Here is a 121,896-nt window from a genome sequence, read left to right as displayed (position 1 = left end):
TTTTGCAGTCCTTTATCAGCTTCCTCGCTCAACATGTTCAATACAACGCTGCTAGCATTTCTGACCCTTTTCTTTCATTTGCTAGCTTTCCTGTAAGAAAACAAGCAGAGTGCACCAATAGATACAAGTCTATTTTAAGGTTGACCCCTTGCTTATGTACATAATACATACATAACACTGTTGGGACATTGTGTCCTTTTTCACAGGATCAAAATGATACATTTATGCCCTTGGCACATTTATTCTTGGAGCTTGAAGTAAAAGCTAGATTGGAGACAATGCAGGACAAATCCTGACCCCAATAAACAAGAATGTATGTTTTTAAAAAAGTGGTATTTCAGGATTTATTTTTTTTAGTCAGGTTTGTGACACACATGACAATTTGGATATCCTTGAATTTGCTGAAATTTTAAGCCAAAATAGAGTTTTAAGTTTTAAAAAAGTATAGTTCAACAGATAATTGGAAACTAATTTGTGCAAGAGTCCAGCAAGTTTTATTTTAACATTGATTTGAAAAATTGGCTTAATAATAGATGTACTTGGTAGTCCATCTTATTTCATTAATGAATCGTGCAGAAGCTGGCTGTGTCTGTTTACACGAGGTTAGGTCTTATACATTTTGCATCCTCTTGTACTCCCTAAATCCTTTCCTATTAAGCTTCTTTGATAGCCAGTCCATTTTAATATAAGGGTCCCCAACAAACCAACAACCACATTTCCATTCTTCAGTCACAAGAAAAGTGTTCCCAAAGCCATGTCTGTTTTCTTGAAAGCTAATCAGGAATGTATTATTGTAGGTATTTCACAAATAAAATCAAGAATCATCATCTTTCAATGTATTGTTTTCATGAAAACACATTAATAAAGAACACTCATGTGTGTGTTTCCCGTTTGTTTGTTTTAATTGTATTTGGCACAAAAAAAATATCAGCCTGTAACAAATTTTAGCACAACAAAGATCCATGGGATCACACATTTAACAGAAGGTGACCTTCATCTGTCACTTAAAGCTCCTGCTCTTCCTAAGAATCCACCTTGGGAAAGATACTGACTTTATTGTTTCTGCTGATTTTTCTTTCTGCTTTACATTTAGGCTGCTTTGTCTGGATTAGCTCTTCAGGGGTATTCCCCAAAGGAGGCAGGAGTCGCTTCTTACTGTTCCGGTTTTCTGAGAGCCACTGTGGAGGCAGCTCAAAGGGTCCAAAACCAAACTGCATGGAATACTTGTCATTTACCATATCAGCTTCAGTGGGCACAGCTGGTGCTACCTGAGCTGCAGAGTCTGCAATCATCTGTGGTGCAAATTTATGAACCAAAGTCTCTTCTACCTCTAAGCTGGTGGTAGGTATTTCTTTCTGCTGAAAGTCACCAGAGCCAATGGATTTAGTTTCATTCTCCTCATCCTCTGTTGGCTTGAAGATTTGTTGTTGCCCAATGTGAAACATCTCCAGAAGCTGGCTCCCTGAACGGACATTGGGCTCCAGATTAGCATCTGCAACACCACCCGAACTGACAATGTTTCTCCTGCTATACCTTTGGTGCAGCTGTACTATCGTCCCCACTAAGCACTTCCGTACAGACTTGTTAACAGTTAAAAACAACAAAGGATTGGCTAGCAAAGAGACCTTGGGCAACCAAATGGCAGTGAGGAGCAAGAAGACTGAAATATCTGAAATATTGAGTATGGTGCGGTAAACCACCAGAGTCACGTAGGGAACACTGCAGAAAATAAATATCATAACCATAGAAAGCAGCATGGCATGAAGCTCAGCTTCTCGCTGGGAGGCATAAGGGATGGAAATTGTATTCTGAGGGGTCCTTAAGGCAGCTATGATGACTTTTTTCTTCTGGCTGGCACTCAGTGCCCTGCGAATAAGAATCATGAAGAGAAATACCACAGCCACTGGTACAATCACAGTGGTGATGTTATAGACGATAACGTAGATCAGGTGACCGAGGGAGTAGGTCCAGGGTTCGGAACAGGTCGACATGGCATAAATATCAGACACATTGGTCACAGCAAATACCGGAATGCTGGCCACTATTGCATGGGCCCAGATGTAGATAACCAGGTCCCGGGATTTTGCATCAGATATTTTTCTTTCCAGAGGGTATAAAACAGAATAGTACCTGTTGTTGAAAAATAAACCAAGAAAAAACAACCACATGTAACTTATACAGTGCAAAGGGTATGGTTCAGAACAAGCATAGCACTTGTGTGAAGCCTCTCACAAACCGTCCAAGCATAATGCTGCCAAATCCCTGAGTTGCCAACTGACTACCTGCTATGAAAGAAAAGAAACAAGGGTCTGGCTTTGCAGGTCTCTTTGTAGAAAAAAAATAATATTTGCACTTCAGGGTCCCATTAATGGTGGAAAAAAAATTCACTTCAATGTGTATAAACATTATGAAAATGTAACTTTTCTACTTGTGCACTGAACACTATATTGCACACAGCACAAACGCTCCAAATATGTGATGGAGATATAGTTATAAGGCTGTGGAAGGCCAGGCACAGTTAATTTGAATAGCTACTTTCTGACGCTTTTCCCTTTATATTTGGATAACACCACCTGTTGGCTACAAATAACATGCAGCTACTGGAAGTAAAATGGAGTTTTGTTTTGCACATGTTCTAGTTGGCAAAGCCCTGAGCAAAAGTGTAGTCAAACACTGAATGCTCTGTGTACATTAAAAAAGCAACACATCTCTGACATCAAATTTTCATTCACTGATTCACTGTTTGCTTACTGCTGTGAACTTTTAAGCTCGCAGACTTTCCACAGGAGACCTAACCTTTTACTCTTATCCTCATAAGCAGTAACAACTTGTGTTTTTATTAGTAAGATCACAAAGTTTTACTAGTAAAGGCCAAATTATAACTGTTCCAGTGGCAACACTGCTATGCATTATAGATAATGATACTATACTTACCAACTTACTTACCAACTTTCTAAGAGAGACTTTCTAATTCATTAGCTTTGTTTTTGTAGAGCTAACTTTCTGCAGTGAGACATGTTAACAGACTAACAATTTTATCTAATGTATATAAAATACACTGGTTTTGCAATATAAGTTATATTACAACAGTATTTATCCTTCCTTACAGATACCTTAGTCACTCTCAAGATGATAGAGCCATGCGTTTAGATGGGATCCCTGGCAGCTAATAATAATAAGCAAAGTTAATGGAATCCTAAAATTTATGCAATCCAAAGCTCTACCTGTTTTCGACTTATGTTCTACATACAGAATTTCTCTGAAATAATTCTGGTTGTATTAACAGAGGCCTTTATTTCATTTTATTTTTCCTTAAAGAAAGCTAGATTTGGAAATTGAAATTGTTGGGCAACCTACCCGAGGCTGGCAGAACTCCCTGGAGCCCACCTGGTCCAAGCCCTGCTCAGGCTGGGCCACACAGAGCAGGGTGCCCAAGTAGCTTCTGGAGATCTCCAAGGAGGAAACTCCAGCACCTCTCTGGGCAGCCTGTGCCAGTAACAGCATGAAACAACACCTTGAGCATTTATAAGACTAAAATGAAAGGGAAGAAAAGAGTATCATGAGTGAGAAAAAATTGAAGGAAAAAAAAATCAAGGATTACTGCCCTGGCAAGTTTGACCTCTTACCTGTCAAGAGCAATGGCTGGAAAACTGAGGATGGTCACTGAGCAGAAGACTTTGTGCAGAAACTTGGCAATTCTGCAGAAGAGCATCGTGTAGATCCACCAGCAGCAGTGTGGACTGGCACTAAGAACAATGTCAAAAGGCACACAAACTAGGATGGCACAAATTCCAGAGCAGGCCAAATTCTTAATGAATCTGTTTGTTACAGACTTAAGTACCGATGTTCTGCAAGTTGACCACAGCACCATGATGTTACCTGTGAGTGGAGACAGGAAGGATAACAAGGCAAACAAACCTAACCAAATCAACAACAACAGCATCCTCCCCCCCAGCCCCTAAAAAAAGCATTAATTTCAATAGCTTTGATTGTTCCCTAATATTGCAAATAAAATGCACCTGCTTGGAGTTTGCCAGGAGTCACTGATTTGAACCACCACACTGCTCAGGCTATTAAGTCTGTGTAACAGCCAGTGGCTTGGTAGGTCAGGAGACTGGAAACACACCAATTACACCCAGTTACCAGTAACAAATAACTGCAGACTTTCAGAAGCAAGTGCCTAGGCAGAACATCCAAACTATGTTTTCAGGTGCTTATGTTGACTCACGCATTAAATGAGTGATCCTCTGCATCCAAATTCAGAAGTCTGCTAAAGTGCTTATATTTTAATAATTTCTGCATTTTTTAAAACAGACAAATACATTGTAAGCAAACAAATATAGATGTACTGCTAATCTGTGTCTCTGTAAGTGGATCACAGCGGCTTGCTTTTCCTTCCACTGGCCAACGTAATGGCACAGAAAAGCCTCAGTGAAGCCACATCCAGAAGAAATCTGATCTTTTTTTCCCCCAAGAGATTCTGAATATCCATAATACCATGCCATTAAACAAATAGGACAGGAAAAGAAAAAAGACTCTATGCACATAACTTCACTAAAGAACACACTGAATGCAACCCACTGTTTTGGATATTCAAGCCCTACACGTGTTTCAAATAGGGAATAGACAGGAATCAGAAGCACAGAGAGAAGTCAGAATTTGCTAAAACACAGTTCTTACCTCATCATCTTACTTTATCCAGACCTCAGGAAGAAATACCACATCACAGAAACAAAATTTCCACCCCAAATTTCTCCATGATTTTAATTCACAGCAGCACAAGAGTACATGTAGCAGTCTGTTCTGGAAGCTCTGGGGCACTTCTACCATGTACCAAGATGTCGTTAAAAAAACCCTCAGAATACAGGATTTTATGTTTCCTTTTAAAAAACTGTCTTTAGCAAGCTATTTTCTTTAAAATAAAATATAAATATATATTTAAGAAGTGCTACTGGGGAAAAAAGGCTTAATAGAACAGCACAAAAAATGAAGATGAATTTACTATTAGAGTCTTCTCTCTCTTGACTTTGGTCAAACAGCCTGATTCTCAGGATTTCTATGACAGCACAGGGAGGGACACAAGGGAGGGAGAAGGCAGCGAGAGGCAGGCAGCCCCTTCTCTCCTGAGCCCCACATCGCCCCGGCGCTGGCTCTTCCCTCGCAAGGCAGGCGATGCACAAGGGGCAGTGAGCTCCCTGGCTCATCAGATGCCGTGGCAGGCACTTTGTGGTATCCAGGCAGAGGGGGGTTTATGGTGCAGAGCTGGGGAGGATCTCTGCTGGCACAGCTGAGCAGGGTGCACATACAGCCTGGCCCCAGCTTTCCTCCCATGCCTGCACAGACAGGGTTTTGGCTCAGGCTCCAGCATCTACAATTTGATTTATTTTTTATTTATTTTTTTTTTAAAGTGCTGTCTCCAGACACAACATTTGAAGACTCATTGACAGCAACAGGAAACAGACTTTCAAAGCATGTCAAAACTGGAACACAGCAAGGCAGCCAGAGTAAGTTATTTTTAAGGATATGTGCATATCATGCATTTCTAAGCAAGTTGTTCAATTAAAACTGAAAGCTGCCTTATGTTTCATCTAAATGTTTGTCATACATACATCATAAAAGCAGCATAAAAACATACAAAGTTTTCTCAGGGGGCTGATGAGCATTCTTTGTAAACTTACAAGGCATCAGAGTTACTTTCAGAAAGCATTCACCCTTTTATGAAGTGATCTGACAAAGAAAAGGAAGCAAACATATTCTATACAACTCCCCCTAGTAATCAGTCAGAGGTTTTAATGGAGAAAAATCTCAAGCGGAACATGCATCTCGATGATACTATGCTCTAGCTAATCAATTCCAATGGAGGTTTTTTTAATGCCTCTTTCCATGGGGCACTAGGCAATAGACAGTAAATCACCTTGCCAGGCAGCAGATCCAGGACAAAAATAAAACGTAATAGCTCAGTTGCACGACTGATTAAACTATGTTCAAGTCTTCATACTGAAGAAGTACTGCAATCATTCTTTGTTAGCCCGTCACTGTGCACTAGGAAAAAACTGGCCTGAATGATCGGTGAATCAGTAAAATTCTCAGCACTAGCCAAATTACACAGTGTTGTTCAGTGCATAGTGCGAAACATATAGCTTACACGTGAGCTATCAATAACTCCATAGCAAAGGCCAGTTATCATATTAGTGAAGTGATTCTCCTTGGTTTTATTTCTCCTGGAGATACACTGTGCAGTACCACAAGGTCAACCAAAGCACAGCTACTGGCACAAAAGCACTGCTTGACAAGACAACCCCATTTATTTATTCTGCTGCAGCTGGACAGCACGCACGGTGGAATTTATCTTCCTACCTGCAAGAAGAATCATTCTTACCACAGACTGTGTCAACAACTGCATATTGTCGATAACATGTATTACTGACAACGGAAGCTCTTAAGTTGAAATGTAATTGATTTATGAGACTGTCAGATTTTAGTGTTTTGATAGGGTGAACAATATTACACAATGAGAGAACATCTTGCACTGCTGATTGAGATATGAAAAAACAGCTGCAGTCCCTCACAGCTGAGAATTTTTCTTGATTTTTCTATCCAATTAAAAAAAAACTACCAAGCTTTTATTTGCTGAGTAGAGTTTTCCCATGGTTGCTCACAGAACCGAAATGCCAGCAAGAATATATTGTTCATGTGGCCAATGTGTATAGAAGAAAAGAGGGAAGTAACAATATCAGAAAGACAATTTCAGCTTGATAAACCAGTAGCCTTCATGCAGCATTTCCAGTAAGAGCATGCAGTATTAGCTTTGAAATCTACCTCACAGACATGCTATTTAGGTCTACAGTATTTAAATGTAATTTGCAATTCAATTTTCTACATACTGTGTCATGTGTCTTATGCCAATTTCTTTCGGGTAGCTGACAAAATATTGAGTTATGTATTTACCAGCTGATGTACTTTAAAGAATGGAATTATCATCTGGTTTTGGCAGGTGCTTTCGGCTTGACAATATATTCAAAAGGCAGTATTCAATCAGTTGTATTTAAAGCTTCCAGTTACTAAGAGATAAGCAGTCAGCCAAATCACTGGCTTTCAAAAAATCTCTGTAACTTCCCAGTTATTAAAGAAGTACTGCTCACATAGTAAAAACGTATTACTACAATGCCCTGAAGTAGTGGAGAAGCTGTATTTGTATTTAATTAAAATCTTTCATCTGGTTTGAACCGCATTGGTTTTATAACCTTACTTCCAAAGCAAGTTTCACCTCTATTAAATGATTAGAGATGAAGAATAGAAAGAAAAAAAATCAGAGGGTTTAAAAATAATTCTCCAGGAGCTGCTAGAGAACTTCTGAGCTACTCTTCAGGGTCCTACAGAGAAGCTTGACTCAAGATTCTAGGTTTTCAACTGTTGAATTACTTCTACACATGATGTTACATTGTTATTTATGCATCACAGAGCCACAAGGACATGACATTAGCTCTGATTATTGCTGATTGATCCTAGACAGAAATGGAAAGACTAAAGCACACAAAATACTGGTTCTAAGACAAGGAAGAGCTCTTAGACAAAGTCAGAATCTTAAAGGCAAAAAAAAAAATGGTAAGAACGCAGAAGTATTCACTTGGGACACTGGAAAATTAATGAGTGAATATCCTTCAGGGTAACGTTCTCCCTCCTCTCCTCACTTGCAACTATGAGTAATTTGCATATTTATAAGTCCCTCTGATCTGATGAATCAGATGATCAGCTTCAGTACAAGCTAGTAACTCTTTCTGCTGATGCCTTTTAATCAATTATTTCCCTCTATGCAGCTCAAAGCCACACAGTGAAAAAAATACACCAGAAACTTTGTATAGCATCAAATATTAAGAAGGTTAACAACAGACTGAATACGTTTCCCACTTTGTTCCTTCTCACCTTTCAGAAGCTACTCCTTTCTGTGGAAAAGGATAACAACATTCCAGGCAACAAGGTAATTCAACAAGCATTACAGCAAAGGCACTCTGCATCTTCTCACAGTGTGCAGAGCCACTCTGCTGTTCTATATGTTTTAGTCATTCACTGTTGAACCCATGGAAGTCACTAATCTAACAAAGATATTCCCTGTGGGGAACAACAGTTCTAGGCTGTTGCATGTCCTCACAGTGAGCAAAGCTATTGTTTTCATCATGGGTTCTTCTGTGAGGAATTTCTGCTGGAGAACTGGCCCAGGGCTACATAACCTTGGATGGAGAATTGATGAACTACACAGGATTGGTATCAGTTAGCTTAGGGACATCCAGAGAAAGTTAGGGTGAACAAGCAGCTGGAAAATGTAGCATCTGGCTGTTTACCTGCAAGTCAATACTGACCTGGATATGTGCATCATTTATAAATGATCACATGTGACAAAGCATATCCCATTGTGGTTGCACAGAACTCCAACATTGAAAGAAGAAAAAGTGCTTTTCATTTCAAAAAGTATCTTTGGTCTTCTCAGAGAATGAGCCAAGCCTACAAATCACCCTAAATATATCTGACATTGGCTGGAAACCTTATCAATACACAGACTGAATGAGGAGAAATGTATCCAGCTTCTCTGTGCCTTTGAAAATTTCTCCAGGCAAAGAAGAATAGGAAACACTAAAATTGCATGAGAAGCAGCTCTTCTCATGTTAGCAACAAACATATGTATAAAACCTGCCAAATGTTTCTTATATTTTCTTTATCATAAATGTCAATATTCAAGAAAATCTCCATGCACTAATTCCACCATACTTGGATTGAAAGGATAATTGTTTCTAGTTAACCCTTACTTTTTTTTTTTTTTTGAGAAATATCAAAAGACAAGCAGCCACGCAGCACATGAAGTTGCACAGAATTACACTGAGAAATAAATACAAGAACAGTCTGACACGTCACACTGCCCAGAAAACGCCCTTCAAGCCTTTCTAGCATTTTAAGTTCATTGTATTTGCAAGGAGTAATATTCCCTGAGCATTACATGTTATCGGGGTGCATGATTTTTGATTCAAAGCAGCAAAAAAAAATCTCTCCCCAAGCTGTACCCCCCCCCCCCCAGGTTTCACTGCTAGACACAAAGTGTTGATTCAGGCATCAACAGCTGACATAGTTTTGAAGTAACAGCTCTTAGCAGTAATTCAAACTAGGTAAAAGATTCTTAATAATACCTTTAAAAAGCAGAAGAATGATCCCCATGGAAACCACTGGTTGTTATCTAAAACAAATGCATTTGCCATGCAGCCATCCAAAAAAATATACTTATTGCTCTTTGTCATCTCAGGGAATGCAGTCCATTAGCTGGGTACGACATTCATTTTGTATTTCTGTGAACATTCATCAGCACATAATTGAACCAAAACAAAGTCCACACTCTAGCATAATCCTTCTCACAGCTTGCCTTCCTCTGCCTGCTCATTTCCCCTTCCATCTACAGCGGGTTCTCAGAGTCCAAACATCCTTCCCACCACACAGCCTCCTGCAGCCCCTACCCCTGTGGGCCGCAGGGTTACAGGAAAGAAGACAGCAGCCCTCTCTATGAAAAAGAAATTAGGAAGCAACAAGAAAGGCTAGAAACAAGCCTTTTTCTATTGATACCTTTAATTAAAAACCAAAAGCTAACAACTGAACAAGTCACAGTTTCTATCGATATTTTCAATGGGAAAAACACTTGTTGAAACACCAGGATGATTACACTCTCAAGCCTCCAACAACACTGTTTATTATTGTTATTTTCAGGGGTATTTCGAGGAAGATGTTTTCTGCAGAACTCAGTCTGTTAAACTACAAGCATCACTCAAAAGGCAGTACCGTGAAAACACTTTTGACAACCCATGACAGGTAGCTATCACATACCCTTATGTTAAACGTATGTTGTCTGCTTACTTGTCTCCAGAGGCAAGAGGGGCGTATCAGAATATGTGTTGTGCTATACAGCATGAAGAAGTGCATTACTTTATCACAGAATCACAGATCATCTAGTCCAACTTTCCTCAAACAGGCCCAAATTGTTGTAATTCTTTATAAGTATTGTATATTCTAGTTCAAAAAAAAAAATCAGACAACTGTCTTTATACATAAGACAAAAACAGCAAGAAGTTATAAAAGGTTTGATTTGTTTTCAGGTAGTGTTCCACCTACCGGCTTCAAAATTCAGTGATAACACTTGCAAACCACTTAAAAGGAATAGACAGTAACTTTGAATTAATTTGCCATTTTAACATACTTCCTTTATTAGCAGTTTGTGCACACATGCAACAAAATGTTTTGTGTCCCAGATGAATGAAAACTGCATGAAAACTGCCTTTGAACAAAGTTTGCTGTAAAACAAACCTTTTTTTCCCCTCTTCAGAGATCGGGTTCTCTCCTTAATTTGAAGATAATGTTCCTCACTCCTGTTCTTAGAATTCTCATTCACATTTCAGACTTATGGCAGAGCTGCCACATTGCACATTCATGAATGAGTCACTGATTTTCTCCTTAAAGCGTCAGTTAATGGGCTCTGAGCATGCCTAGAACACAGTGTTCATGGTGTATTTCCTCATATCAAGAAAAACAAACCTTACAGAATCATTTAAATGCTTCTTAGCTTCATGAATGTTTTTTTTCTTTAATTTCTTGTGTGGTACAATGGTATTTGTTATGTCAAAATGGCTAAAGGGAACGATGATTAAACAAGGTCATGTACAGAATTATATTAATCTTGTCCTTAGTATGTTATAGATTTTCTGTTTGATGGACAGATTCTTAAATAACTACATAATGCTAAAGATCTCGGATACCCATTTTTATTTCTTTCGGATAAACATATTTAAAGGGAGGTAAAGTGCTACACTGGTAATTCTCCAGTTCTTCACATCCACTGCCACTTTTTTCCATCTCACATTTTGCACTTATAATCCCATTAAATGGACAAAATTTCTGGGTAGAGAACAGTCATTTTCTCCCTTTCGATAAACTACAGTCCTTCAACAACTGCCAAAACCATTTAAGCCAATCAAGGAAATAACCAAACCCGCTTATTCTGCTGAAGTGCACTTGACTTTTCTGAACGATTTGCCTGTTTTAAAGCTGGCGACCTCAAAGAACCTGAAACTCCTCGAGCTCCTTGGAAAGATGAAAGTTTAAAGAATACTGCTTCGGCAACTTCAGGACCTTGAATTGTTCCCACCTCAGGAAAATATGACAAATTTGTAGCACTGCCTTTGAAACCTACGCAAGGAAATTAAAAACCTGAAAAAGAATGTCCAGATTTACTGCTATCACTGTAACAAGAATATAAATCTTTCCAAGGTTATTAGCTTTTTGAATCACAGTGCCTAAGGGACGAGCTTATTTTACTTACTGCAAAAATGCAGCCCAAAATTTTTAAAGCCAAGGACTTTGCATGACCCCCATGACATACCCCATGAGGTGGGGATTAATCTTTTTACCTCTTCTGTATCCATTCCCTTTTAGCCTGATAGATGAGCAGTTAAAATATTCTCTACCTAGATAAAACATAGAGGAACCAACATATAGGAACTCATTAACAGAAGCAGTACTGGCAGCCACATCTCCTTTGCCAGCCTACTATCATACCCAGTGAAGCACCAAGGCCTCTCTACACCAGCCTTTGTGCCAGCTGCCCTCAGAGAACAAATCTGATGACCTTACTGAAACAGTGCAAGGGCTGGGATGCAAGCAAGGCAGGTAATTTTTCTGAGCAGCCTATTCGTCTGTTTTTCATCAACCTTGGCACAAGAGGAATAGCTTTTGTCCCTTTGTTTTAAAAAGAACTCAGAAGAGAGCCAGTTTGAACCTGTACGTCATGAAGCAACTGAGGGGGATGCAGTTGCAGCTCAAGTGAGGTGATGTCAAGCAGCACAGCTATTTATTTAGGCTCACCTGACTGCTGTGCTGAATCCAAGTGTAAATAGCAGTGTTAACATGGGATCAAGTACATTTAAAATTTGTTTTAAAAATAATTTTTATGCCCCGTAAGTGCTTTGTTTGCAGACAGCCTGTAGCCACTTCTGGAGGCAGCTGTGCTACCTATGCCTTGTCACATCTCTTCAGATGCTCATTTTTCATCCGACTTCACCCCCATGCACCTGCAATTCATATATGTTGGCGCTGCTAAGGAGACATGGCCACTAAGATGTGACTTTTCACATCACAGATGCTGCTCAGTTTTGGTTTGGTTACAGAGCCAGCCCCAGTCCCTATTAAGTTCTTAATTATATTAAGTATATTAAGTTCTTCCAGAAGAAACCTGAAGGACTCAGTCCTCTCTGAAGAATGCACTAAGCTCAGATCCAGAAGGGGACTGACTTTGGCACTTTTGAGGCTCTGGAAAAACTTAGGCCTTTCAGAGCACTTCCAATATTTAATCTGTGATGTAAGCTGCTGTAATATCCACAGCAAACAGGAACCACAACTTCCCACTTTCTCATCCAGACCTTGTGACCTCCTCTGCTGTCCAGTGGCTCACTCCCTCCTGCCTTCACACTCAGATCTGTACAAAACTCTACCAGACCAGTATGCGATGCAGACAGGGTCCAATAGCACGTAATATTTTTTCTGCATCCAATACATTTCCATTTTTTCCACTGAAGATAATAAGACCAAATTTGAAAAAAAAAATCCTGTGCCATATTGTAGTACAGTCAGTATTTGAGATTTGTACTCCAACAGTATATGACCTACTGGATAATTTGACTTAATTGCTGGTTAGTTGGTATACCCTAGCTTAATTATTGCAGAAGAAAAGCACAAGCATAATTCACTTTAAATTGTGCTATTTAACAGTGGAGCAAAACTTAAAAAGCCTATGGTAATTACTGGTAGTTGGAAGACAGACCTTATATTATCATTGGTAATTGAAGCTATCTTGCACTCTTGGAAAAAAAAATAACAAAAGGAAAAAAAGATTCCTACCCATTAGCCTCAATTTTCATCCTCCTTTGCAGCTGAAATTATACTTTGTAGCTGAAAGACGCCGTAGTTAACAGCTTTTTTGTGGAGCAGAAATTTTCTGTTCTACCACAGTGTCATGACTTTTTTATTCTTCATAAAACCAAGAAAGATCAGAGGTGTTTTCTACATCACTTTGCCTGTACATCCATTTCTCCAAAGTGCCAAGTTAACAGAAGCATCATTTTATTCTTCATACAGTTTTGCCACGCAGCCATTCATCAGGTCACCAGCTGGGCACATTTGATCTTGATTCTTTACAAACAGCTGTCTTCAGACAGAACTTAACATATGTTTAATATGTCCCGCACAGAGGGATTAATTCATGTTATATTTAGAAACATGCATTTCTTTTTTTCCCTCCGCAGCTGACTGTGGAATGACTAGTTGTCTCTGCTCCTCCCAGCCCCACGAATGGGCTCAATGGGCTCCAGCAGTGGTCCTTCACAATTCTACATATGTAATATTTATTTTTACAAGGTTACAGTTCCACTTCTTCCCTTTTGCTTTCCCACAAAATAAAAAATCACATCACAGTGGCTGGGAATGCTTGCAGGACACGTTTGTGTAATTGCTCCTCTCTGTATGGAATCATCCACTGTCAACCCATGGAAGCGTTTCAGACTTCTCTATGCCATATGGAAACAAACAGAAAACAAGAACTATCTAGCAACTTCTCTTGACTTCTGCAGACAAGGTAGCGACAAAAACATATGCCAGAAGTCTACAACAATTTCAGCTCTTCCATGAAGGAACTAAAATGAAACCCTTTCAAGCTTTGTAAGTCCATTACCTGGAAACAAAACATTCGTTTTTAAATAACAGCTATATGATTAGTCCTATTACCTTAAAAAAGGAACATACATTTTGAACTAATCCCTGGAAAACTGCTATCGCAATCCTGAAAGGTCTAAGATACACAGCCAAAGAAAAAGCTCTTGCTGATTTATCCACATGCATTTGGTGTACTTCAAGTAGAGACCAAAATACAAGAAAAATGGGGGGGTTCTTTTCCTGAGGCATATAACAGTTTTGCAACAGTGATACTAACATCAGTCTGAATGAAAGATGGATGGAAATGAATGTGTGTGAACACAGCTGTCATGACTCCCAAAATGAAGAAACAGAAGGGGCAGCCACCTTGCCAGGGAATTACAGAGATGAAGCAAGCAGGACTCCAAGGCAGAAAGAAACCCCTTCTGCAGTAACTGCTGGCTTCTAACAAGTCAAAAAGACCTGTTCAGAAACCAGATCATTGCTGTTCTCCCGACTGCTCGCAAGTAATCCTGTCTCGAGCACACACGTGTTAGCACTTACAGGAGTGTGCACGAGAACAAGACCTGCAGAATAAGGACTGAAATCTGCATGGTTTGATAAATAAAACCATGTTCCCCTTTCAGAACATTTCAATGTTATGTTGTTATATAATGTTATAATTGTTAAATTAAATTCCTGGAGACTTTAAGACAGAAATGTATCAAAGAAAAACAAATTTGAACAGGAACTTCCTTCTAAGTAGCACTGACATCACCAGTCCCAAAACACAGCAGTGCATTGCAGTTGAGACATAATTCCCCCAACGGGATTTGAATGAAGAAAGGTTTAAGTGACAGGATTTCTTCTCACATGCTGTTCTGAGTTACATGAGCCCAGCACCTGCTATGGTTGGTATTACTAACCCGTGAGCAAAAACTGGGCTACAATTATAAAGCATCTTAAAATAAAAAGTAGACTTTGTGCCAAGGTTACCCCACTATTACTAGTGGTTGTTTGTTTAATTACACAATACTAAATTTTACAGAAGTTTTTTCTGCTTCTTCACCTCACGTAGCTGCTCCCTTCCAGCTACACCCCTCAGCAGGAAGGAAGGCATTATTTCTCATAAGAAACCTAAACTTGCTCATACCCACAGGCCACAATACCAAATACTACAACGGATCAAAGCAATCTAAACCCGTACTGCATCTTTGCCTAGTCTTAGTCCATTTGAGTTGTTGCCAATGAAAAATTAAGTTCTTTTTTACTGGAGTGTTTTTGCTAAATTTCAAAAGAAACCTTTAAGCAGCAGTCAGAAGATCTAGCTTTTTTAAAAAAAAGATTTTAACACAGACAAAATTTTAATTGCTTCTAAACACATCCCTTTAGGTTCATTTATGAAGAAGAATGCCTGAATTTTTATGTAGTTTTTATTTCATCAATTGCACTCAGCCATGACTGCAGAAACAAATTAATGAATATATTCACAAACATAAATGCAAAATCATTACACAAGAAAAAAAAGTCAGCTGTATATTGTTTGGATTCAAAACACATTTGGGTTGTTTTCATTAACTACACATAAAACCAGTATTGGAAACAAGCAAATCTCATGAAATACATAATATAAATGAATGGTAGAAGAAAAAAAAGCAGGAAAACAAGCAGTACTGGACATGGCACACACTGTCACATAACAAAATAACTACTCACACGTGTGCTACCCAAGTGCCATTAAGTCCAAAGTGAACCACCAGTATACTTGTACTAAGAATAAACTATAAGAACATCTCAAATATAAACTAATAAATATGAGTTATTTTCTCATATCAATTCAATCTGGGTAGGGAAACGTATTAAAAATTTAATAACTTGGTTATAGAATTTTTCCAAGAGACATGGCAATAAGCCATTCAGGTGTTGAAGTGCCAATGCAAGCATAAGTAATGCTTAATGAAGAGACACTCAAACAGTAGCACAATGCACCATGAGAGGTTACCTCGACTCGCTCATTTTCCAGTGGGAGACAACTGATTGGCACTGTTGAAAACAGATTTGCTACCAGATGCGTACTGAGGAAATCCACATTAGATTCACTCTGTAAGCTTTAAAGGCTAGTTCAATATAAGCAAAGAGAGGGCTTCATGATGCTGGTCATTTCAGTCTGCCAGTACAGACACAGCTGGGCAGGAACACATCTCATCTGCTCTGTGAAGAACTACATCAGACACAGGCTAAGAGCTGCAGGAAGTCTCCCATTTGCCAGACGAACTTCCCAGGAACATCTATGAACAACTTTCATGAGGGAAAAGAAGATGAAAAAAATATTTCCATAGGAACACTCAGTAGGTTTACTGTGAGAAAATGGAAATTAAAAACAAATTCTATAATGTCATGTACTAAGGGAATTGTGCAATGACCCAAACAACTATTTCCATTCCCCCCAAATAAGGAAGACTTAATTGAGAAGCATTTTTATGTCATTCTACTGATTCCAGACTGCCTGATTTATTAATTAGAGGTAAATTATGTCATAACTAGCTTTCCTTTGCTGGTACAATGGATTCTCTGTAGGACTCACATGATAAATTAACCTCCTTTGAAAAGCTACAACCAAAACAAAATGCAAAACTGAGACCTGACATCACATTCCACCATTCAAGCAGGCCCCGTCCATGAATTTGTTTGTCCCAGTGCTTACTTAGGTGAATGCAAGCACAAAAATATAAGCATCCTCCTCTTTACCCACATAAATATTCCCAGGGTAACTTTGTTTGCAAAAATTCCTTGTCACTGTAAAAACAAGATTTTACAAAGACTGTTACCATGCTTTGTTGGCTATTGTAGATATTAGTGGGTCATTTTTTCCCCTCTGAATGTAACCTTTCTACCAAGTGTTATATTTGCAAACATTTTTAGTTTAGTAATTATTTTTTCATTTTTATTACCTGAACTTTAATAAAAAACACACACACACACCTTCAACACCCATTACTGAAGCTATACTGGAATAGTCCTGTACATTTCACAGAATTGCTCTACACAGAGAAGGGCTTTGCTGCTTCTCAGATGAAGCAGAACAAAATGAAATCTCAAGTCACCATTGCAGAATTACACACAGCCACAGCTGCACAAAGTAACAAGAGGCAAAGATGCATGGGATTAAGTAGCTTTCATTAAACCAGCTGCAAAGTTTGTGGGGAAGAGAAGGAAGCTTCCAGGCAAAGCCAGACCTCTTTTGGTGACGGAAATTATTCAGTACTTTTTGATCTACTATTATTTGCAATATTTTTTCCAGTCAGGTTTAGCACAACCCCAGTAGGATTTCTTACACTTACTGAAAAGCCCCCCCCCTTTGCTAGCTGAGGTGGCTCTCTCTATGCCCGGTGGTTTCCTAACACAAAAAGAAAGTTAAGCATAACAAAGCAAAAGCTCCCATGTATGTTTCCAAGGTTCCCCAGTGCCTCACTGAAATATATGGCACTTATCTAGTGTGTTTATTGGGCAAGCATTGCTGCAACACAAGTCTCTAATTCAGTACTCCCTGTCGACTACTAACACACTACTGGTGTCCAGGAGTGCTGTTCCATGCTGCTCCAGCAGTAGTTACCATGCCAAAAAGACCATTGTCAAAATTTCTCTGATCTCACTTGAGATGGTCAGCAACAAAACAGTCAAAAGGTCAAAGGAAAAAACAGATGAGGGGAAACTCTTCAGTCTGACCCGTCTTCTTCTTGTACCAAAGGCATTTTCTGTAAATCACTTCCATATCTACAGCCAGATTTCAGTCTTTATCCCAATTCTTTACAGACTTTGCAAATGTCAGAGGTAAAAAAAAGCAAAGAATAACTTTTTTGTTGCTTGCTCCTGAGATGGTCTCAGTCTGCAATCAATCCTTTGGGAACCCCTGAGCAGCAGCAAATTGTTCAGAGGACTCCCCAAGTCGTGACAGAATTACTCCACACAGCGGTAGTATCCGATTAATCAGAGTAACTCAAAGCACTCCACAGCCAGCAGGGATTTTCTAATTAAGACTCTTCCAATATAGTGAATCACTCTGTAAATGAAAATTTATTTTAAAAATAGCTTATCTGAAGCATGTAAGTGGGTGAGTTTATTTGCTTTTTAAGTAAGTATATGAAAAATTGATTCCTAGAGCTTTCAAAGGCACAGCCTGGCCACTGACTAGTATGAGAGACCAGAAATAGGAATACTAAGATAAAATCACAGGGTTCCCTAGGTAGCAGTGTTACTTTGGAAAGTCACTTATGGCCCGATTTTGCAAAAACAAGTAGTAATTCTGTCTGGGGACAAGCCAAGCCTGGTATTTAGAAGATGGGGAACATAAACGTGTACAGCTTCGCAGTACAGACTGCCAAAAATAAGTGATGATTTCAGTCAATTTCTGCTGTATGGACATACATCTGCATCACAACCACTGCTTCTTCTGCTATTTGTTTCCACAAACTTACCTCTTTTTCTGTTTACTTTGCTCTTTGGACTTTTGAAAGATTGTACAGTACAAGCTCATCTCCAGTTTAAAACTTAACTAAAATTATTAATTCAGGGAAATAAAAGAATAGCAAATTAGTTCAAGCCATAGCTAGTGAAACCACTGTAGAAATTAGAAGCATTAGAGGCATGAAGCAAATTGATATGGCAAAAATCCAAGTGGCATGGCTTTTAGACTTTCATACTGGTGGCAGACACATACATATACCTCGCTCACACACTTGAAGAGCAAGCAGTGGCTGAAGCACAAACAAGGAGGGGATTATTCTCCAGGCTCACCTCTGGTCAGCTCTGCTTCATATCAGAGGGAATGAATTTCATAGGAACTTTGTGGTATCTGACCAGAGGATTCATAGAAACTTTGTGGTATCTGAAAACCTTCCATTCAAAGGATATTGACAATGGCTTAAATGCACAAAAATATGCATCGTGTCCATAACTGATAGCATAGACTTTAAAGTTAATTTAGAGATAAAAAAATAAGAGAAAGACAATGGAAGTAGGAAAAATTCTCCCTTATGAAGAGTTGGAGTGGAAGGAAAGCAATGTGATCTCACAACTAATGTCCTCACCTGGAAGTCCTCATCATTGTGGCAAGTGGTGATAAGGAAGATGAGGCTGATGACTTCCAAAAAAAAAAAAAAAATTCCCCACCAAAAATAGTTTTTATTTAGATCCACTCAACCCCCTGTTTTTCTCCCCAGCTTGGGACACTGTTAGCACTGGTTGGACCACGCTGGATCAGGCATGAGAACTGTAAGCTCACTGTTTGCTAAGCATTGTGTGCTATTGGGTGAAGAATTGGGTGATGCTTATGAGATATTTAAACAGCTATTACTTTGGTACTCATTAAGTGCTTTTTTTTCCCCCAATAGTTAAACCAAAGTTTATATAACAAGAGTCGGGAGAAGGTAGGGGAAGGAAGGATCAACATTCACACTGACGCCAATCACTTCAGGTGAGAACCCATGGTTCAGCATCGGGGCATGCAAGTGGGAGGCCATGAAAGTAACTGCACAGAGAACCAAACTGCAGGAGAACAGGAGTACCATCAAGGCAGCTTGGGGTCAAGTGAAAAATAGGAGACAACTGCAATGCTAAGGACCTTCTACTTGCAAAGGTTAGAACACTTCAGGTACCTGGCAACACATTTAAGAGAAGTGACAGGGAACAGGACAATTTCTTCCTATTTTCAACTTTTGCCTGTGAGAAACTAAACATGTTAAAGAAGCTTCATGATAAAAACATCAAAGCTAAGGAGAAATAAGTGACTGTGCTATCAGATTGAACTAAGTAGCTAAAGCTCCTGTCATTTAATACAGGTGGGCACCAAAAATCCTCAGCACACTCTGTCAATACACTTGTCCCCATGGTGTGCTAGCTGAGTTCAAGTGTCACCCTGACACGTAATAGCTGGTGCTCCCTTGCCAGGTGGGAGAGCATCTGAACATTAACTTTTTTATTCTGAACAGAGGTGCTGACACTGAATAAGTAAGAGCAATCATTTAAAGCAGATTTACGTAAACAAATGCAAGTTGTTTGTAAACTGTTTACAAACAACAGGGTATAAATTAGCTAGTATATTGCCTGAGTAAGAAGAGACACCAGATAAAAGCTTGCTCTTAGATCTGAGAGGTAAGTATCAGATAAATGAATTCAAATACTACCTTGCAAAGCAAAAACATATACAAAGCTGAATGCTGCTTTCTTTATAAAAAACTGCCTTTAGGGATAACACACTCTCTCTCCCTGAAAAAAAAAAAACAAAACAAAATCTTTTAAGAGATGACAGTGCAATAGAACTGATTCAATTTGTTGCACAGCAAAAGCATTTTTATTTATTTATTTATTTTTACTGAGCTCAGACAGTCAATGGTAAAACCAAAACACACCAAGTCCATCACCAAAATAAAACAAAGATATTTTGGAAATTCTGCTCTTTAAAAAGCAAACAATCAGATAAGACAATTTTAAGAGCTGCTACTACCTTGATATTAATCATGACGTACTGTACGCTAGCAACTGAGGACATATAGAAATGCAGTGGCACTCTGGCCACCCGGGGCTCGAACACAGAGCCACATACTGGCTACATGACAGGTGCAGAATCAAGTCACAGGCTGTTTTTATTGCTCATGTTTACGTTTCTTTCTGCGCTGCAGCAACACAGCAGCCATTTCATCCCAAGCTGCCAGAGCAGTCCAAGATAACCTGCTTCTCACTAGAGGTGTACATACAGCACAAAAAACTTCCAAAAAAAAAAAGAGTGGTCTCATTCCCCCAGAGTGATATTATCGGATAGATAAGACTGATCTTAAGATAAGGCCAAAGCCTACCTGCCTCTCCATCCACTGGGAAGCCTCACAGACAGCAGCTTTCCTCCCCTCCTTCAGCAGCTTTCCCCTGCCCCCCAAACAAAAAGCAAGGAATTTCCCACTTACATAAGATTCTTGGGACTGCAAAGTTAATTGCCCTCTGAAAAATAAAATGTGGAGGCTTAAGCCACTTCATCAGTGATGCTGAGATGCACATAATTGTACTGGTATTAATGGACAGTTATGCAAACAGCTACCAGCTTTGGTAGTCGTGCACATGGTGCTACATGAAGAAAAGACCACTTACAACGATATACATAAATATTATAGGCTCTAGGGCTCTATTTGCCCTTCCTGTACATTTCCACATGTAATTTCTTCATTTTGAGCACTACCACACAGGAATGTATTTGGCTTTGTAATTTGCATTTTGGTCTCAAAGCAACCAGCTCGTAACAGCTGGATTGGGGCCAATGTAAAGTATTCTGAGATAGCACCATACTCAGATCTGTCCACATTACATCACAACAAGTTACTGGAGAAACACAATCCAAACAGTAGTACAGTACTTTTCAGCTCTTTTAGAACCTGAAGGGCAATTTCACTTTCAGAAGTGTTTAAAATAATCAAAATAAGTCTCCAGAGGCTGGTTCCACATGTGGTATCAGTCTGCCAATTGCCTAGGTGCTTTAGGATCTCCTTTAACCAGATGATTCCTTTCTTTTGCTGGCCATATTGTAAGAACAGGAAAGAAAAATTATGCCCTTGCTGCCCTTTTATAAAGGTCTGATATACTCACTCAAAAATTTTTAGTGTGGTGGCAATTCATTTCTTTCCTCAAATTAAATTGCAGACCCAGAATACTGAACTTCACCAAATCTAGCATGAACATTAGAGAACTGCACTGGATGAAAATAAGGATAATAGATAAAGATTTTTATAAGTGCAATAAAAGAACATTCTGTAATATATTGCTGGGTTCTGCAGCTTTTTCTGCAAGTATTATAGCAATTCCACTGACCTGTACATGGTGTTCCTTGCAATGTTCCCTGTTTTTTATTAACACATCAGTGCTTGGATGAAGTGAGCAAAATAGGAACTTCTAAAATACATACTCAAAAAAAGAAAATGGACGTGCAAAAGAAGTGTAAGTAACAACATCCCACCATAATTTCCTGATGATTAGCAGTCACACAGTATTAGTGTACACATGCCTGCAAAAGACAGAGACAGGGTGTATCTGCAAAAAAAACAAGATGGATGCTACATCCAGCCATCAGAGTACTTCAGCACTTAGGGACATGGTTTAGTGGGTGACATTAGTGGTAGGTGAATGGTTGGACCGGATGATCTTGAAGGTCTTTTCCGAACCTTAATTTTTCTATGATTCTATGAAAATCACAGGACAGTATTCAAAAGCTGGGGAAAGCCAAAAGGCACAGAGAAACACCTGATTCAGACTGACAGTCTCAAAGGGGCTGTAGCTAATGTTCCCCTGAAAAGGATAAGAGAAATGAACACCCAATACAAAAAATAAAAAAGGCAAGCTAGACCACACTCTCGTTATAGATACTTCTTAGATATACAGATAGTAAATTATAACAACAAAAACTCTACCTCAATATTTTTCTACTGCTATTGCATGAATGAGTTGGAAAACGTAGAAATTTTAGACCCTCGGACAACTGACTTTGTTGTTCTATAGTATCAGAGAAGTAATCCAGTTATGTCATAAGCAGTACAGACACACAACAAAAATACAGCCTGCTGGAGTCTGAACATGAGCCAAGCGGCAAAAGACGCACAGAGAAAGATACAAGAGGCAACAGGAAAAGCAAGATTGCTTCATATTTTATCAGTCTTCTGGAAGTAATTGTTGAGTGCTTGCATAAAATTGCTTTGACAGACATAAGTCAAAGGTAGTAGAAAAAGCAGACTAAATTACGTTTATAAATTACAAAAAATTGCACACACTCCCAAGAGAATTGGGTGAACAGAAGGACTCTATTTGCCAGGAAGCACATCAGACTATTCATGGTGGAGAATGTAAATTGCAGTGGTGGAAATTACAAGTAATAAAGCATTTAAAACAGCAGCAGTCCACAACAACCTCCCAGCAATCCCCATTGACAGCAAAGGGCCATGAGCAGCGAATAAGAAAATTAAAGCATTCCCTGCTACCACTACTTGAGCTTCCCTTCTGCTTGTTACTACCATAACTGCCATTTGCATTGTCTGGCTGATCTAATGCCTTGCTATGAGAGGTTATATGATTTCTTCTCCAGCCAGTCCTCCAGTACAAGTTACTCTCCTTATTGCAGTGTTTCTACAGAAGCTGGCTGGCTACAGGGCACTGTTCTTTGTCCCTGCTTTCAGCAACTAAACCAAATTTAAAGATAATGAAAATGTAACAGCACTATTAGGAAAGCAAGAGGCTGTACTTGCTACAGGGATAGTATTTAATCAGCTGTGAGATGGAAAAAAGGTACAATACAGTAGTTGTTTTTCTGGTATTAGTGTCATTTTCAAACTTCCTAGCAGTATCTAGCCCACTCTCACAGCATTTTGAAAACTACCTCCTTGTCAGATACTGAAAGAGCAAGTGCAGGAAACCTAGCGCAAAGAAGTCTCAAGGCTCTGGATGCCCAGTTCAGCTCTTGACTCCGTCACAATCTACACTGCATGCCCCAAAATGCAGTCATTTACAAGTTCTGTGATGGGAGGGATGATGACAGAAAAAGTACAGGAAAACAAATCATTATTCTGATCATGTGAGAGTTTTTCCTTAAATATATGAAGGATGTATATAAAATTCACTCTTATCTACAAGACTTCACATTGATATTCCCACTGGTACTCATACAATCAGTGTGAGAGAGCAGGTTAAGATGCCTAGAAGGCAAGTACTGGTGTAGCTGTAAGCCTGGGCTGGATACTTCAGATTGCCTCTTGAGGGGTCTGCAAGTAGGCTACTATCAGACCAGGAGGTCCAACCCAGCTACTGAAGAGACCTTAGGATCTAGAGGTCATCTACTGGTAAGGTCATAGTGCTGGGCCAGCTTCTGGATAGACCAGCCTACATGTGCAAACATCAGTGCTGGAAATGGGATACCAGGAGGACTGTGGACCAGCTACTGGGTGGACCGGTTTTCTAAGACCAGCTGCTGAAGGGATTGGTATATTTCCAGTAACAGGCTTTCATCCTGACCACCCAGAGAAGGGAAGAGGACGAAGCTGTTGGTGCTCTTTTGTTTGCAATTTTCTGTGTACATACGTACTCACACGTACATGTGTCTCTTGGGAATAAGCATGCAGCCTTGCTATGGACACAAGGACATGGAGCAGCAGCAGCTTCACTCACCTCCATCAACCTCTAGGATTCTGCAGCACCTAAACACTTAACAGCAATTTTTCAGTGATCGAAGACTACACAATTTCCCAGACCTTGAAGAACACTTCAAGTAGCAAACTCACTTTTTTTTTTAACCTCCAACATCCCACAAAGCAAAAAAAAAAAAAAAAAAAGACAGAAGAACCCTGGAAAAATAAGAAGAGAATTATGTTTTAACCTTATTCAAATGCTCACAGTGCCTGCTCAACTCCAAGCCTATTGGATGAGACCAGTAACACAACTAACACAATTTACAATTCTTCCTAAGTGCCAGCTGGTCACATACCTCCAGCTTAAAGACAGAATACCAGAAAATGTGTGTCCCTTCCTTTGCCAAACAGATGACATAAATGACTACCAGAGACTTGCAAGCTAGCTGCTTGGATCCACTCATTGATCCAACCAGATTTAATAATGGAATAACTGACTTGCTTTGAAAGGATCTAAATGCACTCACTACCTGGGAATAGGGAAATGAGCAAAGACAAGCTCAGTCTCGAAAAAAAAAAAAGATCAACCAACTTTAGTGATGCAAAATTATAATACTGATAGTTTCATTTGACTCTAGAAAGATACATAGAACATTACAATAGACTGCAAAGGCTACTTCCGCAATCCTGGAAGGAATAATCTAGAGTACAATTTTTCAAAATTCATTATGCTGCTTCTTGAAAAGCAGCCTTTTTCTACCTGCCAATACAAGAAAGACACAAGTTAAAATAAAGTGTTTTATTTGTATATTTTAAATGTCTTTCAGAAGTCAAGAAGTTGTGCACAGGTTAACAATGCCTGAAGTAGTAAATTACTGCCCATAATATCCAATACAAAGCTTTGGTTTTCTTCAACTTCCACTGAAGCTCAGACCTGTCAGGTGGCACGACAGTGATACACACACTGCCTGACATTTGAGCAAATGCAACTCACAGTGAAAAGCAAAACATGACATCCAGTTGCTTAGTGAAACAGCTCTGGTTCATAGCTGTCATTGAAGTGTTCACATGGGGACTACAGACATTAAAACGACTGATCTCAGTCATTTCCTCCCTGAATAGGGAACAGTTTAACATCCTGAACACAAGCGATGTCTGAAGGCACAGCCTAGCCCCCCAGCAGACATTTGAGGAACACTCCAGCATACAGCATCACCAGAGTATCAGCCACTTGCATTACAGGTATAAATCACTGCATCCCACAGATTTCGGTGCAAATAGTTGTGTTTTTCCCCCCCCAGTGCCTCTTTTTCAAAGCGTGGCAGAGCTATCCGAGCAGTCCCTCAGCCAGAGCCAGAGGCAGCATCCCCGCTGAAGCGCACAAGAAAGCTCTCCATAGCAACAGAGGCCGCAGCAGCTCACAGAATCCCTCTTCTTCACCTGTTCACTAAATTTTGTTTTTCCTTCCGTAGAAAATTGCTTAGCAGCTCACCTGACAACACGCAAAAAGCAGAGGAACAGAACCTGTTCCAAGCAGACTTTAGCAAGGTGCAGCCTGGACTTACGGCTGCAGGGTCCGTTGTATCTGAGGCTTAGAACCACTCAGGAAAATGCAGAGAAAAATTATTCCAGTGTCATAGCATTGCAGTAATCTGTTATTACTACATAATTGCTATTACATGCAAGTATTACCACTCTTATCATTGCACTTGCCTGATGCTGCTTTTTACTTTGGTGAACTTTAATTATTCCATCTAATCAACCAAGTCAATCCATGTGAATTGCCTAGGTTGCAAATTTCATCCAGAAACAATTCCAGCTTTCCCAAGAGCAACCCCAGTAGAAACAAAACATCTTCTCCATCCCTGATCCTTTCATGCATTTATTTTTTATTATACCCATTTTGAAGGCAGGAATACAGATTTCACCTGGAGCTATTAAAGACATGCCTCTGTGTTTAAAAATTAATTCCATCTAGCCGTTAATTGTGTACCTACAATATTCTTTACTGCAAGACTCCCAGCTTTGCTCTTTATACAAGATGCTTGTGACAAACCTCACAGCTATTCCAGACAACTGTTTATTCCTTATGCTAGTATGCATTTGCTTTAAATGCATTACCTAGACTGTCAATTAATTAAGGATTGGATCCCCAAAAGGATAAACGTCTTCACAAATCAGGTGCCATAAAAATTTAATTTTGTGTCTGCTTTACACAGATGTCAAGGCAGGGAAATGAAAATCAGTTTCAAGGACAGGGAGAGCCTGGAGCCAAACAGCTCCTGGGAAATCCTCAGGAAAATGGGCGAATAATTTTTTGAAGGAAGAAGTTCGTTCAGTTTTATCTACAAAACTAACATGAAGATTGTGAACAGGCTCAATCTTAGGATCACACAAAGACTCTCAGATGTGGAGAATATGAAAAGAATAAGAACTACAAACCATGATAATGAGACATAACCTCGCCTAAGCCCAACAGCAGGAGCATTCAGCTACACACACAGCACACTCAATAAAAGCACAAATCATTAGCTCAGCCATTTAACTGCAGTTATAAGATATGTAGATTTGTATGTAAATAAGTGAACTGTAGGAAAATCGCACTGCCAGCACTGAACTGCAGCAGTCTCCAGCGACCTCTCCCAGCTGGAGCCCCGAAGCAATGCTCCCTCTCCCTCTCTGAAAGATCTGGCTGCTGTGCTGGAGTAATAGTCAGTCCCTGCAGGCTGCCTGCCTCTAATGGCAAGAGATAAACGTGCTTTGGAGAGCAATGTTGCTCTGTTCCTATCTTCACTGCAAATCTGATCTCAAGAATCCTCTTGTACTAAAGGAAGCTATTAAAAGTTTACTGGCTTTGAAAAGAAGCCCTATGTCATCCTGAACCTTTAAAACAAGGCGGGGGTTGGGGGGGAATAAAAGGTATCTTTAGGTATCTTTGATTTGCCATTCAGCAGTTGTCAGATATTTAGAAGTCACTGTCCACATGCATCCTTTTTTTCAAAGGAGTGACAGCCACAGTGGTAAAAGCTGTAACTCCATATTCTCCTAAATATAATGGCTAGTTTTTCCCCACAGTTACCTTGTTCAAATACTCTATTTTCATAAATTGTTCATTCATTCTTGAATAGCTGCCAAGAATATACTACAGCTCTTTATTGCTTTCTTTTCATGCTAACAGGGGGTGGCAGCAGGAAAAAAATATTTGATTTTTTTAAAAAAATTGAGTTAAAAAACTTAAATTAAGTTTAATGGGAAGCAATCTATGCATTTTGCTCCACAGCTGTGACTTCAGCCTGAGAGATCTGAAGCCTCTATCTCTTCCAAATACAGGTGGCCCGGTGGCCCATGAGTGCCACCAACACGTGTGACTCCCCTTTGCATGCTGTCTGATCTGCGTTACTGAAATGAATTTCAGGGCTAGCTGCAGTCTTACCATACAGTAGTTAAACCTCACAGCACTCTGTATATTAGAAGTCCAAACAGCCTGAAATATGCCCCCATCCCACTACATGGTCTTCAAGGTGTTATATATGGAGTGGTAATTCGTGTCGACAAAATGGTTGATACTAATAAAGAAGGGAGAGATGTAGACTGTGGACATGGGGGTCAAAAAGCCCTGTGGTTGAGATAATATTAGACTCTTAACAATGAGGCCATCAGGAATGTAAAAGAGTTTAGAGGGAACGCAGAAGGGTGATTTAGGAGACTCCATGCAGTCTCAGGTTTCTTGTTCTCCAGCCGTTAAAGCATGGAAGTTTCTGGGTGTTTGCTGTTGTTATATTCAAAGTTGTTTGACCAATGAAAAGTTGTTTTGAAAAGAACTGCTGTGAGGAAAAGGGTATAAGAGGAGAGCCTGTCCTCAAAATTAAAAAAAAAAAAAAGGCAACCCGATGAAGTTATGTCATCAATAAAGACGTAGAAAGAAGGAATGAAAAGGAACAGGCTAGCAGAATGGAGACCAGGACAGGAACAGGCACATTGATTGCCTCATGAAGATAGGCTCGGCCAAACTCAGCAAACCGCTCAGAGAAGCTCGTACAGAAAATCACTGGAAACAGGTGCACCAGAGCTGGGAAGAAGCTCAAGCTGAGAGAAGCTGACCCACGCACACAACTGCCCCTCGCTGGTAAGCAGTTGGCGCATTATGGGGAATCACACATCCTTAGGAACAAAGACTGTCCTGGTAACCTTACAGCTTATTCTCCTTATTAACAATCGGACAGTTAATGATCCTGAAACATGGGACCAAACTGAGGTCAAGGTGTGGGACTCTGCAACTAAAAACGACAAGGTTGCAGTGGGATTGCTCGGCACCTGGCAAGCAGTCTCTGAGGCCTTAAAGAGCCCTGTGGGACCACAGTCAGAAACGTGTGGTTTGGCAGACAGTGAGGGAGCTGCGGGCTCCTTTACTGATCCGACTGCTACGCCATGGGCCCCTCTGCTGCTACAGCCATCACAGGCCTTTGCTGTTACGCCCTCTGGTGACCCAGACGTGCCTTTCGACCTTGGAAAGGAGATGGATATGCTTCTCTTCGATCCAGGAAGCACGGGATACATAAGGCCCGAAGGCAGAGTTGCTTGACAGCTTAAAGCAAGACATATTGTTCAAAAGGAATGGGAAATGGAGACTGTTAAGTCATGGAACTTAAAGGATTGTTTGTTACCTTTTCTGATTGTATAGGCATTCTCGGGTTTAGTATGTAAAAGCAATGTTCTATATACTTAGAATCTTTGATGCTCATGTGCGTGTTGGTGGAGCGTAGACTCCCCGCACACCCAGAGCCGTTTACTTGCCTTTTATACCTTTTATAAATATTTCTTTTATAATTCAGATTGAGTTGAGACTTCATTTATAACAAAGGCAAGAGAACGAAGGAGAAAATCTAGAATGAAGCCAGATTACACAGGTCTCAGAAGGGAAAAAATAAACACCAACCAAGAAACTCTTCCCTAGGGCAATTAAACTGAACTGCTGCCCAGCATGCTTCTCAAATGTTGGAGACTTTGTCACCTTTGAGCCCTCTTATCCATCCTTTATCTGTTGATACCCCTGCAGCACTCTCCACCGCTGGGCCTACATGCACAGCCAGATGCAGCCTCGATGGCAGAAGCAAGCAGCCTGAGGTATTCACCTCATCCAGACAAATCCTCATCTTCTCTGCAGCAGTAGGCAACAAGAAATGTTCTCCCCATGAAAGCTCACGAACTTAACCAGTTTCTCAGTGTGACATGAGAGAGCAAGCCTCATCCATACAAGGCCAAGGTACAGACCAGCCAGCACAGTAAGAATGTGTTTTCCTATACATAACCATCAGTGCCCTGCCTTGCTCTGGGACACAGTCATTGCAATCCCAACAAGACAGATGAGAGCTGAAGACCAACTATTCTCCAGCAAGAGGAGCCAACATCCCATGGACATAGGAACACTGAAGTTTTCCCTCTCTACCACTGGAACGTTGCATTACACAGACATAGAAATACATCCCATTAGACTTCCCTTTACTAAGCCAATTAGAGGAACTTAGCTATCCAAAATAGTCAGTCATATTAGAGAGTTGAACAGAAGCAGCATAATTATTTACTACATTCTCCTACATTTCTATATTCTCCTACAAGTGTTCCTAGAATGAACAGCTTTAATCCCACCATACCTGCAGTTATCCTAACACCACACCAGAAACATATCTCCATGTACGTATTTGTCATTCACGAATTCCTAAGGTACACCATCTCTTAGGTTCAGGGAGGAAGAAGTATACACAGATTAGAAAAGTAAAGTAGTAATGAGAGCATGTTTTTTTTCCTAGTTCTACTGCTGATGCTCAGCATGTATCCACACCTGTATACTATTCTACAAGTGTACTAGGTCAGTGAGAGAGCAGTTGTGGTGGAGTTCAGCTGCCTAGCAAGGTAAAACCACCACAAGATGCCCTGCACTTCCTGATCCAAGTACAGTTCAATGAGAAATGCAAGTGGCAAGTGTTTTAACTGTTTTATTCCAGCCCCGCTCAGAATTGATAGCTCAAAGGCTAAGAAATGCCATTACTATGAGCACCATCATTACCAGCTACACAGGTACATAACATTTACAAGGACTTCTAGTCCCTTACATACTTTATACCTCACCTTGTACATTTGCTAAGCTCATCAATACGCGCAAAAGTTTCCCAAAAGAATTCACCAGTTCACGTGTCCAGACAAGCATTACAGACAAAAATGGCTTGTAAACCTTGAAAATATGGCAAATCTTTCCTGCACAGAAGTGAACTGAGACACCAATCAGGAACTATAAATTGATTGAATTCCTCCATCCACCAAACCTCTCATCTTGCACTGAAACCTCACAGCAGGTTGCAGCCAAATGAGCGCATCACAGGTAGTACCAGCTGGGTTCAAAGTACAGAGACACAGATTTATTTCTCAGGCCTCAAATACTAAAGTCAATGGTAGTTTGCTCATCAAGAACTTCCATGCAAGCAGAAGAGGAACAGCACCAAGCTTGTGCAAACAAACTCAGTCTCATGAACAGCTGTTAAGAACTGTAAGCTATAACACTGTACTTAGCTCTTAATTAAATCAGTAATCCATGACCAACTTACCTCAACAACTCATCTGTAACTGCTCTAAACTAGTGATTTTTACAACAATAATTATATTTTGTCCATTCCAAACACGGAATAATCTGTTTCTTTAAGAAATCCTAAGTTTTTAGTAATAAAAGCTTACTACAAATTAGGAGAAAAAGTAGGAAAAAAGTCTGCTATAGCAGACTATTAGCTTCTTTTGGTAATTTTGATTGGTTCTACCAGTTAGATCCTCTTACATCTACAGCTCACATAGAATTCCAAACTACAGCAAGTTTGTGACAATTATGTAATTCCCTTCAAAGATCCACCGAATTCTAGAAGCCAGTATTATTGTCATTACTACATAAAATAAACAAACATTCAAGGATGTGTTTTCAATATATTGGAAAAAGAACAGTTTGACTCTTTGTCCTTAACAGATATCATGAAACACTCACTGTAGCACTGTCTTTTCAAAATACAAGGAAAGCTAAGGCAGGAATTTCTCCTTTTGCTACAAGTCTCCCCACAGGTCTCAAACAGGAGGGAAAAATGCAGCATACATCTCTCTCACAACTGAGAAATCACAATCTGGCAAAACTTCTGGCAAATATGACAGCTGAGTATGCACTCACTGAAATTCAGTCCTGGAGACTAGGGGTGCAACTTCGTTACAGCTTTCTTTCCACTCAGTAAATAAGGAGTAACAGTATATTCACATAGATGCTATGGAAAGACATTTTTAAAGACTAAGATTTTCAGCTGTTATGATAACATGGTGTTACTAAAACAGCACAGCAGAGACAGAAAAAGAAGGCAATTCCAAAAAAAAAAAAAAGTTAAAATTGGTTTCTATCACTGCAAATTCATGAGGCCCAACATTTGTTGTTGGATTACTGCTGTTGTTTTCATAATTCAAAAAAAAAAAAAAAAAAAACAATTTTTACCATGATTTCCTCTCTAGTTTTGCTTCATCAGCCTCCCCGCTAAATGATCAGTGCTAAGCCCCTTATGGCAGGTCCAAAGCAAGAGAGCCCATCTCTTGAAAGCAAACTGCAGGAGCGCCAAACCATGACTTACTGTAAGCCTTGCTAAATTTAAGGCTTTGTTTGGATTGGGTTTGTTTTGTCTTCTTCATTTTGTTATAGAAACTCCAAGCTACTGAATGCCTAACTACATGAGTGTGTCCATAGAGAGCTATCGTCATGAAAGTAACCCTGGACACATGATCCAAAGGGCTTTGGATCAGTTCTTAAGGCTGTAAACCCACAAGACAGAAAACAAGAACTCAAGTTTTGACTTTTTTCACCTAATCTTGTAGCTTTAAGGACACCCTTGACCATACGCATTGGGAACAGGTTCATTAATACCACTTACTACTTGCTGGTTATCGTTTTATACCGTGCAACCCACCACGGAGGGCTGTTTTCACATGTTACCTATGCTCAAAAAAAAACACACAGAAGAACGACCCTTATGCCCTCTGGATAGAGGAATAACCCAGGCAAAGTGACTTGATGATTGACAGTAATAGCAGGTAAGTCCATCACTGACCAAGCCCAGAGCTCAGTGCTGTTCCAAGACAATGATCACCACATATTTTAGAAAGCAGCAGCATGCTATGAAACACTGCCAAGAAGAAATCGATATTAGAATGAATTGGAACAGATGCCTAAATTGATTTTAGCATTACTCAAAAATCAGACAAAAACAAATCCTTGGTAATAAGCGCCCATGACCACCAGCAAAGCCCTACTGAAATCTCCCGCACCAGCTGGAGACATTTGCCGCCAAGCCTCGTGTGAGAAGCCTCGCCCTGTCCAGCAGCAGCTTCCAGTGACCCAGCCGCAGCGCCTTACCGAAACCCAGCTCGCCGCCCTCCCGGGCAGCCCCGACCCGCCTTACCCGCGGCTCGCACTCACCCAGCAGAGCGCCCACGAAGATGACGACCTGCGCGGCGGTGGCGAAGTGCCGGTAGCCCCGCTCCTCGCCGCGCCCGCCGCTGCTCGCCGCGCTGCCGTTGCCGCTCCACGCCATACCGCCCGCCGGCCCCGGCCTTGGCGCTGCCCCTCAGTGAGCCAGCGGGGCGCTCGGGCGAGGCGGCGCGGCGGCGGAGGGAGCCCCGGCTGGTCCGCTCGCCGCGTTGCTGCGTCCCGGGAAGCGGGCTCGGCTCGTCATGCCGCCGGGAGAGGAGAGGAGGAGATACCGCGGGCTGTCCCCTGCCGCCAGCCGTCCCATGCTTCTCCCTCCCTCAGCGCCTCTCGGGCGAGCCGGCGGAGCGCCCGCCCCGCTGCCCCGCTGCCCCCCCGGTAGCTCCGCGCAGAGCGAGGCAGAGCGCCCGGCCCCCCGCGGGCAGCCCGCTAGCGCTGCCGCCGCTCATGCTGCCCGCTCTCCCGACAGCGGGCTCCCGCCGCACCCCAGCTGCCCCTCAGCGAAAGCAGCTTGTCGGCGAGTCCCGGGAAGCCGACGGGCCCCCTACGTCCCTGCGGGAAAGCCCAGCCCAGCCCAGCCCAGCCCAGCCCGGGCGGCGCGGAGAGCCGCACAGCCCCGCTGCCAGCCACCGGGCACACCGGGGAGCCGAGCTCCCGCCTCCGCCATCACGTGGCCAGCGCGGTAGCGAGGGCCGCCATTTTGTCGGGGTGTGTCGCGGGCGGGCCGCGCTGCTCCCGGCGCCGCCCCGTGACGGGAGCCCCCTGTGGGCGCCGCGGCTTCCCAGGAGGGTGTTTCAAAGCAGGTCCCGAAACTTGAATTTCCACGTATGTTACCCGCTGAAATCTTGCGAGCTTGTTGAAATATGTATAATACTGAATCTGTATTCAGTACAGATATATATCTGATCCTGTATAGGCATAGAAATTTGTGTGTTTAAATGCGCCAAGTGTGCCTCCATGTGGCAGGTGCCCAGCTTAAAGCACTTTAACTTAAAGACTTTCAGAAGGCAGCTTGTTAAAAATCAAGCCTATGTTTTGTCCTGTGTGCCCTTGCTGGATTTCACCTGGGCAGACACCTGGGCCATGTGCCTCCCTTACCGTGTGCCCGGGGACCTCAATGTGCATGTCCCACAGCAGACAAATTTGGGAAGATGTCAAAAAGTGTTCAGGGCAGGTGGGCTCCAGGGATGCTCACCGTACTCCAGTAAATGTTTATGGACCATGTGAATATTTTTTTCTCCCTTCAAACTATAATTTGATTGACTTTAATGCAGGTTTTCACAAGGCTAGCTAGCATTGAGTGCAGCACTGAAAAAATTGTCTTTTCCTCTCTTACCCATCGAATTTCACACTCCTGCTGGGGTACCAGACTTTTAAAAATAATTTCTCACCACGTTCTTATTACATTTTTCTCCTGCTTTCTTCTTGGAAACAATGAATCTCTGTAGAAGAAATTATGAGAAAAAAATAGAATAGCCTGAGGCAGACATCTGGTCTAGAACATTTTATCCCAACTGGTTAAAATTTTGCCAAGCCAGGAACAACTAGCACAGTTGGGCCATTGCAACAGTACACAATGTTACCAGACCCAACCGCACAGAGCACTTTGCAAGTCTAGAGCCCTCCTTTCTGTTCAAGACAATTATACTAAAGTTTCTTAATTACTCGATGCATTGCATCTTCACATTGGCCAAACTTGCTACATCTTTGTGTGGAAGAGAAGATGAATCCATGGCCTGGAAACTTTAATTTCTAGTCTTTAATGCATACAAAGTGACAGAGGAGCACACCGTGCTGCACCAGTACTTCCAATAGAGCAGTTACTTCTATACAGGTGCAAGAGCAATACCAGTGCCCCAGGTCACATTTGGCCATAAAAGGACACCCCTGTTAGACATAAACATCTTTGGTCACACAGTTCCCACAAAAAAAAAAAAAAAAAAAAAAAAAAAGTATATATATGTATATAAAACATATATATATATATATACACACACGTGTGTGTGTATATATATATATATATATATATATCAGGCAAAAATTCTATCACTGAAGGCACTTTCCGGGCATTCTCTGGGAACAGTATCAGAACAGTGATGCAGATAAAATTAGGCTTTAATTTCACTAACAAAAAGTTGGTTGTTTCTTTTTACTAATAACATGATGGAGTCATAAAACTAGCAATTAGTAAGTAAGTTATAAAACCAGCTGGGACCATGTGATCTTAGATTAAATGAAGTGGAAAGATAAACAAAAGTATGCACGTAGCAAGTTCTCACGTTCAGAAGGACTAACAGAGCTATAGAAACAACTCAGTAGAGTAGCTCCTTCCTTAGGTAGCCTGCTTAGAACAAGAAGCCTATCCACAAAGGTCAGTAAGGTGAGAGGTATGATATGTGGCCTCAGGGTAGCAAGCTATGGACTACTAGAACGTTTGCCAGGGAATGTACACCTAATGCATGAACTTATATGTTTAAATTTACTTGGGGTATTTTCGTCAGGATCACAAAACTTAAAAGGTGACCTCATCTTCTCATCATCCGTCTGTTCAGCAGCAGGAAAAGGCTGAAGAAAAGCACGTTTCCTTTCTGCTCACCGCCGCTCCCCTGACAGCTCCCCGCTGCCTCTGTGCCACGTCCCACCACAGCCACCCGCGGACAGGCCGTGGCCTCGCCGGGCGTTCAGCCAGGAAACCCTGCGGTGCTCACACCCCGCCTCCGGCTGGAAGCCACGGGAGAAGCTCCAGCCCAGCCCAGCCCTCACCCCGCCACCCCCGGACACGCCGTGCGGCCGGGAGCGGGGCCGTGAGGCCGGGGCTCCTCCTCCTCCTCCTCCCGCTGCCGCCGCGGGGCCGGCGCCGCTCGCAGGGTGGCAGCGCCGCGGGGCCGCCCGCCATGGCGGCCGCCCGCCGCCGCCCGGGGAGCTGACATGGCCCGGCCGAGCGGCGCGCAGCAGCTGCCGGCGGAGGCGGCCGCGGAGCCGCCGGAGAGCTACCAGCTGCGGCAGGAGAACGAGCTGCAGGCGCTGGAGTCCATCTACGGGCAGGACTTCCAGGATCTGCGGCAGGGCCGGGCCTGGAAGGTAGCGAGCGGGGCCCCGCGGCCCGGTGCGGGGAGGCGGCGGCGCTCGGTGGCCGTGCTGTATCCGCCCGCCTCGCTGGGCTTTATTTCATTTGCTGTTTGCTTTGTCCCCGCGGGCCCTCGTCCTCCTGCCTCCCGGCTGAACGGGAAGCCCAGCGAAACAGGTCTTCGTTCTGGAGAGGAACAGAGCGGGTTTTAATTAACTGGCTTTTTATTTTTTTATTTTTTTAATGCTTCCGAATTTATTCTTTAGCTGACTAATTACATACCTGCTTATCTCATTCATCTCGTCGGCATACGTGTTGCTGATCTCTGCACATTCACTCTATACTGTGGCTTACTCTCACTGTGGCTGTTTTCCATCAGAACTTAATACTTACACTTTATTTTTTTTTACAGTATTTTTTTTAATTACAATTGATTGCCCAGGTCGGCTACTCATTACTCTTTTCCGTTTCTCTTTCATGTCTGCAATATCTTCTTGAGAATTTTTTTCCAGCTGCATCTGGTGGCACTGTTCTCCTGTACCCGGAGGTACTGGTCACTTACATCAGTCCCCCAAAACTTCGCTGTTACTATTGTCTGTCTGTCCTCTTTTGGCTTTAGTTTCTACAAAGTATCATGGCTGCTAATGTTTTTTCTGCCATACACCCTAACCTAAAATTCTTGCAGAAACTGGTGACTTTTTTGGGGGGGGAGGAGAGGGACTGGAATTTAATGCTAGCAATGTCAGTAACTTCCTAAGTTTTTAGAGTTCATAGCAGTGCCACTGATCTCCCTCCCTATTAAATTCATACCTGACATCATTTTGACTTTACCTATACTTTTCCCACTTGGAAATGCAAAGGCAAAGTAGAGGGGATATTGACCATCTTTTAACTCATTCCCATATGTGTTTTTCTACGTCATCTTAGTTCCATACCTGTCCCTAGCATTACTAAGGTCTGTTCCCTTTAAAAAAAAAAAATCTAATTGAAAAGAAAAAGTTTAGAATGTTTATATGGGAATGTTCTACTTAAAAAAAAAAAAAAAAAAACTTCAAGAGAATGGTAGGAAGGGCAATGCTAATTAAAATTACGCTTTATGCCAAAAATATAAATATAAATACAACAAATCTACTATTTATTTGGCCACGCAAGATGTGATGTTATAGTCTATCATCATGTCAGAAAATAATGATTGGTGTTTGTTAGTGAGCTAAAACAAACAGAAAAGAAACAATTTCATTCATATGTTGAATGTATTAATTTGCAATATTCCACAAATAACCTGTCACAGATTGTTAACTTTTTTCTACTACTAGCCTCTACAGTAAGCAAAATCGGAAGATTTTATTACTAAGCCTCCTCTTTGCTTAGTCTGACTCATCTTTCTATTAACTGTAACTGCAAATTTATCAGATAAGCTGTGGTAAAGAACCACCTCACCTTCATTGAGCAGCATCAACACTTTAATGTATTACTTCCATGGTTTGGATGGTCTAACCTGAATTCTGCCATGATACAGGTTGTGAGAGTTGTGTGCAATAATTCCTGCTTCCATTAAAACAACAACAACAAAACAACAAAACTTTTAAATCAAAGCTTTGTTTTCCATTTTAGGTACGACAACCTCCTGAAATTAATTTAGTTCTGCATCCTCAGGGATTGACTGGTGGTAATGAAGTATATGCCAAAGTTGATCTGTGGGTCAAGTGTCCACATACCTACCCTGATACGTGAGTATACATTAAAATATAACTTTTTTTTTTTTCCTGTGAACATTTATCTTTTTTCGTATTGAAATGTGTGTTGAAAGAACATGTGGTTTTATTTGTTGCTTATTTTTGCTTTCTGCATGTCTGTATTTGTTCAGCCTGTGGTATGAGGGGTGACCATAAATCTTTTTGCCTGAATTGGATGTGGTCTCTTGTGCAATGGAGAATAATAGGGCTACATCTGTCAGGAAAAGATTGCAGCCCTGAGCTGTAACTTAAAGATAAGTAAGTACAGGTGTACCTGTTAGCATCTTAGTGCCCTTTTGAAACTTTTTCTCTTCACGGCCTATTCTGCTAATAGTGGGACTGACTATTTGTAAAACAATCTGTTGTCCTACTTGCACCTGCTATTCCTGTTTTCTGCTCTTGGAAGAGATCTCCATAGAGATAGTAAAAAGAATTGCAGATAGTGAGCACTCCTGGTGTTTTGGGTCAGCAAGTAATTTTGGGGTATAGAATTGCTGTGCAGGCACAGACCAAAATGTTCCATTCTGTCCTTATGTCACTGACTGTGTCCACAGCAGAGCTGCCTTTACTCCTTCCATTTGTACTGTGGCCTGAGGGGCGTTGTTCCCAGCCAAGTGGTAGCTCAGTTATACCCTATGGCATGGGGCTTAGCAGTCCCGTTACTTTCTTTTGTTTGTTTGTTTAAGTTAGCATAGCTATGCAGGCTTCTTTATGTTTTTGTCACCTGTATAGTGGTGATAAATTTTAAACACCTAAATATTATGCTAGTAATGCTTGCAAAGAACTGTTACATAAGTTACTAGTTAAGAGCTGGCTGAATCATAAGAGACTGCAGGGAGAAGACCTTGATAGGTCTTCTGTTACTTGTAGCTGACAAGTAATGTGCAACTGGAAAAACTAATGAGTATAAAATCAGATCTCTGACTTCATATCATGTATGTAATATTTATGTACTGCCTCGTTGAGTATTGACCAATTGCCAAGTGACTATAAACTCCATTCCTTTTTCATCACTGACCATTTTATCTGCCTTCTGTCTTACACAGGAGTTTTTTACACTTCTTTTTTAATAAGGCCATTCTTTATGTTCTGTTGCTGTCCCCCAGTGTCCCTGAAATAGAACTGAAAAATGCAAAAGGCTTGTCAAATGAGAAAATAAATGAGTTAAAATCCAGACTAGCTGAACTGGCAAAACAGCACTGCGGAGAGGTAAGAACTTTTCACTTGAGAAATATGCTCTGGTCCTAAATAGTTCTAAAAATGTATAATATAATGAAATACATCCATATTGGAAGTATGATTTACCTTTTTATTATAAATGTTTCTGTTTAATGAAAGTTCGGAATTTACACACTTCTACAATATAGTGTATATGTAAAAATGCAAGCTTTATCCCTGTTTAAAGGCAGATTTAAAGGCTCAGTTTGTTCCTAGTTATTTCACAGTATGAAAGGCAATAATCAGCTCCAAAACTGAGAACTTTGTGCACTTTTCAGATTAATCTGAGTACTGTAAGTGGCTATAGCTTTTAAAACAAACTGACAACATAGGGAGTTTGTCAGTATGATCTGCTTCATCCAGTGCTGAACTGGAGGGTGAGAGACCATGATTATAATACCAGCTCAACAGTTGACTTCTTCTGGGGCTGTAGCACAGTCACTCCATGCCATTGTGCCTTTTTTCCTACTGTGGCTAGGAATGTTGATACTTGACTTCCCCAATGAATATGGTAAAAAGAGAAAGGTGGAGAAATAAGTGAAGCATAGAAGTTGTATTTATTTTTAAGGGATCTTATAGCTCCCTGGGTGTATTTGGTATTAAGGATACCTTTTTACATTGCTGCTGAGAACTGAAATGATTCAAAGAGTTAGTAGCAAACATCAAATTCTTTGTGAAAGCAGTGTTTATGGCATATTTCTTATCTCTATGTGGAAATGTTACAGGTGAGCACATTTGATTTGCTCTATTTGCCTTTTTGAACATGAAAGATACACAGCTGCAGAAGTTACTATATGCTGCAATAATATTCTGCTTTCAATTTCATAAGCCTGTCAACTTCACAAGTTTGGCAGGGGTTGCTCCGCTTCTAGTGTTGCCACATCAATGCCTTTTTCCATTTGTATACTACACTGCTATTTTATTTTATTTTTTGGCCAACTTTAATACAGATACTTTCAAAAGAACTCTTCTAGCCAGATACTGTTTTGTTCGTTATATTTAATGCCAAGATTTCTTTTTATGACTGCACTATGGACAATTATAACAAACACTAGAAACAAGGTTCAAACTTTCAAAGTAACCACAAAGCCATGACATACATGTATATTCTCAGTCTGCTCACAACTGACCCTAGGAGAGCCTATTGGCTTGTAGGGCTTTAAATCCCATTTTGATTTCGGATCTAATTGGAAGAAGCTACAAAAATGTTACAGGTTTTTCTAATAATTATCCAGATGGAGGATCTTGCTTGACCCAGAAACAGGCAGATACAGTTGTGAGTTATATATACAGTACACATTTTTGATGAATGCAATACACAATGTAGTCTTGCATTATTTTCTCTGCATATAAAGGGAGTCAACTATTCTCTCTGCCTTGGCAGATATGCTTCATTAAACTGTATTCAGCAATATTGAAAAAATTAAAATGCTTCAGTTACCTGTCAAACTGAACAACAGATGGATTTTTTTAATTAAAATGGGATTTTTTTCTTTTTTTATACCTTTGCACATGCATGTTTGCCTTGCATTTTTAATAGTAACCTGAGAAAGATAATCTAGTTTGCGCGCCAGACATATGAATATTGTGCTATTCTTTCTATTCTGAATTGCCTTCTGTCTTCATTCTTATTTTTAAAAAAGGTGTTTCATTGTTTGAAGCTGTTTGAAATGTCAGTCTGTTAGAGGCAGATGGTACAATTTGGTATGGCAGTTCTTCCAGCTATACATGCAAATTGAGCTCAGTGCTGCTTCTAAGTCTGTTGGGATGTATCTTTCTGATGTGTTCTTTGGTTTTGGAGTTGCAGTGGTCTACGAGTGCTGTGGACTGCTTGAATTAATAGAGAAATGGTACTAGGCTGAAGAAAGCTTAAGTCCTGACAGGTCAATAGGCCATCAGTGTATAACTAGTTGAAGTAAACAGTAACTGAAAATTGATTTCATCCTGGCAAGCTGTGCAGCAGAATTTAGCTAAGGTTTCAGTGCAGTTCTTATTTTAGTAGTTGTAGTTTTAGAAATGTGAAATGCCTTATGTGGCTTTACAGTTCTAACTGTGAGGCTAGATTAGAGAGAAAGGATTGGATTTATTGTTATGAATGAAAAAAGCAACTATTTTGTAGTAGTATTAGCTGCAGTGATAGACAATTTTAAAGGATTTATTTTTGTAGTTGATATGTCTTAAACATGTATCTTTGTGAATAGGAAAATATACCTAAAAGGAGATTTAAAAAAAAAAAAAAAGGGATTTTGCAGGGAGAGAAGAGTGCTTAAATCTGTCTTTCAGTAATTTTCACCGTCTGTGCTACTGTGGTCAGGGATTTTTATTAATGAACTGTAACATGAAATAGCTCTGACAAAAAGTACTGAAATACAGTAAATTAATCTGGTAAGTAACAAAATGAACAGTCACACACTGTTGCTGCTGTATTGCTTTTCCAAGTGGGGTATCATTTTACAATGTTTTTTGAACTTGTTCTTTCAACTAGTTTGAGCTCTGCATGTCATTCATGTTTATTTTCTTTCAGGTGATGATATTTGAACTTGCAGGCCATATACAATCATTTCTCAGTGAGTATAATAAACCACCTTCCAAATCATTTCATGAAGAAATGCTAAAAAATCATCAAAAAGAACAAGAAAGGCTGGCTCAGGAGGAATTGCGTAGGGCACAAGAAGTTAAAAGAAGAGAGGAGCAGGAGGTAAGAGAAATTAAAGAAATAACCCTGTATTGTTTATGTTATTTTAACAATCTGTAGTAGATTTATGTGGCAAGGTTTTGCTAGTGGGGGGCTGAAGGGGTGGCTTCTGTGAGAAGAATCCAGAAGCTGCCCTGTGTTAGGTAAGGGCCAGCCCCAAAGGGACTGGCTTCTGCCCAGACCCGAGCCAATAAGCAATGTTGTTTGCACCTCTGTGAGAGCAGATTTAAGAAAGGGAAAAAAAGCAACTGCTGCACAACTGCAGCTGGGAGAGTGAGAAGTGAGAAACAGCCTTGCATACACCAAGGTCAGTGAAGAAGGAGGGGGAGGAGGTGCTCCAGGTGCCAGAGCAGAAGTTCCCCTGCAGCCCATGGTGTACCACAGTGGAGTTGGGTTCCACGCTGCAGCCCATGGAGGAGCCTCCGGTGGAGCAGGCGAGGTGGATCTGCCCTAAAGGAAGCTGCAGCCTGTGGAGGACCCCTGCAGGAGGAGGCCCCAGGCTGGAGCTGCAGCCTGTGGAGAGGAGCCCACACGGGAGCAGGTGACCTGGCAGGAGCTGCTGTCAGTGAGGGACTGATGTTGGAGCAGTTTGCTCCTGAGGGATGGACCCATGTTGGAGTTCTTGAAGAGCTGCTGCCTGTGGGAAGCCCCCGCAGGCTCAGTTCAGAAAGGATGGCATCCCATGGGAGGGACCCCACGTGGAGCAGGGCAGAGAGGGACCGTGAAGGAGCAGCGGAGACGAAGAGTTAGGGACTGACCTCAGCCCCCATTCCCTGTTCCTCTGTGCTGCTCGAAGGAAGGAGATGGAATGGGGTGGATAGGGGAAAGGTATTTTTAGTTTTTGTTTCTCACTTCTCTAGCTTGTTAGGATTAAGCAATACATTTCTCTAATCTCCCTACACTGAGTCTGAGTTGCCTGTGACAGTGACTGTTGAGTGATCTTCATGTCCTTATCTCAACCCTTGAGTGCTTTTTATTGTTTTTTTCTCCCCATTTCCCTTTGAGGAAGAGGAGTGAGAGAGCAGTTGTGGTGGAGCTTGGCTGCCCACCTGAGTAAAACCACCCTCCACACAATCATGATTTTGTAAATCATCCTGCATAGCCATAGGTTTTAAGGAATTATAACTTATCAACTGACACTGACAGCTCTGACCAATAGGTACTACATGAACTATCTGCTGCTGTTGTTGTAACATTTTATGGATGAATTTTTAACCCTGAGAAATACTTGTGCAAACTTGAATGTTTGCAATACTGAAGCAAACATGAATGTTGATTACTGATCCTATGGAAACCATTTATAAAGGGGACCTTATACAAAAGTGTGAGTAAATACATTCAGTGTGTTCCATCTTAAACTAGGAATTATTATCCAGATACATACATAATCCTACCTTCCTTCACGTACATAATCCTACCTTTCCTTGACTGCTATATTCACTATGACAAACTCCTCTAGAGAGCAGAAAATTCAATCTAAGGAGACACATTTATTCTGCACTAGAAGTGAGGGCATTCATCTGGGTCACAAAGAATTGTGGTGTGAAATCTCCACACTGTGGCAATATGGACGTAATAGCTATTAATCCCAAAAATAACTTTTTAGCTTTTTTCTTGATATCTTCTATGCATGAAACTTTATTCTTGGGTCTGTCAGTAGAAGTTATTTTCTTTTATCTGATTTTTTTCTTTTATCTGAATTCCATTCAACTTCATCATACAATTGATGCTATTTTTTCTCAACAGTTGATTTCTTTTTATTATTAATGTTACTTTATTCTTCTGAGATCTACAAATACTCTAACACTTTTGTAAAATCAATATCCTAGATTTTTGACAGGATAAGATTAGCAGTTGCATTGTATGCACTGTTCGTTGCATGTTAAACAGCACTGAAATTCATTTCAGCAACGTGAAATCCTTAATGAGATTCAGAGACGGGAGGAAGAGAAAAGAGAAGAAAGAAAAAAGAAGGAAATTGCCAAACAGGTACTCTTCCTAAGCAGATGTCCCAAACACATTGCAATGCCTTTTTGTCAAATCCATAGCGCACAGGAATTTGAAAGAATAACATGACTCAACTGTTCTTGATATCTTCTCTCATCCCATGCTTTTATTAGATCTAGGTTAAAATAACATCTTTTGTTCTTGATTTCATGGAACTTTTTTCTGAAATAAAACTAACTGTAAGGGAAAATAATTTAGTGGCATCTTTTTAGTGTTCTGGGATGGATGTTTTTAAGCAGACATAGAATAAATCTAGTATGGTAATGTGTTAACAGTTTCATTGCAATGCATCCTTACATTCCTGCCCATAGACAGTGATGAAATGTGCTTTCTGAAACTCAGCACTTCTTCCTCAGCTTCACCTGTACATTTATTATGGAAACCTATTTCCTTCTGTGATCTGGATGACTTTATAGAATAGTAGTCAAGTATACCCACATACTCTTCTGTACTTATCCAGTATTTGTCCCGATTTATAGGAACGTCTGGAAATAGCTGCTCAGACAAGTCAAGAAAATTCTCACAGGAGAGATACTGCAGGGTACAGAGTTGCTTCCAGTTTGAATGGGAACTGTTTGGAACATGGAGTGAATAATAAACACCGCCCAAATTCAGCTGGACGTTCAAAGTATGTATGTCTCTTAGCATGTGGATTTTTTAATCACAGTTTGTATTTGGCAGTTGTTTCTGTATAGTATTTGATAATCCTGAAATCTGCTTTCCTATCTTATTGCTAATCTTAGTATAGTCAAATGAGTTGCTGTCTTTGCTTGTGGAACAAGACGTGTCTCAAAAGTTCGTGTTACTATGCTTTAACATAGAACACATACAATGGACTAATACAGATTTACCACACAACTGTTCTTGTATTACGTCTTCTTTGCATTTTGTGTTCTTAAAAAAAAAAAAAAAAAGGCAGAGTTACTTATTCTAACAATGATAAAAATAATCAAAAATGATCTAGAAGTGCCCTGGTACCATATTTGTAGAGTTAAGCAAAAGCTAAACCTGTTTAGTTTTCTGAGGTCTGTCTTTACAAGGACAGTGGTTCCCTTTGTTTGTATGCTCATGAAGCCTGAAATTTTGGCTACTGGGACTTAAACATTCAGAAGTTTATTTTAAATGGTTTTAATTTCATTTATAAAGTATATTTGAGTTCAGAAGGCCAGATACGTTTTTTTGTATATTGTTCTTTATACAGCTCTAGTGAAGTAACATCTCCAATGTACTTTTTTTTTTTTTTAAATTCAGTATTTTTAAGGAGTTTCTACATGACCCTTCATATACTCTTGTGATCTCTATACATAATTGCATTTATTTGGAGGACACACTGTATAATGGTGATACTTCTATTTTGAAGTAGATTGTACTAAGATGTAATGGAGGTTGGTTTCTGTTAGTGGTCTTCAGTTCTTTCTGATCTTAAATGCAGCTCCATACATGCATGTGAGAAGGTTTGGAATGTACCACTTCATTGGTTTTTGTTGTTGTTTTGGCACTTTGTGTGTGTTTTTTTTGTTTGCTTTTTTGCAAACCTTTCTCCTTCTTGCAGGATTAATTTAGAGGAGTAAAATCAAATGGCAAACCCATTTTATTTGGGAAAAATAATTAAGCTAAAGCTGGAATGATCTTTTAAAAACTGCATATATTTGCTTGTTGTTATGTTTTGAAAGATAATACAAATCAAGACACACTTAGTTATTTTTCAGAGCAGTAGTATGTTTGTGGTGGTGGTTGTTGTTATTATTACTGTTATGTTTTCCAAACTGAAGATGTCATCCTCAGCTGCAGAAGTTTTAAGGTTTGGATTGAACTCCTTGCTGATTCAATTCCTGGCTTTGATTTTAGACACCCAGTGCAAAATGTTGTTGGTGAAATGCTGGATTTCTAATCAGATGTTTATGTTTACACTAACTCTGTATCTTTGAGGAATGTTATGATTGGATACAAAAGTGTCTGAAAACTAATCCTGTTACAGAAATGGTATGTTTAGGAACTAGGGACTGCAACAATATTTTTTTGAGACAGAAAAATGTTCTGTCCACATTGCAGACGAGAACGCCAGTTTTCTGTTGGTAATAATGAAGAGTCCGCCAGCAATTATGAGGTGTTGAACTTCAGCACAAGCACTGGGCAACTTACTGTCCATAAAGGAAAATGTTTAGGTAAGCAAAATAATATTTGCAGCTTGACATGCTATTTTGGGAGCTGTTGTTTTTTGGGAGGGGGAGAACCTGAACAATGTTACCAGGTACAAAGTAGCAAGGGAGAGAAAATATTGTTGTGGAATATGAAATGTCATAGCCAGGATTGGGAGGGAGTAATATGCAAAATTACTTTGTGATAAATATTTCATATTTTCTTAAGATTATTTTAAGTAAATGTGTTTCTCCTGAAACAATTACATATCTGAACAGCTATATGAAAAAAACACCCGCTCAACGTTTTATATTCTCTTCATAACTAAAATAACTCCCTAAACAGATATTTTTTTTGAATTTAAATTAATAGCTAGCTTGTCAAATATGCATTGCAGCCAAGCAAGAAATCATTTAACTTCAGGAAATGTGAAACCAGTGGTAAGAGCAGGGTTAGGGATACAGGCTTTTTTCCCACCATTACTGCTGATAGCAGTGGGATGAAAGCAGCAGTTCTAGTGACAACTAAATATATGCAAGAGTAGGAGACTTTTGGAGATGAAAGGCCTCCATGGAGTGCCATGTAAGTGGACCATAAAATATTCTTGTTCTTTTTCAGCATAGCGCTTCCTCAGTGGCAGGATAGGCAATCTAAAAGTCTCTGATGCAAAAATAATTTTATTACATTGCAGTTTTATGTTAAACAGTTATGTCCATAAGAGTTTGGCATTTGTTCAGTGGGAAGAGTAATCAGTTATTGAAACCTGAAATTCTTAAAATGTGCAGCAATTTCTGCCAATTTGCTGTAGTTTTCATTTGACTACTAGTAGTTTATTTTATCTACATAGAATTCACATTCATCAGAGCTGATATTTTTCAGGCTACATGTAGGTACAAATTTTGTTTAGTTGTAAGTAGTTCCACATTTCGGGAGTTGTAGAAAGCAGTGTTTCTTTAGCATTTGCAGGAGCTCTTGTCAAGCCTTTACGAAAAAAGAAAAAAAGAAAAAAAAAAGAAACTGTCTTCCCCTTCTCTCCCTTCATGTATAGGCAAGGATGAACAGCTTGGTAAATCAGTCTACAATGCATTGGAAATTCACAGTGGAGACTTTGTTTTAGTATATGAGTGGGTTCTGCACTGGCAAAAAAAGATGGGAAAATTTCTTACAACACAGGAAAGAGAAAAGATTGAGAAGTGTAAGAAGCAGGTAATGCCCATATGTTGCACTTGGCTTGATAAAGTTTAGGGCGTGTTCAATGCTTTTGATAAAACTCCTAATTTATATTAAGCTTGGGAGGGTGGTGATGAGTCTGAAAAGTTCAGAGTTTTCCACTTCAGAGCAAAATTAACATATTGGGGTATTCAGGAGTACATTTAAAGTAATACAGCTACAAGGAAGTGTACCTGCAAGCATACATAAATAAAATAATAAAATATTACAATTCTGAAACAAGAGGAAATCAGATGTGCCTGGCAGAAATCAGAGTTGCTCTTGCCCCTTGTCTACAATGCATTTTTTTCACATAAGGATGAGGATGTCATATACTGTATATATTTTTTTGTATTATCTATTTTAATTGTGCGTTCATGAAATATGACACAATGCATGTTATGTTGTTTTTCTCTAACAGCTTCAGGGTGCAGAGACAGAGTTCAGCTCACTGACAAAGCTAAGTCACCCAAACATAGTACATTATATATGTATGAACCTGAAAGAACGGGATGATTCAATTGTGGTGGACATTTTAGTGGAGCACATAAGTGGTTACAGCCTTTCTACATACTTGCACAAAGAGACTCCGGTTCCAATTGAGCAGTTGCGCCATTATGTGACCCAGATTTTGTCAGCTCTCGACTACTTGCACAGTAATTCAGTAGTGCACAAAGTTCTTTGTGCTTCCAGTATCCTGGTAGATGCTGAAGGAAACATCAAGGTGACAGACTACAGCATTTCCAAGCGCTTAGCTGATATCTGCAAAGCAGATGTTTTTGAGCAAACCAAAGTCCGTTTTAGTGAGGATGCTCTTCCCAGCAAACCTGGAAAAAAAGGAGATGTGTGGAGTCTGGGCTTGCTTCTGCTTTCACTCAGCCAGGGCCAAGTAACGAAGGAATATCCAGTTGCTGTTCCTAGCAATTTACCTGCTGACTTCCAAGACTTTCTGGAAAAGTACGTGTTTGCTGCATTCCTGTATCTTCTTCTCTTTTATATTATTTTTTTTTTATTTATTTTTAAGGCTTGAACAGTTTTTCAAAAGATCAGCTAAATCCCCCTGTGTCACTAGTCGTAGTTTTTTAGAGAAAAGGCGTTTTCTTGCTGCAGGCTCAGGCTGCTAATCTGGGATTCAGGAGAACAGATCTGGTGCTCTCTTTTGCTCTGTTCTGCCACCAGCTTTGTGCAGATAAGTCATTAGTCTCTCTTTGCCTCTGATTCCATCAGAATTGATAAAGGTGATCATTCCTTAACAGAAATCTGTTTGAACGTTTAGGTCTGATCTGGGATAGTTCTTTGAACAGTTCTCTTTTTGGGTTGCTAACAGATGTGTTTGCTTAGAAGATAAGGAAAGATGGACTCCTCAGCAGCTGTTACAACATAGTTTCATAAACATTCCACAAATGAAAACACCTGTAGCAGAAGAAAATCTAGATGGTGAGAAACTCGGTTCTTTGTGTTATGTTAAATAATAACTGGACCACATGCCTGCAGTAACAGAAAAATTGGGCTTTACTAGAGCATCAAAATTGTGCTTGTGCAAGTGCTTTGCAATAGCTACTCTAGAAGTTAAAGACCACACCAGCTTATAGGTCCATGACTAGCTGGGTTGGTCTGACTGTTGCTTTCTCATCAGTAGAGAAAGCCAATGCTTTAATTAAGCCTGGAAATTCCTCCACCTTCTGCATCATGAAAATGTGTAAATTTCTTGTAAATTTCTTTCCCTTATTGCCTTACCCCCGCCCTACTACCAGTGCTGGTAACTGTGATGTCCTCATTACAGATTCAGCAGGTGTAGATTGCATGGAAACAGTTGTACCCAGCAGTCAGATATCCAGCGCTTCGTTCTTCACAGAAACACAGAGACAATTTTCACGCTATTACAATGAATTTGAAGAGCTAAAATTACTTGGCAAAGGAGCTTTTGGAGCAGTCATCAAGGTACGGTATAAAAATTATTTCCCGCTATTGAATCCTTTTTGGAATGCGTTTGTCTCCTCTGAAGCAGAACAATGTACTCAACATTTACTTGGTTTTGTTGATGATTTTCTAGTGTGCTGTGCCTGTATTATGTTTGTTTTATCTGGAATTGAGCAGGCTGATAAGTTTTGTTAGGAATTACTGGGATCATAGGGAGAGGTCCATCAGTATGGGGAAGATTGCATTTGAATTGCAGACATTTCCCAGGTAGAGGAGGGAAAACTTCCCACTTCCGTGAAATTATTCTACTTCTGACTCCGTTTATTTGGTAGAGCGTTTATAAGCATTTGACTTCAGATTTGTTCAAATTTTTCAGGTGCGAAATAAGCTTGATGGTTGCTATTATGCTGTTAAACGTATCCGCATAAACACTGCCAGCAAGCAGTTTCGGAGGATTAAGGGGGAAGTAACGTTACTTTCCCGCTTGAACCATGAAAATATTGTGAGGTATTACAATGCTTGGATAGAAAAACATGAAAGCCCTGCTCCCATTGCTCCATCATCTGAAACAGCCGAAGAGAAGAGAGTGCCCACCAAAGCAGATCTCATCCTTAATACTGAGGAGTCAAGTGATGTGGAAGCCAATGCTCCTCCCCCAGTTCTGACAAGTTCAGTTGAGTGGAGTACTTCATGTGAAAGGTCCTCCAGCAACAAGTTCAGTGGAGCTGATCAGGAGTCCAGTGATGATGACGATGATGATGGCGATGGGGTGTTCTCACATTCTTTTTTGTAAGTAGTCTTCATTATTAGCTCTGTAGGGAACAGCAGCGTGGCTGAGTATTCCAGGCTTGTGTCTTTTACCATTCTCATTTGTGTCAGATAAAATTCACTGCATTTTTGTTCTGTTCTCTAGCAATAAATTACTGTATTTACCAGCAGTTGGATAGCCAGGGAGAGGAAAATTTGTAGTTAAAAACTGTCACTATAAGAGGAAAATGTTGGCTTAGGCTTTTAGAAATTTCTTAGCATCTGTTTCAGAATGCATGGCTGTTTACTTTTATGTTGGACTATCTTCCAACCTTAAGACATACATTTTTAATAAACAATATCAGAGAAATACTAAAAATCCTGAAAAATACCTTACTCATTCTCTCTTCTTTTGATTTTATTAACATATTCAATACCTATCACTGTGCGGGGGGTGTTTTTTTCACTTATGTTTTTGTTATTATTGTTTAAGCATTGGATCATAAGTGAACCTATCTCAGTTTTTCTTATTGAAGGCAGAAATGAAATTTTCCTGATGTAAATATATGCCTGCGTTTTAAGAGGCTGAGCTGTCGAAAGAAGTTTAGCTTTGCAAGCAGGATACTTTGGTTTTCATTTGTTTGTTTAAGGCATATAAGGGTCCTTCAAGAGAAACTTAAATGAAAGAAGGATTTTATTTTTTTTTCCGCAAATATAGACTCCAGGTTTCATAATAAATATTTTGGTAATATTTACTTTAGGAATACCAAAACTTTTTTTTTTTAATAGGCCAACCACAGATTCTGAAAGTGAAATAATTTTTGATAACGAGGATGAAAACAGTAAAGGTCACCCTCCAGTAAGTATAAAGATAAAGGTAGTGGAAATGCTGAGATCATAAATTAGCCTTTGACATGCAAACAGGTCGGTTGGGAGGTTTTGTTTGGTTCATGTAAACACAGACTCACAGGGTTATGTTCATGAAAGCAAATGTGCCATCAGGAGCTACATAAAAATACACCTGATGCAACTAATCTGAATTCTGTTTCTCACAGTGTCATTGAGCTAAATGTGAGTCACATTTCATAGTCATGAGCCTGGTTAGTGTAAGTTTAAGACATGTATGTGCATGATTTATCAATTCACCATCTGGATTGCCTTACATCATGTGAAAGTTGAAATTCTGTTCTCTTTTTTAGGGGACATAAATGAGTGTATTTGCTCATACTAGCCACTTTCTGAAAGTGGTGATGTGTTTGTAGCAGTCAAAGAGAGATGGGAGGTCAGCATAACGTATGTGAGATTTTAGTTGTTCTTAAGATTTTGAATCACACCACTTTTAGTAAAAAGTCAGAGCACTGTATCACTAGAAAGCTAATACACGGAACTTTCTACAGCATGTAGAATCTGTCATTGCCAATCCTGATGATTTGTAAAATGCTCCAATTGATTCTTGATCTTCTTTCTGTTGCAATGTACATCAGTATGACAAAGCTTTCAACATATATTTAATAAGATGGCAGTATGCTTACTATCATGGAAGGATAGAGAGGATTTATATATCAAAGTTACTCTTTTTCTGTTCATTATTAATTTTACTAGGTATGCTTTGTATATTGCAGTTTCAAACGTGTTGTTTGTTCAATTGTTCGTGTGTTTGTTTTAAATATGACATTTTGAGATTCAGATTTTATCTAGATCTTCTGGAGGACTTTTCTTCCAGTGTCTAATTATGACAAAAATGTTATTCTTTCTCACTTTTGAAAGTGAGAGTTGGGTCATATCTGTTTTTCTAGCAGATTTAGAAGCAGCAGTGTTATAAAAATGTCAATATATTATTTTGCTAATATTAAAACCCAGTCATAGAAGATGAGTTTTCATGAATGTGTTCTACTCACTAATGAATAGTAGTATGCATTAAAAAAAAATCCTCTGGACAGCTTCTTGTAGCTATCTCTTCTGTTATTTTTACTGTGATACAGGATGAAGAAGGCAATGAAAAGAGTAGCCATGAAGAGGAAGACAAGATACCAGTCATTCAGACAGTGCATTACTTGTATATTCAGGTCAGTCTGCCTGTAGCCCTGGTCTGGAAGGGAGGCATAACTAGATGGAATTAGATTTCTATGATTGTTTGCACATGCTGTGCATACACCTAATATAATTGGTTAAGGATCCAAGTAAAATAAAGCCAAAGATACCTGGAAGTTCGGTTTAAGCATGGATTATGCCTAGACTGCTTTCATCTTGTTTTTAACATTCATGTATGAAAATGGACTACTAAACAAGCTAGTACCAGTGTCCCTGAAAATGGAATAGGACCCATAAGTGAGATAATATTTTCTAGCTGAAATACATCTATCCATAAAAATTCCAAACAGCTGAATATTTCCGTGATAGCTGCTTCTGAACTGTGTTTTACAGAACCAGGCATTAATATGCTCACATGCTCAAGTTTCTGTGTTTTTGTTTGTTTGTTTTTTTAACAAAATTGCTCTTTTCTCCCTCTCTTCCCTACATATGCACAACTGAAGATGGAGTATTGTGAAAAGAGCACCTTAAGGGATACCATTGACCAAGGATTATATGAAGACACCAGTCGGCTTTGGAGGCTTTTCAGAGAAATTTTAGATGGGTTAGCTTACATCCATGAAAAGGTTAGTAAGTATGACAGTTATGACCTGTCCATAATATATATGTTATGATACATTCTGCTCTACTCTACTCTATTCAATTTTGAGCATTTGATTCTGTATGGTTGTCTTTATTAGCAAATTTTGTTCCTTATTTTTCCTATTATTATTCAGTTCTAGGGCTTTAGAATGTATTATCATAAATTTGAATTTTGTAATGATTCACTTCAAACCTTTCCCTTTTTTTAAAAAAAAAAAAAAAAAAAAAAAGCAGCCTACCTTTAAAAACATTGCATTAGGTATCTATTAGCACTAAAGATTGTTTCTATCTTCTGGGCTAGTGGCTGTAGTCTTACTTCAAGATTAATCATCAGTGACTTAATGCACTAAATTTTCCACTCTATATGGAATAATTAAATTATGTAATACTGCTTTTCAATCTACTATAAAGACTTACATTTTGCATTGTGTTTCTTGTTTCATATGCTGTTGGTCTTTTTTTTGTTGTTCTCCTGCTATAACAGGGAATGATCCACAGAGACTTGAAACCTGTGAACATTTTTTTAGATTCCGATGATCATGTGAAAATTGGTGATTTTGGTTTAGCTACAGATCATCCAGCAAATGCAGTAAGTACAGCTGAAAGTGAATGAAGCAACTTTCATTTTGTGTCGTAATATTACACGAATGCTACATGATTCTATGTAATATTACATGAATATATTATATATTACATGTAACATTAAACGAATATACATCGAATATACATGAAAATAGAAAATAATGCTCATCAGACTTTATTGTGAATGCCATAAATACTTTTATTTCTAAGAGTCTAGAATTAAATTGTGTACTGCAAACCAAAGCAGCAAGCAAAGCCAACAGAAGCATTTCAAGTGCCACGTACAATATATTGTTTTCCTGATTTCAGGCAATCTCTAAACAAGAAGAAAATCACTTGGATAGTTTTGCTAAGTCTGACCCATCAGGTTAGTATACGTTGTAGCTTGCTTCAAATGATTTTAAGCAAAGTTCTGTTTTCTGCAATACTGTGTACACTGTTAGAACTTTGAGTCACTGTTTGAAAATGACTGTGTGTGTGTTTTGTTTGTTTGTTTTGGGAAAAAAAAACAAACACATGACTTCTGAGTGGATATGTTACATATAATCTGGCAGTTTTGCCAATTACCTGATTGAATTTGTTTCCACTGCTAGCCTTCTGCCACAGACCGGTGCTTTTATTATGGTGGGTTATGTAGAGATCGTGTGTATCTGTTCTGCCTGTATTTATGTTCTCTTAACTGTGTGGGACATTTTAAGACTTGAGGGAGTTTGGTTTGGTTTTGTTGCTATTGGCTTTGCTCCATATTAGGCTGATTTTTTTGTTTGGAGAAAATGTTAGTATATGTGTATCTTAAGATGAGTGTATTGTAAGTGATACTTAGTTGTATCGTGTACTGACCTACTACAATTCTGTAAAGCAGTAGGTAGGATGTAGATAGTACAGACAGACACTTATGCTTGACATATGAAAGTAAGAACTGTTTTGCAAACTGTTCTTGACTGGGTATCTCTTACGAAGAACTGCATTCCACCCTGAAAGCAACAAAGACAAAAGATTAGTGAGATTTCCTGACGTGGATGCTGCATTTTTTTCCTGCTTTCTTGAAATTAATGTTTTTATCTTTTGATGTGTAGGTAGTTTGACAGGAATGGTTGGTACTGCACTCTATGTCAGTCCAGAGGTCCAAGGAAACACTAAGTCTACATATAATCAGGTATGATTAAATAGACTTAATAAAAAGCCAGCATGGAATCTAAGGTACTATGTACAATGCAGGTTGCTCATGCTCAACAATGGTGAATTTGAGGTGGAAAAGGACATGGTAGGACTTTTGAGATAATCAAGGGAATGAGAAATTTCCACCTTTGGGACCAAGGTGAAAGGATATAGGCAAGGCAGTTATTTGCGCTGTGCTGTAACTGTGTCTACATGCAAACCACCTGAAGTTGAAAGGTGGGTCTTTCTAAGTGAATGGGTTAGAAATCTTACAATCTTTAGCTAAAGTAAAATGTCATCATCTGAAGTATATATTGCTCTCCTGGATTTCTAGATTGTGATTTTGGGGGGTGGTAGTACTTTTTTTTTTTTTTTTTTTTCTTTACGGAGGATCCTGTTTATATGCAAATATATATATTTCAAAGCAAGAGTGATTTCGAAGTGAAACAGAGCCCTTTATGTCATGGCAGTGCTGTGAAAACAAAAGATACTGAAGTCTTCCAAATCTGAATCGATTGCATCATTTAACAAAAATTAAACAACAACAACAAAAGCCAACCCACATCTCTATTATGCTCTCTAATGTGAAATGTAAACAAAATATTATTTTTCTCTGCTGTCATCTTTGGCAGAAAATTCACAGGTACTGCATTTAGATTTCCATTTTGTCTTCCACAGAAAGTGGACCTATTCAGTCTGGGTATAATATTCTTTGAAATGTCTTACCACCCCATGAGTACTGCATCAGAAAGGATCTTTGTTCTTAGTCAGCTAAGACTGGTAAGTTTACAGGTATAAAAGATTGAATTCTGTGTATCACATAGTTTAAGAAAAGGAAAAGGATTCAAAACAGCAAAAATGTTTCCATGAGGAGTGCTTTTTATTTAAAAAAAAAAAAAAAAGGAAAAAAAAGTTAAAATATCTAATACAAAGGAAAGGATAAAGTTGGAGCTGTTAGTGACATTCTCTTAATGTAATGTAGATTTCTTTGTTATTAACATTAGTCAGTATTCAGTATTTCAGGCATTTCAGTAACATTCTTTCTGTTAGCTCTTCAAACTAACTATGCCATGTTTTTTTGTTTGTTTTTCCTCCATTGAAATAAAAATGCTTGGTCTTTCTGATTAAAAATATGGAACTTAAAAATAAGACCAGCTTGTATAATCTGGACTGACTGTTCAAACTAAATGTGTTTTTTGTTTTTTTTTTTATAGCCCAATATTGTATTTCCTCAAGACTTTGACGAAGTCAAGCATGCAAAGCAGGTAATTTTGAAGGCATTTTAACTAGTAGGTATTCTCTGTGAATAAGAATTAATTATTATTTTTTCCACTTAAGTCTAAATTAGTAATTTCTGCCAAGCTGTTATTACCTGATATTAGAACAAAGTGAGGAGAAAAAAAAATAAAGTTGACATGGAAATATGCTTATCCACAGAATTCCCTGAGTACAGTCATAAAGAAATGCAGAGTTCACCCATATATATGTATCTTTTAAGCTGTCATGGACATTTTTTACTTTTTAGGCATAAACAAATTGCAGCTATGTTTTTTTTTAACCCTTAATTTAAACTTTAGAAAGAGATCTGTGTCACAGAATAGGAAGAGATATATAGCTTAAATTGACACTCTTAGTTTGAAAATTGCTACCAAGAGCTTTTTGGGCAACTTGGGCAAGAATTCAGTGGATTTGAATAGAGTAATAGAGGTTTTTTTGTGTGTTTTCTTTTTTTTTCTTTTCGTCTCATCATATTTAGTTCATGCCTCCATGGCAGAGGAATGAAGTGATAAGGTGCAGTGTAATTTTTTTCTGAACCATCTAAGAAAAATTCTTCGTTGTGCAAGGACTCTTTCATTAACCATTAGAATTAACTTTTTGTCTGTTTTGCTAGTGGAACAGCAATCTGTCTGTCACTAGTACCATAAAAATATTCCCTTTTTGTACAGTTTACCAAAATATGCTGGGAAGATTCTCTCTTTTTTAGTGTCTGTAACTCTCTAACCTATGCATGTGACTGTGTTTTCTCTTAACTTTGTTAATAAAATGCCAGAGCTTGCATAACACAGAACAGCAAAAAGCACTGCATATTTTTGTCACCCCTTGAGACCTAAATGGACTAACAAATTTCTAATAATTTTAGTCATTTTTTTATTTGGATATTACCGTAATAAAAGATACTTAGAATAAGCAAAGAATTACCCACCTTAAAGATTCAGACCCTGCTTTCTTTTTTTTTTTCCTGTATAGTCTGACGCATGTATCATTCTGTATATGTGTTGTGTCTAAGAAGGTTTTTGTAAATACTGCTAGCTTAAAAAAACATATAAAATTTTGATTTAATTTGTAGAGATCAGTTATTACATGGCTCTTGAACCACGATCCTGCAGCACGACCAACAGCTGTGGAGCTGTTAAAAAGTGAACATCTTCCACCACCACAGATGGAAGAGTCTGAGCTCCATGAAGTACTCCACCATACCTTAGCAAATGTGGATGGAAAGGCCTACCGGACTATGATGAGTCAAATATTTTCACAGCGTATATCTCCAGCTATAGACTATACCTATGACAGTGACATGCTTAAGGTTTGTAGGTGTTACGGGGATGTTTTTGAGTTTTCTCATGTATTGGATTTAAAAAAAAAAAAAAAAAGTGAAGTTGATGTGGTTAAACTCAAAGCATGCTTGAGATAATTGCAATCTCTTAAGATTAACCTTCACATTAGTTCCCATTTAAAGCTACAAACCTGTACTATGGGGGCTGAATACCCTCTTCCCATTTAACTTTACATTCATTCTTCAATGATGAAATAAGCTTTATTCTTAATTTCTGTCAAACTAATGCATCTGATTGCCAACGTAAATTGTGGGCTTTGGCTATTTTCTTCCTTTTCTAATGGTGCCAAAGTAACCCTTCTCTGTCTGTAAGCTCATAAATCTTTCTAAATCAAAATACAAGATAACACAGTAAAATAATGCTTTGTATAACTGTAGCTTTTTATTGTGTAAACTTTACAATTGATTATAGTGAGAGAAGATAGCAGCGTACTTATTACCTATATTGTATAGAGTGTTCATCGCATATAAATTATATTTGTACTTTTTATTTGTGATGGTTTCAGGGTAGTTTTTCTATTTGGGCAGCCAAGATACAGCAGCATGTATGTGAGATTGTCAGCCGGATATTTAAGAGACACGGTGGGTGTGTTTACAAAAGTTGTTCATTTCCTTTTTTGTGACTGAATGGATTCAAGGGAATGGAATGGTTTTGTTGCTATCACATGAGTCACAAAGTATGTTCTGGAGTTGCATATCACTTGTAAGTTTTGTATAGTTTTTGCTGTTATTTTGGCATCCCCATAGCTGTTAACTTCAAATCTGAATGATTTAAATTTTCAATAGAAAGGACAGTCAAAAGCTGAATTGTCTTTGATTATATCTCATTGTTCTGATGCGTCTGTGAGAGCTTTTAGATGTAGAGAGTGCTACGTAAAATGTAGGTATGAGTATGGGGATAGCTCTGTGGTGAGAGACCAAACATCCACGTGTATAGTAACTTGCCTGCGAACAAAGCTAGAATGTGAATGCCTTAAAAAAGAATGTAAAAATAGAGCAAGTGTGCCTTCAGCTATACTGCCCTTAGATTTGCAGTTCAGGAATTGAGCTGGAGCTAGTGTTGTGATGATTTTCTTTCTGTTACTTTATCCAAACACTAGTAATAGTATTTAATTAATTTTTCTTCCTTTAAAAAAAAAAAAATATATATATATATGTATACACTGTCCCATTCAAAATGTTTTAATTCATATTATTTTATAGGAGTTAATTGTGTTTTCTATAAAAGTGGATAATCTTTATAATAGAAACTGGAAGATTTCCTAGTAGATATACTAGTAGCAAATAATCTGATTAAGCATAAGGATATGACAAAATAAGAGAAACAGAAACCTGAAGTGAAATAAAAACTTACCTTTTTTTCCCCTCCATTTAAAGCTTGACAAACTTTGGAAAGCAAAGTTTGGATATCTAATTTTTTTCAGTCTTTTAGTGGGGGGGAAACATGTTTTCCATTAGTTTTTATCTCTATCTGCAATGATTATAAGCATTTCCCTATATTTCGGGAGCTTTCTGGTTGATTGCTTTGATTTAAGGCTTGTGTTGAAATCTAGTTGAAGATTTTGGTAAAGCATCTATAATAAAGTAGCAGTTTAAGAGTCAGTAGAGAATTTAAAACAAGAAAGTATTTTCTCAATAATTAGTGATTATATTGTTTATAGTAGAGTTTCCTCTAAGGATTAGATTCATACAGATAGATGGTTGCAAAATATAATCAAAAAAAAAAAAAAAGGTAATTAACGAGGATTTTAAAGTCAACCACAAACATTTGAGGCAGTTTTTGGAGAAATGGGATACATTTTTGAACAATATTTGTTCCCTACAGAAGTGCCTCTAGACCAAAACAGTACTACCACTATCTATAGAGTTTCTAATTTGTTCCTTTTGCATGTTTTTCTGAAAAGTGTTTAAAGAGGGAGGGCAAGGTGAGGATTCTGCAGGGGCTGTGGAATTGGCACTTCTCTGTTTATTTGAGGGCTGCCTTGTGATTCCAAGAACTGTGGAAGATAGAACATCAGAGTTTGGTTGATGTGTTTCTTTAATAGACTTTCCTCTTCCACCACTAAAGGATGTTTAAAATAATGCAGTTTTTAAAAAGTATTGGTTGAGATTAAGCAACCTTGCAGAGTATGATATAAACTTGTAAAAAGTAGATGTTAATTTGGAAATGGGAGATAACAGTATTTTACTATTTTTACGTAGGAGCCATCAAGCTGCATACGCCACTGCTCATGCCTAGAAATAAAAAACTGTACGAACATAACGAAGCTTCATATTTCATGGATCACAGTGGGATGCTTGTTATGCTTCCTTATGACCTCAGAGTAAGTAGCATCTTCTCTGCAGGAAAAGCTGGGTTTGAAGAGTGCTGTGGTGTTTGTCAATACCTTTGGTTTACCGGTTATGAATTTGGTTTATGCTTATACTTCCTCAAACTACTGAAGCAGTCTATCTTTCAGTGCCTGTTGTGTTTTTCTTAGTGCTCAGAAAACCAGTCATCCTGGTTTTCACAGCTGGAACTGTTAAAAGAAATTTTTTATTTATTTATTTATTTTACCATAGGTGAAAATAATGCCGTATTATCAATGTGGTAGATGTCACTGCTGCTTTCATTTTTTTTCTTGCACATGTATGAGACAAAGGACTTTTCCTATGACCAGTGAAAATATTCTTATCCCTTATTTATATGTCTTTTCTAGAGAATGTATGTAACATTCTGCCCAGTTTTATGTTTCCCTTGAGCATATATTGTAAAGGGTCATTCTCCTCTGGAGAGGAATTGTATGTGCAGTTGAAATTTTAGTGTCTGTGATTCAGTACTACCCAATTAAATGCAATGTTGGTGTAGTTAATTGCTTTGCACTTAATTAAAACCTAAATGCTTTAAGTTATATTTTTTCATATATTACTGACAGTTAAAGAACCTGACCTTTTATATTCCGTATTATTAATTTAACGTCAATGTGACTCACTCTTCCTTTGCATTTATAACATCAAGCTATATATACAGTGTGATTCACAGCTAAGGACTTGTGCAGGATCTACAATATTGATTTTTCTGTTGGATTTGCTTGTTTTGGAAAATGTATTGGCCAAAGTTTTATTAAACAAATACTCCTTTATATCTTCATGTAAACGAAAAAATACTTGCTAGTACATTTCAATAGGCTCATAGTCAAGTTTATGATGATGCATTTTGCATTCATTAGGGTACTTAAGAAAGGTCCTTGTTTCCTTCTCCAAGCTATTATAGAACTTTCTTTTTCTTTTTTTGTTTGCCTTTTTTTAAGGCTTGTCACAAAGAGGATTGATCTTATTTGGCTTTGGCAAATATTTAAGGCATTATTACACATGAGAAGTGTTGACTATGTGGTAGTAATTCATTTCCAGTTTAAGAGCAGAGCCAGACTGAAGGTTTTGTTTCCACAATTTTTATGTATTCTGTTTTTCAGATTCCTTTTGCAAGATTTGTAGCTAGAAACAACATATCAAACTTGAAAAGGTAAGGGACTTAAAGACACTTTGCACAGATGAACTGCTTTATGACAGTGAACACTGAAGATGATGATTCATTCTTCAATGTTTCCTTTAGATACTGTATAGAGCGAGTTTTCAGACCTCGGAAGTTAGACCGCTGTCATCCCAAAGAACTTCTAGAATGTGCATTTGACATTATTACATCTACTGGAAATAGTTTTTTGCCTATAGCAGAAACAATTTATGCCATTTCAGAAATCATTCAAGAGTTTCCAGTGCTACAGGTAGATTCTCTAATGATGCTTCTTGATTTTTTAAAAATATTTTTTACTCCTTTTCCATATAAAATTTTAATCTAAGTAAATATTCAATCTATTGTGTTCAAAAAGGGTAGGTCCTCTAATGAATATAGAACTTTGTGATCACAAACTTTGTCAATAGTCAGGTACAGAGCATTGTCATTTAAATAAAAATGTGTTTTGTAGGTAAACTTAAAATGAAGCAAATGTTTGTATGTATCATAAACACTAATTGAACCCTTACAGTGCCATTGAAATAATGTCTGTCTTCTGTCAGGCAAGTGATTACTGTAGAATGGGACAGACCTTGCCATTCTTTATTTATAAGTGGAAGGTAAGGTGATGGAAGAAGTCTGGAGTTACTTTTGAACAATGGGAGAAGTTATTAAATGTTTAAGAAACATCTTTTTTGGTATGCATTTAGGGGTGTTTGTGGTAGATTTGTTTTGTTTTGTTTTAAGCAAATTAGAGTGCTAATAAAATATTTTTATTGTTTGATTTTTTCTTCCTTTCTTTTTCTCTTTTTTTTTTCCCCCTTTGTTAGGAAAGAAATTACAGTATTTATTTGAACCATACTTCCGTATTGAAAGCTATACTTTTGCATTGTGGGATACCAGAGGATAAACTCAATCAAGTTTACATCATTCTGTATGATGCTGTGGTAAGATACTGGATATTAAACTAATCTTTGTAATGATCACTTAGGTTATCTTATTTTGTGGAGCAATTTCTAAAAATGAGGAACAGAGAATTGCCAGCATAGCAAGGAACATCTTTTTGATACTTAAAATGGCTCACTATCTTTGGGCTGTAAAACTAGATCAATAACTTTTCTGTTACTTCTGGAATAGAGTGTTTCAAGATAATTTTAAAATTTATATTTACGAGAGAATTATTCACCTGTATAGTGAAGAACTGGTAGGCAATTCAATAAAAACTTCAAAATGTGTATTAGTAACATTTTGATCTTTTCCACCATGCAGAGAAAATAGTTTAAATTCATTCGCATAATTAAGATAGTGTTTATATCCCAACAAAAATGTGTATTTCTTAACTCTTTACTTTTATCCTTTAATTTTTCAAATTTATTCTTTTTGGGTTTATGTTAATTTGCATAAACAATCTTGTATTTGTTTATGCAGAAATGCTTTTCAACAGAAGTTGGTAGTTTTTACTTCTGTATGTTTCTTGAACCAAGCCAAATATGACCTCACTAAGAGATAAGTAGAAAGTGTTATTTATCATTTTCACTCTTCTAAAGTATGATTGAAGTTTGTAACTAGAACCTTTAATTAAAAGGATTGGAAAGTTATGTTTTAACTCTTCTCAGCACTAATAATATTTGTTGTAACCCAGTTGTTTTGAATACGTTTACATCTGTTTCTCTTGCAGACTGAAAAGCTAACTAAAAGAGAAGTAGAAGCCAAATTCTGTAATCTCTCTCTGTCATCTAATAGTGTAAGTAATTTTAATTCAGTGTTAAATTACTTGAAACTTGACATAAGCCAGAATATTACACTGACTTTGAAATTTGCTCAACCAGAGTGAGAAGAATCAACTGTTACATCCACTGTCCAAAATAAATTAGTCTCTTTGAAAGTGGTCTGATTTTGTTCTCTGCTCTCTCTTGAAGACAGTATTGCTGCTTTCCATGCATCTGTCTTCTCTTAAATGTGTTTTGTATTGTGAAAATGGTGAAAGGGTAGATGGAACACTGTACAGAGTGATATCTAGTAAAATGAAAGAAACTTAAAAAAAAAAAAAAAATAATGAATTGTCTGCAATTGTTGGCAAGTCTGCCTCAAGAGAGCTGAGGCTGATGTCTGGATGCTCTGATAGGTTGCTAGGAGGAGCAAGGGGAAAAAAAAGGCCAATACTTCACTCACACAGAAAATTATGCATATTTTTTTTTAATGTGACCTGTTATGAGCACTGTCAGTCATGCTATCTATATTTTTATTTTATTTTTGCTTTTAGCTTTCTCGACTCTACAAATTCATTGAGCAGAAGGGAGAAGCAAGTAATGTATTTCCTTTTTTAAACACAACGATAAAACAAAAGCCAGGTGTGACTCAGCTGTTGAAGCATGGCATGAAGGATCTAGAGGAAATAATTGCTCTGTTGAAGCAGCTTGGAATAAAGCTTCAGGTTTGTAAAAACTCTCTACTAATAAATTTGTTGTTTTGTAGGCTACTGGGCCATGTAATTTGTCATGAAACAAACTAATGATATGTTAGGGTAGAAAAAGCACACCAAAATATATGTTGTTCATACTTGTTTTGATGACAAGTAATAATACTGGCATTGTTTTTGAGAGATTCATTTTAAGAATAAGTCTCTGGATCGATTTCTATCTTAACTGCACAGAGATTTTCTTCCCAGCAAAGACTGAAGTCATTACCCAGAGCATAAAGAAATTTTAAATTTTGAAATAAACTACAAATATTTTTAAAATACAGAAAGCTGATTACTGAAGGCATCCCCTTCCACCTTCCTTGAGACTTGCTGTTTGGAGTTTGTGTTACAAGTCTGTTGTGATGCATTAAGCTTAAAGCATTATTTCCTTATTTTTAACTGTACTTTAAGCTTTTGGAGATAGTGTTTTCATATGTCTTCCTAATGTGGGGACATTGTTGTCAATACATGCTGCTAAAAGCAAATGAATTATATTAACCAGTAATATTGGTACAAGACTTGTTCATTTATTCATTTTTATTTTTACAGGTTTCTATAAATCTGGGACTAGTTTACAAAATACAGCAACACAATGGTATTATCTTTCAGTTTATAGCATACATCAAAAGAAGACAAAGAACTGTGCCTGAAATCCTTGCTGCAGGGGGCAGATATGATCATCTGGTATGTGCATGTCTCTTGTAATGAGTTCAGATGAAAAGAAGAACGTGAAAAAGATCAAAATCCTTTTTGACATTTTTCAAAGATAAATGTTTGGTTCTTCTGCTTTGTCTTGTTTTGAGATTCCACAATTTAGAGGACCACAGACAGTAGGACCAGTTCCTTCAGCTGTTGGAGTCAGCATAGCTATAGACAAAATAACTGCTGCCGTTTCCAGTATGGAGGATTCTGTAAGTTTGTTTTTGGGGAAGTGTGGTTGTTTCTGCTTACTCCTGACTGCTCAGTAACCTAGTTGTAACTACAGATAGGCAAAAAAATAAGAGATGCAGATGTGTTCCAAAATACTGTACTGAAATAGAAAACATCAAGATGACTTGTTTTCTTCTGTGTCTCTCTACATAGCATTGTTTAATAAAGTAAGGGGAACAGCGGATGTTCAGGTTTATACCCTTTGATTTTTAATTCAAATGAGACATTTTTCTCAGTCTGAGCATTGTTTCAGATGAAAAGTTACAACTGTTGATATTTAGGTATTGTTACTTTGCCCCTACAAAGAAGGAACCTTAAGGAAATGGACTCTATATGTCTCAGTTTCATTTGGTTGTGGAATGTGTATTTTACTAACTTTTATTTATAAGAATAAATTAACATTTTTCAGTTTAATGAGAAGGAAAGAACGGAAATGGCTAGGATACTTGGCGGGACATGCAGTTGCCTTTTGTCAAAAATTAAAATTCAGCACCTTTTAAAGATGCTCAGGAGTATGGTGGCTCTAAAAAGAGGTGATCTAACCCCTCTTTTCAGGTTTATGCATTCTGAAAAATGTTAGTATATATATCCTTCTTTGTTACTTTAACTGCCTTATGAAGGTTAAAAGGTGGTCTGGCGGTTACTATTGTCCCTCTTGTTTTCACTTTTCCTTCAGATTTCTGTCAGCTCATGTGACCTGCTGGTTGTAAGTGTTGGTCAGATGTCCATGGGTAGAGCTATCAATATTGTTCAGAAACTCTGGACTGCAGGAATTCCAGCTGAAATAATGTACGACTGGTCCCAGGTAGAATTTCTTTCTATGTGTGCATATTGCTCTACTCTAAGATTAACACAGACTGACACCATTTTTTTTTATTATTTTTTTTTTGAATCACAGACTCATAAAGCTGAGAATGCAGAATGCTACTAAGATACAGTAATGTTAAGAAGGTCTCACTGGCCTTGCAGTGCTCTTCTTCTCTAGCTGTCAGAGTCTTTAAAAATTTTATTGAAGGATCTTTATGTGCATCTCAGAGCACAGAGGAGTTAAGTGACCTGCCCCATTATAAATCCTGAGTGCAGAATCCAAGACCTGTTGAAATCAAGGAGGTGGAAATCACTTAAGTTAAATCAGGGCTAAGCAGCCTCATTTTAAGTGAAGTGAGGATGCTTCAAGGCAGAAGCATATTTTGTACCAGTGAAGGTAATAAAGGAGGTGAGATGAAGATGCAAGCAGAGCAAATCTCCATACACCTTCACAGACCCTTCACAGATTCTTCATAGATCTTCTTGGTTCAAAGAATCTTCCGAATCTGTTGAAATGCACGACAGGCTAAGCCTACACTGAGGGCAGCTGTGCTGTGCAGATTGTTCTTGCACCTTTATCCATGCTGAAAGGAGGCTCAACTGCATTTCACTAGTCCTGCATTACTTGTGCTTCTTTTGTGAGGACAGCTGGCAAGGAGGAAGTTGTAGTTTACTGTAGCTAGGACAGAGGCTGTGCTGCTGAGCATGTCTTGTCCATAAAGTGGATCCAGATAGTCTTTCCATATGGGAACTAGGACTGCAGGGCTTAGGAATTCAGACTGCCTAGTGTAGATTTCAATTTCAATTTTTAAGGAACATTGGGTGAACATCTGAATCCAAAATGAAGTTTCACCTCCTGGATTTGTTAATAAAGTTTTCCTCACTTAGCAGAATTTATATTCAGTGCAACAGCTGCATATTGAGTTTTTCTAATTGAAGACAGGAGACTTTGATTACTTAAAGTGATCATTTTATAATCTGTCCAATTTCCATTCCGTTCTCCTTCCCCTCTTCCTATTTCAGTCCCAGGAGGAACTGCAGGAATATTGTCGATGCTCTGGGATTACATATGTGGCTCTTGTGTCAGATAAAGAAGGAAGTCACGTTAAGGTAAGCATGGTAGCCAAGGATGTTCAGTGCTATTTCAGATTGATAGTCTGTTTTACATTTTTTTTTATTCTTTTCAGATCAGGAACATTTTATTTTCTGTAAAACTTTAAGTAGATGGAATTCAGGTAAACGTGGGTTTGGTTGTTAAGTATCAGAAAGTTCTTCTGAAAAAGCCAGCTTATTATCCCTCACTACATTGTTGTTCAAACATGCAAAGAGTCTGAACCACGCTGTTCTTCTCTGTAAGATAAGGCTAAGACACAAAGATATGACTGTGTTAAAGCCTGAATTACGTATCACCTTCTGTACTATATCTGCTCTGCAGCCTCTAGTTTGGTACCTTCTTAGAAGTCAAAAGTTTTACAGTATCTTTGATTCTGGATCATTTGGGAAAAAAAAAAAAAAAGATTTTTTCTTTAATTGAAATTCATTCTTTGGAGGAAAAACGTAATCATTTGACAGGAGATGGCATGGCCATGTCATCTATTTAATGTGAGTTACTAAAATATTTTTTACTTAACTTGTTAATCACTTGCCTTCTCATTGTAACAGAGAGAGCAAATAAGTGTGGTAACTATATGAAGAAGTAGATTTTGATTATGAGAATGAGATGTGTGTTTGTCTTCTATGGGACTGTTACAGAGTGTTATTTTAAATATGACTTCATTGAAGCAAAATCAACAAAGAACACTAATGAGATGAATGCTGTTGTGACTGGTTAATCTCTTACCAGTAAAGATGGAGCAGATATTTTAAGTTTGTAATGTTTGAGTGTAATCTTCGAAAACTGCAAGGCAACCCTAATTCTAACATAATTCCTTAACTAAAAATAAAAAAAAGCCCCAAACCAAATATGCTTTTATTAATACAGTATTTGCACCTCAGAAACAATTTGTTAAATATTACTTATCACATATAAGGTACATGCTGACAAGATAGTTCAAGCTTTGGGAATAAGGAGGAAAATGGTTGGAAAAAAATTATATAAAATCAAAGATTTAACAGTCAGTGATTGATTGGTTATGATGACAACTTCCTCCCTTGACTGCTTCACCTTTAATGGGTGAATAATCCAGTTTGGTTTTGATTAAATTTGAGTAGTTTATTCATATGCCATTTTAAGAATCAACAATCCTAAGAATCACTGAAATACATCATAGGTGAAATCCTTTGAGAAAGACAGACAGACGGAGAAAAGGATTTTTGAATCTGACTTATTAGATCACCTGATCCAGAAAATGAAAACTAAAATCTGTGATGAAAGATGTAGTAGGTAAGTAGCAAAATGTGTACACGAATAGTCAAAATTAGACAAATGCTTGTTTTTTAAATGAAATAATTTTTAAGATATGCCTAGTTAAACCTTGATTTTATTCAATAAGGAACAAGAACTTTGAGTTCCTTTTGAGGGGAAAAGAAAGCAAAAAGCTTGGTTATAGAATTTCATTAAGAGATTGACTTTCCTAGCAGCTGTTATATTCAAACATCCTTAGAGCTTCAAAAATTAGAAGACCATGTGGTCGTCCAGCTGGAATGCTACTACAACAGCAGTACTGTTTGTACGGCAGGACTGCCTGCAAGTCCCAGTTACTGAACAGAAGTCATTTCCATTCAAGCACTGTGTAACTGAAGGATGAAAGCAGCAAGTCCCTTTCATTCTGAGGCAGTGCTCATATGGTAAAAACAAAGGTGTGACTCCGGCACGCCTTGGCTGGCCCAAGTGACAGTAACACCTAGCCAAAGACTTGGGGTATACAGCAGTACTCTACGTCTGTTAAAATTATTGTTTACTGTGACAAATAGAACTTAGCACAGAAATCACAGGAATGGTTGCTACAGCCACAGTGATACGCTTAAACAGTAGAGCTGTTACTCATACATATATATCCTATAAAATATTTAACTACACACAGATCTATACATGTTTATGTATCTGCATTATGTGTGTGTACATATATATGTATGTAGTGGCAGAAGGAACAGTTTCTGAATTCTAGGCTGTATGAATAAACCAACGGATTTGATACCCGTATTTCTGAGTAGACTTAACAGTAAAGGAAATATTTAAGCTGGGAAAGGCTTAACTCAAATGTAGTGTGTACAAGTGGGTGATACCTCTTGATACCCACCTCTGAATTCTCCTTTATCTGGCCTCTGCCAGTCTTAGCATTTAACTTTGCAACTAACCTTATCCTTATGTGTTTTGTGACAGACCTACAAGGATCCATTAGAAGTTGTGAAAGAAAGGCATACTTTCTAAAAGTTGTCTTATATCTAAATCCTGAGAACAGAACATAGAAAGGAAAAAAATTGGTAATTCTAAACAGAGAAATGAAGTAATTATGATCATAATAACACTGAAAAATTTTTCTCCTAATGAATCCTGAACGGGGAAAGTAAATGGATCCAAATAATCAAAAGCATCTTTTAATTCGTGATCAATATTACTTTGATATTGTAGTATCATCTCTCAAATCTATACGTTGTAGATTAAAATAGTAATATAAAGACAGTATTCTCATAATATATTCTGGTATTAGGATCTAAATCACTTTTGAATGAAGGGGAGCACGTTTTTTTGTATCCATAGGAAACCCAAGGATTGCTGGACTACAGCAGTAGTCCAATACAATAGCAATACAATTGTTCGTGTAGTTCGCTGGGCCTAGTACCTCAGTAATGTAAGTTGTAGGATATCCTGTCCATTCCAGAATAGAACACAGATTTATCTGTTGAATTGAAATAAGTATATTTGTATGATAGTCTAGAACCAAGTGTATTACAGCATGCCTTTGTTATTGTTAACTTGCTTCCCTAACTGTCTTTATTTTTAGAGAAACGTCAGATAATCTCTCCGTACCAAATCAAAAGGGATCATTTGCTAATATTTCAGGTATTTAGTTACTGAACATACAAAATGATTTCTCTTTCTGCTTAAAACAAGTTTTGCAAGAAAATCTGGTTGGAACATAATTTTTAAAAGTATTACCAAGGTCTGTGTAGGAAAATGTGTTCTAGCAGCACATCTGGTTAGAGACATCTTCCCCATTCTCAAGTTTTGTTCCAAGCGATCTAAAACTGAAATCTTCTCCAAAGTAATAACTGCTCAGACCAACATACAGAACATGTCTGATATAAGCAGTCATTGATACAGCGAGTGAGAAAGGGGAAAAAGACAAAAACTTTTTAACCTAAGAAATTAAACGTTATCTTGATGAAAAATGAATGATTACCATTTTAAGGTTTTTCATCTTCACATGAAAATACCTGTGAATTTATAGACACTTATTTGCACTGCTTAGCCTGAAAATAGAAGCAAGTAATATTAAGTACTTCTTATAGTTTGTCATTTTGATAATTACTTCAGTAAGTACTTGTTTAGTATCTGACTTTGTTTTTAAACAAATGCTTTTTTTTCTCTTGCCTGAAAGTCAGGAACACTGCCGTGCTTAACTTTTTGGGTTTGGTGTTTTGTTTTTTTTTGTGATTACCTGAAATGTCGATTTGAATTTCAAAAGAAACCATTTCAAATTTTAATTGCTGTTGTTTGGGGAAGCTTGTAGGTATGCTATTTGTTTTGTCATTGACTTTTCTATGGGACAGAGCATTAAGTAGTCGCCTCAATCCTGTAATAGCTTTTCTTTTTTGATATTATGTCTACTACATTCTTTTATAAATTCTGTAAGTCATATGAAACTTTTTATTAGTTTCAGAGAACGCTGATTTAAAATACCATTTTTTTATACCTAGAAAGTCTCTTAGTCATAAGTATGCATTTTGAGAATTTACATGCACGTTTCACAATCCTCTCCACTTGACTGTATTTTTAGCATCTTTTTGAATAATACAGTAAATCTTAAACATATCAATATTTGTGAATTTTTCTGTTTCTTGCTACTTTTTGTAAAAAGAAAAAATATAATCTAAAACTGTGTATTTGTATTTTAGGTGTGTTTGAATCGCATGGAACTCTTGCAGTGCCTAAAGTTAGTGTTATAGCTCCTGAAAAATTATCTGCCAGTGCCAGGCGTCGTCAAGAAGTTCAGGTACACACATCCAACAAGTATTAAGAAGTAATCATAAGGAATGTCAGAATTTATATTTTCATTATCACCTTAGACAAATGTATTCTGATTGTTCGTATTCATAAAATAGACTATAAACAACTCAAACAGTTGAAGTCAAAGAATAATTTTTTGAAAAAAAATTATTTAGGATCTTGGGGGTTACCTTTGACATTGTTGTGGCTCAGCCATTATCATATATTAGAAATCCCACTCTAGTAGGAAAAATGGTTCTGCAATTTGCTATTTTTTATAAATACTTACATGCTAAAAGTGCTATGTTTTATAAATACTTACATGCTAAACTACAGTAGTTATAGTAATGTAGAAAGATGAAATGATACTGTAAAAGCAAATGCCAGTTTACTTATTTAGGGTTAATGGCTTCGAGATACTTAGAGTACATAGTAAAACAAAACTGTAATCTTACCCCCTTTTTAGTCCAAATTCATAGGTGCAACAAAAGTGACCGCTATAAATACTTCTTGGAACCAAAAGAAATAAATGGATGCTATTCTTTGAGCTAAACAGGGTTGCTGCTTTCAGTTTTTTAAAACAAGCATCTTTCCAGGGTACAAGACAATTTTAATGCAAGGCTACAACTATTTCTGTCAAATGCTACATTTGCAGAACTGTTACAGCTTGCTTTGCAAAAAGTGTTGAGAGGAATAAGCCATGCTTTGCTATGGCTTTCCAATCAGTCATTTCTCTTCAGCTATAGGTGATTCAATGTATCCACTTGCAGGTTCTTCCTGCTTCTGGAAAGCTGTGTAAGGCCCACAAAGGCAGCTTTTTTAAGTACATACCTGAGACTTCACAACGTAACATGCAGTTCAGTCTGCTTTAGCACAATACCGGTATTACCTAATCTTTATTACTGCTGCAAGAGTGGCGCAGCCCATCTCCTTCCTGTCTACTCATCCAGGTCTGTCGTGGATTTGTTACTGAAAATTATATTGAACATGAAGTTTAGTTTAAATGTGATGTACAACTTGTGCTAGCATCAGCCTTTTCTGCTCTCCTATCTATGAAACAGAAAACAAGTGTTCCCAGCCTGGGTCACAGAAGTGGTGTATTTTATTTTTGCCCATCTTTTGTTGGCAGGTACAAACAAGGCTTCAGACATTCATTTCTAGCCTGCAACAGAAAACAAGTGAGATTGAGATTTTAGCAGTAAGTATTTTGGCAAAAGCTTTCATCTCAGATTTGTAATTGAATTGGATGATGCAGTTGTTACCTATAACACGTTACTGCCAATAGCCTCACTTTCCTGCTGGATTTGCTCTTACATTTAAACCAACACAGCATTTGCACGTGGCTTTTAGACTGCTGACCACGTCACAGAGGACTCTAAATAGCATACGCTTTTCAAGAAATATTTCCTATTTGCCTGTGCCTATTTTGAACTTTCCATAATGCAATCTGTCATGAACAGTTTGTTTAAAATGCTTAAAACCTTAGCATATTCCCAGTGCTGTCAGCATGAATGCTTCCTTGGAATTCAAAAAGTGATTCCCTTTAGTATAACTAATCTACAGTTAGCAAACCCGTGATAGAACTGTTAAATATTTGATTTCTTAATGTTTTTGCAGGTAGATCTGCCGAAAGAAACTGTGATACACTTTTTATTATTAGAGGTAAGCAATTAAGTATTATAGTGTAATTGAACAACAGATTATAAGTTTTGTTCCTAATGAAAACGAATGTACAATTTACCCATTGAGGTGTTCAAACTTGAAAGGACTTTTTACTCAAATTGCTTGAATGAAGCTAGAAAAATCTTCTTGTCAAATTCCCTAGTTACAGAAGACACCAATAGGAGGTCCTAATCCAAAACTGGATTTTTCCCAGAAGTTACCTGAAATTAAGTCTCACTGTGCATTTTTCAAAACCAGTAAGCGTTAATGGGTGGTTTCAGGAAGTATTTCCTGAAGCTGTTAATGAAGGAGTCCCCCAAAGTAGAGGCAATTGGTTTGAGTACAGTAGATGAAGAATCTGTTCCTAGTGAAGATTAAATAAATGGAGGATACATGAGTATTATATTGACCCCTTTAAAAATTCAGAAGCTACATGATTGTTGTTTTTTTTGTTTGTTTGTTTGTTTTTTCCTGAAGACAAAGCTCTTTACCTCCCCCAAAGAGAGCAGTTGTTTTGAAGTCAGAAATTCCTATCAGAGGTGGAAATCTCTCACTGCCCACCCCCCTTCCCCCCCCCCCCCCCCCAAAAAAAAAATACAATTTTCATCCTGCCTGGAAATGGATTTAGATTTAATACTTACTTTCATGCCCTATATTTGTTCTGAAGCAGTATTTGTCTAAACCTCAGTGAAACATCAAAAATTTACAAAATACTTAGTCTAGTCTACCCAAACCTCAGAGAGCATTCATCACCTCTTAGTTCAGAAAAGGGAGCAGGCATACAATCAGCTTCCATCATTTACTTTTCACTGCCCTTATGGTAAAGTTCTCATCTTTCACCCAGCATCACTAAACTGTCTTAAGAAACTGATCACTAACAAGTCTCATTCTTAATACCTTTTCATAAGTCAAGTTGCACTTATTAACATGAATTACATTTAAAACCTTTTAATACCCTGTTTAATTAAGGGATGTTGACGTTAGGCAGTGTTCAGAAGACTGAATCCTACCAGTAGAAGTATTTCCTTCACTAAAGAATGTAGTACTGTTTTACAGTTCCTTGTCCATTTTTTTTTCCAGTTTGATGGAGACAGGCAAGCCTTTGATGCTACTGTGAGACAACTGATGTCACGATGGCCAAAACAAAGATGTTCATATTTGCAAGCAATTTGTGACGAAATTTACAGCATCAAAATGGAAAAGAGGTAAAGTTCTTATAGGTACATAACACATCTCATTGTTTCCTGAAATTGAAATTCATTTAACCAACAGCTCTTAATTTGTTCTCCCTGAAGGAAAAAAAAAAAAAAAAGTATTTGGGAAGTACATATATATTTCTTTGAGTACTATTTCTGCAAACATGAAACAAAATGGAAAGTTAACATTATCTAATCCTCACTTGTGATAATCTGAATTCTGCATTTTGTAAACCTTTTCAAGAAATTCTAAAATATACTCCCACTGTTTTCATTTACTGCTTTGTTCAAACAACTAAATAGTAAATAATTATACATCCAAATACACTACTATTATATAACCCTCTTTTCTCATGGGAGGGACTCTTAAAATTGAGTGCTTTTTAGTTCCTCCTGTTCTGAAGGAATGTGATGGCCATCCAGCAAACCTGAGAGACTGCCCAGCTTCAAGCAAACACAGTGCATGTTCTCTCACATTTACAGTAAAGCCCACTTCTGTTTTCTAAGCGTAAAAAAATTTATGTTCAACTCAGTCTCCTTGTTGGATCTGGCAAGGCTGAAACAGTGTATTCCAGGCATGTTGTTTTAAGCCCTAAACTTTCAATTTTTGCACGTACTGACACAGTTAAGTAGGATTTGGATATTCATTCCCCAATGAGCGTTTCATTTATAATACATTTTCTTAAATGTTCAATTTGAACATATTACGTAACATATAAGTAAGACTAAAAATTGGCTTTAATTCCTTTTTCTTAGAGATGCACCAAAATTGCTTTATCTGCCAATGTTTACTAAGGCAACTAAATACTAAACACAGCACTTTCTTTCCTATGACTTCCAAACCTGTGAGCAACAGAACCCAATTACTACAATTATTACAATTACTATATTACTTCATACAGTGTTGGGTGTCTGTCTTCTTTTCCCATTTTATGGCTAAGCAATGTTTTGTGTGCAGGCATAAGCCTTCAAAAAATTAAATTACTAGCTAAAGAGAAAGGGAACTAAGGGGAAAACTGTAGTGACAGCACAAATGAATTAAAGCTACTGCTTTTCTACTGAATCTTTGCTGTTAGCTGAGTGTCATGATTTCTCATATGATTTATAGATTTTTAATCCGTAGCTTCAAAGTTTTAAAACTAATTTTTTTTCCCTTTGCAGGGTTCCTGCTCTCATCCTGTACAGTTACCGAGATGAATATAAGGTTTTGTTTTAGTGCTTTAATCATTTAAGCATCTTTTCTGGGATGCTTTTTACTAATAGACAATAGTGTTTCGCACAAAGGAATTTCATAATGTTGTCTTAAAGCAAGACAGGCAGCCTTTTTAAGTGTCCAGATTGAATTTCATGTGTAATATAAAACTGTAAATTTATTCCAAAAAGTGAAATATTTTATAGGTAATTAAGGAACAGTCTGACTACAGCTAGAGATGTGTTACTGTGTAAATTCTTGCACCATTATGTTGCGAGAGAGATTATTAGCTGTGCCAGGTATAATTGACTTTTTTTTTTTAAGAATGCCTTGTATGTCCATATGCAATAGTGCTGAAATAAGCGTCTCAGTTCAAGGATTAGAGATGTATTATCTTCACCTCTGAAACACTTTTAAACTTTTTTGAGGAAGGGCTTTGTGTAATAAAAGATTTGGCTACTAAGCCTTTTGAAGTACATATTACAAGGTTTTGTGATTTTTCTTTTTTGAAGAAAATTCTGCCTTAATCTTAAATCTCAATATAAAAGGTAGTAAAAGACATCAAGCTGAGAGTTGTGCAAACCTGGTTGCCTGTGTTTGTCCCATCCCCTCACTCCTACATTCAAATCAAACAGCTGTTTCCTGACAGACAAAAATAAAACCTGATGCAGGACACAAACTTGTTTCAGACCAAAAGGCCCTCAAGGTAAGACTTGAGAAAGAGTAACCTGCATGTGCTTAGAGGTATAACTGAAGTTTTGATCTAGCTTTCTTCACATGGATTGTCAGATTAAGTTTGCATTTGAAGACACGTAAGTAATGAAAGGAAGGTAAAAATTACGTTCTTGAAGCTACAGCTTCCCAGTCAATGCTTTTTAGAATTACCACTGTATTTAAAATTAAGTTGTAACACATTAGGAAAAAAGCTAAACAAATGTAAATATCAATTACAGCAGCCTTTGTTGCTGTAAGTAATTATATTTCATACCAAATTAACAAATATGAAAAAATTATGTATTTCTGCACATAGACTGGTCTTCACCCTTTCTCCCCAGCCAGTACCTTGTTCACGCTTCTTTTTCTTATCACAAAAGGTTGTCTTCAGTACTGCAGGCTCACTGCATTAAGAAAGACCTACTTCTTCTGCAGCCTTTTCCTTTTAGTGAAAAGGAAGGAAAAGGTAAAATATGCAAAGAGTTAACTTTGAAAACAACCCCAAACATCTGAGAACTGCCAACACTGCCATAGCAACGCATAGAAGTAACGCTGGGGGAGGGTCAGTCCTAACAGCACAGACAACTATCATTAGCAAGACACATCACAGCAGTCATTACAACCAAATCCATTTCTCATTGTGTTTAATAGGAACAAGTAAGTATTCACCTTTTACATCTGCTCATATGAAGGAGCTACTTTAAGATGCGAGGATGGGGAAATCCAGATCCCTGAATACGTTGAAGGATGAAGTTTTAAAAAACAAACATTCAGGTGACATGAGCATTCTTAAGCTATGCCTGAAAGGACCGTGATGCAGAGTCCTGCACTGCCCCACCCTGAGCCAGGATCAGCACAGCTGGATGGGCACAGGATAAGGCAGAGCTGATGAGCTGAGAGCTCAAGCATGGGACTGGCTGCCTTCAAGGCATCTGCACTGCATCAGATAAACATGGCCCTCAAAATAAGACAGAAACAGGAAAGCTGCTGTTCCTGGATAATAGGTTGGCACCCACTTTCCCTAGTACTACCAAGACTTATCTTTGAAACTGGGCATCTGTCACAGAGACTCCTGTTCCAATCTCACTTTGCTCATGGTGCTGTGCACTTCTCTTTACCCTCTGTTATCCCCCAGATGGGTTTTACACCGCCCACTTGCATAATACAAAACAAACAGCAGTATAAGTACAAAACTAGCTGGCAGACGAGTGTAAAGTTATTTTGGTATAACCCTGTAAATACTCCTGCCATACAACAATCCATAGAAAGCATCTCCTGCTTTCAGTTTAAACAAAAGTACTGATCACATCCCAGTATCCTGCTGGAAGGAAAGCCAAAGACAAGTGGTAACTCAAAAAGAAATGGACTTTGCTTTGAGCAAGGGTCAAGTCTGTTGCAGTGATGGTCGGACACTTCCATCACTGTGTTGCTTTACTCTTCTTGTTTTTGCTTTTCTTGTCCTTTTTCTTCAAGCCATCCATGTTAGCTCTCAGCAAATTAGAATATGCCTGAAACAAAAATTAGAACTGTTAACAGAGCAAACACTTAAGTACCAATGTAGAGGCAACACTTCACCCATTGTTTGTGGATATCTATCTTCATTTTTTTGGTTCTCAGTTACTGGCCCTGAGCAGCCTGATCTCGTGGGTGGCATACCTGCCCACGGCAGGGGGTTGGAACTGGATGATCTTTAAAGTCCCTTCCAACCCGAGCCATTCTCCACATGCCTTCATGCTACTGCACTGGGAAACTATTGTTTCTAAGTCAATGCAGAAAGTTAGGTATGATAGAGTGCACACATTTGTGGAAAACAAAATCCAGTTCTAAAGTTAATCTGTGTGTCAGTTCAGCACTGATTCAGCTCAGTCACACCAATCCCCTGCTTCCTACTGACTACTCCCCAATAGGTACAGAAAAGGAAGATAAGGCACACAAAACTTACCATCTGGAATTTATTTACTTCCTTTGAGCTCACCTACAAAAGTAATACGAGATGTTAACCACAAACACAACAGCTTCAAAATTACAAACTAAAACATTAGTACTTGTTTTCCCACCAGGGACTATCTAATGTCTTTAGTAGCAGCTGGATCAGCCCATGACAGTCAGCAGTACCCAGGCTGTACTGACACGGCGTAACACCTCACTGACTCAGAAAAGTGAGAAGACTCCACATTAGATTAAGCAAATCTGAAAGCTGTTCTCCCCAAATCTGTGTTTTCAAATGGGAAGGAGGTGAAGAAACATTCTACGGAAGGTTTTATTTCACTGTAGGGCTAGAACTTAATTGACGTCAGAATGCAAGTCCTGGTATGAAACACTACAGCCCCGATCCTCCCCACTATTTCTCAAAGCAACATTTTTCCTTGGATTACTTCATTAAGAAGATCTGAAGTCAGCTAAAGCCTCTCTCAATCTCACATTCAAAGGAAACACATCAGGCTCTCAACTTCTAAGGTTAACACCTCCTGAAATATAAACAGCTCTGTAAATGAGAAAGAACATTGGGTGTGCTAAGTGAGTCTACCCCATGCTTGTCTATTACTGGCAAGAAATACAAATCCCTTTCCTATTGTTTCAAAGTCAGGGAACATTGTGTTGTTTGACGGGGTGCAATAACCTTCAGTAATTCCACTTCAGTAATTCCAAAAGCCGCCTCTGTCAGCCAAAGTTGACTGTGGGACCTTTCTTCTCCTTAGAGACACACCATTTGTCCTCGCACTGCAGGTTCTGTCACTGTCCTCTTTCCTTCTGCCCACATTACCCTTATCTCCAAAAGGAGCTTCCCCCTTCCCTCCCTCCAGTTCCACCTGACTGAGAACACAACAGCCACGGTTTCTGAAAACAGGCAGGGAGCCTTCCTGCTTGTCTGGCAACACCATTTTGAAGCCAAATGCTGTGTAAAAAAACGAAACCAAACAATCTGCAACACGAACTGCAACTGCAACACTTTGGCATCCTGATTTCAGTTATGCTTTTAGCTACCATACGGTTTCTCTGTAGAATTAAGGGGGCAATTCTCGTGAAGTTGATGCAATGACACGTTTCACTTAAAACACGAGGTATTACATGAAAGCCAGGTAGGGCTGCTCATCATTCTAGCCCCAAGTTGTCACTTACCACTGTGCTGATTTTCTTCTTTCCATCCGTTGCTCTGAGAAGACACTTATTGTCTGCGGGTTCAAAGCTTTCTACGTGGCCTTTGCGCGGGACTGGTTTTGTTCGACCATCATCTGCATTGAAATATAGAGAATGTTTATTTGTATTTGGCTAGAAATTGTGGGATGCCTCCTGACTTGAGATGTTAAAAATTGCTCATGAGGAAATCTGTAAGAATACCTGAAAATTTATGGCCATCTGAACTGAATTACTGTGAAACCGTTCACAGATCCCTTCATCTGTAATCCCATAAACTAGGGCTGCCTGGGCTACCTGACTAACCCAGCACAAACACACAAACCTGTACACAGACACGCTGCGTGAACCGCATGTTTCAAATGCACTTCAACCTACAGCACTCAGCACAGAGCCCATAGAAAATCTGTGAGGAACCTCAGAGCCCACCTGGTTCAGCTCATCATGGGAGAAGCGGGGCCTGGGCAGGATTCCCTTAGCACCCCGTGTGGCTGAACCCTGTAAGCCTCAAAATGCTGGGGGGATCCACCACATCCCGGGGACACGGCAGCACCACCACAGCTCCCCACTGCAGCAGCCCGTGGATTTTCAGTTACCGCTTGGTAACCAGAACGCCTCCCTGCTCTGCGTGCTCCAGAGACCGCCTGCCTTTACGGCTCCCAGCCCCGCAGCAGAGGGGCCGTGCCCCGTCCCGTCCCCCCCCCCGCACTGAGCCCTTGGCGCCCGTCTCTGCCCCCCCCCCACTCACACTTCTTCAGCGTGATGAAGACGCTCCCGGACGTGCGGCACTTCTGGAACAGCCGGGTCAGCTCGGTCAGGAACTGCAAGAGAAGGCGGCACAGCGGGGCCTCGCCTGGGGGCCCACACCGCGATAACGGCCCCGGCCCGGGCCCAGCCCCCCCCAGCGCCCCGACGCGGCCCCCTCCGTCCCCCCCCCCCCCCCGGCACCTGCTCGCTCTCCAGCAGCACCATCGCGCCCACCAGCTCCGCGCTCCGCCGCCGGCCCGGAAACGCCGCACGCACGCACGCACGCACGCACAGCACGCACAGCGCGCGCACGCCCGGCCCCTGCGCACGCGCGGCGCCTCGAGGCTCCGCCCCCGCCCCGCCGCCGGGCAGCGCCACGTCAGCCCCGGGAGGGGGGGGGCGGGGCCGGCCGTTAGCGGCCGTTAGTGGCCGTTAGGGCCGGGGGGGGCGGTGAGGGGCCGCAGGGGAGGCGGCGCAGCCCGGCTCGGCCCGGCCGCTCCCCGCGTTGTCCCCGCTGCCCCCGCTTGGCAGCAGGGGGAGCTGTGGGCGCGCGCAGCGGGCGCCGGGCAGCGCTCAGCGGGTCCCGGCCACCGCCTCAGCGGGGCTGGCCCGGCCCCAGCGCCGCCCGCCCGCACCGCGCGTGTCCTTGTGTCCGCAGGGTTGCGTTGTGTCAGACCCGAGCGAGGACAGTGCGGGGGTGCTGCGGGTTTTTATGGGCAACTTGTGAAAGCAAAACAGAAATGGAAAAACTCAGCGCTTGCAACGTTCTCCCTTGGAAACTACCCTGGGCACAGAAACTGGGAGCCCTAAGCCGTGCATTGCCAGTCATGCTCGCCAAAAGAGCGGATGGGTGGTCGTGTAGCTGAAGCACGGGGGCGAGAGCTCTCAACCAAATTCTGACCCTCAAATCCACCGGAGAATTCTTGCGTGGCCCCAAACCATTCTCCCCACTCTTCTGTAGGACAGCTCCTCTCTCCTAAAGATGAGAGAAGATAGAGAGTTTTTCTCCACACTTCATGCAATGTAATCCATTAACTCTTGTAGGATGAGCACCACGGAGTCTTTCCCCTCTTCTACACAAAATTCTCAACCTGCCATTGGGAGCTCCTGCTGCTGCTGAGGTGTGCCTTTGGCACTGCACACACAGTCCTGGCCAATCCAAGCCAGTGATCGAGGCAGCAGTAGCAGTGTAGCTACAGCATCTGGGACAGGGGCATTGGGCAGCTGCCTCCTGAGGTAGATTCCTTGAAGGAATCGGTGATACCAGGATTTCTGATAGCACTGTATGCTGGGAGAAACCACTGTGAGAACATTTCTCTGAATACAGACAGACACTCCTAATTCAGGAAGGACAGTAAGTATTTCAGAGCAGACGAGCAAGAAAAACAAACCACAAGTGAGGAGACCACAGGTTCCAGACAAAGGGAATACAGAGAAGCAGGGGACGACTGTTCAAAATCTGTTGGAGAATAGCATGTGTGTCTCCACAGTGTGTGACAAATGACTTACTGTAGGTATCTAAAACATGAGAAGTTTTTAGAAATGTACAGTTTTGGAGAGCCTTTGTTTCACAATAGGTTATATACCAAGGTATGCAAACAGAGAGAGAGAGAGAAACTTCTACCAGAAGCTCTGACTGTTCGATTCCTCTTGACGTTGCTTGGTGTCAGTAAAACACAGATTACACAGCGAGGAGCCCTACCATCTCCTGTTGCACTCACAGATGTTCGCATACTGTAACTGTCAGTACTGTGCAATGCCACAGCTTCCAGCTTACAATTTCAATTTCTGCCTCTTCACAAGGTAGTGCTGGGATTGCTTTTGTACAAACTGAAAGGTTTTCCCTGTTAATAGAGGATTTTACTGTTATGATATAGAACTCTAGAGTTGTGTAAAGTTAACATTTTTAAAATCTACGTTTCATCAGTTTTTTTGTTTTTTTTTCTGAAAAGATTTGGGTCTCACTGCTAATAAAAGAAGCAGCTCCACTGACTTGCTGAATTTCTTTCCATAAGTGCAGCAGAGGATTTTTGTTGTTGCTGTTAGCTTATCTTCCCGATCGTGGAGCTGTTTTTCAAGCCAGAATGTCACAATTTAATTAGGGGAGAAGCCTTCATCGCAACTTGCAAACAAGGTGAAAATGTAATATTTTTAACAATTCTTTTCCAAAAAATAGATGGAACAGGGAAATGCTGACATTGCTTTAACTTTGCCAAAGGCTGCCAACACTCGGAGGCAATAAGCTACTCAGCTGGTGAAAAAGTGCTGAACAAACACAGAAGGAGCTAAAGGGATACTCCCAATCATGATACACTTGCTTTTCACTTTATCTCCTGCCCCAGCGCAATACCTTTCCCCTCACCCTCTACCCCCAGCAAAAAATAAAAAATAAATAAAAGGAAAAAGACAAGACAGGTTGGATTAAAACAGTAGCAGGAGGAATTGGTGGATCCTGAGAGCTGGCAGGGGCACGAGTATTTTGTAACCTGATCTGTCATGTGACCAGAGCCGGGCAATAAAAATAAGTCTCCTACCAACCCTCCTGTTTGCTCAACTTTATTATATGGTGTCAGTAGAGAACTACTTTTTTTGGCAAAAATTTAGCAAATGAAGCCACCTGAATCATTAAATCCTGAAGGAAATCTGGCAGAGAACTGGAGGAGGTTGCTGCTGTGCTTCCAAGTTTTCCTGGAAGCAGGCTTGTACTGGAGAGAAACAGAGAAGGTGAAACCTTCTGCTCAGCGTGCAGGGAGGGGCAGGAAGCAGAAAAACAGGATTATCAGAAGCAAATTAAATTCTTGATCAACTTTAGAAGAAGTTGGCAAGGATCTATTTGAACGAGCTAGAAAAGATTACTGCTCATTCTGGGCTATCTCACACACACACACTCAGCTGCCGCACACCGCAGCACAGAAATGTAATAACATACTGCAAATTACAGTTTGCTGACCATGCTGCTCAAGATGAGTTAATAACAGATAATGGCCCACAGCTCACAAGTGGATCATTCTGGTAACTCACTTTGATCTGTGAGTTCAGGCATACCTCGTCACAGTGTAACTATGCGCAGCAAAAAGAGGCAGTACCACAGCAAAACCCCAGGAACACCACCACCCCTTTACCACCCTATCATTAGCACTGGAAAAACAGAGATGCACACCTCAGTGCCCTCCTAGCCTCACCAGATCAGAGATCAGTGGGCATAGGGAAAGTTTTATGGGCCCAAAATTTAACAGCAGCTGGTTGGGCAGAAAGGCAGTTAACCCTGAAACAGCTGCCAAAATATCCCCAAGTTCTGTGCCAGGGAAATAAAGAAGAAAAATTCTAACAAGAGAAGTGAACACTTTTTCCTAGTGCTAAGTAGATTTCCAACACAGCAGTCAGCAGATGACCAAGGTACAGGCAAATGTCAGCCTGTAAAGAAGTAAAGGACATGCAGAGGAACAACGATCAGAGAGCTACTGAACACGATATAAGTACACAAAGTGGTATGATTTGCCTGATCAGCCAATAATAATGAAAAGGAAATTCTGAACATAGGTTCAGAACTAAACTGGACATTTCTGAAAGATCTTTCTGAGAGCAAGATATGCCACCAGGAAGCTGCTGAGGCACCAGTGAGGTCAACTTCCAGAGAGAAGCTCTCCATAAGAGACTGAAGGTCTTCTGTCATGTCTTAGGATCTAGTGCATGTGCCCTGAGCTTTATCCTAAACACCGCTATTCATCTTCGTGAATACCTCATATTTTGTTTAATATTATTTTTTATTTCCATAGAATTGTTGTCACAGATAGGCTAAGTGTAACCCTGAATCCACCAAACACTGACTTTCATTGTGTAATAGCAACGTTAGCTGTGATTTATTGATTGTGAGGGAAACCAGGAAATAGATAAGTTTCTTGAAACTCTGATGCACCACATTACTATAGTAGCAAAAACCAAAGCCTATCTGCAGTGAGACACAAAAAGATTGTTTGCTGGAAAGGGACTTCATGGATTTGAAGTACCACCCAGATTTTGGAAAGCTTCTCTGTCAGGGAAGATAAGGGATGCATATTTACTATATTATTAAGTGCCTGGGTTGAGCTCCCCGTTTATATTCTCCATGGACAAAATTATAGTAACTTGGTGGTTATACCTTATATTATTTTGTACTCTTAAAACTAGCATGTTACCTATTGTCAAGGCTGTGAAATAAAGTTTCAGTGTGTACCTTGCTTACATTTTGGAGGGTTACTGGAATAAAACAGGGCTACTGAAATGGCAGCCTTAGGCCTGTGTTTGAACCAGGAGGAAGTTTTGCGTGGGGTTCAAACACTTCCCACACAGACACTTTGAGGTATGGACTTTCACACAAAGCTCAAAAACTTTCCGAAAATAAACCATCAAATTCATCTGTCTCGCAGTCCCACTGGCGTCAGTACAGTCATAGTGAGACACAGGAGGTCAGAATTTGGTAGCTGGTAGCGTAACTTCTGTCTTTGGAGCTGTAAACAATAAACCACAAATTTATTGGGGTTAAAACTTTGTTATTATCTTTAAATGAATTTTGCGATATGACCTTCGAGCCTGGTTTCGGTGGGTCTTTGTAAGTCATCTGTGAACTCCAGTAAGTTGTCTGCGGTGCGGAACCAGGCCTGCACAATGTGATGCACCTTCTGGGTTCTCTAGAAATTATATTTACCAAACCTCACAGCTCATCTCCCAGCAGAAAGAGGATATATAGTCATCACTTCATTTTGTATGGCAGATTTTTAAGCAGACACCGCATGTCTGGTTAAGAGCTGTGCAAAGCATCAGGGAGGTAATTAAGCTGGAGCTCAAGAGTAATGAGGTGACAGAGATTGGGTTGAGCATCATTTCTTTCACACTGATGTGTCCTACTTTCAGAAACATAGAAATGCAGTTGTGAAAAATTTCCACCAGACATTCCCAGTGAGGTTACAGGATATTTTTTTTCTATGTATGTACTTAAGAGACAGAATGAAGAATATCACACCATGTTAAAAAAAAAAATAGAGAAAAGAAAAAACAGTCAATGGGAATTGTAGGTCAACAGAATGACACTAGGGAGGACAACATTGTCCTTGATACCAGCAAGCACAAGGGGATGTGTAATTACAAAAGGAGTCACAAGGTCTTTGCTCTCCTCCGTTTTCACTCTCCTCAAAAGGACAGACCTGCAAGCAGCGTATGTTCTCTTGACACCATGGGGTGTTGCTTTCTCAGGAAGAAAAGGGTCACCTACCAACTCACCAGCACCGTTTCCTGTCTCTGCTGAGGCTGACACGAGACCTGGCTGGACTTCTGAGATTTAAGGATCACAACACAAGCTGCAGTGCCGTGAAACAATGGTTTCTTCACAGCCTGAGCGGGGATGTCTGACACAGGAGCTGCACAGCACAACAAAGAAACAATCAAGTTAGCCACCAGATGAGTGAGGTGTCAGAGATTGGCTGAGACATTACTGCTCTCATTTCCATAAGCCGTAGTTTTGGGAAAACAGAGACAGTTTTGACTGTTATCGCCAGATATTTCCAGTATGACTCCTTTCTTTTAAGAGCTGCCAAGTTTACCTGCTTATTTAAGCTTTACTTGTATTTCTCACTCTTCCTTAGTGCTCCTCCAAACGCTCAGATACTTTCTAGGAACAGGGTGGTGTGGGGAGGCCGCTCCGGGCAGTAGCAGCTGGGCCGCACTCACTGGGTCAGGGGCTGGAGGAAGCAGTTTCCTGTTTTGCTGGTATTCAATGCCATTTAACAATAGGGGGAAAGAAAAAAACTGCAGGACCTAAGCACAGCAAAGCTGTTTTCTACATGAGCTGTCTGCCTGTTCCCCCGCTCTGCCCCAGCCTCACCCCAGCCGAGGAAAGGCGGCAGCAGGGGAAAGGAGGCTGAGGCTCCGGAGGCCAAGGGAACGAGCGCTTGAAGGCATTGCTGCCATGTTAGCGGCCTTGGCAGCCGGTCTGAATATTGCTAGTTTTTATGCCGCCTCCCAGGAGAGGGAAAATGAGGTACTTGTGCAACACTTCTGGAGCAGCGGTGTCAGCAAGAGTCACTCATGCCTTCTGACAACACCCAAACTGTATTGTCCCTCCCAGTAGATGGCTTTCAGCACCATCTTGAGATAATGATTTTCAAGAGTGGTCAGTTCATTAGAGCAGGAACTGCACTAAGAGAGATTCCTCGCTTTGCCTTTCTTAATGTCATCCTTCTCCAATGGTCAGCTCAGTGCCAAATCCCTACTCCACTTTTATCGGCTCAGAGTGCCCTCACTCTCTTACTCTCCTCCTCCTACCTCCACACTCTGGCAGCATCCTTTGCTACCATGGAGCTGGGCTCCTGTGATCCATACAGAAATCTTACCTCACTTACTGGCCTTATTTTTCAAAAGCATCTTCCAAGATTAAGGGCTGCAGGGTGTAGCTCTGTAAAGCAGATTAAGCTCAGCATTATAACTACAACTGGAGTCATTCAAAAACAGGAAACACGGGTACAAAAACTGTAATTTGAGTTTGTTTCTGTCCCTTTCCCTTTATTTCGGCATCCCCCTCTCTGTTCCTGAATACATGTTGTCTGCAGACACACACTGAGCGGCAGACAGGAGCCCCAGGCAGATTGGAAGTCACAGGCTCTTTGTTAGTGCTCAGGCTATAGAAATCCCAAGTGAATCATCCCTGCTTGCAGTAGCAGGTAGCCCAGCCATTGCCAATCACAGAGCCTTAAACACAGCCCTGCCAAGGAAATTCTCAGAAGCAACACAGGTATTACGAATGCAATCCCTTTGTTATTGCCCATAGCCTTAAAAACCTGTGACAATTAAACCTTATGGCTGTTAAAGTTCAGGAATGGCATTGCTCGACAATATTGCGTTCAGGTGGTGCAGTAGGTTTACTGAACAGTGTGCCAGAAACCTCCACATTAAAGCATTTCCATTTCTTTTCCCATTTCTTTTTTTTTTTTTTTTTTTTTCCTATTTCTTTTTCCTTTTATTTTCCCTCTCATTTTCATTTTCTTTTTCTTTTTTTTATTTTAAAGGAAAAAAAATCCCATAAAATCATATTTACTTTTTTCTTTTTTTTCCCCAGGCAAATTTTCTAACAAAAAGCAGGAAACTAACAGGTACTAACAAAAAGCAGGAAAGTTTTCAGAACTTAATCTGCCGAGGAAAACAATGATTTTTTTGCATAGAGCCCCATCAGTGAGACATGCTAATGTAGGAAATCTATCATGCTTAAACCTTACAATGACCCAAGAGTGTTTTATTTTCAGTTGAATATAGCAAGAGAGCTAGAGCTCCACTGAACTCCGCTGGAAGAAGAGTGCTTGAGGTCTTAATGGAGAACATCACAAAAAGGCTATGTTCAAGACCAAAAACTCCCTCCCACAAACCCTAGGATGAAACCTATTTCATCTGTACTAAAAGCTTACCTAAGATAATTTTGCACTCAAGGTATGACGTTCTCTCACCTTTATCTTTCCTTCCTTGCTTTTCCAGGCAAGATTGAAGGGTATCATTAGAGCAAGTCTCTCAGAAGGGTACTGTCACTGTCACCTGTGTTTGTCTGCCTGTGGTGTGCACCCTGGGAAAATCCCACAGTGCTCCCGAGGGAGGATAAGGAGCACAGGGGTGAGCGGGAGCACGGCACCAGCCGCACGTGGGGCAGCGCTGTCTTGCACACCGTGTGGCACTCGGTGCTGCTGGGACAAGGTGGCTGCAGGCTAGAGGAAGGCAATCGAAATAGGAAACAGCATCACGATTCAGCAGGACACCAGCTGCTGTTTCAGGTGCCTGTTCCTCTCGCCCCACCAGTTGGGTTGTTACGGTGTGTTAGTCATCCCACCGCCTTCAACACCAATCCTCCGCTCCTCGCACTGCCCTCAGCTACGAGCTGTAGGCTAGGCTTGCTGTGTCCTGTAATTACAATATATAGCTCGTTGCTATCTATTGTGCCTAGAGGTCAGACTCCAGAAACAAATTAATTAATTGCACTTTCTGCACTTCTAGGCCGAGATAAGATTTTTACTTTTTTTTTTTCAGTAAAAGGCTCTGCTTTTTCCACAGCACAAACGGCTTGCCGTAATAAGGAGCCTGTCAACATGATACTCTTCAGCTAGAGGCAAGCAACAGGCATTTTATCTTCGCCGGGCGCCTGATTATCAGTATTATACGGCTATCTTTTGGCAGAGAAGTCCTGGCAGCAAGCAGCCGCCTCAATCAGAAAGCGATTAGCTGTGCACCAGGCGTGCCCCAGCGAGGAGGCAGCCTCCCGGTGCGCGCTGCGGGACCTGCACCTCTCCACGAGTCGGGTGCTCCTCGGCTCGGCGTGGCGACAAGCCCAGCGGCCGTGCCTGGCAGTGGGGTAAGAGCCGAAACTGGGTTGGAGTCGGGTGACAAGTGATCAGCTGGATGGCAAGTGTTGGGGTGGCCTTCGGACTGCTGGAACACAAGAGCCTGGAGAAAACCCGCATTTGGGTGTAGCTGTAAATAAGGATTTCCTCGCTCTGTGGATGACCGGACTCCAAACCTGGCTTCCCCACAGTCTTGCTGCTTGAGGACCAAGTGTGGGACAGGTCTTGGCCCCGCAGGTGCTCTGGCTGCAGGGGGTAGCTTCAGCCAGGCACCAGAGAGAAGGCTGAGGGCGGGGCTCCTTCTCCTAGGGATGATTTGGTCACATTGGCCCTTTCCTTTTCCTGGTTTCCTACATACACTTTTTTTGGAGGTGTGTTTCAATTCCTTTTTTTCTTCCCATTTTTTTCCTCTCATTCCCCTCGCCCTCTGTCTCCTTCCCACCATTCACTTCTCTGTCACTAATTGCCATTCTTCGTTACCCCCTTTATCACGTGCCTGGCTGTCACCCACGAGGACTTTCGCCACGCAGGGCAGCGACTTCTCTGACACCGGGACTTGTGTGCTCAGGGTGGGGGAGTCCTTCTGCTACTCAAGACTGAAGAGTTCTTGCACTGCAGCAACCTGAGAAGAAACAGCCACTGCTGACGGGCGAGCTGCCGTGCTATTTGTGTCAGCGTGCGGTGTTTGGGTGCCATCAGTCAGGATTATTGGGGGAGTGCAGCACACCTATACAAAACAATGGTTGCTTTCCCGAAGCACTCACAGCTTAAGTGATGACAGCGTTCTTTCATAAACCAAGCGTGCTTAAAATCTCTAGTGAAAGCTGACATATGCTCAGAGAGAGCTGGGGAAGTCCCGCTCTACGCGGAATGAAAGTCCCATCACTCCGGGTGAGAACGAAGACGTGTATCACTTTCTCTCCTTTTCTCCACTGTTTTGCTGCTGATCGTAAGCTCCCAAACAAAACCAAGCTTGCAGGGAATGTACAGACTGCAGCTTGTTCTCAGCTGATCCTGTTGCAGGGAGCAAGTTCCTGGCTGATTCACGAGCAGTAAAAATAAACACAGTCTGGGGAAGGCAGGGAGGAGGGAGGGAGACTGGAGGGTACTGAGGAAAAAGTAGGAGCTACAGCAGCTGGTGTTTTCTTTGCTGGTTCTTTTCAGAGGATTTAGGCAGGTTGGAGATGTAAGTGATTAATGTCGAATGATAACACCTCGCCCCCCTCCTCCTTCTGGAAGGAACACAAGTCTTTATGCGTATCGCTGTTCTCTCAGCTTTAACCTTTCCAAGATTTACACACTCCATCCACTCCGGTGCAGTGCTGTGGGGCTGACAGCACATCTGGGTGTATTAACTGTACACTCTGTGGTTTCTGCAAATGCCTAGGGTTTGTTCTAAGTGTTTTGAAAGGCTACACTCGAAGCCCCGAGACTTCCCCTTTGGAGTTGACCAGACTGAAGGCAAGGTACTGCCACACGAACTTGAGACAGATGGTTTCTCTAGCTTGTTTTTTCCATGCCAGCCCGTTGCAGTAAAGGGCATAGCTAGATGCTGCTGAGCTCCAGTAAAACTTGCTTCCACAGCAGCTCCCAGGTTGCTCCCAAACAAAGCATGGACAAGTATCAGAAAGCTTTTTCTGTCCCCCTTTGTAGGTATGTCAGCTGCTTGGCCACATACATCCAGGAGCCCTGCCCTTGGCTCTGCTCAAGGGCAATGGTATCAGAGCGTGCTCCTGTGCTGCACGGATAAGAAGTCTGCTTTTGTCTTGCCTTTCTTGCGCTGAAAAAAAACACACGGCAGATATAGCTGGGCAAAGGTGGCTATGTAGCTTCTACCATTGATAAAAAAGAGTTTCAACAGAAGTTTTATGTTGTAACTTAAGGAATGAGGTTCCCACCAGGAACAGCATAAGCCAAAAGTTAAGGAGCCTTTTTTAATCATTTATCTTAAGCGGGGCTGATGGAGGCATAAAAAATTATAACGTGCTAATGAAATGTACTGAAGAAACAAAGTTGAGATGTCTCATCAACAGCGAGGATGAGCAGAATATCAGGAAAAAATTTGATGACTTCAGAAATTCACGGTGCAAAAGGTCATACACCTAGATAACGGGAAAGACAGGGACACACCGTTTGGAAGACACAGGGGTGAAGAAAAAACAAGATAGAGTCATGCATTACAGGGAACTGAGCCAGCCACGGAAAAGGTAGAGGCAGTCAAGAGGTGTGTTGGACAAGATACTGTGGGGAATTAGCATTACCACCATTGTGTAAAGCGGAACCCAAACCTTGTGTGTTTGGAACAACAGATACTGCTCGTCAGCCATATTTACAAAAAGGCAGGCTTAAACAAATGGTCGGGGAAATTAAGAGTCTGTCTTACAACACCTTAAAGAAACTGACTTACACAGCAACAAACCAATGAGAACAGGTGAGCAGGGACAGGAATCTTTAAATATGTCAGAGAGGCAGATGCCAAGGAGAGAAAAACAGCTATTTAAACTACAGCTTAACCTTCACACAAGAACAACGTGGTATAACATAATGACTAGCGGAGTAAGCTCTTAGAAAAACTTTCCACTGGTTTTATTAACGGCGAAGTAGAGAACATGCTTAGGATGGCACTTCACAGATTACTGACAGTCTTCTGATGTGGAAGACCCAGTAGGTCCCTTTCCATCCTAAGTCCTTACGTGGGCTTCATAGACACTTAGATATGGATGTTTATTCTCTGTGTGATTTAGCTTTTAATGATTAGGACATTGATCAACACACCTTTAGGTACTGGGAAGGAGAACGGAAGCTTTTCATGTCCCTGGTTGAGGTCCAGTCCAGGCTGAGCAGGGCTGAAGGAGAATTTGTGCTTTATCATGTGGCTGATGGTTGGTAGCTTCTTTGGAAAATGAACTGCTGCACAATTCCTAACAGGCAGCCTGCTGTATCATGATATCACCACTGCCAAAAGATAGTTTTGCTGGCAATCTTTCTGGAAAGGCCAAAGATTGACTGGACAGGGAGAGTGAGCGAGCCAGTAGCTTTGTGCGTGTAGTGGAGGGTGGTGGGTGGAAATTGCACCACAGTCAGCTGATTTTACCTGCCCTGTGTACAAAAAAGGGATCCTGGTCCCTAAGACTGCCAGCAAAGCACTTCTTAGTTTAACTTCCCCATTGAAAGTACAGACCAGGACCATACCGGACGGCAATGCCCTATTATTCTCACATGGTGCTTGGCGCATGCGATTGTCTGCCTGTAAGGTACGTGCATGTACATGCACTTAAAATTGTGCTTCTGACATGGCCCTGATTTATGAGGGCATGAATTACGTGTTTGCCTCGCGGATGCCCCTCTGCTGTGCCTCCCTGGAGCAGACCAAGACGCTTTCTTCTCTTGGTGTGCACTGGGGCGGGGAGGAGAGGAGCCCTGGTAAAGGCTGAGTCAGTCACGGACAGACTGGAGTTTTCTTCGGTTTTGAGATCCAAGACTGGCTTTTGCCAAGACAAGTGCTGGCACATCCCACAGCAAAAAGGAGGGGGAGCATGGGGGAGGTGAGGGGTGGGAAGGAGAGGGAGACCAAAAGACAACTGATTATCCTTTTTTCTACTGTGCTAGTCCTGTGAGAAAGGAGGAATTTATAACACACATACACGCTTCAGGTTTTTCAAAAGCTGTCTTTAGCTGTATATCATATTTCCAGGGGTCAAATGTTTATGCATTTTGTCTACAACAGTAAAAATGTGTATTTTTAATACAGAGTGACTGATCACGCAAGTGAGCCAAAGCGAAATGCATTAAAACAAAGGCCAGACACATCACTTTTTCTGCAAGGTTAGCTGGATGGTGTAAGCTTTGCACCCTGCCTTGACCAGAACTGGTTTATCCATCAGACTGCAGTACCTTGACTACGTTGCATCTGTACTTCCAAACAAAACCAAACCACCTCAAACAACAGCTCACGAGGCTTGTTTATGAGGTTTATACTGTTTTTGAGAATTCTTACATCTTTTGATTGTAGACACTTTCCCCGTCTCAATCTGCCCACGTCACTGGTGTAACCCACAAAGCAGCTCAGTTACAAGCGGCACCCCGTGTATCCATACAACACGTGTACAAATCATGCTGTTGCCATATTGGCAAAATGTCTTGAAATGGAGCAAGTCTTTAACATAACTAAAGTTACTGTTACCTAAAAAAAAGCAGTGTAGCCTTACTAAATTAGTCCTGAAGGAGAAATGTAGTCGGATCTTCAGCACTGAGTGAAAGGGAGCAAGGTAAGAGCTGATCACTGCACGCAGAGATCTTTTCTTATTCTGGAAATGAGAACACCCAAGCACTGTTTGGATGCTCACCACTATGAGACCAAACACAGTATATTATCCAAACAGGTTTTTAACCACTTTCTTCTCAGGTGTGACCCTGCCATTCCTACTTAAGGTGAAGGAAAGATCTCTGCTTCAAAACACAAAAATTTCTTATGACTCATCTTTATTTACCAAGTTTTAGGGAATAAGGTGGGATTTCTTCTGCTAAAGCCAGAAGTCTCATTAACAGCCTACGGGGAAAATGAGTAAATATTTCACACAGAGATAACTAACTGCTGCCCTCTGATTCTGCCTTACTCACCTCCTCTGAGGTATACAAGGACAATTTTGTTAGTGCTGAGTAATAGGCTCTCTCAAAGTTGTTGGGGAGATGCTTTCCATGGGACAGGGAGTCCCGCAGCCCTTCAGGCTGCTCAGCAGCCCCGTGTGGGCCAAGCAGACCCCACAAGCCGTGGGTACTGCTGGAGCCAGCTCAGCTCTGTCTTCTCTCGACCCCTGAGCTGACTGGCACGAGGCAGCCAGTGCCAGGCTTTTGTTTTCCACGCTCAGCCAGCTCAAGCTCTTCCCACCCAGAACTGCAACCCATGGGGACTTTTTGTAGCTGCCCTTAAAGTAAACTCACGTGGTCCGTCCCAGCTTGGCCTCAAGTATCCTTCTGGGTCATCCGCCGCATGCTGCACAAACAGGCGAACTTGCCAGATGACCAGTTCAGCAAAGAGCACGCTGAGGTGTGGGCTGTTAAATAAGGATGACTTGCAAGAGCTGACAACATGCTTGGCACAGCACAAGGCACTGAGGAAGACAAAACCCAACCTCAGTGTGAAACCGTACCCGGCTCCCGCGTGTGTTTGTACAAGGCCGGCAGCTCGGGAGGACAGTGTCACGCTTTCATCTGTGTTTACACAGGCCTAGCACAACAGCGTCCTAATCCAAACCGGAGCTCCTAAGTATCACAGCAATGCAAATTCAATAACACTAATGACAGGCTTTCCCTCCGTGCTCACCGGGTGAGGCACGGGGAGAGCTGTCCCTGCTGGGAAGGAGCAGGGCCTCGCACCAGGCTGGGACAGCTTCAGGCTGACCCCGGCCCGGCCGTGCCGCCAGGCCTGCCATGGCGCCTCCCGCTGCGGGCGAGGCCTGGGCGCCTGCGCTGCGGGGAGAAGGCGGCCTCATTTGTCTTCTGCTTGCCCCGGCTGAAAGCGCGTGTGCGTGCAATTCCCGGGGTTCAGCTAACACTGGTATTTTCGTAAGCCACAGCAACTTGGCTGTGTCAGTCGATGGGTCCTTTTTTTAGAAAGCAGATAAAATGGAGTTGGTAGGGAGAAGCGTTCTGCTGACACTTGCTCAAAGTGCTTTCCCTAGGACTTTATAAAGCGGTCAGGGCAACTGTCTGTCACAAGATTTAACGAAAATTTTAGAACTTTTAGCAAAGTATTCCTGACCAAATCTGAAAGAAAACACGTTTCAGTCATTTCCATCTATTCTTTAATCCAACATTATTAGTTGGCTCACGTCCCACAGGCAGCGTACCGTACAGCAGGTAATCCTACAGACATAAAACTTGTAACAAAGTTCACCTCCTGCCACGAAAATATGCTGTACTGAATGAAAGCTAACGATCTGTACGTGAGTGTGGGCTTTACCTCTTCTACTTACAGGAGGCTGTGAAGAATTATTTAAATAATAATAAAATAATAACAAAATACGCACATCTCTGTCGTTAATCAATAAGGAAATCCCACTGGATATTTGACAAACAGGATTTAACCACTCAGTGAACCTGGTGGACAATGGAAAACTGTCTTCACAAATACCAGCACTGACAGAAAAACATAATTAAGAACGTTATCCCCAAGTAACATAGAAAACAATGTCTAGAACAAATGTGCAGCATTCAGATAATTGCATCCAACAGATGTCTTCAGTTAGCTGTTCATATAAGAGGGATATCATTTGAGAAGAGGAGGCTCCAGACGCTATACAAGATTAGCATTGTACCTTTTAACACTGTAAAGTCTTAAATAGAGAAGTTTAAGAAGGGAAGCGAGATGGTAATTTTAGAAACACCCTTATTAGTAACTGTGCTTTTTGTTGTGTTTGTTTTGGTTTGGTTTTGAAGGTGAATGTTGAGAAAGATGAGCAATACTAGGATAAGATTAAAAGTATGTCCTTTGGTAGGGCATTTGGAGATAAATTCTGCACATAAATGAGCAGGGTTCATAGTCTCTTTCATATTGTAATAGTATCCCCAGTGGGATTTGCCTCCTCGGCTGTTCCCAGTCCCCTCCCCCAGCACCGTGAGATGAGAAATGCAGTGTTTTTAATGACTGGAGCAGGAGGGATCTTGTTATTGTGGCTGCATCACCCCTCCAGGACACAGTTCAGTAGGAGTTTGTCATGTGGCTGAGCAGAAACGATGAATGCAGGTTTTATGAAGTTCATTCCCCAAATACAAAGGAACAGGGGTGGAAAAAAAAATCACCACCACCACCACATTCATGGCTACAGGCTGCAACAGTATACAGTTCACAGCCTGAGCTCTACATTGATCACTGTCAAGCTCCTGGGCTGCCATACACCTGTGATCTCTCCCCTAGCGCACGCAGCAAGCCTTTACCTGCACTCCTGCCTTCACCCACAGCATCTCTCCCCTGCTACCTTACTCCTTGTCTAGGTGGGGACATTCAGTGCTATAGTGTCCCTCCGATTCCTGGCTTGGGCCTGGAGAAAACTTAACTGCCCTCTGCTTGGGGACAAGCAGGTATTTGCAGATTAATACCCTCCCATACACACACACACACGCTTGTTTCCTCCCAGCCCCGCTGCAAGTTGCCCGCCTTACCTCGGGCATTGCTTCATTTCCTGTTTGCTCCCACCAGCCGCCTCCTTTGATTCAGCTCTGTGCCATTATGCAGGCTAATATCAAACGGGTGGAAGAGGTAAACACTAAAAAAACAACCCAACGTGTCCTTCCTCTCCTCAATGGGCACGATGATATTGCCAGGAAATGGGTAACAGCTGCAGGTGCTAGAAATGAACTGCATGTATAGGAAGGTCTGGAGTCTGTGTGTTCAAAACATGTATGCAGATAATATTTACTGTGAACAGGTTGCTTTAAATGGGTAAACACTAACACACAGTCTCCTTGAGAAAGCACCCTGCACACGCTCGTGCTGTGACAGCAGCTGCCTTGCACCATCCGAGTGCCCCACATTGAGGGTCCTGGCGCAGGCAGGCTGGCCCCCCAGGAGTGGGGCAGCAGGGGGGAGGCAGCCAGGACAGCCCCCGACACGGCTCGCAATGCCAAACCCTCTACCAGGGACCACCGCACCACCACCTCCCCAATCCCATTTCGCTCCATGGGACTTTGGGGACTGGTTGTAGGAAGGGGGTGGCAGTACTGGGAAAAAGCAAGTGCCATCCTGGTGTGGCAGACCCATACTTATGTCCATGTGTACCTAGGTCTGCTCACGCCAATCCCATCTGGCCATTTGAGGCTTGAATGCTAAGCTTTGCAGGTTAGCTGCTCGGGGAAACAGTTTTGCTTTGAGCTGGATCATTTAGCTTGTTGGTATCTACGCAGAAAGTGCTGCAGGCTTTCTCTTCCTTAGCAGAAAGGCAAGCAAGGCATGGCAATCGCAGGAGTTGTTCGCTAGGCTTTATTTGCTCACTTAAGTCTGAGAAACCGTATCCCTGAGCCCATTTCATCAGCTTTCTTTTGGAAAGCAGTGTCATTGTCAGCTGTCAGTAACTCACTCCATTTACCTGCTCTCAGCTTCTCAGGAGGACACAGCAAAGCCTAAGCCGGCTAAGGTTACTGAATGATAACAGCAATTCTTAAGTCAAAGGGTATAATGAGGCTCTCCCTAGACAGTGACAAGCTTTGGATTTCTTATAGAGGCCGGTGATTGTGTCTGTGTCTGTTTGTGCCTGCTGGGTTGTGGACTCCCCCTCTTCTCCTCCACAGGTCTGGCTCCCCCACCCCCAGCCGGGCTGTGGTGGAGCTGAGAGGCTGTGGGCACTTGATGCTGATTAAATTCTGCTGACTGAGGAAGATGTCAAATTCTACCCAAAGCAGAGAGCCGCCAAGGAAAAGCTGCTTTTCTTTGCTTTTGACAGCTGGAGCCATGAATTTAAGCAGAGGTCTCACCTTCAGGCAAGTCAACAGCTGGGCAGAGAGCAGTCTTTCTTAAAGAGAGAGCGCTCCGTATTTTCTGGAGCTCAGCGTTACCAGGAGGTGAACGAGTGCAAGAGAACATTTTGTAAAAAAAATAAATCAAAAAAACAAAAAAACAGGTGCAGCTGGGTTTTTTGTTGTTGCATTTTTTTTTTCTTTCACTAGAGAAGGACCAAGTAACAAACAAGAAAGAGGAAATGAAAACACAGTCTTATTTCCCACCCTTGGTGTTTCTCTTCTTCCATTTCCCCTCCAGTGCTTACAAAGAGGAGACAGAGCCTGTGTCTGTGCAGGAAGTTCCTGGAGTCCTTTCCCTAAGAAGATTCTGCACTGAATCACGCCTGCTTTCATGTTGGTGTGCCAGCCATGCTGCAGAAGTGGTGGCTCCGGCCCTGCTGGGTCCAGAGGAGGAACTCTGGCACTGCAGGGCCAGGCTTCATGCTACCCAATTTTCAGTCCCACAGAGAAGAAGCCAGAACATGGAGGAAGCTCAGACCTCTTAGGACATATGGACAGACACAGGCCTGACCTAAACATGGAGGGAAATATGTAGTACACAGTTGCATGGCCGCTGTCACATCACCTAATTCATGAGTACATGATGTATTAGCAGGTGCTATTGGCCACAAGTGTGAAACGCACCGAAACTGTGCTATTGCCTTCTGCTACACCTCCACCTCTCGACAAAGCCACAGCTGCTCAGAGGACTCTGGCCACTAGACAAGAGGTTTCAGGGTACTCCCAAGTTGTCTTGTAGGAGAAAAAACAACTTCAGGAAAGCATTGGAAATGAGTTGGACCAGAAGAACAGTACATAACTGTTTAGCCTGCACTATCATGGTCAGGGACGTCCTGAGCTGATCTCGGGGCTGTTTAAGTACTTCATGCCATAGCTGTTTACACTGTTAGCAGCCCTGAGGCAGGGCGAGGAAGACAAGGCTCTGGCTAGGTGAGTGACCTCATCAGTAGTATCAGTCATGACAACTCTTCTCTCTGACATAGTGAATCCCATTTTCTCCACCTTCTCCACTGCAAGACTTACATGAGGAGATATGTCCTACCAGAATCTCTTCACTAATCATTAGAGCACTTTCCAGAGAGGTGGGAAATGTGAACTTCAAGTCCTTCAGAAGGAAATTGAGTACATCTCCCCAGTAATTTGGAAACATTAAATAAAAGCAGGACAGCACTCCTCTTGGTAAGGATGGACGAAGTCCTAATAGACTTACCACAAAGTAAGTGACAGTCTTAAATATGGTTATCTAACGTATATCCCTGGGAAGACTGTTGCAACCACCAAGCTGCTGTGTGAAAACACAACCGTCATCATCGTCATCACTGTTGCTCTGGGGGAAGAAGAGAAAAGCAGCAGGGATCATTCATTTCATGTGGAGCTCGATAAGGGAAAGGAGGGAGATGCAGAGAATCTTTTATTTTCGGGATCTCTATTGACCTTTGATGTGGGATAGAAGTCACACTTCTCTGACCTACAAACACTGAAGTGCTGGTAAGCACATGTAGAAACAGAATTTTAAGAGTGCTTAAATAGGATTTTTTGTTGTTAAGAGTTGAAGCACCTATTGAAAGTAGTTATTTGCAGAGTTAAGCAGCAGCTGAGGTCCTCAGAATTGCAATTTAGAGTCTAAGCACCAGAACGCCATTCAGGTTCTAACCTAAATACAGACAGACCTTTTTTAGGATTTAGGAAAAACAGCTTGCATATTTCAAGCTATTATTTTATTCATTTTTACTTTATCTCCATCAGTGGTAAGAAAAGCAGACAGACACTCCTGAAGGTAGAAGTTAATGTGACTATGTTGCTTTATTTATCAAGAAGGCAAACATAAAAAGTTTTCAGAGCTATTTCGTTATCATGATATGGAGGGAAGATAAAATTCATTTTTTTTTGCTACCATTCCAACCAGCTACCAACCTAACCCTCTGCTGAAACTAGTGCCAAAACTAAGTGTTCAAATGTGCAAGTTCAAAGACATTTGGAAAATTTGCTGAAGTTATATTTCAAGTGGAATTGAAAGGAAGAAGAGATTAAAATCAGGTGCCACACTTCTTTCTTACTCAATTTTCTGCCCATTTTTAAAGCCTCCTACTATTCAGGTGGGCTTCTGTTAGAACAGGAATTTGGGTGGGCATTTTTCTGAATGCCATTTTTAAAACATTTAAGGAGCACCCACCGTTGCCACCTCAAGTGAGAAAGATCCTGGGTACAGCCGAAACCAGCCAAAGACATGAAACAAAACAGAACATTTTGTTGTGAGCAGTACAGCTAGGACTGCCAGCTTTGTGATTTTAGAAGAGAAACCTAACCATCAGCACATCGTGACATTTTTGGTGTGATGCATGATGATGTGTGGGTGGATTGCAATGCCACATGTTGTTATTTCAATGCATTATCATCATCAGGGTTTATTGAAGCGTTACCGTGTTTCAGCAGAACATCATTATCTCCTGTGGCAGCTTCAGCTCAGCCAATCCTGCCAGATTCACAGATATTAAGTGTATAAAAAAAAATCTGCTTTGCCTAGATTTGCATCTTAATATTATAGAAAACTTGATAACTGGAAGCAATTTCAAAGCAAATGATTTCAATATATAGCTTATGTGTACATTCATACTGGGAGCCCGACTCTCACTTCAGTCATTTCAGGGAAGGGAAACATGCCTCGTTACTTTTGCAAACAATCACGCAGTTTCAATTTCAGACAATAATTGTAATTAAAGAATATATTAGAGAGAATCATGACAAATAATTTTATTCCAGAAATATAGGACTTCTTTAAAAAGATGAATTTTGAGTTATTCTTCTAACTCCTGGCTACTTTATGGGTACAAAGAATGATCTTACAGCAAATTTTAGTGAAGAACAGATGAAAACAACAGGAGCAGCTCATTTAAAAACTGGATCTGATCCTGCAAATACCAAGGTAAATATCACCTATTCCTCCCAGACATAAAGCTTTACACTAACACTAATGGAAATCATAGGATGAAAGCTCTCCTTATCACACTGAAACTACAGGGCACACAATGCACAAACTTAGTTGAATTTGAAAGAGAATCCAGAATATTTAGCCTGTAGCCATTTAAGCTAGGATCACAGCACAGTTGTGTATTCAAATGAATAGCAGCTTCCCACACAGACCGTGTCCTGGAACTGTGCTGAGATTATTTTGCAAGTGTGAAGGACCTCTGTGTTCCTATTACCAGGAAATAGTTAATATTCTTTCCCACTGGGGCCCACATGCACCTGCACAACTGTGGTGTGTGGTTTCTTCTTGCAGCTGCATCTGTGACTCTGCTGCTGCCTGCGCAGAGGTTTTAAAGTGTAAATGGAGAGTTCACGAGACTACCCTGTGGTAGTAATGCAGCCTTAAGGGCTGCTGCAGAAGCAGTGAAACCACTCTCTTAGTAAAGGAGCAGTTTCAGCAAAGTTTGTCTCCCAGATGTTAATTCTGCATCCCGCTTTTCCGTGGGCAATTCAAAGCCCATTAGAAATACCCGTTAATGATGTATCTTCACAATACCATTTCAGAATCACTGCCTATTATTATCTTGATTTTTTCCAGAGGAAGAAAGTGAGGCTGTGAGACCTTTAATAATTATTTCCCCGAGGTCACTGAGAGCAAGCCTGTGGTGGAGCCAGATACACAATGCAGATCTTTCCCAGCCCTGCAGCTTGGCTGCTCAGCCACTGCTTCTTCTATAGTTTGCTATCTGAATGCTTTGTGCAAGAAGAGGACTATTTTTGTCCCAACTACTAAAAAACATCGTTCACAATATCTGCTCCTTCTCAGGACTGAGGAGATTACAGGGGTCAGCAGTCAGAATAGGGAGTTATCAGCTAGCCCTGGGCTGCGGGAGCTGCGATTAGGATCATCTGCTGTTAACCGCAGGCACATGCTCTGGATCCAGCGAGAGCAGAAGTGCTCAACTCTGCTCTGCGTTTGAGATCTGTCTGCTGTAAGGGTGATGTATGGGAGGGAAGAGATTGTGTTCGCTGATCCTACAAGGTGATGTGATTTAGGGGAGCTGTAGGGGTGTTTTACTGTATGGCAGTCGTGCGATCCCCTGAAGGCTCATATACCACTGAAGGATGATCAGAGCCAAAGAAATGCTTGCCCCGTGTACTCCTTATTTGCACCTTTCCTTCCCCCCAGTGTGCTCCCCGTGTTATGGTCACAGAGTGACAATTGGCTCATGAGCCAAACCACCAGCCTCGGGGCTTACTGAGATTTCTCTCCTCCAGGCAACACTTTTAAGCCAAGGATTTCAGTGTAAACCTCACTTTTCAGAGAGTGTGCACTGTTATCTTTAGGTTTACAACTTTCTGGAAAGAAAAAGATTTATAGGAAGAAAAGGAGAGTGCACATGCACACCTTATCATGCAAGGCAGGCAGGCAAACTCAGCTACACAAAGAGTTACTGCATGCAACTGTCAGTGCATGCTTGCATAGGGAGATACTGGGTTAAGAGATTCTGTAAGTGGAAAGAGATGCTGGCCGTCTTTTCCTTGTGTTCCTTTTGGTGTAAAAATTCTCCCTGTCTGCACTAATATTAGCTGCATTTTGGTTAAAGCTATAACAACACTACTTCAACATAAATCTTTTTTTTTTTTTTCCTTTCTTTTGGAGGCTTCTTCTCCTGCCCCCCTCCCCCTTGTTTTACTTAACCTAAAATAAGAGTCGTCTGAATTCTTTTGTGAATGGGGAAAAAACTATCCCTCTGCTGCACAGCAAGTGGCCCTCTGTTTATCTGGTTTGGAAGAACAAAAGCATAAGGAAAGATTCCTGGGAAATGTCTTATTACTGCCATAGCCCTAAGCCTTGATAAAAACCCTACCAAGCTGATGTACCTACAAATACACATGCAACAGGTGGCCCCAGCTCCCAGACAACCTGCTCACAGAGAGAACGAGGCATTTTCTCACAGTATCGAGATGTTACAGAGATTTTGAAACTTCTGCTCAGATTCTTAATGTACACAGTCGGCCCCTATTCAGCAGCATGCCCCCACCCCGCCTACACTGTCCAAATGACCAGGCCACATTGCAGCAAGCTTAATTCGGACAAAAGAAAACCAAGGAACAAGGCTTCATAGTCACCTGCCCTTTATCACACCCAGTACCCAAACATTAGAGCTTCCTTTAAGGAAATGAAGGGCCCACCTCTGAATTTCTGTTCTGGTATCTGGCACCTCTGAAGAGAGCAGCTTCATCATTCAGCTAGCAGACACTCTGGGCAAGTAACTCTCCTGTTGGAGCTATTCTACTTTTTATAACTTATGCACAGGTATTTGACACTCTTGCAACTCTTCTACAAATAAATACCCTCAGCGGGAGGCAAGGGAACCCTTTGTTTGTTTGTTTGTTTGTTTTAACCTCCTTTTTTTCTGCTCTTTCACTCTATGCCTGGCCCATTTTAGGGTAAAGACAACAGCTTCAGCTGGAAAAACCTTTTACCTCGAATGTGTAGCACCTGGATCCAACATCTGTCAGGAGCCAGCCTGAATGGGGATTTAAAGACACACACACAAACACACACACAAAAAAAAAAAGAAAAAAAAAAAAAAGAAAAAAAAAAGGATTGCCCTGATAATGACTCAGATCATGGTGGGAGACATCCAGCTTGGACACCTAGCTCAAGGAGAGGCCTCCCAGCTGTGAGTGGTGAGGGAAAAGCAGGAGAAGCAGCTCTACTCCCCCTGTGTGGCGCCGGGCAGTCCTGCTGCCTCAGGCCAAGGTGCCCAGGCCCCGTGAGCTCTGCCCGTGGCTGTGCCACGGAGGAGGTGGCAGAGCCGCCCTGCCTTCCTCCTCTGTGTCTACATCCCCGTGCTCATGCCCCTGCACCTCAGCAGGTGCCACTTTTCATCCGTGCCTGGTGCATTTCAGATCCGATGCTCCATGCAGCAGAGCCGTTTGCTCCTGGCCATGCTGAAGAAATTTATCCTACTACCAGTAACGCCAAATAAGGAAATAAAAGACATTGCTTAGTTTGCACAACCTTTTATTTTCCTCCCTAGAACTATTTTTAGTTAAACAATTTTCTGCCAGAAAAGCTCTGTCTGTGTCCAGAGCTGCCCTGGTCATCAGTGCTGTTACCAGGGACTTGAGCTTTATGGCCCTCATAACTCCGGAGGGCGAAAGGTCGAGCCGTGGAGCCTTTGTGTCAGCTCCACATTTCTCTTTAAACACATGTGAGAGACAAAGCTCCCCTGAGACCCCCATGGAAACTGCCTCCGGGGGCGGGGAGAGGGTGAGAGAGCACTGGCCTGGCAGATAAAAGCGACATCAAAAGAAGTGGGGAGCAGCTGTCCATCTGGAGGAGCAAACTTTTTTTTTTCTTCTGTTTTGGAGAAAGAGACGGTCTCAAAGGATAGTCTCAAAAAATTTTGCATGGAAGGAAAAAAAAACAAAAAACAAAAAACAAAAACAACAACCAACAACCCATCGGGGGAGGGCAGAAAAGCCCCCACAGCAAACAGAAGGAGGTGCTGCTTGGCAAAAATCCCAGGCTGAATCATTTAAATCATTTTTAGTGCCTCCAAATGCAAGTCGCTGCCTCTGTTTATAGAGTCAGAGTGAGAGACCTAAAGAGAATACATTTCCCAAAGCAACATCTGAGCTCAGGAATGAATCAAAACCAACTTCATACACTGCAAACCCCCTTCTCTCTGACAAAGCTTTTGTTCTGATGCTGGGTTCATCTTAAGCCTACATTCCCACAAGAAAAAACCCACAGCTTGATCACCAGATAGCTGAAGGTGTTTACGATAGGGAGTGTTTCTCTGCAGGCTCTCCAGCATGCATGATGACCAATAACACATGTCTACATGGAGACAGTTGTTGACCAACACGCCAATATAAGTGCAGTCCTTTAGTTTTCAAACCGACAAACTCTGCTTCCTTATCATCAGATTTACAGACACACAAAGCTCTTGTCCTAGGAGGTAACTATTAAAATAGTTACTCATACATGGTACATATACACACCAAAATCAAAAGAAAACTGCAGTCCAACTCAAATTCAGCAGCAAATTCTGGTCTGCATCATAAACAGGAGCAACAGGACCTCCCACTCCTGCCCTTGTTTGAGATCTTTCCATCACACCAACTTGCACCTGAAGACACTTAGAAAGAAGCTGTCAATATATTTCACCTTTCAGTATGGGTTGAAAATGCCTTTTCAAAAACAGATCCCAAGCAATACAGAAATCAAGAGAGTCCAATTCTCATTTTTCATAAATTCAACTATTAGAACGATGAAGGTTTAAAATTATTTAAATACTTGAGATTATGCCAGGCTGCAACCATTGGAGACTGTTTTAAAATCTGCTTATATAATGTAAAGATGCTGCAAATGGCCTGTAACACACATTTATCTATCCTTTAGGGTTCCTAACATGAAAATACCTGGTGGCTTCCACACATCCAGAAACTTGCACAGCACCAACATGAAGCCATCACTCAGGATGGAGGTAAAGCCCCTTGTGGAGGCTCTGGCCCTCTCTTTCACAAACCGGGGTTGAAGGGGGTGCCCATGAAATGTGGCTGGTTTTGGCTGCAGTCTCCCTCATGTTCTGTGGCTCGGTTTAGGTCAATGCCCGAAGGGCTGGATGCTATAACCCTGCAGGTCTCCCTGACGTGGAATAGTAAGCACAGCACTGCATCCCTGGCCAGACGTAGTTACAAGATCTCCCTTTCTCTCTGAAACACAGGTACGAGCCGCTGACAGGGCCGAGTGCCTGCCTAAGCAGCCCAGCAGCCTGCTCTGCAATGGCAGCCCCTGGCTCCAGGGGTTGCTTGACACACGTGCCTCATAATATCCCAGTCTATGCCCTAGCGTTCATGCAAGGCCTCCACATGTGCAGGAAGGTAAGGGAGAGCATGGCCCTGTTCACGATTCATGCCTATCAGCCTGGGGCATCTCTTTGTGTCTGCCACAGCCTCTTACAACGGCAGCATACAGTGTTCCCAAAAGAGCAGGAGCTGTGCTTGTATCTCCTGGGGGTGAGTGGAGAGGGCTACCCTCACACCCAGTCCCGGCAGGGATTATTTTGGCCCTTACCAGTGTCCAGCAGCAGTGCCATGGCAGGTCCTGCCGGGGGTGCCCAGGTGACAGAGTGACAGAGCTCTCCTCCTCAGCACCCACCCGGAGCCCTGAGTCTCAGGCGCCGAGCACGAGTGCCTGTGCTCCTGGCAGCCCTGACTCCCATCTGACACCTCCCCGCTGTGAGGTTAATAAATTCCTCACGCGCACGTGTGGTGCACGGCGAGGCTGCGTGTCCGGGGCGGCGGATCGGCAGGTCCCTGTCGAGGCGAGCTGTGCTGGCTGGCGGGCGGCCAGGCTGCCGTGGCCTCCTGCCACAACCCCTGCCTCTCGCAGGGCCGGCCTGCCAGACACGTCCCTGCCTTGCGTGACAGGCCACTGGGTTGTCTCACACGCGAGAAAGGAGCTGAGAGGTCTGCTCGGCACCGGGAGGCCCCCGTAGGGTCCCCTTTGCTGCCCCTACTCTGCACCAGTGGGTGAGTTTCCTCACAGTTTTGGGCCAGGGCTGAGGCCAGAGCACCACAGATGATATTGGAGTGCCCTTTGCCTCCCCTTCCTTTTGGTAGGGATGCTCTGTGTTTGCTCTCGTTTGAGTTTTGTCATCCTTTATAAACTTCACTCGAACAGACAGGTTCCCTTCCTGTTCCCTGCACATGCAGAAAAGCACACAGCCCAGAAGGAGCTGGCATCCATACCTGTCAGGACGTTGTTACAGACCAGCTTTTGTCAAGTTTACACATCAGAAGTCAGCGGTGGGGCAGTCATTGCTGGCTGGCCCCAAAGTCTTTTGTCTGAAAGCTGGGATGTGTGCAAGTCCCCGGGGTGTCAGACTGCTATTTCCAGCCCCCCGGTGCTGGCATGTCCCTAAGTCCCAGCTTCCACAGTGGGAACAGACATACAGCCAGACAGCTTCTCCTTCCAAGCAGTCACACTCTGCAGCCCCGCAAGCTCTCAGGTTGTATCTGATGGCCTTGGTGAAGAACAGAGAGCTGTTCTTTCCTTAACAGTGGGTAATCCACCAAGAACCTTGGTGAAGATTTGGTCTATCCATACATCTAGCATTTTCAGACGTCTTCTTTTTCCACACATAGATAACTCATAGATAAATCTTTTAGGATTCTCTCTCTCTCTTTTATTCTTTAACTTGATAGATTTCCCATGTTTTTCCAAATATCTGGTTAACTTTTGAGGCCATAAGCCCACTGCTACACTGCAGCACATCTCAGAGTCGCAGGCAGGTGCACAGGAATTGCTGTGGGGTGCCCAGGACAGGCAGTACCCCAACTTGTGCTATTGTGCACGTGCACTGTGCTAAAAAAGCCACATGAAGAAAGTCTGATGCAGAGATCTACTGGATGTACTGCCCTATTATCAGTATCAGGATATCTCAAATGCAAAGAATAACTCTACAGGGCACATGCAGCACATCTGGTACTTCCTGAAAGCACCTGACTTACTCTGTGTGTATTACACCATGCTCTTAGTGTGCATCTGTCTGCAAAATCTTGGACAGAAATAGGGGAGCCCTAGAGGAGGATTTGCTGCAGATGTGTTACTCAAGCCCACTTGGTCTGTTCATAACGTCTTCCCATCTGTGGTAACAGGTCACAGCCACAGGCTAGTTCTTAAGCGATCTCTTTGATTCCTTGTGATTATCTTCCAGCTGTGTCTAGAGTAGAAACTACTAACTTTACTCATTGCTGTTATGGACATTTCTGCTCATGTGGTGCACACAATATGAGGGCTACTCATCATGACCCCATGAACAGGATGATTCCAGAGGTAGCTCAATACAATTTTTATCAGAAACTGGTCTTTATTTTAACTGCATTTAGCCCTTGGCTAATATCAAGTATACTTCATCTTCTACAAACCTTTAAAGTACTCTGTCCACTGTTGTAATGAATGCAACCCATGAACTGCTCTGATCAGCTGGACCTCAGGCAGAATTCAAGGTGTTTCTGATGGCTGGACCTAACCTGAGACACGTGCTTTTGGTGGATATCTATCTGAATTTGAATCTTGCCCTTCTTAGCAAATTTCATTTGAGCATGTAAAAAATGGCTTGCAAAAACAATAACTGACAAGAGATCCTTCTCAATTTAAGGGTAACCTTAAAACATCAGAGTGTCAATTTATTATAAAAGTCCTCCGGATCATGTGCAGACTCTGAAGAAAAGTCCCAGAGGAGTACAGTGGACTGAAAAGAAAGCCTTAGAGTTTGTTGCTTTCTTGCTGTTTCCTCATCAGGCACCCCACAGGCTTTGCAGGATTTGAAAGACCTTGAAGAAGATTTTGTGGCATGCTTCTATGTAATGAAAGTGCTAATGCTAATTCGGCACCCTTGTCAAGCGCGTAAGGCCTTCCACAAGGCCTTTAGAAACTCTTTTCCTGATTCTTTGTTTTGTTTTGTTCAAGTCCTGCCTGTAATGAAGGGGTTACTGTCTCGTACAATATAACAGTGGGGCTGACTTGGCTGGAACAGACATTAACTTCCACAGTAAATCTGGCAGGAGCTGGTAATTACAGAAAAAGCAGCCAGGGGTCATGGCCAGCCAATGCTCTGGAGTAACAGAGCAGAAAATCAAAACAGAGGGGGAAGGGAAATCATATTCATCATAGTCTCAGGGCTGAGGTCGGTCTCCTCCAAACTATCAGGAGCCTGTCGTCAATTGTTATGTTTAGAAGGAGCCTCTGGAAGATGAGGTAATAATAATGTTAAACATTAACTTGTTAGTGCTCCCGCTGCACTGGAAATTCACCTCCACCCCAGCACAGCTGGGAAGGGGGAACACTCCATGGAAACAGCCAGAGAACACAGTTCTCTGATTGTACTTCTACAATTGTCCCTTTTCTGGCAGGTTTCTAGTGCTAACGCAGGACCCAAAGGTTCCTGCTTCATGGGTCCTGTGCTCTCTCCCTGAGTCCTGCGTTGCTTCAAAATCTCCCATTCGCAGCATTTTGGCATCCGTTTCTGCCCCTTGCAGCTGCTGCAGAGTGCAGCCATGGCGAGGAACTCTGCCTGCCTCTCAGCACACACGCAACTCCCCAACAGCCTGGCAAAGACTCACACACGGAGAAGGAGCAAGCATCAAGCACATGGATGGTTCTTAATAAAGCCTGGGAGAAGTGAAGTCCATGGTTGCATGGCATTGTCCTGTAGCAATTCAGAGCTCTGCACTCCAGCATTTCTCCTTAAGCCTAATTTACATTAGCACCTGTGGCATAGCTGTGCCTGTAAGCAGGTTAACACTGCCTGAGAGCCCATCTGTGAAGGAGTGAGATCGTGGCAGTCTGGGAAGGGCTGTAAAATGCAGGGCAACTTGCACATGAAATAGTTACTTTCCTCTGCCACTGAAAGGTCAGAAGCACTTCAGCATTCATTTGGTCTTCAGCTTGGGCTCTTGCTTACATACAAACAAGTCATGCTGTCCTGCTGAGAAACCCTGTCCCTCGACACAGTTGTCTGGATTAAACAGACAACATCTCATTGCAGAAACAGAGAGGAAAATGGGTTTTTATCCCCGTCTGTGACACAGCTTGGCACATATCTGCTTACAGCTGCCTGTCCTCACCTAGTCCTTCTGTAAAATGGGCAGGTAAACCCTATCTCAAAGGTGTGCTGAGGTTTAAATAATCTACAATTATAGAACACTGCTACATCTTCAAAAGGAAAAAGACACTAAAGTGGGAAACTCAACCATTAGTAGTAATGTAAAAGAAGTCTATGTCTAATGCACAGGAAAAAAAGGGATTGACTGATTCAGGTTCAGTTGGCCTCTGAAAGGAGTCATCAGCACGGGCAACCCACCTGGCATCTTCCCACTCCACAAGCAGTGCTGTCTTCGCAGCCATCCCGTAGTCAGTAGGCAGGGTGGTAAAACACGCACCTGTAAGTGAGCATAACAAAACAAGATGTAAATTACAGCTTTTTCAGATGCACACTATCTTACACCTGCTCTGCTGCACTTCATCTTAGTCATAAAAACCTACCAAAAAAAAATGGGAAAAAAAGATACTGGTCTCAGACATGATTTTAGCCGCAGAATTACAGCTGATATGATCCAGTCATCAGGACAACTTATGGCGAGGAGCTGGGGGGAGAGGTTGCCTTTGCGCTGATGGCCACAGTGGGCAATAACCACACTGAGGCCTTGGCCACAATTCACTTGTGCTTCCAGGCCGCTCGGTGGGCTCTTCTTCAGCCCACAGAGAGGCACCCCAGGGACAGGGCCGGGCCAGGCAGCGATACTCAGGCAGAGCCTAGGGCACTTCTCTGAGCTGCAGCCTGCCCCACAGCTCGCGAGCAGCGTACACCCATGTGGGCACAGCCAGCTCTGGGTGCTGTGGGCCTTGGTGGGCTCAAAGGAGGCCAGCCAGCAGCAGAGCAGGCGGGCATGCGCTGGGCTCGCTCGCCGGAGGGACGCCAGCTCCGCCGCCTGGGCAGGGTTCCTCCCACGTAGGTTAGCAGGCGACCCTTGCTGGGATTGAGTGTCTCCAGGGTAAAAGTCACCTCTCTGCGGAGGGCCAAACCAAATGCCACTTGAACTTTTTCAAAACATAAAACATGAGGACACGCAAAAATAATAGTCCGGGAATCTTCAGATGATGTGGGAACAATTCTTACTTTAAATACAAATACAATTTTCTCTAACCCCAGTGCCATGATTCAGCATTTCTAAAGTAAATAATTTACAATAACAAAAGCAAGAAACTAACGGGTTTGTGTGGGATCAAGGTAAAAACAAGTTTTGCAACGTGAGGGAGATGAAAGGTAGATTATCGTGGAAACAGGACATCTTGATCCCACCGCTAGGGAAAAGCTGAATCCTCCACCACAAAACCTAGTCTGAGTCATTGTTTAATGAACTGAGCATTGCTCACAGAAACTCAGCTCTGAGTTCTTTTTTTTCAGATAATAAAAACAGTGCTGATATTTTTATATTGAGTTAATGGTCTTGAAGAAGAGCCACAAAATTGTACTTTGCTGTACAAACTCCTACTGAAGAGCAGAAGTAAATCTGAAGGGTAACAAAAAGATTCTGGATGCACTGTTTACATAACCCTCCGAACCTCTCCTTTCCCTCCCACGCTAGCACCTAAACCCACTTGTGTGCTTGTTGGGAATTATGAGGTCTGTTCTCAGGGTTGCGGGTTTTACTGTACGGTTCAAAGAAAAGCAGAAACCGTTCTGCTCTCTCCTTGTGTTTGCCAGCTCCACTGACACTAAAGAAGAGAATGCCAACATAGCTTAAATCTCAGCAGACCTTTACAGAGCTGGCTCGGTGTTTCCATCCACATTTTACAGCTGGAGAAACACGTTCAAAGGCAGGACCTCGACAATACCAGTGTGCTTTTACAAAACTGATTCAACTGCCCTGGAGTTAGCAAGATGAGACCTGGCATAGGCAGATCTCCTTTTCTGGCAGCAGAGTCTCAAAGACAGCTGAAAGACCCCCTGCCTACATCCATATCCCAGCAGCACTAACACTGCTGGCCCAGTATTACCAAGGAGGGATTTTTACAAAAAAATTGTATGGGTGGGGAGAGCTTAAGCAATTTGCCCAGGACCAGAGTACAGGTTAGTGTCAGAATCAGGAAAGGTAGCTAAATCTCTGGCTCCCTGAAGTTAAGGATGTGTGTAGACAATTGGGCTGGGAGCTTGTCATCACCTCTTATGAGGAAAGTGAAAGGGGGAGGCCTCTTGGAGAGCATTAGTGCTTTTATTGCAGAGAGATATTACAAAAGATTGCACAGTGGAACATGTTCCAGAATCAGGAGGGAACTCAACCCTAAATCTTTTGATTCTTTTTGCAGCTGGAAGCATGTCACAGCAGGATCCACTGCAGGTCCTAGTGCTGGAAAACAATGGAGATAAATGGTACAAGAAGTTTTTTCTCATATAAAAACAGCACTTTTTTTTTCTCTAACATGAAATTGTTTTCAAATCAGGCCTTTCCCAATGCTAGGAAAATGACCATGACACGCTCAGGGATGAGTAGGATGTGGCATGTGAAATTAAGGTGAATTTCAGTAGTCAGTTGAAGAGATGTTAGTAAAAATTATACTTCACTACCACTTTGCTGCTGCAGAACCCTTTTACTTATCTTCTGACTAGGCTTTCTGAATGCTTCCAACACAGATTTCCATACCTGGACTGCAATATTTTGGATACCTGCAACTCTAAAACTCAGTGAGGAGCAGTCTGAGAGCATGGCTCCCTCACCTTGAACCTCCTTGGATGTGGTCAGGGCGTAGCCAGCCACTGATGTGTGAAAGCCAGCATTTGCTTGCTCACTCATTTGCTTTCAACCTCCACCCCCCATAGCCATTGAAATGTTGCTTTTGGCAAGAAGTGGGGCACAGGGGAGGGACAATTACCACGAGCACTCATTGTTTGCAGAATGTTTTTCTTAATGCCTTAGAAAAAAAAAAAAAAAAAAAAAAAAGGTCAGGTTGAAAGGTCAGCCGACCTCTTTGTTTTCTTTGGAATGAGAGATTCAAACCCTTCAGAAAATGTTTTATTAGCTCTTCTGAATTTCACTTTCCGCAGAGGTTTTCTCTCCAGGCAATGGTTAGAGGCACCAGCAAGGAGTGCCCACGCTCATCAAGCTGAAGGTGATTTAAGGAGAAGAACAAAATCTGCTCCTTGGCTATGGGAAAGAAATTCTTTTCCTCAAATCTTGTTAAAAATGAAAAACTCTGCTTACTTGCTGTGGAAGAAGGAGTTTGGGGAGGAAGCAAAGAGCTGTGGAGCCAATTTTACCTTAGCCCTGGCCAGCATTTACTGAAATACTCCTCTGGCTGATCCAACAATCACCTACTCACATCAGGTGCATTTGTAGTCTCATTTGTAGATAACAAAAAGTTACATGGCAAGTCCACACAAAGTTGCATTTGTCATTTCAGCCTCTGAGGATGTGCGCTGAGTGGCAAGGGCACAGCAGTGTCCAGAGGAAGCTGTGTAGTGGAGGTGGCATGATAACAACCTGGCATTGAGCACAGCAGGGCTCAGGCTATGCCTCCATGACTGTGTTTCTCTGTGTGGAAAGACACAGAAAATGAGATTCCTCTCCATTGTAAAGGGCTTTCAAAGCTCCTGACAAAAGGCAGTATTCAGAGCTGGAAACTATTATTGTTTTTCTTTGGGGGCATTCAGTTCAGGACAGGTTTGGGATTCAGCAGTAAATGAGGATGAGAAATGCTTGTATTGCCATTTACTGTAGCATACATGTAAAATAAAAGACTTAATTCTCTTCATATTGGTAACTTTATCGACCCCTATGTATCTGGTCTCTTTAATCAATCCAGGTAGTTCCAGTTATGATAATGGCACTAAGAAACCCTGTTTTCTTCCTGTTTTTCATTCCCAGGGTTGCAGTCATTGCAATGTAAAAGTCATGGGCCACAAATAGAGATGTTCCTGCAGTTAGGGCCATCAGAATGGTCCCGTGGCCCTTTGGGACTGAATTCAGAACGTTTGTGAATGAGGGTGGTTTAGCATACAGCCCCCCTTCTTCTGAAGATGCTGAGAAAGCTATAGTTTTTCATTCATACTTCTAAAAATGCTTCACTGTGGGAGTAGGTATCACCTCTCCTTTCACCTGTACTCCAGTACACAAGTGCTAGGCCAATCTGATGCTGCTAACATGTTTACAGCTTATTGTGGAGATGTTGTGTGCAAACACATGTGTGCCTGTGCGTGGCATTGAGCAGACCCATGCTAGAGATCCAAAAAGCAGGAGCATGAACTGAAACACCTGCAAAGCACAGTGTGACACTGGGTGCAGAAAGTAGTTCATCTCATGGAAAGCTGGACAACTGTGTCAGCAGGGCATCCGTGCTGGAGTTAGCCCCACTGATAAACCTGCTAACTGAAGCTACTTCTTACACTGAAACACTCACCCAGTGCAACTTCGGGGCTTCCAGGCTCCAAGGTGGTGGTTCTGCTCTGGGAGAGAGCTCAGGGGTTCTTGTATCATGGTCCATGAAAACAATGCAGCTACAGTTTTTTTTTAGGTGTGGGAATGGGGGCTTACCCCATTTTACCAGCTGTTCACAGTCCTTTACTATTCACACCTCCTTCACTAATGTGTCTGAGTGACAACCTTTATCCAGCTCAGAAAGTGGATGGGTTAGCAATGGCTCCTCACATGCATCGGCCTGCCCCCAGGACTTTCCCTCCTTAGCAGACCTCCTGCTTCCAGATTCAACCCTCAGCTGTGAAGAGAAGCCCAGGTAAGTCTTTTCTATACAGAAACAAATTTTGCTCCCTTGCCCAAAATAGCCCTGCCCAGCTGCCTGGCCCGGCCTGGCCTTGGCAGTACTACCGGGCCCCATTTGACCCAAAGACACCGGAGTCTCCGGGTGGCTGGCAGGGTGGGGAGGGTGCACAGTTGTCTACACAGACAGGCATTTTGGTCGACCGCCTCGGTTTGAGATGACAATTTGGATTCTATGGAGCAAATTTAGGGGTTGCAAAGAACGGCGTGAGCCTGGGAGACAGGCACCCCGTGTGAATACGAGCCACAAAAACACAGCCCTGACCCTCTCCGCAGGCAGGGTGACCAACGCCCTGGCAGCTCGGCGAGCGCGTTGACTCTGTTACCTAATCTCCAGCTGTGGGCCCTGCGCCGTGCCAAGTCTCCTTTGGCTCTGTCTAGTAATAATCGTTTCTGGAGGCCCGCCAGGGCCCGCTGCCAGTTCCAGTCACACTCTGCTAATGCGAGAGGCAGAGTTTATTAATTCATCGCCAAGGCCCATTGTCTGGGACGCTGCCTGGCTGTTTATTTACTCCAATATGGTCTGTATTTACTCAGACAGAGCAAGCGAGGGGACTTTGTTTAACTTTGCAAGACCTTCTGCTGGAGGAGACATGTGACCTTACGCAGAACTTCAGATAAATGCTCAGAGCTCGGGAAGGACTTTTTTTTTTTTTTTTTAAGTGTGGCCTCAAATAACACCGGTAGCCAGTATTGACAAACTGTAGCAAAGTGTAATAAAGGAAAGGAAAACATAACAGAGTTCTCATCTGAAATACTTTTGTGAGTGTTCTGAAGATAAAAGGGAAAAAAAGAAAAAAAAAAAGAAAAAAAAAAAAAACAAGCTCGTACCCTAGGCCCGAGGACAAGAGACACAGACCTGCAGCAAGGGGAAGGGCTTTGCCCAGAGGGAGGGACATGTCGAGACATGTCGGCCTCAGCCCTGCTCCCCTCCTCACCCACCCCATGGCGCCCGTGGGCGGCCAAGGGGCTGCTGCAGCGGGCATGGGGCTGGTGGGGTGCCCTCAGGGCCTGGCGGAGTGCCCTCGGGTGGGAGAGGCCGCCTGAGGAGACACAGCCCAGCGGGCCTTGGCCATCGGGAGATTGTTTTTGTTCCCGGCAGGGGATTGCCCTCAGTGGGAATTTCTGCTGGAGTAAAGGTGTCTTCTGCTACTGCGCTTGCAGCTGAAGATTAAATGTTATGTTTTCTTCAGGAGTAAAGCCTATTTAAGGAATTCCTGCCTTCTTGCCCTTGCTCTCACCTTTGCACTGCTCTCAGTTGCACCTTAGTTTGTTGTGAAATTGTGCCGTAGACAGAAGCTTTGTGAGGATCTCACTTTAAGAAAGAAAATAAAACAAACAAGCTTTTACTCCTAAGCATGTGGTATTTGCTGTCCTGACTAAAGCTCCCTCGTGCACATGTACACTGCGTAAGCTCAGCCCACAGAAAGGCTACTGTACCGCTTTAATTCTACTGGTTCATTTAATGTGGTAGAAATGGTGCATGCATGTGCATGTGTATGTGCATACATGTATACACAAGCATACACCGCACGTGTGTATTTATGGACAATCCCTTTGGGAGTGGGGGTAGGGAAAATACAGCAATCTGTACAGTGCATGCTCTTGTCTGGCTTGTTTTAAGTCAGATCCTCTGTGCTATTGTAACACGGTTTTGTATTTAATTTCCTGTGTTTGTAACTCAAGCCAACTTCCAGTGTTGCTTGTGTGAGTGTTTGTTTGGGTTTCTCTGAGGGCCTTTCTTTTGTTGGAAAGTGTGAGGATTTTAACATAGCTGTTAACACCGCACTAAAACGCCTGATCTTGTTTTCATTGGGGCAACTGCTCCAACACCCTTCTGTTGGCAGCGGAGCAGTGCTGGTTCCTTCCTGCAGCCTCGGCGCGCTCCTGCCGGGGCCACCACAGGGCCCTGGGGAGGCTTCACACCCGCGCTGCACCAGCACACGACCCACACATCTTCAGGGCAGCAGCGGGCAGGGCTGAGCAGGTGCATTCAGCTCCTGCAGCTCCAGAGGTGTTCTGGCCTCACCCTGGCACCACTTGTTTGCTGGGGAAGCTTCGCAATGGAGCGTGAGGAGAGGGCCGTAACTGTGAGGGTGCTGTGTGAGGGTTGGCGCCAACGTGGCGGAGGGGCAAGGCACCCCGCGGCCGCCATTGGGGGGTGGTGTGTCCCAGGCCACAGCGGCTCATGCTGCCTCCTCCCGGAGTGGCTTTTCCAGGTGGTGGGAAGGGGAAAGTGCAGAAAAAACAGGTCTGTGACCTGTTCTGTGTCAAGCTTATCGTCCCTCAAGCTGCGCCTTCCCAAAACACACAGATGTGTGGGGATCAGACCCTTGGAGGTGGACACCTGGGCTGGGCAGAGCCCAGCACTTCTCTGTCACACCTCACTGTCGCCTGTGCTCCTCCTGAGGAGCACCTGCTGGGCCAGTCAGAAGCATGGCCCAGTGCTGTCAGCAAAGGTCCCCATGTATGTTTTCTTTACCAGCCCACTGCAGTCCAGATGAGTGAATTTTCCATGCTTTTGGGTCCTGGGGGTGGTATTCCCCAGTGGTTTATTTTGAGTAGCATGCAAATCCTAGAGGATGTATAATCTCATGTTGACTATTGGGCCTCATTTGTGTATTTTATTAGTTAATTTTTAAACACTGACCTACAGCTCTGGATCCATTTTGAAATAATCCAAATTATAAATAAACAGACTGCCTAGCATGGTCTTGGAACAATAAATCAAGAGAAAAACAATTAAACACAACAGAAAAAAAATTGGTCTTGAGAGAAAACAGACACTGAAAGAAGAAAAGGCACACCAACATATATTCTAGAGGGAGAGGCAGAAATAGTACGAGACTGAAAGAAAAAGCAAGCTGAAGAAACTTCACATGATTAAAAAAAAAAATATTTTTTTTTTTTTTTAAAGAAAAAAAAGGATTGCATTCAGGCAATAAATAACACAGCATTAGCACGTATGCCTCTGTTAGACTTAATTACAACCAATTCATCTTAATGAAAAATCAATACCGTGAGCAGCTCTTAATATTCACCTTCACTGCTTGTGCCTGCTAACAAAGCCCAAGCTGTTTGCTGCAGATAGTGGAAGAAAATGTAAAGGTGGCATTTCACATGGCCAACTGATCTTTAAGACTACTGAGTTTGGTGACACAGACGGGGGTATTTTGTTTTCCCTTCAGGAAACATGTTTATCAGTGCAGTGGGCAACAGCAATTTGTTGCCATTGTGTCCCATTCCGTCACGGACTTGAAAAGTTATACCTACAGACCGTCTGTTTACTTCGGTATCATCTCCTGGCCGTATCCAATACTTCTTTCTCCAGAAAATGCAAGAAGTCTTCTGCAATAATCTGTGCTGAGGAATACTAGTTCTCAATTGCCAATAGCAAGAGTTTGATTTATGCTCTTCATATCACCCCTCTTTAATCTAATGTTAAAAGTCAATGTTCTTGCACAAAACCGCTGAGTTTCATTTACTCAGTCTTGGACTCAGCAATGTGGTAGTGATTCCACAGACTAATTACATACCGCAGCTAACAAACAAAGACAGTGCTTGGCTGGACCAGCAGTGGACTGGTGAAAATGGACTGCTACCAGCAGCAATGAAGGGGAAAAAGTCACCACCATCCCCTCCTGAGATATGTGCACTCACCACTGATCTGAAAACACCACGACACACTCTAGATCTTTTTCTAGACCAGTTGGGTCAACAAGCAGAGGACATCCCTCCTTTCCCCTCTGCTTTCCCCAGCAGCACTGGCATTTTCAAAGCACCCACCAAGCTCCTTGTAAAAGAGCATGGAGGACTCACTCCTCTTGAACAGGACCTACTTGGTGTTTGCTGCCACCGTAGTTCTGCAGTAGAATTTGTACTGCTGAGACCAGAAGGGGGCCTGGTAGTTATATTAGTTCTTAATCCACTAAAATCACATATTCCTTGATGTAAGTGGAATACAATACTGTGTCTTTCCTCAGTTTTCCATCCATTCCCCTCTCACAGGATGAAAGCCTGACACATCCAGCTGCACTAAGCTCCAAGGACAAGCCCAACTCTTCAGATATCCACAGCAGCTTCAGCTCACCCTGTCCCAAAAGCTCCACACTTGCATCAGGGAACGATTTATATCTTCACGGGGCCCACACTGGGTACAGCACATAACACACAGGCTTTGGCAAGGCCCTTGAAACAAGTAATCCTCAATAGCACAGTGAGCAGACTTAGGCAAAAGCGATGATTATCACCCACATTTGCCAAACCCATCTCCTGAGTGCTCCAGAAAAAGCCTTGACCTGGTCTCAGGAAGTAGGAGGGGGGCTCAGGACCCTTTTCCAGCAGTTCATAGCTTGTCCTATGAATCGCTGAGCCTTTCAGTGTTGCTGGTCCCACAGCTAAATGTGCTTAGAAACATGTTTGTCTCTTCCTGACTCATTTTCCTAACCTTCCTGCATGAGTCTGTGGGTTTACCTGGCCTACCCTCATCCCTGTACCTTCCAGCAGCTGCACCTCAGTGCCTGCGCTCTGCAGTCAGGAGTTTTCACTCAGCTTTCTGAGAAGGAGCAAATTGTTCTCTGAGCTCTGGCTAAGCAAACATTTTTCCCAGAATGTCCACCTGTAAGAACAGCAATTTCAGGAGAACACCATGCTATTGTGTGCCAGACCACACCTGACAGGGACATGAAGCAGTCAAGGACAGCAAACAGAGTTGTTTCCCCATGTCCTGGGCAATTCATGAGACAACACTTCCCGCACTGCCTGCAAGCAGGGGAATTCCCAGTGGGACAGAGATGGATATCTCCAAGTCCCAATGCCTTAACACACAATGGAAGTGGTGCTGCAGGCTGGGGAAGCAGCACCTCAGTGATGGATATGGGATTGGTAGGAGCTAGTCTGCTTGCTCTGGGTTATAGGAACTGAACTGAAGCACCAAAGCCTCAATTTCGGTATTCCAACTGAACACCCTAAATTATATGTGTTGAATAATGAGTTAAATACCATTTGCAAACCACTTTGGGATCCCTCCTGCAATGCAGTGAGCTGTATGGTGCAGCTGGTTTTCCCAAATGTTTAACCAACAGGACTGATAGGAGCAAATACAAATAGGATTTACTTATGTGAAGTCTGCAATTGTGAGGCTACCAAAGCACTTGGCAAGCTGAAGGGCGAAAGAAAGGATAAATCAGTGTGTACGATGGATTCGTGGTTGTTTCCTTCTGAGAAGCAATGGCCTGCCTGTCTTGGCACAGTGCAGCATCTTGGAGCATTGTATCCCAAAGCATGCAGCTATTTCCATCAAAGAATGCTCTCCAGTGTTAATATCTGTGACAGACTGTACAACATGTTTGTCCCTGAGCTCCACAATACAATGCATTTAGCATATTAAATAATTACAAAGAGGGGCTTGAATGCAGAATTAAATGTTCTTAGACACCCAAGGCATGCCTACGCTGCAACCCAAAGGCATGACCAGAGGTTTTGTAGCTGTGCGAGAGCTAGTTTTAATTACCTGGCTCAGGTACTGATAATGCAGCACAGATTAGCTGCTCAAATATTTACAGGTTTCTCAGGCCAGTTTTCCATCCTCTGCTGAGTCCCACATCGCTACCGGTTAGCCTGCTAGTTCTGGCAGAGCCTGCCGAAACAAGCCGTCCTCCACCACTTTCCTGAAGCAGAAATGTGTACTCAGGCTTTCGCTTCTAGGTCAATGATTAGAATTTAGTATAACGTGGCATCAAGGACAAAATCATCCGAAAGCCCCAATCTGCATGCCACTGAGCTCTTCCCAGTATCGGTTTTCTCCTGAGTCCTCTCCAGAAGAACTCGGGGTGAAGTTTCTCGAAAGGCAACCACAGGCTTGGCCTTGTGGCTAATGTGATGGCTCTGCCCCTGGCGTGATGCAGCTGGTGCCTTCCACGAGCGCTGCAGTTATGGTCAGCATGTTGTTGGCAGATGTATGTGCAGGCCAGATGGTGCTGGATCCACAGCCCCGTAGCCTGCGCAATACAACCAAAGCATCTCTCACATTGGGCTGTAGTCAGACAAAAGCCTCCCTAAGGCACGCCAGGGTGAAGCATCATTTTCAGCCAGGAGATATCTGCTTGGGAAGCCATTTCAGCATCAGCGTCCACACAGCTGGATGCTGAAGGTGCTTCCCATCCTGACACCTGACAAGGACAAGGACAAGGTTGTTGTGGGTGGCAAAGGCATTGGGTGCAGCTCTGCAGTGGTGCAGCTGGTGAGGAAAAAGTGCTTCTCGAGCATTCAAGGACCAAACCAGAATAATAAATAACTGCTATAAAGGGCTGAACTGGGGACTCCAAGTACCTGTAACACAATAATGCTTGGAAATGAATGGCCTCTGGAAGCACTGAGTAAACAGGTCAGAAGGTTCAGTGACTTCACGCGCTGGAGAGAATAAAAATTTCACATTAAAGAACGAGGAGGAGCCAGATAGCTCTCCTTGCTGACAACCAGACAAAGGCCAAAATGGCAGCACCAGCTTCATGCTATTGGGGATTCAACACCGGGCCTTTCACTGAGGCCCCCGAGCACCTGCTATTGCTTTGGTATCTTCTAGGGACAGGACTGGTGCTTATTTTCTGTATTTCCAGCTACCTCTGCCGAGGTTCCAACTGCCTCACTTTTCTTGCACAAGCAGCGAGAAGCAGTTATTTGCTGGGTCAGCTTTAGATCCCTGGCTTCTCTATGAATCTCTCACTGGGCTACTTCTATTCTCAAAGAGCCTTCTAAATAACATATACAGTTTCAAGCCAAAAGGGAATTATGCTGTCCAGGCAGCTGTGGTTTATTTGTGTCAAGGTGGGGGCACTAATGTGTATTTGGCCATTCGGAATCACAATTCTTTCAACGTCTTCTAAATCTCAGCTTCATCATTCCTACAGAAACAGTGTCTGGTAACTATTCCAGCAGCTTAACTATTAAACTGCTGGATTCGGTTTCCTCTTTCTCTGCCTTTGTGTACATGTTTTTTTCTCTCAACAGGTAAAAAAAAACCTTGTATGTAATTTCCTCCCCCTAGGATCAATGTGGTAAAACTTAGCATTTTCATGCAGCGAGGGACTTCGATGTTAAAAAGTTGTGTGTAAGATTATTTCTTTGAAAAGCTGAAGTTTTTATGCTGCTATCACTTCTCCAACTAATATTTCCTTCTGTTCTCTAAATTTTCTTTCCTTAAAGCCTTCATTTTGTGGCCCTGCCAAGCTGTCTATATTTTCTTAAATTCTCATTTCCTCTGGCACTCATTTCTTGCTTATAGTTACAGTAACTTAAAAAAAAAAAAAAAGAAAAAGAAAAAAAATTTTGCACTGAGCCCAATTTCCAGTCTGTAATCTTCTTTTTTAATATTGCTTTACCACCCTCTTTATTCTCATGTTTCTGCCTGCTGCAAATTTACCTGATAGGTTTGGAAACTATTAATTCTCTTCATTTTCAGAGCCGTTCAAAAAGAACTAAAGAAGAAACATCCTGGTCTGAGTCCCTTTATTAATTTCTGTTTGTGGTGTAAAGTCTGTTTGTGCTTTGCTCTTGCTGGCTAGTCAGGGTACCCCATCTCTTCTCTCTTTTGCCTCGCTGTGTTTTCCACAGCACCAGCATTTCTATGCTACTCTGTGTCTTACTTCCTCGCTGCCTCCCCCGGTATAAGCAGGGTGTGTGTGTGTCTCACCAACGCTTAGGGCCAGCTCCTGCACTGGATGGGAGCTTTCTGGGAGAAGTGATCCCCTCTTAGCACAGTGCTGAATGAGGTGCTCAGTGCGCCAGGATGGATGGAAAGATCCTTTGTGGCTCAAGATTTTTTTGGGCTACATGAGCATTCCCTGCTCATGCAGGAAGTCACAGAAAAACAGTGTTAGAAAAGAGCCATGAGAGTAGCACTCTTTTATTATGGGGCATTAGCAATGTAAATTAGGTCCAAAGATTTCATTTGTAATAGTACTGGTAGCATCAATTTCCTCCTTTAGTCCTAGAAACCTAAAACAGTGTTCGAAGTATTCTGTATTTTCACAATACAGTGAAGAAATGAGTATACTTCGGTCATTATTTACAGAGATAAGTGAGTCATCAGATGTTATTGCTCGGACTTTCAAAACAACGAGTTCATACTTTGTGCATTGAGTTCTCCGTGTGCTTACCATAATTGCAGACTTAATCACAGCAAGGATACGCGTAAGCAGGAGGCAGAGTCCGGGACACTCCCATTCTCCGAAAACAGGGAGCCCATGGTGCTGGGGGGCTGGGGAGGACCTGGGCATCCAGCTCCCTCGGGGCTCACAAAAGACCTGCACTGCCTTCATTAACATAATTCTGTGGCCAGCACTTGTGGAAGAGTATTTTTGCTTTTTCAGTTTGAAGAAAAAAATAGCACCAAGAGTGTGTTATTTTCCCATGAAGAGTAAGAGGAGGAACATAAGGAAACTTGCAGTTTGGCTGCACCAAACCAAAATTACCTGTGACAGATCTGAGAGTGGAGAAGGACACCCCTGAGGGGGAGCAGAGAGGCAAGCAATCGGAGCAGAAATAGGAGATCATCATCTTTACTCTTTGCCCAGAATTGTATCTCTCCCTTCTTTAACATTAGAAATGTCTGGCATCTGCAATACACTTCATCCAGACAAAGGAGCTTATCCTCCACAATGCCTGAGTGGTCCCACCACAGGCAGTAAGAAAACTCTGAAGCAGCTCCAGGGAAACTCAGATGTGGGCCACAGAAAGGCTGAAGAACTGGAACTGGGTGAGCAAGCAACAGAGATGTACTCTGCTGTGGGAGTAGAGGGGAGGAGAGGCAGAGCAGAGAAAATCCTAATTGCAGAGCTGAAAGGCTGGCTTCCTAGGGCTGTCCTGAGCACCTGGGCAAAATAAGAAGCAGGAAATGACCAAGGTGTAACCTTGGGGACCTCAGTGCAAGCAAGAGCAGGTGGCAAGAGGCTGCAGGGTGCCACCACCAGCATGAGACCTTGCTGCCCCATGCAAGGAACATCCCTCTGCTCCTGAGAGCTTGTAGATTTACATACAGCAACTGAAACTCCAGAGCTGCTTGCCTTCAGCTGTTGTGTTTTCACTTCTAGCGGGAGAAGTGGTACTCATAAAGCACGCTGCAGCTTTGTTTACTTCTGACAGTAAGAACGGCTTCTGTTTGGAAAGTCCACCCCAACCAGCCATCCCGTGTATTTTCAGTAAGCTTTTCTGATCAAGAAGTATTAGCAAACAGGTCCAAAAGCCAGAGGTAAATCACGCTGCTCTACATAAAAGAAAAGGACATTCATTTTTGTCTCCATTTTAATATCTTTTGCTCTGGCGATGAAGGAGCCGATTCTGTTTTCAATTTTACATGTACTTATCATCTTGCTGACTTGAACTGTTGCAGAGAGAAAGAGAGTCTAAGCTCCAAGCAGGGAATTACTTAGCAATAGCATCTCCTTTTGGAGACAAATCAGGAAGTCTCTTTAGGGTTGGGTTAGGAAAAGGTGGTCAAGCATAAAGAGAAGGCAAACATATCCAGCAAAGACCCCCAAGGTGAATCCTCCTTGGCTCCCAGCATAAGTCACAGTGCTGTGCTCTGGTGAAGATCTATTACTTTATAAGCACAGTACATTTGAAGTTTTCTGAGTCAAACACCCTCAAGCCATCTTCCTGTAACTTCATGATTTTTCTGCGTATATTCTATGTACTGCAAAGAAAGCCAAAAAGCACAGTGTGTAAGAGACTTGTGGGGCACCCACAAGCTGGTGACAGGAGACACCACTGGGAGCTGCAGTGCACTCTCCTGGGCAGAAATGTTTGGGTGGCTCTTCCAGAAAGGGCTACGGGGACTGTGCAGAGCTGTTCCCAAGAGACCAGATTTCTGGGATATTCACAGATCTTGATGGGGAGTGAAAGCTTTTGATAACTCTATAGGAACTTGGCCTCTGTGCATTTTTTTTTCTCTCTCTCTGGATAAAGTCTTGGCAGCGACTCGGAGTCTATTTTAAACAAAGCCAGTGATTTCTGGAGAGATGGAAAACACATGAAGGGCACAATGGAAAACAAGCAGAAAACCTGACTGCAGGACAGAGGGAAACGAGAGTGATGAAGAACACTGCTTCCTCCTCCGGCAGCGGGGCAGGATGAAGTCTCCTGCACCACACACCACCCCTTGGGGGCTTCTCACCATGCTGCCTTCATGGGTCCTGCTCAAAGCTCGAAGCTTTCCCCATGGAGCTGCCCTCCCTGTGCTGGGGACCCATGCTGCACATCCCTAGTTGCTGCTGGCTGCAAACGGTGGCAGTCCTGACAGAAAAAGGGAGCACGAGTCACATACAGCAATGCAAAGGTCAGGTCCATTGCAAAAGCTCTGGTACCCCAAACAAAAATATGTTATCTACAGAGAATGTAATTATGGTCAGAGCCATACATCCGACCTAGCGCCAGGAAAGTGCTGTTTATAACTGTCAGTGTGTAGAGAGATGAACCTGTAATTTATGTATGTGAAACGTTATAATTTCTGATCCAGAAGCCTCCTTTCCCGTTGAAAAGCTTCGTCACTTGGATCATGTGGGATATCCACACAAGTCCTTTTCCTGAGCTCTGTTTAAAAACATGATGTACGTGAACAGCACAGCCAGTGGGACACGCTCGGTGGCCTGTCCCGAGCAGCATCCCTCCTGTCCCTGACACAAAGAGCTCCCAGGTCCCTCCCTGCAGAGCCCAGGGGGCCACGAGGCTGGCCCCAGGACCAGGTGGTGCATCCTCCGAGCCTCCCTTGCTCTCACCTGGGGGCACCAAGACTGTGCACCGGGGACCTCCAGCAGGCAAATAGTGTGGATAAGCAACTCACAGAGCCTCACGGCTGTCTGTAGGTCCTGTCTACAGGATCCATATGGTCAACTGCCTCCGTTGCTTCCCTTACATGCAAAACATTGCTGTTACATGTTGGGTAATTTCTGCCTGCACTGTAACCTCTCTGGGACAGGGAGGCTATCTTTGCTTTGTTTTGGAAGGCACCCAACTTACTTTCAAGCATTCAACAAGCAGTCAAGAAATGATTCAGATGGAGGAGCAGAAACATAACTTGCCCGGGCTTGACAGCGTTTCTT

The 121,896-nt window shown here is 41.6% G+C and overlaps 3 protein-coding genes and 1 long non-coding RNA gene across 8 annotated transcripts; 1 reads left to right on the top strand and 3 right to left on the bottom strand.

Moving 5' to 3' along the window:
- Nucleotides 1-879: 879 nt before the first annotated feature.
- GPR176 (G protein-coupled receptor 176) lies at nt 880-33,083 on the bottom strand. 2 transcript variants are annotated; one of them, XM_068684271.1, is made up of 3 exons: nt 32,353-33,083; nt 3,627-3,879; nt 880-2,130 (listed from the first exon to the last, which is right to left on the bottom strand). In XM_068684271.1, exons 1-3 carry the CDS (start codon nt 32,465-32,467, stop codon nt 1,023-1,025), a joined length of 1,476 nt encoding a protein of 491 aa, XP_068540372.1. In that variant the 5' UTR covers nt 32,468-33,083; the 3' UTR covers nt 880-1,022. The 2 variants fall into 2 exon arrangements, with proteins under 2 accessions (XP_068540372.1, XP_068540373.1); XM_068684272.1 differs by having other exon boundaries at nt 3,627-3,746; nt 32,353-33,082.
- A 1,712-nt stretch (nt 33,084-34,795) lies between these two features.
- EIF2AK4 (eukaryotic translation initiation factor 2 alpha kinase 4) lies at nt 34,796-73,491 on the top strand. Of its 4 annotated transcripts, none has more exons than XM_068684259.1 (39): nt 34,798-35,442; nt 37,043-37,158; nt 38,271-38,373; nt 40,907-41,080; nt 42,986-43,066; nt 43,564-43,712; nt 45,137-45,249; nt 46,272-46,429; nt 46,854-47,389; nt 47,760-47,869; nt 48,216-48,373; nt 48,729-49,141; nt 49,889-49,958; nt 51,082-51,165; nt 51,634-51,756; nt 52,257-52,361; nt 52,664-52,721; nt 53,431-53,510; nt 54,191-54,292; nt 54,727-54,777; nt 55,860-56,096; nt 56,633-56,708; nt 58,329-58,450; nt 59,579-59,628; nt 59,719-59,887; nt 60,447-60,563; nt 61,295-61,360; nt 61,880-62,050; nt 62,627-62,761; nt 62,881-62,988; nt 63,684-63,812; nt 64,838-64,924; nt 66,085-66,197; nt 67,759-67,817; nt 68,873-68,970; nt 70,093-70,161; nt 70,581-70,625; nt 71,706-71,830; nt 72,983-73,491. In XM_068684259.1, exons 1-39 carry the CDS (start codon nt 35,290-35,292, stop codon nt 73,035-73,037), a joined length of 4,968 nt encoding a protein of 1,655 aa, XP_068540360.1. In that variant the 5' UTR covers nt 34,798-35,289; the 3' UTR covers nt 73,038-73,491. The 4 variants fall into 4 exon arrangements, with proteins under 4 accessions (XP_068540363.1, XP_068540362.1, XP_068540360.1 ...); XM_068684260.1 differs by lacking the exon at nt 34,798-35,442 and adding an exon at nt 35,834-35,975; XM_068684262.1 differs by lacking the exons at nt 66,085-66,197; nt 70,093-70,161; nt 70,581-70,625; nt 71,706-71,830; nt 72,983-73,491 and having other exon boundaries at nt 34,796-35,442; nt 68,873-68,973.
- Nucleotides 73,492-74,354: 863 nt separating this feature from the next.
- On the bottom strand, nt 74,355-77,972 carry SRP14 (signal recognition particle 14). Its single transcript, XM_068684263.1, has 5 exons — nt 77,811-77,972; nt 77,611-77,683; nt 76,848-76,960; nt 75,670-75,702; nt 74,355-75,235 (listed from the first exon to the last, which is right to left on the bottom strand). Exons 1-5 carry the CDS (start codon nt 77,832-77,834, stop codon nt 75,146-75,148), a joined length of 333 nt encoding a protein of 110 aa, XP_068540364.1. The 5' UTR covers nt 77,835-77,972; the 3' UTR covers nt 74,355-75,145.
- Nucleotides 77,973-84,142: 6,170 nt separating this feature from the next.
- Nucleotides 84,143-100,810, bottom strand: LOC137857572 (uncharacterized). Its single transcript, XR_011097140.1, has 2 exons — nt 99,638-100,810; nt 84,143-87,740 (listed from the first exon to the last, which is right to left on the bottom strand). It is a non-coding gene; the product is annotated as an uncharacterized lncRNA (long non-coding RNA).
- Between the last annotated feature and the right edge of the window lie 21,086 nt (nt 100,811-121,896).

Source organism: Anas acuta, chromosome 5, assembly GCF_963932015.1.
Source record: "Anas acuta chromosome 5, bAnaAcu1.1, whole genome shotgun sequence".
Lineage (NCBI taxonomy): Eukaryota > Metazoa > Chordata > Aves > Anseriformes > Anatidae > Anas > Anas acuta.
This window is presented reverse-complemented; position numbering and strand designations above follow the sequence as displayed.

Excerpts from the sequence above, each read along its gene's own strand:
- SRP14 (XM_068684263.1), bottom strand. The coding sequence starts at position 77,834 with ATGGTGCTGCTGGAGAGCGAGCAG. Across the intron at positions 76,961-77,610 it reads CTTCATCACGCTGAAGAAGT|ATGATGGTCGAACAAAACCA; the intron begins GTGAGTGGGGGG and ends ATTTCAATGCAG. Across the intron at positions 75,236-75,669 it reads AAGTAAATAAATTCCAGATG|GCATATTCTAATTTGCTGAG; the intron begins GTAAGTTTTGTG and ends TTTTTGTTTCAG.
- EIF2AK4 (XM_068684259.1), top strand. The coding sequence starts at position 35,290 with ATGGCCCGGCCGAGCGGCGCGCAGCAGCTGCCGGCGGAGGCGGCCGCG. Across the intron at positions 46,430-46,853 it reads TTGAGAAGTGTAAGAAGCAG|CTTCAGGGTGCAGAGACAGA; the intron begins GTAATGCCCATA and ends TTTCTCTAACAG. Across the intron at positions 71,831-72,982 it reads AGCATCAAAATGGAAAAGAG|GGTTCCTGCTCTCATCCTGT; the intron begins GTAAAGTTCTTA and ends TTCCCTTTGCAG.
- GPR176 (XM_068684271.1), bottom strand. The coding sequence starts at position 32,467 with ATGGCGTGGAGCGGCAACGGCAGCGCGGCGAGCAGCGGCGGGCGCGGC. Across the intron at positions 3,880-32,352 it reads CTTCGTGGGCGCTCTGCTGG|GTAACATCATGGTGCTGTGG; the intron begins GTGAGTGCGAGC and ends CTCCACTCACAG. Across the intron at positions 2,131-3,626 it reads CCAGCCATTGCTCTTGACAG|GTACTATTCTGTTTTATACC; the intron begins GTAAGAGGTCAA and ends TTTCAACAACAG.